The following is a 120,005-nucleotide window of genomic DNA, read 5'->3' on the forward strand; positions in this document are numbered from 1 at the left end:
CCAAAAGGTCAGCAAAAGAGAGGTACAAAACAAGACTTAAGTATTCCAATGAATAGGTGAGGATACAATTCTAGAGAAGTAAAGAGGTATCAGGCAGTTTGATTATACCACCCCTTAGCACATTTAGCTCCTTTTGCTATGAAACTATGAGATTTGGCAACTTCTTATAGCCTAGACCCAGGGTTGGCAAACATTTTCTTAGAGTTAGGTAGTGAATAGTTGAGATTTGCAGAACTTTTGGTATCTTTCACAACCAGTCGAAACTAGTTTTTAGCACAAGGCCAGAGACAATACATGTATGTATTCCCATATGAATGGGAATGGCTGAGTTCCAAGACTTTATTTACAAAAGCAGCTAGCCGGCCTGAGGCCTATAGTTTGCTAGTCTAGTCAGATGTGGAACAATATTACTTTCTTTTTTTTTTTCAATTTTTTAAAGATTTATTTATTTATTTATACACGCACTAGGTTATAGTCAGAAGTGGGGAGGGTGAGAGAATTCACCAGAGCCAGAAACAGAATAGCAGAGTGACGAAATACACTGCTGAGGGGAGCAGCGGGCGGCAGGAGAGGTCTGCGCGCCTTGTGGGACCCTTGCCGGAGGCCAGGGATAGAACTGACGTTGCAGAGGCTGTGGTGGTCAGCTTCGCAGCCCAGCGCTCAACCACTGCGCCACCAGGGGAGGCCCAATATTACTTTCTTTATAAAGAAAATTTGGGTTGATCAACAATATTCTAATTTTTAGTTTATACTTACTTACTGCCAATAAATAAATTGATCAGAACATCAATCACCCAACTACTAATGGGATAGTGTGATCAATCAACTCAGTGTGAGTGGATAGAAATCAGTGTTGTAAATTGTGATCCTCATGGTGCCTACTATAGGCCTAGAGTGGGAGGCCAGCATACTTTCTTATCTATGAAATCCTTATAATTATTAACTAAGCAGACATTATAGATTAAGCTCTAAGAACCAAAAAAAGCACCATTTAAGAAAAAAAATGGTGGCGTTTAGAATAAAAATTGAGGGAATGCCAGCTAGTGCAAAAATATCTTGACAGTCAATAAAAGTATCTTAAGCATGATGAAAAATTCTTTTTCTATTTATTTTTTAAGATTTATTTATTTATACATACAAGAACTGGGGTACAGACCAGAGTTGGGGGTGGTGGTGAGAGGATTCACCAGAAACAGAGGAGTGGGGATCAGAACAGGCAGATCGACCAAAATACACTGCTGAGGGGAGCAGCGGGCAAGACAGGAGAGGTCTGCTATGCCATGTGGGTTGCTCCCTGGCCAGCCAGGGGATTGAACTCATGCTGCAGTGGCTAAAGTGAGCTTCATAGGTTGCATCTTAACCCCTTGCACCACTAGGGAGGCCCTTTTTTAATATTTAAAGGGCAGGTTTATTAGGGAAGGGATAAAACAGTTAAAGACACTTCCATAGACACAAGCAGGCAGGAAGAACTGCCCCCAGAAGGGAGAGGTTTGCTAAGAGAGGCCTGCATGGTTGCAGGCAGATGGTCTTGACAGGGCACAGGCAGGCAGGAAGCTGCTGCCCTGCAGAGGTAGAGAGTTGGTGAAAAGAGGTACCTGCATAGTCACAGATGGGCAGTGGGATTGCTGCCAATGACAAGTTTAATGACATGTTTGAAAAAGATAAAATGTGGCAAAATACACTCTGCCAGAAAGAGGTTCGAATACTAATTATAGAAACCTAGATGATTAACATTAAGGTGAAACAAAATGTGAGGGCATCAGTATAGCTGGAACCACATTCAGTGGAAAGTAGAGACAGTAACAAGATAGCTATAAGCTATCAAAAAAGTAGTTAAGAAAAAAAAATCTAATTAGCCATCTGCAGAAATGATTGAAACGAGGAAATACTCAAGTTTTAGGAATACCCAAAATCTAATGAAGATGCTCTAGACAAGAAGGGGAACATGGTTCTTGATAGAATGAACAGTAGAACCTGAAATAGCCTGATTAGGTGAGAACCCTATGCTGGAGACAGATGTTAGGAGAGTAATTTCTACTTACTTCATACATGCCAGAAGCTTTACACACATTATTGAATATTATTTACGGGTGGTAAAACTAAAGGTTGGAGATGTTAACTTGCCTAAAGTTACTAGTAGAGGGCAGAGCTGTGATTAAAACACAAACCAGACTCGCCAACTGGTGCTATTAACAAACAAATTGTGTTTCCCAATGGATCACCCATAGAACTCTGTCTAGCAATATTTTATATCCAACATGTTTTTTTTTTTATTCATTTTTATTTATTTTGTTTTTGTTTTTTGTTTGTTTGTTTGTTTGTTATACATGCACTGGGTACAGTCAGAAGCGCGGGAGGGTGAGAGAATTTACCAGAGCCAGAGCGGGGAGCAGAGCAGGCAGAAGGACCGAAGTACACTGCTGAGGGGAGCAGCGGGCAGCAGGGGAGGTCCACACGCCATGTGGGACCCTCCTCCGGTGGCCGGGGAGCAGCCGGGGATCGAACCGGCGCCACAGAGGCCGTGGGCAGCTTCGCAACTCAGCGCTCAACCACTGCGCCTCCGGGGAGGCCCCCTGTCTAGCAATATTTTAAAAGGTACACTTAAAACTTTTTTTTTCCCCATAGAAAATCAGTTGGGAAATTCTGTTTCCTGTACTCCAGAACTTAGACCAGAGAAAACAGCAAATGGATTGGCTAGCCTATCTACACCATTTATTTCTAACTGCACAAGGTAAATAATTAGTGGAAAATAATACTTTTAGGCTGTGGATACGAGTATGTAATCAACACACAGCAATATATGTTCAAAAATGCCCAGGTTTGGGCCTCCCTGGTGGTACAAGGGGTTGAGGCGCAACCTGTGAGGCTGGCCCCAGCCAGTGCAGCATGAGTTCGGTCCCCGGCCAGGGGGCTGCCCATGTGGTGCAGAACTCTCCTGACTTGCCCACTGCTCCCCTCAGCAGTGTGTTTCGGTCGATCTGCCTGTTCTGTTCCCCACTCTGCCTCTGATGAATCCTCTCACCCCCACACTTCTAACCTGTACCCCAGTTCTTGTATGCATAAATAAATAAATCTTTAAAACAAACAAAAACAACAAAAATGCCAGGGTTTGAGGCTCAGCATTGTGAACCTTATTACCCAACACACTAAACCTCTTTCCAAATAAAGAGCTGCAGTCAAGATAAAAAAAAAAAAAAAAAAAAAAAAAAACGAATGTTTATATTCAAATTTTTTTTTTAAATTAAAACTTAAAAAATACATTGGATAATAGCTGTAGTAAAGTATATGCTCTAAGAATGGGAGTAAAATATGTCTAGCTCCCCATGGTACCACCAACCCATAGATCTTAATAGTAAACAAGCAAGATGATACAATCTGACATCATCAAAACTGGGTAAACCACAATAGGTGTGGCCCTCAATAACTCTGCCAACTGTTTGTTTACGTCTATTATAGTTACTGAGCAAATGGGTTGGCATGAATAGTTATGTCCTTAATGTGCACATCATTAAGAGGTCGGTATGTCTTCTCATTTACTGGTAGCTTCTCCAATTCATCCAGCGTCTCCAGACCATCTATTACCCTGAAAGAGAAAAAATGTGTGAGAATTTCCTGATTTAAATATAAAATCCAAATACCTACAGCAATTTATAGACTTAAGAGAAAAGGAATAAGTATTAGAGTTCTCTTTATTTCCTAGTTCGAGTATACACTGAAATACTGATTTGATTTTCTGACATAGATATGGGCCAAGTTCAGAAACAAGTATTTATTTTTATGCCTTTTAAAAACAATTATTTTCCCAACATCATAATTTTTTTTTTTTTTAAGATTTATTTATGCATACAAGAGCTGGGTACAGGCCAGAGGGGTGTGTGTGTGTGTGGGGTGAGAAGACTCATCAGAGACAGGGTAGGGAGCAGATCAGGCAGAATGACTGAAATACACTGCTGAGGGGAGCAGCGGGTGAGTCAGGACAGGTCTGCTGTGCCATGTGGGTTGCTCCCTGGCCTGCTGGGGAATAGAACACATGCTACAGAGGCTGCAGACAGCTTCATAGATTGTGTCTTAACCCCTGTACCACCAGGGAGGCCCACAACATCATCTTTTTTATGCCTATAGACAACAATCAGCAATGGGTAGGAATATTCCCACCAAAATATGTGAACACTGTATTCTGCCCCATTCATATAGAATAGCTACCAATGTAATCAATATAACCAAGTGGAAGGTTTTCTTTGCTATGGGAAATAACCTGGAGAAAATATGTAAGGATGACACTGTTAATATCGGTACAACAATGACCCTGAAGTAGGTGGTGACATTGCACTTTGTTGTTTAAATATGCAGTTTTTACATTTTTGTTTCTGAACAATAAAAAGCAGTAATAATAAAAAGGGAAAAAAAGGAACACAATTAATCTACTTCATGTTTCCAACTTCCCTCCCCGCCCCCCCCCCAAAAAAATATGGAAAGCTAGCCTTCAAGTATGTTCTGGAAACTTAGGTGAAAACATTTGTTAAGAAACAATGGCTTTTAAGAATACATATTAGTACAACTCAAATCAATTCCTAAAACCTATAGTATGCACTTAAATAGATGCATGTTTTATTTTACATTTCCACTGAAATAGTACTATGACCAAAATCTTTTGATTTTACTCTCAATGTAGGACAACTAAGGTCTTTAAATTGTAAGTTTTTTTTTTTTTTAAGATTTATTTATTTATTTATACAAGCACTGGGTATAGTCAGAAGCACGGGAGGTGAGAGAATTCACCAGAGCCAGAGCAGGGAGCAGAGCAGGCAGAAGGACCGAAGTACACTGCTGAGGGGAGCAGCGGGCTGCAGGGGAGGTCTGCGCGTCATGTGGGACGCTCCTCCGGTGGCTGGGGAGCAGCCGGGGATCGAACCGGCGCTGCAGAGGCTGTGGGCAGCTTTGCAACCCAGTGCTCAACCGCTGCACCACCGGGGAGACCCTAAATTGTAAGTTTTTAAAGCATTATAACCATCTAGGTTAGGAGAAAAACAGAGGATGTAGGTAGATCTCAGGCAAAAAATGGCATGTAGAATTGAGGAATGTCTTGTTAAGTATATGGGGTATGGGCCCCTTTGCAAACTAGTAGAAAGCTACGTGCCACCTTCCTAGAAAAATGTGGGTGCACACTTTCAAGGAGTCAGTGGACCTAATAAATCTAAGGTCAAGAATCCTTGTTTTAGACACTACAGTTTTGTCACAAATCTAGTAAGCTAAGTCCTGGTAATTACTGATCAATAATCCTGAGTGGTAGGTTAAAAGTAAAAGGAAAGGAACTTGGATTATGCATATACATACACACAGAGAGAGATTCTCAGAGAGTATAATATTTCATTAATTAGTCATAATATAGAGACATATACATATATAATAAAGAAAAGTTATAGGATCTTCTTTTTTTTTTTGCATAGAAGAGCTGGGGTGTAGGCCAGAGGTGTGGGGTTGGGGGTAAGAGGATTCACCAGAGACAGAGCAGGGAGCAGAACAGGCAGATTTATTGAAATACACTGCTGAGGGCCTCCCCTGGTGGCAGAGTGGTTCAGCGTTGGGCTGCGAAGCTGCCCGCAGCCTCTGCAGCACCAGTTCGATCCTGGCCGCCAGGCAAGGGTCCCACATGGCGCACAGACCTCTCCTGCCGTGCCCACTGCTCCCCTCAGCAGTGTACTTCGGTCCTTCTGCCTGTTTTGTTCCCCGCTCTGGCTCTGGTGAATTCTCTCACCCTCCCGCGCTTCTAACTGTACCCAGTGCTTGTATAAATAAAATAAATAAATCTTAAAATAAATAAATAAAATGAAATACACTGCTGAGGGTAACAGCAAGTGAGACAGAAAAGGTCTGCTGTGCCATGTGGGTTAGCTCTCTGGCTGGGGACTGGATCGAACTCAAGCTACTATAAGGGTGACAGCGCTGAGACTTAGCCCCTAGTCCACCATGGATGCCCAGAACATTCTATTTTTAATTAACTTAACTTGGCTTCCAAACTGATAATACAGTTTAGAACTATGCCTTGGTTTACTGAACTTAGTAAATATTTGTTGAATGAACAGACACTAGGCTTCCTGATTTATAAAAACATTTCCTGGGCATAATGCTTAGAATGGATATTCTGACCAAGACTGCTAAATACTTCTCTGGGATCCAGTCTTCCCTTTTCTTATTCACAGAAACCCGATTTCATTGACTATCAATGTGTCCAATTGAAAATTATTTCCGGGCCTCCCTGGTGGCGCAGCAGTTGAGCGCTGGGCTGTGAAGCTGCCCGCAGTCTCTGCAGTGCCAGTTCGATCCCCGGCTGCTCCCCGGCCACTGGAGGAGGGTCCTACATGGCGCGCAGACCTCTCCTGCCGCCCGCTGCTCCCCTCAGCAGTGTACTTTGCTCCTTCTGCCTGCTCTGCTCCCCGCTCTGGCTCTCATGAATTCTCTCACCCTCCTGCGCTTCTGACTGTACCCAGTGTTTGTATAAATAAATACATCTTTAAAAAAAAAAAATTATTTCCTATCCTTCCCTGACAAGTAAGGGGAGATAATATTGTTAAATTTTGGTCTTCCAGGAAGCACTTTAGAAAGGGGCAGCCTTAGCTGGCAAGCACTTTTTGTCCTTCCTTCCTCTTTCTACTTGGAATATATTCTGATTAGAATAGTGCTGCCCATATTACAATCATGAAGTAAGCTTGAGGGTGGAAGATAAAAATTGTTAAGAAGAAAGACAGAGGGGCCTCCCCAGTGGCGCAGCGGTTGAGCGCTGGGTTGCGAAGCTGCCCGCGGCCTCTGCAGCGCCGGTTCGATCCCCGGCTACTCCCCGGCCACCGGAGGAGGGTCCCACATGGCGCGCAGACCTCTCCTGCCGCCCGCTGCTCCCCTCAGTAGTGTACTTCAGTCCCTCTGCCCGCTCTGCTCCCTGCTCTGGCTCTGGTGAATTCTCTCACCCTCCCTCGCTTCTGACTGTATCCAGTGCTTGGATAAATAAATAAATCAATCTTTAAAAAAAAAAAATAAAGTTGTCTGTTTTTGTTTTGTTGTGTTTGTATTTTTTTTAAAAAAGATTTTATTTATTTATTTTTGTGAAGAACTGGAGCACAGGCCAGAGGTGGGGGGCGGTATGTGTGTGTAAGTGGATTCGGATTCACCGGAGACAGAGTGGGGAGCAGAACAGGCAGATCTACTGAAATACACTAAGGGGAGCAGTGAGCAAAACAGGAGAGGACTGCTGCACCATGTGGGTTAGCTCCCTGGGACTGAAGTCAAGCCACTGTGGTGGGCCTTCTCAGTGGTAGTGCTGAAACTTAACCCCTAGGCCATAGTGAGGCCCTAAAATGCTATTCTTAATGAGAAACAGAATAATTATGGCTAATGTTTATAAGTACTGGCCCCTCTTACAAAGTAAGGAAACTGAGGCTGAGAGGTTATATACCTTCCCTGAGGTCACAGGGCTAGCTCACTGGTGGACTTAAATTCCAGGGATATTTAGGTCTCATACTATTCTTTCACCATTGGTTATGCTACTATATTTACTCATGTACATCCCTTGCACTGAAATTCCAAAGAAGAAAACCATATACAGAATACTCACTTTCCAAATACTGTATATTTCATGTCCAAATGTGGCTGCTTGCCATACGTGATAAAGAACTGAGATCCATTGGTGTTTGGGCCATTATTAGCCATAGACACAACGCCTCTAACACTGTGCTGAAAAGACAAAATTACTGATTTTTTAATCAATATCCCAAATATAGGACTGAAACAAGACAACAAAGTGTTTAACTTCTCAATATTTAGGAGACCAAGAAAACATTTAATCTGTGTGTCTACTGGGGCTAATCCAGATGTCCAGTTTCTCTAATCTCTATATTTAAAAAAAAAATTGTATGTATATTGCTTATATATCAAATCATATTCCCCAATTAATTTCATTTTCACTTTGGAGAGGTACAGCCACAAAAACGTTTAGCAATACCAATGTATAACAGAAATAGTCCTTACATTTATATTAAGGAACAGTGTGCTGGCATGAAACGATCAGGCAGACAACATAACCAAAATCCCCATAATTTCTTCACACTGGACTCTGGCTAGGTTCTTTATCTGTAAAACAAGGGAGGTTGGACTAGCTCACGGGTTTATTTGTACTTCAAATGCTCACAAGTGTCAGCAGATAAAAACTGATCAGTGGGCAGAGTGTAAACATTAGGAGGGGTGGAGTCTGGCAAAAGAAATAGTGTATCACTTGCCTAGTGGCATTAAAAATTATTTTTTTAACCAATGGCCATAGAGAATGCATTTGTATGTATGACTCCACCCATGGAGGATTGCAGTTCATAACTCCAGGACTGAATGATCTAAGGAAGGTCTCATCTAACTCAAATATTCATACTATTTGTGATACAAGGAACTGTACACAGTAAAAGGATTTACTGATAAGACTGAAGGCATGAAAGAACTGTGTTAAAAGGAGGTGCACCCCCCCAAAAAAAAAACTACAAATAACTCCCAATGATTACTCTATCTTTAGCTAGTCATTAGAAAACATAAGTGAAATGGAGATGCCATCAAGATAGTAATGCTCTGTCTCCTTAAAGGTGATTACCAAGCAAAAGTAGTATTTGATACATAAGAATATATGTACCACTTGTAACTTAATGAGAACCTATTAACCTACTTCTATGCTTTAAGAATAAGAATTGTTGCCTATGTCTATGTACTCCTCCCATCTATTACCTCAGCTTCTTTTTTTTTTATTTTTTATTTATTTATTTATATATATATATATATTTTTTTTTTTCTTCGAGTCAGGGTCTCGCTATGTTGCCCAGGCTGGAGTGCAGTGGCTATTCACAGGCGCGATCCCACTACTGATCAGCACGGGAGTTTTGACCTGCTCTGTTTCCGACCTGGGCTGGTTCACCCCTCCTTAGACAACCTGGTGGTCCCCCGCTCCCGGGAGGTCACCATATTGATGCCGAACTTAGTGCGGACACCCGATCGGCATAGCGCACTGCAGCCCAGAACTCCTGGACTCAAGCGATCCTCCTGCCTCTGCCTCCCGAGTAGCTGGGACTACAGGCGCGCGCCACCACGCCCGGCTGTTACCTCAGCTTCTACACGATGTAACAACTATTCTTATATTGCATATATGCAACATATTGGCATATGCCAATGTTATTTCCTTTTGACTGCTTCTGAGTTCTATGAAATGGTATCATACTAATTGTAATCTTGGGAAATGCTTTCTACACATACTATGTTTCTAATATTCATACATGTATAGGTAGCTGCAGTTCTAGTACATATATTTTTTACTCCTTGATAATATTCTAGTTCCATTGTTCTCAGGATCAATGTACATTTGGATTATTTAGATTTTTGCTATACAATATTAGTCTAGGAACACTGTCACATATGTCTCCTGATGTACACATACAAGAGTTTCTCTAAACATTTGGGACTGAAATTGTTGGGTCAAAGTATGTGACCATTCAACACATATCCTTTTTTTTTTTTTAATAGAGGCATGTTCCATTTATTTATTTGTCTGCTTGTTTGTTTGTTTTGTTTATACATGCACTGGGTACAGTCAGAAGCGCGGGAGGGCGAGAGAATTCACCAGAGCCAGAGCAGGGAGCAGAGCAGGCAGAAGGACCGAAGTACACTGCTGAGGGGAGCAGCAGGTGGCAGGAGAGGTCTGCGCGCCATGCGGGACCCTCCTCCAGTGACCGGGGAGCAGCTGGGGATCGAACCGGCGCCGCAAAGGTTGCGGGCAGCTTCGCAACCCAGCGCTCAACCGCTGCGCCACCGGGGAGGCCCTCAACACATATCCTTAAATACAATAATTCTAAAACTCGTCTATGCAGAAATCACCAGGGACCCTTAAAATAAAATCAAGGTCCTAAAAAGTCCTATTGACTATTTTTCTTTTATTCAATGGAGATAAGGTCCTATTCTCTCATATTTTTAGAACTTCACAGATGAGTCTGTAACAATCAAGACTGAAACCCACTGATAGAGTATGACAGGCAAGTATTATGGAAACAGTCATTAACTAAAGCCTAAAAATAAAAAGTTCTTTCTAATGCATGAAAAGAATGTTTTTTAAGAAAAAATAATTTATTCTCCAAACCCAACCCCTATAACAAAAGTAACATTTCTTTATGATAGAAAAGCAAAAATAAATTACTCCTATCCTACCATTCAGAGATAAACACTCAATTTTTCTCCCCTTAGAATTTCTGCAGAATATATTTTATTATTTTTAATAGATTTATTTTTATTTATTTATGCATTAAAGAACTAGGGTGCAGGCCAGAAGTGTGGGGGATGAGAGGATTCACCAGAGACAGAGTAGGGAACAAAACAGGTATATCTGAAACACACTGCTGAGGGGAGCAGTGGGTGAGACAGGAGAGATCTGCTAGGTCATGTGGGTCAGCTCCTTGGCCAGGTATCGAACTCAGGCAGCAGCAGTGACAGCCATGAGACTCAACCCCTAGGCCACCAGGGAGGCCCCCTGCAGAGTTTATTTTAATGTAACTAAAACATAATATATAAAATTATGAATTTTGATTGAGAATTTATCTTTTTCTAATTACAAAGTTATCATTCTTTGCAGATACAAAGTTTAAAAGACGACATGATAAAATGTTAAATGGTATCATCTCTGGAAAGTAGAACTGATTTTTTAAAAAAAATAGGTAGAGCTTTATTTTTTTTTTTTTTAATTTTAGAAAGAAAATTCTTTAGAAAGTTTGAAAAATACAGTAACTATATGGCAAAGGAAATAAAAATTCCTAATTTTACCACGCTAAAGATGTATATGCATTTCTCTTAAATCTAGTTGAGATTTATAGTAGGCATTAATACAGAAATATTCCAGGCCTTCCTGGTGGTACAGGGGTTAAGTCTCAGCACTATGAAGCTATTGGCAGCCACTGCAGCATGAGTTCAATCCCTGGCCAGAGAGCTGACCCACATGGCACATTAGACCTCTCCTGTCTTGTCTGCTGCTCCCCTCAGCAGTGTATTTCAGTCAATCTGCCTCTTCTGTGTCTCCGGTGAATCCTCTCATTCCCCCCCACCTCTGGCCTATACCCCAATTCTTTTTTCCCCCTCATTTATTTATTTATACATCATTGTTTATACCCCAATTCTTATATGCATATGGAAAAATCAATCTTTTAAAAAAACAGAAGATGATAAAAGTTGGAAATTGATAATGGGCAATATTGCAAACAATCTACTCTCAAAAAGGCCTATGATTCAAGTCATTTGATATGAATTTTTTAGCCTGACTTTAAGACCCTTTGGCATATTACTGAGTAAAGACTTCAGATATCAAGATCCATGTGATGGTGAAATCCCAGTAAATATTTTAAGTCAGAACGACCACAAATTTTTTTTTCCTGGATATCATTCATCAAGTATGCAAAAACTACAGAAAAGTATACTTATTTAGTAATGATGTTAACTTGTATTTCTATAACTTAGTGTCAAAATTTCCAAGTATAAACAAGGCATGGAAAAAAACAGATTCTGAAGCTGGGTATATACCTTAAGATATTCACTGTATTCATCCTCAAACTTCTTGCCCCAAATACTGTTACCACCTCTTCCCGTACCTGTATCACAAGACATCAAAACAAAGATCTAAGTTGAAAAAGGTACTATTTTGAAACTTAAAGACTAGTTTATAATACAACTCTTTAAATACAAATAAAATGTGATAGCTCCTAACTTCCCAAAATTTAACTTCAGAGACCAGGAAAATAAAATCTCTGCACAAAAAACAAATCTTCCTATTCAATGTTTTTCAATTTTAAGGTTAGGAGCTTAAATTTTTTTTGCTGTGGTAAGCCAGCCTAGTTGTAAGAATGCCAGAGGTTTTATTTTTCTCTTTTTTATCTTTCCCACTTTTTCTCTATATACTTAACTCACAAGATGTTAATGGAGTAACTTACCTGTTGGATCTCCAGTTTGAACCATAAAACCCTTGATATTTCTATGAAATATACAGCCATTGTAGTAATTACTGGCACAAAGAGCCAAAAAATTCTGGAGAGTAAAAATAATGATAGAGAAATGAGGTAGTAAAACACATTAAGAAAAAAAAAATGTATTTACTGAAAGCTCTATAAGAGCATATTTAAACTGACTTTTAAACATTACTTTGGAAAATGTAATTTCCCTGCCTATAACGCTTCTCTCGTTTCTGAGACAAAGAACAAAATCCTCAGCAGTGTCTAAGAAGTTTTGATGACCTGGCCTACCCCTACATTTCATATGGTTGCTTATTAAGCTAACCTCATCAACCTTCTGAATATTCATCCAAAGAGGCAGGTTTTCCCACCTTGAGGCCTTCGTATTTGCTATTTCTACACCTGGAATATTCTTTTTTATATCCTTTTACACTGAAAGAACTTCGTATTACCTTTCATACTCAGTTTAAGTAACCCTTTCTTGGCTAGGCCTGTCCTCACATCCTTCTTTTAAGTAATTACTTTCCCATTATTCTCTCTCTCTCTCTCTCTTTTTTTTTTAAAGATTTATTTATATACGCATACAAGAGCTGGGATACAGGCCAGAGATGCAGAGGGTGAGAGGATTCATCAGAGACAGAGCGGGGAACAAAACAGGCAGACTGACTGAAATACACTGCTGAGGAGAGCAGCAAGTGAGACAGGAGAGTTCTACTGCACCATGTAGGTTTCTCTCTGGCCGGCCAGGGGTTGAACTCGTGCTGCAGAGGCTGCATTTTGCTTCATAGTGCGGTGCTTAACCCCTTGTGCCACCAGGGAGGCCCTACCATTATTCTCTATCTCAACACTTTATTGTCTTCAAGGTTTGCTTTTTTTAAAAAAGATTTTATTTATTTATGCATACCAGAACTGATGTGTAGGCCTGAGGTGTGGGGGTTAAGAGCATTCACCAGAGACAGAGTGGGGAGAAGAACAGGCTGATCTACTGAAATTCACTTCTGAGGGGCGCAGTAGTCAAGACAGGAAAGGTCTGCTGGGCCATGTGGGTTAGCTCCCTGGCCAGGAATCAAACTCATGCCACAGTGTCTGGCGATAGCTTAATAGTGCTGACTTTAACCCCTGCACCACCAAGAAAGCCCTCCTTCAAGGTTTTATCATCCTCTAGAATTACTTTTTTTCCTAGAATGAATCCCCGTTTCCCTGTCCCCTTACAGAGAATATTAGCTCCATGAGGGCAAGTAACGTATCTTGTTCATCACTGTATTCCCAGGCCCTGGCAAGATAGTTTTTCCTAAATCATTGTTGAAGAATGAATGCATATATACATAGCTGACTCTTCTTCATTCTATTCTTGTCATTTAAACAAGTAAAATAATATATGAAACAGTTCTTTTACCTAATATCCTAATGATTATTTACATTTCCTGAGGAAAATGAGTCAAAAGAAAAAGATACCAGACACTGTATGGTTACAGAAAAATTATCTATTCTTTCTTTGACTCACCTTTGACATCAGGAAAGGCAAGTAGAAATTAGGCCAGAAATTATGATGCCAGTTTTTCCTGACAATGGTTTGATAGATGAATTGATTTTTTTCCCTCTTGGTTAGATGATTCACTTTCAAAATGATTATCCTGTTGCATTAACTTATTTTTTATAGGTACATAATGGCACTTACCTCACATGTTCTGGGTGTCCTCTCACAGAAGACTTCTATTTTAATATCTCCTACATCAGTATGCAATGTGACTGACTAAAAAGGAGAGAGAATGTGAGAACAAATAAGATTTCTTCAGGTGACTTTATGTACTACAGTATTTTCCTGACTAGATATTCAAGATGACACTATGAATAACACAGAAATAGATAAATAAATGTTTTCAGAAATGACCTGTCCACACAGCAGCTCTGAGAGGTAAGTTGCACTTCTTCAAAATTTGTTTCAGTAGAAAAAAACTCCAGAAGATAAATACAAATGTTAAGGTAAAATGATATCAATGCTGAAAGTTGTGGAGCAAGTATTGTGATAGAAATAATTATTTTAAGTTTAACATTTTCATCAACAAAACTAAAAACTATGTTAATATTGTTGATTTTAATGGCAAATCACAAACATCATTAATACTTATTTAAAAATAGCAAAAAAAAGACTTTTTAAAACACCATTTTCCTTATGTAACTTAATTCTGGAAGACAGGGTTAAAAAACAATTTCTCAGCTAAAGAGAACAAATATAAAAATTATCCCTTTTCCCAATACTATTATAAATGTGCAAAGGTAGTCTTGGTACTCCTTATGACTTTTTATTTTGTTTGTTTGGTTTTGGTAGCTTGTATGTTCCTTTTAATGCATTCCAGAGAGGAGAGAAACCTACTCTGAGGCTTTCTTTTTCATTTCTCTTCTTACAAGAGTAGCTTGTAGTCAAGAGTATAGCCAGGCAGAAGAAAGAGGGCAGGAGTATGTTTGTGTAAGTGGGCAGGGCACTATTTTCATTGTTCTTGCTTTACTTCAAGTTCTAGATGCCTGCATTAGATCCAGATCAAAAGGATCCAATTAAAACTATCACACGTGGGGCCTCCCCGGTGGCGCAGCAGTTGAGCGCTGGGTTGCGAAGCTGCCCGCGGCCTCTGCGGTGCCAGTTCGATCCCCGGCTGCTCCCCGGCCACCAGAGGAGGGTCCCACATGGCGCGCAGACCTCTCCTGCCGCCCGCTGCTCCCCTCAGCAGTGTACTTCGGTCCTTCTGCCTGCTCTGCTCCCCGCTCTGGCTCTGGTGAATTCTCTCGCCCTCCCGCGCTTCTGACTGTACCCAATGCATGTATAAACAAACAAACAAATAAATAAATAATATAAAGACATGCCTCTATAAAAAAAAAAAAAACTATCACACGTGGTGATGTGCATCTGAGGTGTGATTCTATGCAATGAATCACACACAATGTTGTGAACCAACATTACTGCAATAATAAAAAAAAAAAAAAATTCTCACACCTGGCTACACTCTTCTACTCCAACTCCCCCTTCCTTGCAAACAACTTTTTCCATGAGGCAGATTCCGTGTATTTTAAGTTAAAAAAATTAAAGAAGTTAAAAATAATTTTTCTTATTTTTGGTTTCGTTTACAATCATTTTACACGGTGAAGTTTTACAACTTATCATTTCTCTGTCTTGCCATTGAAACATCCATGCAGCTGTTTCCCTTGACAGACTTTCTAAAAATTATAATGAAAAACATTCACAAGAATTTTATATAACTTACCATTTTTCTTCTTGAATGTTTCAGGAAATAATTACTTAATTTCTCACAGTCTTATAACGTTCGAAAACGAGTCTCTATTACCAAAAGAAAAAAAGAATTAAGTTGATTTTCCTCTCTTAATTTACACATTACATCTTTACTGCATATTTAAAGGAAAAAGATTTTGAATAGCACCCCAAGCAATAATAATTTGGTTATAGAAGTGAGGAGAGCCTACCGCACTCGAACTACGGTTCCCTTTTCAAAAATCTTCCTTCAAGTCCTCCAACAAAGCGGGGTATATTTCCGTCTGAGGAGTATAGACGTGGGGGTCTGGGTTTTCTCTGCATAGAATGCTTACACTGAAACACGTGTGCTCTAATCGCCTCATCCTTAAGGCTGCTCAAAAGTCAGCTCTCACTGACCTAACTATTTAGAACCATCTAAATCCCACTTCTTGCCCGCTTTCCTTTTCCATAGAACTTATCACTGACACACTATATACTTTCCTAATTTATTAAGTCTGTCATTTCAACACCCTTTCCGGCCAGAATGGTGACTGCCCAGAAGATTGACTTGAAGTAGCCCAAGAGCTCAGAAGGGGTTTGGATAAATAAAAGAACGAGTGACCTTACCCCATACTTACTCAACCCCTTCAGCTAGCACGGCTGCTGTTAAAACCGCCAGGACCCTGACTCAAAGTTAGAGTCCGGGTCACCGGAAGTCGTGCGCGGGTCCCATTGAAAAACTCCTCTCATCTGCTCTCTCCTCCTTCCCCCTCCTATCTCAAACCAAAAGCTCTAGAACTAGGGAGACAGTGTAATCTGTCCCCACACGGAGCACCTCTGACAGCGTAGGGGACCTCTTTCAACAGAACCACTGGGGCAAGAAGTGCAATCAAGATCGATCCTAAACAACTCTAGACACGCCGGGCGCCGACGTCACACCGAGCGCCGGCACAACTCCGCGCGAGCGACTTCCGGTCGCTTGCCTTCCGCCCCGGTCCTATTCATCTACGCCGAGACCTTCCGCGCAGGACCGGAAGTTACGTACAAGGATCGTTCACGGAACTGGTGAGATTTGCGATTTAAATTCCCGAGCGGGTAGCTGAGGTCGCTGTTGCGGGCCCTGGTCCGTGCTAACTGTGGTATTTTGTGGGTGCTGGACGACAGACGGCGGGAGCGGCGAGAGGGGCAGAAAACTGGCCACGCGAGAGCTTGTGGCACTAGGTGGGCGGGGTGGTGGCTTACGGGCTGACCATGTCGCCTGGACTTCCGTTGTTGCAAAAGGCCTTGAAGTGGGACTGAAATGAGGGATAGATGAGGTAACCGAAGAGGGTGAGGTTTGCTGCAAGGTGCACACTACTAGTGTCATTTAGCGCTGAGACACGGTGCTGTCTGGGCCCGGCATTGCACCCAGCTGTACGCTGAAATCTCATGACAACATTCTGTGCCGGGTGCTGTTCAGAGAAGGAAACTGCGAGGTTAAGTCAGTTCCTTCCTTAGCTGTGGCTCCTGGAGTCATTCTGTTTTTTCACTCGTGCACTTTCCCTCTGTGTTACACTTCCCTACCACCCCCCATTGTTCTTTGTGGCTTCAAGTTAAGCAGCTTCGCAGTTTGCTTATCTGTGAAATGGAAGGTGTCCTTCTGTTATAGGGCAACCCCGATATAAAACATGTTGCCTGGCTGTGGGTCCTCACCCGCGCGCTTAAAAGGGACTTATTAATACTCCACTACAGGCACACACAAAAGGTTAATAAAAGGTTTATTTACAAGGGAAAGGGAATTAAGGAAATGTACAACTCAGGGAGAAAATAGGGAAATAAAGTCTTTAATGCATCCTACCCGATCCGCCAACCTGGAGACCCAAAGTCACTCTCAGAGCTGGCCAGACGCTGCGAGCTGGCAGGGAGCCAAAATGGGGGAATCCCTTCCAAAGCCCATGTGTCTGGCTTTATACCAAACCTGGCTGCTTAACCCCACCCTCGGGTCCCAGCCACCTTCCCTTTGGTGGTAATGGGATTTGGAGTTCCCAGTGTCTTTTGGCTTTGGTCTGGAGGGGGGGATGGAGTCCACAAAGCCTGTATGGAATTAGCTTTTGGACATCCTTTTCCCCCTAACAATTTCATATAATTTCCAAGGACTCTTTAAGGTGTAAAAGTAAATAACTCAAAATTGCTGTGATCGCCCACTGGGGCCTCATGTTCATGTTCGTGCTTGCCAGATTTACGAGTCTGGAGAGTAGATTAGTTAGGATGTGGAATGTGGAGGGTAGAAGTGGTGGAGGCCATTAGAAGATCTTCCAAAATTCTAGGCTTGGGAACTTTTGGAGGGTCCATATCACTTCATGTATCCAATAGCACCTACATCTCATATTAAGTATTTTTGCTGTAGAAATGTTGAAAACAATTGCTTTTAGAATCATTGAGTTATGTTTCGTGACGTATAAAATCGGCTCTTTCTCGTTTCTTGTTAATTGTGCATACTATGAAATGCTTTTTTTCAAAAACAAAGTTGCTCATAGTAAATTTAAGAATGGATTTCACAATGGTACTGTATCGGGGTTGCTCTACAACAGTACATCTGGCATTATTCAAGTTAACATTTTCTGATTTTGTAATTTTCATATTTTAGAGCTAACCATTATTCCTGCCTTCCATTTTCCTCCTACCTTGCTGGTTTTTTGGGCCAGCCTGTCTATTTTCTTGGATGTAGAAGTAGTCTAGAAGACTGGCAGACTGGGCAAAGTGGGCTACATCTTAACCTCTCCAACGTCTTGAACCTTTGTTGAGCAGGTGCTGATTGAGTGACCTTTTCCCTCCTGACCCTGCCCATGTAGAGCGAGCCACCTGTCAAAGGGTTTGAAATAACAAAAGTAAAATCAGTGAATTACTGGAGTAGTAGAAGTTCATTGTGCATCCACCAAAAAGAAAGTTTGCTAACTAGCAGTGTTCAAACTAAAACATGGAATGAAAATCAGGGAAATGTTGTTAAAAAACTTTTGTAGTGTGAAGGCAGAGACTATTCCTAGAAGTGGTTGGTTATATTAGAATTTTCTTAAATGATTGGGAATTGATTAGCTGTTACCTCACCTATTTTGGGAAACATTCTGAATTTTTTTGTATGATTTGCAGAGGCATAAGCCAGAAATAACCCTGGTTAAATTAGTCTTGCAAAGTAAACTACATTTTTTTTTATTTTTACATTTTAAAAGGACATTTATTGGGAAAGGGAGAAAGAAAAACAAAAGAGACAGCGATGGCATAGACACATATGGACAGACTTGGGATGAGAGCTGCATTTTGCTTGTGTAGAAATCGCTCATATCCAAAGTAAGCTTAATTTAAAACTTTGTATGATGAAGCTGGTTAAAATTTTCAAGGCTGGTTTCTTTTATTTTAACATACCTTTTTGTTTCATAATTCTGGCTACTGATAAAGAATTTTTTTATGAGGCACTTTTTAATGCCAATGTATATATACCAACCTAACTGCAAATTTTGCCATGATGGGAGCAAGGGGCTGGTCGGTCTGTGCAGTAGCCATTTAGTGCTGGCTTACTTTGGTCATACTGAGACACATAAAAGATAGTTCCTTTTCTCTGTAGCTTTAGCAGACTGGGCGAGACAGACAAATAGGAACATAACATTACAAGAATACAGGGAAGGGGTAGGAGGCATGAGGGAGGAAACACTGAAAAGGAAGATTTGTTATGAAACACTTTATTTAGGAAGTGAAGAGACTTTAAGACTAATATTAAAGAAATGGAAAAGGGAAGAGAGTGGTGGAAACACAGGTGAGGAGCACATGAACGGGGTCAGGGAGGTGTGGAGGAGGGATGTACAAGGCTTGTGCTAGGTGACTCACGTGTTAATCCAGTTGCTCCTCAGGATGGCCTATGAAGAAGGTTATAGTATCTTCAAGTTGTACATGAGAGTAAAGCTCAGGTTGGTTAAATGACAACTGAGATAACTTGTGCTGGTAAGTGGCAGATCCTGTGTTTGTATGACAGCTATTTTCCCTGTATGCTTTGCTGCCTCAGAGGTCCTGGCCTAAATTCTACTTGTGTACCATTTTTTGTGTCTTAACATCAGATCCTCAGTTTGACCTGACTTCCGAATGTTGTCATCTCATGTTCGCCTGGTCCCCACTAAAGTCCAGTTTGTCCGTTCCACAATCTGCAATTCTTCCCATTCCTTCATGGATTTGAAGTCTCTTCTTTCTTCTTTGAATGACTTTGCATCCCTCTCATTTGCTGAGAGTTGGGACAATGTTGGATTGCTGGTGGAACCAAGCCCACCACACACTGTAAACACACTCTTCCTGACAAATGACCTGACTGAGGAGGTGATGAAGGAGGCACTGCAAAAGAAAGCAGATCTTATTCTTTCCTACCATCCACCTATTTTCCGACCCATGAAACGCATAACCTGGAAAAGTTGGAAAGAGCGCTTGGTGATCCAGGCTCTGGAGAACAGAGTCGCTATTTACTCTCCTCACACAGCCTATGATGCTGCACCCCAGGGAGTCAACAGCTGGTTGGCTAAAGGGCTTGGTGAGATGCCTCTTGTTCTTTCTTGTTTATTATTTTCTCTACAAATGCTTTGAAATTTTAGAATGTTTTTCCAATAGAGTTTTAATTGCTATAGGTGCACAGAGCAGCATTGTTTAATTTTATATAATGCAGTTTAAAAGTAATGTTGCTGAGGTCTGGCATTTAGATTATATTTGAAAAAATGAAATTTTTATCCTTAATGATAAAAAGCATAGGAAGTCTTCACTGCTGGACTGAGCTTCATGATTCCTCATGTGACATAGTACCTATGTCAGCAATGCTTGTTCAGTTGAATTGAAAGCTCAGACCTCTCCAAAATATACTTTATCTGTCAGTGAGCATCATCATGCTTATTGGATAGAATGCCTTTTTAATTGAATGCTTACTTGTGCCCAGCACAGTGAGGGAATTCAGCATATGTTTTGCCTTTATTCTTAGTAAGTCTTTTCAGATTACTCACTCATTTGGGGCTGAAGCTTTTATGATGCTATCACTGGATTAATGTGGTCAAGTAGATTTTGAGTTTTTGCAATCTGAATCATGGTTTACATGAGTAAGTGTAGCAAGTAGTCAAAATTCTATATAACATCTAAAAATCCACGAGTCAGTCTTTCTTGTCCAAGTTTTTGTGGTATTTAAGTCTCCTGGGAAGTAATTCTGAAAATAAATGTTATTTTGTATGTCCATACTAAATCCCTAGATTGTGGGGATTGTTGGGTGTATCTGTAAAGTATACGTGTGTGTGCATGCTATATATACATATGAGAATGAATCTTTAAAAAAATACTCCTGTCTTTTAAGTTTTACCCATAATAGTTTATCTATGTAATCTTAAAAATACAACCACAAAAACTCCATTTCCCAACAATTTTTTTCCTAGGAGTTTGCACCTCCAGGCCTATACATCCATCCAGAGCTCCCAACTACCCAACGGAGGGAACTCATAGAGTAGAATTCAGCGTTAACCACACCCAAGACCTGAACAAAGTCATTTCTGCAGTGAAAGCAATTGCAGACGTTTCTGTCACTTCTTTTTCTGCTAGGTACGATATATTTTTATCCTTCTTGTGTGAATTTATCTTTAAGGTTCTTTCTTCGAAATACTATAATCTGGCTATTGCCAAGTAAAACAAACCTCCCATGGACATGTTTACAAAGCAGCATACTTCGCATTTGCACACAGGTCCTTGAGGAGAACTGTGGTATCTTTTCAAAACAGTAACATGATGCGTACTATATATTATTTCTTATATGGGCAGGGATATACCACACATTCCATATAGAGTGTTTCTGATCTCCTGGTTATGTTGAAAGATTGTTTCTACTTTAGGCTATATGAATAAACCCTACAGATATACTGATAACAGGTTTACTTTCATCAGTTCCCAGCAACCCAGTGATCCCCAAGCAATTTAAAGGAAAAATATATTAATTTGCCTCTATGATCATTCATTTTGTTATTTAGATCAAAGGTATTCAAATCTTTTTTTTTAAATCTTTTTTTTTTTTTTTTAAAGAGGCATGTATTATTTATTTGTTTGTTTATACAAGCACTGGGTACAGTCAAAAGCGCGAGGGGGGGGGAGGGGGGATAAGAGAATTCACCAGAGCCAGAGTGGGGAGCAGAGCAGGCAGAAGGACCGAAGTACACTGCTGAGGGGAGCAGCGGGCGGCAGGAGAGCTCTGCGCGCCATGTGGGACCCTCCTCCGGTGACCGGGGAGCAGCCGGGGATCGAACCGGCGCCGCAGAGGCCGCGGGCAGCTTCGCAACCCAGCGCTCAACCGCTGCGCCACCGGGGAGGCCCAATATTCAAATCTTTTATATATTTTATTTTATGCTAATTTATCCTACTACCTGTTGAAGCAACATAAAAGACAAATTTCACAAAACTGAGGCTTAATAATTGCTTAAAAAAGTAAAAGATTAATAAAAGGGAAATCTCAGACTACACCAAAAAATAACTCTTTAATAAACATTTTTAAATAGACGTATGCTATAGTAAAATCATTGCAAATGTCTTGGAATAGTATTGGGAAGTTTCAAGAATCCTAAGAAAAATTACTTATATATCTTTGCGTATATTCCTGTCATGGTTAGTTTTACTATGTTGAAATACTGTGTAAATACTGAAAATGGAAGAAAATTATACAAATAAAGCTTCAAAAATTAAAATACTACTAAAGTCCTCCATGTTCCTTCTGCTCTGTCCCTGTATCTGCAACTCAGGTTATCTTTTCCTTTATTTTTAGAGAAGTGGGTATCTATCCATACGCCTGTAGGGACATGAAGAAATGTATCATTTTTTTCCCATTGTTTTCCTAAGTTGTATTCTGTTTTTGCCTTTTTTACATAAATAAAGATGACTTAGATATCTTTGTATAGGTATAAAAGGTATGACTGCTGTGTAGTGTTTCTTATTAAGATGTGCTGTATTTTCTTTAAGCATCCCTCTAGGAAGTCCTGATAAACTTTTTTTTTTTAACTGATAGGCATTTAGTTTGATTCTAGTTTTTCCATCTTACAGATGGGTTTACCATTAACCAGAATCCAGGCTTTATTTTTCTTCCTTTTCAGAGCTCTGCAGGTGATTCCAGTGTTGACATCTACACTTTCAGATTATTGTTTGTGGTGTCCATTAGTTCTGAAATTCTATAACTATATTAGAGTTTATGGTTATATACAACACTTACTTGATACCAATCTTTTTGGAAAAGCTCTAGACCACTGCTTCTCAGAAGGTGACATAAGGACCCCCTGCATCATTGTTAATGGGTGCTTCTGAAAATTCACATTTTTGGCTTCATCCTAAATCTATGTAATTAAAATGGGGTTTGCCTTAGAATCTGTCCAGGAGATTTAATATTTGACTTGTCTAGGGCTTAAAAAAATCCAGTTTGCCTCAGCCCATTCATAGATATTTTGCTTCACTGGGTCTGTAGAACTGTCATTTTAAGAAGCTAGTAGGAGATTGCTGATACACAGCTACGATTCTGAACAGTGGTTTCAAATTGAGGTCCCTGTACCAGCAATATTAGCATCATCTAGAATTTGTTAGAACGGCAAAGTTTCAGTCATTTTAATAAGTGATTTTGAGGCATGCTAAAATTTGAGAAAACTATTTTACAAAATAGATTGGTTTTGGATTAAATCCTAAATTCTATACAAATCTACTGCAGATGGTTTACATACACTGGATTATTTCAAATACATTCTGTTTATATTTATCAAATGACTTTCTTACTAGGACTGATGATGAAGAACAAACACGAATTAGTCTGAATTGTAGTCAGCAGGCTTTGATTCAGGTGGTAGCATTCCTTTCCCAGAACACACAGCTTTATCAGAAGACTGAAATTCTGTCACTAGAGAAGGTAATGAACATCTGTTATATTACTGTGTATTTTTTGTTGGGCAAGTTAATTTGCAAATTGTTATATCAATGAATTATTAACTGTTAACCTAAGGAAGCACAAAAATGATGATGAGGAAATATACCCTTTGCACATGTTCTCTCAGTTTTGAATGACTTTCCACATTTACCCTATCCTTATCCTGCCACACTACACTTGAACACTATACTTTTTGGCCTTCAAGATCCAAGTCCTTGTAAAAACTTTGATTCTACTTCCTCTAAATACTCCCCTTTCCTAATCCCAACTTACTTATTTTGTCATTCCTTTGTGTGCCCCTAAAAATAGCACGATGTTGTATTTAAATGCCTTTATTGTGACTTAATTAAGCAGCTGCCTTCCCAGCAAACTCTGAGCTTCCAGAAGTCAGAGAAATGTTTTGTCAGGTTTGCATCACCAAACTTTAGCTTGGAGCTTGCTGTAAGAAAGTTCACAGTGTGCGTGTTTTATTGATCTCAGCATTTGCTCTTTGTTCTATAGGTTTGTTTTCTTGTACTCAATATGGACCGTTTCTAAACTTCTGTATCTCTTCAGCCCCTGCTTCTGCATACTGGAATGGGACGGTTATGCACACTGGATGAATCTGTCACCTTGGCATCCATGATTGAGCGAATCAAAAGGCACCTAAAACTCTCTCATGTTCGCCTTGCTCTTGGAGCAGGGAGGACCTTAGGTAGATGTCTTCCTTTTATTGTTCAGTATTTCTACTGATAATATTGGGCAGAAGTTGAAAGACTTGGTTGTGTTAAAATATGTGATAGGCATATTAGCAGCTCATGAGAGCTGATTGGTTTGCTTCATCCATAAAGGTAGGCTAGATTATGCTGTGGTACACAGCTACACATCTTTTTTTTTTTTTTTTTTTTTTTTTTAAAGATTTATTTATTTATTTATACAAGCACTGGGTACAGTCAGAAGCGCGGGAGGGTGAGAGAATTCACCAGAGCCAGAGTGGGGAGCAGAGCAGGCAGAAGGACCGAAGTACACTGCTGAGGGGAGCAGCGGGCGGCAGGAGAGGTCTGCGCGCCATGCGGGACCCTCCTCCGGTGGCCGGGGAGCAGCCGGGGATCGAACCGGCGCTGCAGAGGCTGCGGGCAGCTTCGCAACCCAGCGCTCAACCGCTGCGCCACTGGGGAGGCCCCACAGCTACACATCTTATTGGCTCAAACAAGATCTCATTCATCTCTCTGTTCATCTCAAGTCAGCATGGGAAGTCTGTTCACTTTAGACTGGTTGCTATTGCAGAGGGAGAGTACTGGGGTATTTTAAGCTATCAGTTGAACATTCTATCCTGGAAATGATGCATGCTACTTCTCTGTTCAGCTCACTGTCCAGAATGAGTCACATTGCTAATACAACCTCGGGACACCATGGAGGTATAATCCTAACGTGTGCTAGGAAGAGAGCTGGAAACCATGATAGCCCCAATGACAATGCCAGTGTGGCCTTTTATGATCCTGGCAATATTTTATAGTGAGGTACTACTAAGTACAGTGACCCACTGCAGTTTGAGTCTTGTAGTACTGTCTTGTCTTTTGGCTTTTTCTAGTACTTGTGGGAACAAAAGGAATGAGAAAAACATTTGCTGGATTTTTACAGTGATCCTGACACTGAATTGAGTGTCCTAAGCATTTTGTCTCCAAAGCAAAGGCAGTGAGTGGAGTGTTAATTGTTATGAGTATAGATTCTGAACACCTCAGGTTCAAATTAACCTGTCTTATTTGCTGCACAACCATAACAAGTTACTTAACCTCTCTGTGTCCTGGTTATCTCATCTGTAAAAACTGCATTAATAATAAAACCTGACTCAGCGATATGATAGTATAATCCATATGATGTCATATGGATAGTATAACCCATATGATAGGCATGGTGTCTGGCACACGTTAAATACAGTAAATACTAGCTGCTATGCATAGATATGTGGTCAATATTGTTACTCCTGTTGTATAGATTTAAAAAAATTGAGGTTCAGGGCCTCCCCGGTGGCGCAGCGGTTGAGCGCTGGGTTGCGAAACTGCGCGCGGCCTCTGCGGCGCCGGTTCGATCCCCGGCTGCTCCCCGGCCACCAGAGGAGGGTCCCACATGGCGTGCAGACCTCTCCTGCCGCCCGCTGCTCCCCTCAGCAGTGTACTTCGGACCTTCTGCCTGCTCTGCTCCCCGCTCTGGCTCTGGTGAATTCTCTCACCCTCCCGCGCTTCTGACTGTACCCAGTGCATGTAAAAACAAACAAACAAACAAACAAGCAAACAAATAAATAAAGCATGCCTCTATTAAAAAAAAAAAAATTGAGGTTCAGAGAAAGGAATACCTTATTCAAAAGTCGATAGCTGAATCAAACAACTCATGAGAGTTAGTTTCCAAAGAAAATGTATGACGTGGTGGAATTTCACCTCTGATCCAACGCCAAAGCTCCTCATTTGAAGTACTATTAGTGAAGTCACAATAAATGAATTGTCCATTCTAGAAATTTTAAGTACTAAAGGAAATTAAATATAAACAGAATAGAAATCTAAGTGCTAAATACTTATTGCATTTTGGCTTGACAGTTCTTGTTATTTCACTCTTCAGAGAATCTATCTTTAAGGATAACTATATTAGAAAATGGGTCAAATCCATTCATAGAATTTCTCTTAACACTTTCAGTCTTCAGCTTCCTCACCTAAGAACAGAAATAGTACCTGCCAACCTCTCCCTGTTGCCTGGGTACTGGGGGAGGTTACTTTACCTGACAGCATTGTGATGGATCCTAGAGCTGTGCCATTAGCTCTGTTCAGCAACTCCTTATATGGGATTGTGTTACAGCCGTGTACATCCAGAGCAATAGTAATCTGCTTTGGTTGCTACACAACACCAGAGAGTAATCTGCTTGCCTATATGAAGAAAGTGTTTTGTTATTTTTTTAAAATTTAGTGAGCAAAAAAAATCATACACTGGTGATGAGACCAGGAGTGAAATCTGCATTACATTTAGGATTCTTGGTACAAAATTTAAAGTATTGGTCTCCTATCTCCTCTTTCTTGAAGAGTCCCAAGTCAAAGTCGTGGCCTTGTGTGCTGGTTCTGGAAGCAGTGTTCTGCAGGGGATAGAGGCCGACCTTTACCTCACAGGTAGGACAAACTTTGGGTCTTTTTTCTAGCCCCCCTTCTCAGAGGGAAGGAGGTGTGAGTGTGTGTGTGTGTGTGTCCCTTCCCAACTGTTGTTTATTTTACACAAGTTAGAAGTATAGCACATTTGGGATAACACCTGGCATATAGATGGCTCTAATGGTTTTGGAACCTGAACTAAACAGGAACTGCACCAGAATTGGAGACAGACCATTTTTTTGGTGGAGGGGAAAAATAATCATTTAGCAATTTATTATTAGCTTTCTTTAAAAAACTGAAGCCCAGGGCCTCCCTGGTGGCGCAGCGGTTGAGCGCTGGGTTGCGAAGCTGCCCGCGGCCTCTGCGGCGCCAGTTCGATCGCCGGCTGCTCCCTGGCCACCGGAGGAGGGTCCCACATGGCGCGCAGACCTCTCCTGCCGCCCGCTGCTCCCCTCAGCAGTGTACTTCGGTCCTTTTGCCTGCTCTGCTCCCCGCTTTGGCTCTGGTGAATTCTCTCACCCTCCCGCGCTTCTGACTGTGCCCAGTGCATGTATAAACAAACAAACAAATAAATAAATAAAACATGCCTCTATTTAAAAAAAAAAAAAAACTTAATTTAATTTAATTCCTAAGCATGATTTAATTTAATTCCTAAGCATGATTTCTTACAAATTTCATCTTTTAGTTAATAGGACACTTTCTGTCTTGTCTCTTTAGCTAGAAAATGGATCCTCTTTCTTTATCATAAAGTCAATCATCTGTTCTAGCTCCAGGATCTCTCTAGAGCTGTTTGCCTCTATCTAGGTATCATCTTCTACCTAAAGAGCTTCATCAAACCTCTAATCTTAATTTTCTCTGCACTCTCTTAAAATTAAATCTCAGAAGTACAAATATGGTGTTGTGTAATACTATCCTTGTTAAAAAGAACCTTCAGTGATTTCCTTCACTTGTCCTGGTGAAACCTGAAAATTTCATCCTCTTTCATGCAGCTTTTGCTTACACTATTTTCACTCACTAGAATACTTTTCTTTACCCCTTTCTTTGTACTTCTAGCAATAAACTCAAAGATTCTTCCCCTGCGAAGCTTTTTCTGACTGTCTGGCTCCTACTGCTGGTCATATCTTCCCCTTGGATCCCTGTGACTTTGTCCTTAGCCTGCCATGCATTCCTGTTAGACTGGGATTCTTTGGCTCCCAGACTTCACACTCTATTCTGGAGGATAACCCCTTCTAGGCATTACTATAGGTTGAATTTTTATTGAAAGAATTCCATGTCTAAGTTATTACTCAGAGCTATATGGTACTTTGTATATACAATGCTGCCAACTACATGTCTACCTCTGCTCTTCCTCAGGGTTAGGAGACAGGGGGCTAAGGATTACTTCTCCAATTTCTAGGACCAGGCTCTAGGGTTTTAACACTCTAACCATTCCCTTGGCTACTTGTGCCTCTCCATTACTATGCCTCTTCTGCTTCCTACACCCACGTTTTATTGATCTAGCAGAACAATTTAAGGAGGGTGCTGCCCTGAAACAGTCACATCCAGAAATACAGAGATGCAGCTTCCGAGCAAGCCTCTGATGTAATTGCTCTGAACCAATTACAATGTACATGATGGGCCTCCCTGGTGGCACAGGGGTTAAAGTCTCAGTGCTAGCAAGTTATTGCGAGCCCCTGTGGCCTGAGTTCGTTCCCCAGCCAAGGAGCTAACCCACAGTGCACAACAGACCTTTCTTGTCTCTCCCACTGCTCCCCACAGCGGTGTATTTCAGTAAATTTGCCTGTTCTGCTCCCCTCTCTGTCCCTGGTGAATCCTCTCACACACACACCCATGCCTCTGGGCTATACCCCAGTTCTTGTATGCATAAATAAAAAAAAATATTTTTTAAAAAAGAAAAAGTACATGACCATTACTTGTTTTTTATCCTTCTGAAGTTGTAAAATATTTCCTAATCCTCAAACTTGTATCAGATTAAAATAAACTTTCAATATATAATGTAACTGTTTTGCTGCATAGTATGTAACTAACTTAAAATTAATTGTAACATTTTACTTTTGAAGGAATTTCAGATCTATAGAAAGTTGCAAAAATGGATGCCTGTATGCCCTTTCCCTGGATTACTGATGGTTTTGTTTTACCACACTTGTGTATTCCTTCCCCCTCCACACAAGAGTCAGCACTCCATATCACTTCCATGGCCCTGGCTCTGGGTTCCTTCAACCAGCCTGGAATTGAAACACACAGTATAGTTTCAGGCCTCTGGTTGTTGTGTATGTACTGAACATGTACAGACTTTATTTTCCTTGTCATTATTCCCCAAATAATATAACTGCTTACATTGTATTAGATACTGTAAGTAATCTAGATATGATTTAAAGTATATGAGAGGATGTTCATAGGTTATATGCGACTACAACACCATTTTATATAAGGAACTTCAGCATCCTCAGATTTTACCATCTGAAGAGGTCTTGGAACTTACTCCCTCTGTGGATACCATATGTTTGTGCATATGTAAATACATATATATTTATGTACTCCCCCCCCAAACTATTTTGTAATTGTAGACCTCTTGCCCCTAAATACACCAGCTTATATCTCCAAAAATAAGGACAGTCTATGACCATGGAAAAATGACCAAATTTAAGAATTGTTAAAATACTTGATAAGTCTATATTTTTCTTTTTTTTTTAAAAAAAGATTTATTTATTTATACAAGAACTAGGGTACAGTCAGAGGCGCGGGAGGTTGAGAGAATTCACCAGAGACAGAATGGAGAGCAGAACAGGCAGACGGACCGAAGACACTGCTGAGGGGAGCAGCAGGTGAGACAGGAGAGGTCTGCCACGCCATGTGGGTTTCTCCCTGGCCAGCCAGGAATCGAACCTGTGCTGCAGAGGCTGTGGACAGCTTCACAGCGTGGCTCTCAACCTGCTGCGCCACTGGGGAGGCCCTATATCTGTATTTTTCTGATTGGTCATAATTTGTAGCATTTCTTTTCTGGTTTATATGCAGTTCACGATCACATATTGCATCTGGAATATGTCCTCCTCAGCTTTGTCTTCAGAGCACTGACTTTTTTTTTTTTTTTTTAATAATATCAGTAGGAGACTTTATTTTTTTTAAGATTTATTTATATAAGCACTGGGTACAGTCAGAAGCGCGGGAGGGTGAGAGAATTCACCAGAGCCAGAGCAAGGAGCAGAGCAGGCAGAAGGACTGAAGTACACTGCTGAGGTGTACAGCAGGCGGCAGGAGAGGTCTGCGCGCCATGTGGGACCCTCCTCCGGTGGCCGGGAAGCAGCCGGGGATTGAACCAGTGCTGCAGAGGCTGTGGGCAGCTTTGCAACCCAGCGTTCAACTGCTGCGCCACCAGGGAGGCCCCACTGACTTTTTTTAAAAAAAGATTTATTTATTTATGCATACAAGAACTGGGGTGTAAGCTAGAGGTGCAGGGGTTGGGAGGATTCACCAGACAGTGGGGAGCAGAACAGGCAGATCTACTGAAATGAACTGCTGAGGGGAGCAGCAGATGAGGCAGAAGAGGTCTGCTGTGCCTTGTGAGTCAGTTCCCTGCAGTGGCTATCGCCTGATAGCATTGTCTTTAAACCCTGCGTCACCAGGGAGGCCCAGAGTATTGACATTTTAAAGAGTGGAGACCATTTCCTTTGTGGTATAGCTCCCAATTTGGGTGTCTGTTTCCTCATAAATAACTTTTTAAAAACGAGTGTAGATGATAAATTCATGCAGTTCCAAAATATTAAAATGCCCTTCTATCTTCTCTCTTGGGGAAATACAAAATATCTAGGCTAACTTTAGGTATCACTGATCTGTGAGGCATAGCTTTGAATATAACTTCATGGTTGAGAAACAGCAGTCAAAGGACCAAGTGTAGGCCACTGTTGGCTCTCCTCACCCTTTGAGCTTGATTTGGTATTAGGTCTTTAAGGGTAATATCCTGGAAAGACCAGCAGCAGATGGGGAACTTGCTCTTTGAAAGTTGTTTGCTTTTCTTTCTCACTGTTATCATCTGGCCAGACTTTTCTTTCCTTGCCTTTGGCCATTATTGTAGGGTCTTCAGAGATTTCCCCACTTTCATGCCTTTTCCAGCCAATGCATTCTCATAGTCTGGGGAGTCAGACTTGTTTTTCCTAAAGCAAGGCTTCTTACCAGGTACCTAAGAGTCTTTTACTCCTTTTATTTTACCTTCAATATTATAAATTCAGATTCAGATATTTTAAAAGTGACTTGAATATAAAAGTGACCTGAAGTGACACATATTGGGAGGGTGAAGAGTTGAAAATTTCTCGGGAAATTTTTTTTCTAAAAATCTTTTATCCTTAATTTTTTATGCCTTTATGTCTCTAGATATATTTCAAAATTATACTTTTTATGAACAAGCCAAATTGTGCACAGTGTATTTTTGCTCTTATGTTAGAAGCCATCACAGTCACAAATGGTGTTTAAAAATATTTCCAGTTAAGTTTTCCCAAACCTTTTCATAAGAGATCCTCTTCCAGTAGGAATTTTGCCTAAATCAAAGGAACTTACCTTATATTTCATCTAGATGACCTTTAAGCTCACTTTAACCTTGTGAATTAGACTAGGGTTGATGCTAAATCTTGGTGCTCACAAAGCATACAGTAGTCTTCCAAAAATTATACCTAAAATTTTCTCCAGGGATATTATTTAATACTTATATGAGACTTTCTGAAAGCCCCATTACTTAACAATGGCCAGTTATTTTGTTGTGGAAACATTGTTTGAATGGGCTTCTATAGGTCTGTTTCTGGCATTATTAGAAATTGGGTATGTGGGGCCTCCCCGGTGGCGCAGCGGTTGAGCGCTGGGTTGCGAAGCTGCCCGCGGCTTCTGCAGTGCCGGTTCGATCCCCAGCTGCTCCCCGGCCACCGGAGGAGGGTCCTACATGGCGCGCAGACCTCTCCTGCCGCCCGCTGCTCCCCTCAGCAGTGTACTTAGGTCCTTCTGCCTGCTCTGCTTCCTGCTCTGGCTCTGGTGAATTCTCTCACCCTCCCCCACTTCTGACTGTACCCAGTGCTTGCATAAATAAATAAATAAATAAATCTTTAAAAAAAAAAAAAAGAAATTGGGTATGTGGGTTTGGATACTTATTGTCAGTGCCAAGGAGAAAGAATTGGGGATTCTCAGTGGAATGGTCTTTGTTTCCTATTAAATTGGAGGATATGTAAAAAACCTGCACATCACTTTCTAGATTTATAAGTAAAACTCTGTTGTTTTACCTTGAGTAAACTTGCTCCGTACAGAATACAAACTTGCTATTTCTGCTGTTATGGTCAACATTCCATTCTAACAGAACACTTAAGTATTTTCTATTTCTTTTCATGCCAGGTGAGATGTCCCATCATGATGTTCTGGATGCTGCTTCCCAAGGGATAAACGTCATCCTCTGTGAACACAGTAACACTGAACGAGGCTTTCTTTCTGATCTTCGAGATATGCTGGGTGCTCACTTGGAGAATAAGGTTGATATTATCCTGTCGGAAACAGACAGGGACCCTCTTCATGTGGTATAATGCATACAAGAACAAGGATGACACACACTACAAAATAATTGGCTCCCAACTTGAATGTTAACCAGTGGCACTGGCATCTTTCTGAATGTCTTGGACTGCACATTATGACCACAGTGTCGTATATACAGGTGTCCAGGCATAAAGCTAAACTTACACAGTGTTATAAACCAGTGATTCCACAACCAAAGAATGCATGTTACCATCTTATTTGTTAATCTGCTTCACTAAATATTCAATATAGCTCATAAAGTAAAAGCTATATAACTACCACTAAAGAAAAATATTCATTATAAAGGATAAATTAAGGATATATAAAGTATGTATTCTTTATAAACTATAGCAAAGAGCAATTAAAGTTGCTTTACTTATTAACATTCTTGAGAAGTAACTCAAGTAATCCTTTCCTTAATTATAGATGGATTTGTGTCATTTAGATGTGTCTGCTCTTTGGTTAGTTTAAAAATTGGGTACTGATGTATAAATCAATAAATCAGTAAATAAATCTTTTAAAAAAAGAAAAAAAATAAAAATTGGGTACTGGAACATGTATTTCTAGATAGTAGCCTGTGTGATTAAGTTCTTTGTATAATCCTCCTGTTCCTATATCACTAACTTCCCACCTAAATTTTAGAATCAGGATGAGGTTGGTTAGCTTTCAAAATAATACTAGTGATTGCTTATACAGTGTTAGTTTTGTGCCATGCACTGTACTAGGTACTGTTACAAGCACTTAAAATCCTTATAAATAAGCAAATAGGTATCATTCCCATTTTACAAATGAGGAAACTGAAATAGGTTAAACAGCTAGGAAGGGATGGTGTTTTAAGGACTATATTTTGGGTAGCGAGAATAAATATGGTGACCTAGATACCTGAGAAGGCTTGTGGCCAAAGTGATAAATGACAGAAGTGTTATTATAAGAATTTGGTAATAAGCTTTGTATTTACATTCAAATTTATATTTTCCAAAGCAATGGTATTTCAAATTTACTTTATTTAACACATTAAGGATACTGTAACTAAATATTATTAAAACCTCAGATTTTATATTTCATTTTTATAGCCTCACAATTTCTGTCTAGCACAGAGCCTTCTAAATCAGTGAATTAAAATGGTTTAATAGTTTAAAAAATCAAGATGTGGAGATCCTCCTAAATAGTTACAAAAAACCTGAGACAAAAGGTACTTATGTAACCATTTATGATAAAGCACTCACTGTTACCCCACAGGACTTTTTATGTGAATGAAGTATTCATATATTAAAACCCTAAACTTGATGCTTAGAATCCAGTAGTTCTGGAGTATGTTAAACAGTTATTTAGGGGCCATTGTGGCATGAGTTCAATTCCTGCCCAGGGAGCTAACCCACATACAGCACAGCAGACCTCTCCTGCCTTACCTGCTGCTCCCCTCAGCAGTGTATTTCAGTACATCCACCTGTTCTGCTCCCCACTCTGTCCCCGTTGAATCCTCTCATCCCCTATATCTTTGGCCTTCACCCCAGTTCTTGTATGCATAAATAAATAAGTCTTTAAAAAAAAAGTTATTTAGCACTCCCTTCACAAGGAATTCAGTATTTCATCAAATTAGAAGAGTATGTCTGTTCTATATCCCTGTGCCTTTTTTTTTTTTTGCCATTTATGAAAAGCAACCAAAAAAATCTTTCAAGGTTTCAGGTCTGTTCAGTCTTCCCTGAAGAACTAACATCAGCAGTTGAAGTCTTCGCAGTCACACTTCATATGGTAAGAGTTTAAGAAACATGAATGCTGAAACAAGTTAAAGAAGAGCATATAATAATCCTACCAATATCTTCATCAGATCTGTTAGATGCACTTTTAAAATTTCTGAAACACTTCATGAGTTTTAGTGAAAGATCAGTGCTGTAAATTTAAAGTGATTCTATCCAAATTGACTTGTTGTTTATTAATATTAAAGATGGCTGACACATACTACTTGTAAATAGTATAGACACAAAAATTATAAAAATAAACCAGTAGCTTTTTAAGAGCAAATGCAAAGTTTGCACATTAGGTCATTAAAGATTTTGTATACTCTTTTTATACTGTAAAAGCTATGATAAACTAGGTATAGATATGGTAAGCAAAAAATGCAAGGTGCAGGTCAGTGGATATCATGCTACCATTTATGTTTTTAAAAGGAGAGATAATAGACAAATATTCTATGCAAGACATGTGCATAAACACCACTGGAAGAATTAACTATCATTGGTGGCCTAAGAAACTGGGGAATGGAAAGGAAACTCACTTTTCATTGATATACTTTGGCACAATTAAAAAAAAATTAGAATCACATTCATGAACAAATGTTTAAATATTTTGATTAGTAACTATACTTAAGATTAATCCCTTAATACATGAATTTAACATAAATTAACTATATACAAATGATTCAAAAAACTAAGCATTTCAGAAGATTATTTTCATGAAAGAAGTTTACAAAGTATGAAATGGTGAAAAATGTTGTTGCAGTACAGTACTCAATACAGTGATATTTTAATGAAAAATTTTATTTCCAAGTATGAAATATTTAAAAGCGTATGTGAAGACTAAGCTGACTACCAAGTGGCCATGGCTAGCCTTTATTTCTTTCCTAGGAAGAAAGGTTTGTATTTAGGAGATTAAGTATTTAGGAGATTTGAAATCATCACTTTAAGAAAAACATTGAAAAATCTTAGTGTTTTTAAGTCTAATTGGTAAATCAAGATTAACTTAGTCAGCCATTAATATGCTTCCCACTTGCATGTTATTCAAGAAAGAAAAATATGTTGATATACAAGAATAAATTTTTATTTTCCAATGTATTGAAAATGACTAAAATGTAATTTAGGATTGTAGTTTTCTAGCCTGGCTTCTCCCTTGTATTATTAAGGTGATGACACAGAACAGTTCTGAATATCATGGTAGATCCATTATTGTTTGTGTGCTTTCTATGGGTATACACCCTCTTTACTTGTTAGGATTTTCTCACTATCCCAACTGAATAGTGTCATGCTCCCTCTCCCCCAACCAGTTTGTAGCCTAAAGGAGAAAGCTGGATCGCCTACCTTTTCCCCAAACTTACATCTTTTGTTAAGCCATTTCTGAAGTCATAAGAGATGATCTTTGCCTCCATTACACTCATCAACTCTGACACAGAGAACAGCAAATAAAGCAGATTATGTGATGCCAATGCTTTTGTACTTCCACACTCTGGAACAAGTACATTCACAAATAATCAGCTCCAGGAGTATTTAAAAGACCCTCAAAAAAATTAGGGATATCATCTCTAGTATAAAATAATTCAAAAGCATCCAGTTCCAAATAGTCCCTGAGCACACTGTTCATTCTTGCAAGAAGTCTCTGGAGAGGTAATGAAAGAAAGGCACATTTTCTCCCAACTTGAGAATTACTGCATAGTACTAGAGATGGTACACCAGCCAGGCTAATCAAGTTTCTAACTGATGACATTCCCCCCTCCCAATTTTAAATTTTGTACACTGGAAAAAGAGTCTAATGTTGAATGTAAACACAACACTTTAGACTAGAGGAGTGGCAGCCGAGGTACAACCCTTCCACAGAAGATTCAAGACTGAAGGATAGCTTCAAGACTCCTCTTCTTCCTTTTCCAGGAAATCAGTCAATGTTCCATTGTCAACAGGAATTAACAAATATTCCACTCCATCAGTTCCCTAAAAGATAGAACAATACCCTGAAAGTTGCTTCTAAGAGATATATATATGAATACTAATCTAGGTTAAACAGATTTGATTTCCTTAATATTTTACATTAATATATATTGTAAATATATATTAAATATATATTGTAATATATATATTTCTCTTTCCATGCTATTTCTGCCTACTAGAATGCTCATCCCTTCTCTGTGTGACTAGTTATCACTTAGTCTTCCTCGTAGTCTCTCTGATATCCATAATTAGGTCATATTCACTTATTTTAATTAGCCCTTTCAGAACTTTCTGATCACAAGACAACACAGTTAAAATTTTACATGTTTGTAATTAATGAATGTCCATCTCCATTACATTGTAATCTCTATGAGAAAAAGAATTAGGTTTTTCTTGTTACTGTATCCTAATACTTAGTGCAATACCTGATATATAGTACTCAATAAATACTGGATTAAAAAAAGTAGGACAGCGTAGGACACCAGGGGCCTCCCTGGTGGTGCAAGGAGTTAAGACACAACCTGTGAAGCAATCCACAGCCTCTGCAGCACGAGTTCAATCCCCCAACAAGGAAGCTACCCACATGGTACAGCAGACCTCTCCTGACTTGCCTGCTGCTCCCCTCAGCAGTGTATTTCAGTCAATCTGCCTGTTCTGTTCCCCACTCTGTCTCTGGTGAATCCTCTCACATACACCCCAACACCTTTGGCCTGTACCCCAGTTCTTGTATGCATAAATAAATCTTTAAAAAAGAATATAAGAACAAGAGGGAGAAGGGTATAGAATTATTTGACTCATTATATTTCAAATGGCCTATTATTCTGGACTACAACTTACAAGTTTCCTGTTTTGCCCTGAAGCAGAGTACTTACTTTTTCTACAGAACTTAAGCACATTGCCTAAAAATGAACTTTTGTGACCCATTATGTCAGTTTCGTAATCAGACCTGATTTTATTCTCTCTCAAGTAAATGAGATAGTGGGCCTCCCTGGTGGCGCAGCGGTTGAGCGCTGGGTTGCAAAGCTGCCCGCAGCCTCTGCAGCGCTGGTTCGATCCCCGGCTGCTCCCCGGCCACCGGAGGAGGGTCCCACATGGTGCACAGACCTCTCCTGCCACCCGCTGCTCCCCTCAGCAGTGTACTTCAGTCCTTCTGCCTGCTCTGCTCCCCGCTCTGGCTCTGGTGAATTCTCTCACCCTCCTGTGCTTCTGACTGTACCCAGTGCTTGCATAAATAAATAAATAAATAAAGGGGTAGCTTTAAAAATAAATAAATAAATAATAAATCTCTTTAAAAAACAATGAGATAGCATTTATGTCACAAATGCTGTTGTACCAAAGTCTCACCTTCTTTGTTCTTATAAGCTTGTGGTCCCTAAACTCAGTTAACTGGGCCCGAAGTGTCAGATCACTGTTGACAAGGAATGCCTCCCGACACTGCTGGTAAAAATCTTGAAAAGAAAGTCCTGGAGAGTTCAAAAGGACATGTGAACTTAAGACAACATTTAAGACACTGTTCTTATATGGATACTCACAGCAAAGAACACAGAAATTATCGATGCCACAGTATGCAAAAGCAGTTAAGTATTGTTTTTAAAAAAAGTGAGTATTTTTGAAAGTAGCAATACTAGAGAATACTTAGGCATTTTACACTGGCTTATATTTTTTAATGAGAACTGACATGTTAAATCAACTGTGACTATAACAAATCTGTGGGAAGTTTTTAACAGTGTGAATAAGTTGACTTTAAAGAAGGAACTAGAGTAAGCCATGAGTGCTAAGTGATTTCAATGTTCAAATCAACACATTATTTTTACTCAAGGGGAAGTTAATCACCTAAGATGCCCAGTGTATTAAATATATGTGATTGGTAGACACATACCCATAGATAGCATAGGAATTTTTAAAGGAAGCTGAGTTTGTCTATCAATGCACAATGACAAACAGACCATTCAGCAGTATAATCTATAGAGTGGTTTGAAAGTTTGCTATGTGGCAGACACACTAACAACAGCCTTCAAAAATTGCAATGCTATTATTAAATTCTGGATTATTAGAATTTATGGGGTGAGACAGAAGTTACACAATTTAATATAAATATTGAATACCAATGTAAGAAGCATTATCCTGGTTATCCAGCTGATACTTTATTAGTAGCCTGAAAATCCCCCTAGGGAGAAAAATAAAAAATAAATAAGAATTTAAATTTACAATGTTAACAACAAATGATAACAGATAGTAAAATACACAAAGAGAAGGAGAAATACATGGTCTGTTTAAACTTAATTTTTTTGTTCATTTCCCAAAGGAGTCTCATTTCCTGGCCTACTTAAAAAAAAGCAGTTTTTATTTTCTTTCACAGAAAATCTAGGAGTATTTTTATTTCCCAGAGTGTAAGATAGTTCACTATATAAAACTTAGAATACATAATAAAATCTAGAGCGTAAATATCAATCTCATAGCCCTAAAATTACAGCCATAATATCTGATGTGGAGATCATAGTGACGTATGCCGCTTTCTCAAATCTTTGTGCTGTGAGGTCTGGCGGAAACACATAAATTCATGCACATTTATGCTTCACTTTTCCACTGACTGAATTTCCCTGTCTTTAAAAACTCTTCATTAACTTACCATTTCCCTACTGGTTTTGGATGCTTATATTACTTCCAATTTTAATTCCACATTATATACAAAATTGCATGAATATTCTCATATTTTGAATGATTTCTGTAGGAGAGTATCAAGTGGAATTATAGGGTTAGAAACTATGTTCCATAAAGTAAGATTCCTAGTAGTTCTTGGGTATGACAAAAATTTTAAACTTTTCCATTTTTATTATAATCAAGAAAATAATTACTATATGCACATCTTAGACAATCAAAATAACCATTTTACAATCAAGTACTGTTACTGACTCCACAGCTCAATTTTGGTTAAGATGTTTATACTAAGAAAAGACTAAATGATATTGGAGTTTGCAGAATGAATCAATACTTATGCAAAATTTTGCAGAAGTAAACAATAGTGTCTGTGTGTAGAAGCTAGCACAGACATTTAGGTATGCCAAACTAAAAAATATTTGCATTGACGCAGTCAGTACTTCAATTGCACAGAAGCCAGTTTAAGTTTATAAATTGCAACTTGCAATAGTCTATATTACCAGTTAGTGTATTAAGTAAAACTTAATGAAGACTTTTTCTGTTCCCAATTCCATAACAAATTTATTTAGCTATCCATTTAATGCGTATTTCAGTAACAATGCAATGCTAACTTTATCTTAAAATGTACAAAAGAAGTTTTATATAGTAACAAAATTCATTAAAATTAGTGTTTAAGGGTTAACATGAGGGAGGTCTTGTGTCTGAGTTGAGTATCTTGGTTGTGGCTAAGTAGTTACACAAGGCTACCCATACGACAAAACTGCACAGAGTTAACACACACCAACTCATATACAAATGAGTACACATATCAATGGTGAAATCTCAGTAAGTTCTGTGGAAAGTGTCAATGTCAGTTTCTTGGTTTGGATACTGCAGTGTGATGAGAGATGGTGGCATGGGGATGGGAATGGGAAAAGTGCTTAGAATTTCCCTGTATATTTCTTTAACCTCATATGAGTCATGTAAAAGAAAAATAAACAGAAAAGAAATTGCTAACAACAAAAAAATCCCTTGAAAAGATTCTGAATGCCTCCTTTCCCTCCTTCCTTTTCTAGCATATTATCCTGAATTAGGTATTTTTCATATTTATACACATTTAAAACTTTCACTCATGATACATACATTTGAAAACCATATTGTATTGTTTTATATCCTTTTTATCTTTACCATCCTGCCTGATTTAGCATTTGTCTTGAACAAAAATGTCCAGGTTTGGACAATAACAGGTATTGTGCCACTTCTCTTACACCACATAAGTCAAATTCCTGTCTGCCAATGTTGCTTCTACTTCCAGAATGCAGTTGGGCTATGGCTTCAGCTCACTGCTTCATCATTCTGTTCCACTGAGATGCTCGTATTTTTCAGCCAACTCTATTTTTAAAATTTTTTGTTGTTTTATCTATTACTGTGTTTGGACAAAAGGGGATGAATTAAAATGTGAAACTATTGTGCCACCTTGTCCAGAAGTGCCTCTCACTCCATGGTGGTGCAGGGTTTAAGCATAGCACTATGAAGTTATCCACAGCCTCTGCAACATGAGTTCAATCCCTGGCTGGCCAGGGAGCTACCCACATGGCGCAGCAGACCTCTCCTGTCTCACCCGCTGCTCCCCTCAGCAGTGTATTTTGGTCCGTCTGCTTGTTCTGTTCCCCGCTCTGTCTCTGGTGAATCCTTTGGCCTATACCCCAGTTCTTGTATACATACATAAATAAATCTTCAAAAAAAAAAACAAACCCAATTGCGTATCTTAAAAAGAGAGAAACTAATTTTCATTCTTACCTTGCATTAGGGGTAAGGCTTCGTAAGACATGAATAAGGGAACTAAGTGGTAAGGATCCAGATTGCTTAACCAGAAGAGAATTCTCATAGGAGGTTTCTTCAGTATAATGACTATATGTAGTAGTTTCATACCAGAGCCAGTTATAAAGACTCTGCTTCGCATGATCCCACACTAGAGCATGTGATCAAATAAAACAAGAATTACCAATTATTTTCACATTGTCATGCTATTTAGATTCCACTCTAGGAAAGAATAAGGAAGCAATAAGTAAAAAATGAATCCTGAATTTCTTCATTTTTGTCATTTCCCCATCCAAATCAGTATCTCAAAGTATAATTTCATTGTCAATCAACATCTGACTATATGCATATTAAATATAAGTTAAAAGACATAGGTCCCTCCCTGGTGGTGCAGTGGTTGAGCGCTGGGTTGCAAGGCTGCCCGCAGCCTCTGCAGCGACAATTCAATTCCTGGCCACCAGTGAGGGTCCCACATGGCACGCAGACATCTCCTGACGCCCGCTGCTCCCCTCAGCAGTGTATTTCATAGGTCTGCCTGTTCTGTTCCCTGCTCTGTCTCTGGTGAATTCTCTCACCCTCCCGCGCTTCTGACTGTGCCCAGTGCTGTATAAATAAATAAATAAATCTAAAAAATAAAAAAAAAAAATGAAGACATAGGTGCTACTAAAGCACTCTTTTAAAAAGCAACAATTTAACCTTTTGTTCTATAAAATTATCAGTCTCTAAGTACATAAATAAATGTTTCAATAACAGAATATTAAAAAAAAAATAACAGAATAGAAAGAGACCAAATAATGGTTGGTCCTCATCTCTCTCATGAAAACTGAGGTGTAAAACATTCTCTGGTACGTAAATTTTTATTTTGAGTAATTATGTTTTAATCAGACTGGGAACACCACCTATATCTTTAATAACCTGTGTCTTTAAACATGCAACAGAGGAAAAAGTGTACTGAAAAACAATAAATATTGTGGCTTTCGACATTAAGAACATTTTATAAGACTGATATCTCAAAAACCAAAAATAGCAATATTTAACTTACTGAGAGGAGCATTGAGGTGATCAATAGATGTTATAAGGTATATGTTACGTAAAGATGACAACTGTCCAATAATTTGCTGGCTTTTGTCTCCTCTCAATGTTTGGCTATCCAAATTGTGAATGAGAAGAAAGAGCTCTAAAGAAGAATCTAAAAAGAAAAATTCAGTTATTTTTTTAATGAGTATTTATGAAGTCCCTACCCACACAGTGCCTATTTGTTAAAAGAATACATCAAAATAGTATAGGACAAATAACTATTGCTTGAAGGTATGCAAATTATTTGAGAGAATGTCAACCACTCATAAAATATAAAATCTTAAACAGATATTCACTTGGAAATAAACAGAGATTGGAGTGGTTAGAGACTTAACTGAATTATGAATTAGACCACAAAGAAAGCAGTTGTAATAAGGCATAGGAAATAAGGTAAGATGCATATCGGACTGAAGGTGAATGTGTGCATGTTGAATTGCAAGGTGGAAACACTCCCCCACAAAAAAAAAAAAAAATAGAAGAAAAAGAAAATGTGGAAAACTGTTATCACCAAAGCCAAAGAAAACCAAAAAAGGGAGGAGAGGCATTTATGATATTGCTCAAGGTATTAGGAGGGTCACAGAAATATCATAAATGTCAATGAAGGAAAATCTGGAGGATGGAACTCTCAATTTCATTAAACAAGAAGGAAATTCCAAGTCATGTTCAAGCATACAGTTCAGGTAGTATAGAAGAAAGGTTAGAGGAAATAAGAAGGTGAAATGCCTTCAAAAACTCAAATCATAATGAAATAGAGAATGGTGTGGAAGGGTAGTAGAATCAACTAAGTTTTTTCTTGAAATGGAAGAAGTTTTATAAATGTTTAAAAGTATTGAAAAAATGTGTAAGGAAAATTCTTACATTGACTGCACTGTAATCATAGGTAGTGTAAATGTGACTGAAATGAAAAATAGTCACTGGTCTCTCACGAGTTAGTAAGAAGTGGGCAAACATTTGTATTTATGATAAAGGTTAAGTCTTTTAGAGAAAACAAGCAAATTTCTCCTCCACTGGGGGTAGGGCAAGAGAGATAATACAATGACAAAGATTCTGAGATGATACATTTTAAAAATCCAAGTCTCCTTGAATTCCAAAGTCCACCAGTCAATCGATTCAAATTATATATAGCACATAGATTATATAAAAATGCACACTATATTTTGTTTGAAATATAAAATATGTTGATTATAAAATTATCCAATATCCTATATTTCCCCATATAATTATATATGATCGTATAATTTAAAATAATATGTAATATTGGGCCTCCCTGGTCGCGCAAGGGGTTGAGACTCAACCTATGGAGCTGTCCGCAGCCTCTGCAGCACAGGTTCGATCCCAGGCCACAGAACAACCCACATGGCGCAGCAGACCTTTCTTGACTCGCCTGCTGCTCCCCTCAGCAGTGTATTTCGGTCAATCTGCCTGTTTTGTTCCCCAGTCTGTCTCTGGTGAATCCTCTCACACCCCACATCTCTGGCCTGTACCCCAGTTCTTGTATGCATAAATAAATCTTAAAATATGTAATATTTATATTTATGTAAAATATATCTATTAAACTATATTAAACCATATAATTTAATATCTATATTTATTTACTAAATTATATATTTTATATAAATATATGCTTATAACAATATTAACATGTATAATACATGTTAAATATAAATATATAGAATAAAATGACATAGGCACTATTTTTTTTAATTTTTTTTTTAATAGAGGCATGTTTTTTATTTATTTATTTATTTGTTTTGTTTGTTTGTTTATACATGCACTGGGTACAGTCAGAAGTGCAGGAGGGTGAGAGAATTCACCAGAGCCAGAGTGGGGAGCAGAGCAGGCAGAAGGACCGAAGTACACTACCGAGGGGAGCAGCGGGCGGCAGGAGAGGTCTGCGCACCATGTGGGACCCTCCTCCGGTGGCCGAGGAGCAGCTGGGGATCGAACCGGTGCCGCAGAGGCCGCGGGCAGCTTCGCAACCCAGCGCTCAACCGCTGCGCCACCGGGGAGGCCCGACATAGGCACTATTTTAATGAACATACAAATAATATAAAAATTATCCATTGACTCAGTTAAGCATTATCAATTACTCATTTTAAGTTGCAACCAGTGATGAAATGACCATTGTGAGCCTAAATAATTTTATATCTAATTTCTGAAATGCTCACATGACCAAAACAATCACATTAAGAGATTATATATTTTAGTATATGAAATTATTTATGTACAGTGATATTGATATTTACTCACAATAAGGAGGTAAGAATGCTTTATAAAAATATTCAACGATACAAAGATATCAGGCAAAGACACATCAGTCAATGGGAGGCATTTCATACTAGCAAAACAAAATCATTCTGAATTTGAATCTTTGGCTATACAAACTCAAGATAGTATGAGTAATTCTTTTCTATTAGGTAAGTCAAGTTCACAGAAAAAGTTCACAGAAGACAGTACACATTATTTTAGGAAATAGAAACCATTATTAAAATAATCGTCATTTTTGTGTATACCAACACAGGAATAAACAGAAGAGTGGGCTTAGCTTCACCCTAAGACCACAGCATCAACTTCACATTACCTTCTTTAAATTTGTTTATTATCCAGTCTAGCTGATCCAGTACACTGCGGAAAGTACCCATATGATCAAGGACTTCTTCTGTTATAGAATTTAGGATCTATGTCATAAAAGTGGAAGAGGTACATTGATGATAAATCATTTTTCTGACACAAGGAAAAATAAAACTAACAAATTAATCCTTTTTATAAATTAAAATGATTTTGGATTGGCCACCAAGTCTGAAAGCCATTTTTTTTGAAAAGCCATTTTTAAAAATTCTACTAGTACTTAAGTGATATCTGATTTTTAAAATTTTTTTATTTTGCATAAGTGGCTAAAAGGAAGCAGGGAAAAGAGCAAAAATATAAGAGGACAGCAACCACCCCCTCCCCAATATGAGCAACATTAGAAAACTATAAACTTACTAAAGGAAATAAGAAACAAACATTAAGGACACTTTAAAAGGCACAATACTTTGGCCAATATTTAGTATTCAAAAGATTTAATTTTCAAGTGATAAATAAATATGAACATTTGGAGTAAAAAAAATGATCTGTTATGATACATTAAAAAACTACAAATTATTATATTTTTAAATTACCAAAATGACACAGAAGCATAGCAAAATTGAACTGTCTCATAATCCTCGCTTCAGAGAACTACCAGTGTAGTAAACAAAGCAACCATTTACTGAAGGTGTGATACATTATCAGTTGCAAATTAGGAAATTCAAAGATAGGGATTCAAAGCTGTAACCCTCTGAGTCTAAACACATGATCCTAAGCATCACACAACCCTACTAGGGTTAAAGTGGAAACTAAAAATTCTTTCAACTGAAATGCTCCCGGGTGGGAAGTAGCATCCTCCTTAATGTGGGGATATGGATCGGCAGGGGATTTAGTATTTCCTTTAACATTTTTGAAACTTACTGATTTCACACTGATTCCAGGAAAGAAGCCATTGATGACAATATGAACGGAATCCTGCAGCATGGTGGTTCGAAATCTTTCTAATAAATCTCTCTTTGAACCCAAACCATAAAGCACAATGTTGAAGCCCAGGCTGTTAGGAAAAAGTATTCATGAAATTAAAGTTCAGTATATCTTATTGGCAAATTTATAATTAAATCAGTTCTCTTAATTTAAGCTTATAAAGAATGGAGGGAGTTGTACAATGTATGCTTGTATGCTTTCTCAAAAAAAAAATAGAGGAAGAACTGAAATGGCTGAAAAAACTATATTGATTCCCAGCTTACCCAGGTAAAAGCACAATTTTGTTATCTGTACACCAAGCTTATAGTTCCAACTATAAGAAAGTAGCTTTCTTTATAGTTCCTAATCTCTTTCAAGTGACAGGTGCCTACAAGCTACAGAGAACATGTAGGTATACACAATCAAAGGCTATACAGGCTGAAACAGTTTTAAGTGCTAGATTAAACTGAAAAGTAAGCAGGGGCCGCATCACAAAGGCCATGTTAAGACATTAGATTTTATTCTAAGGACAATGAGTATTTAAAAGTAACTAGTCAGGTGTTAACTGAAAGGTTTTAAATAGGAAAGTAACATCATCTTTTTATAAAGATTACAATGGCTGAGTGTGACGAATGGATAGGAAGGAGGCAAAAACTGTCAAAGACAATGGACTTCCATAGGTGTCATGGGAAAAAATATAATGTGTCGAGGCTGAAAATAAGTAACTGTTTTCTTGGCCTAGGCAACTACATGAATGAGATGACATTCACTATGTTGAGCAGTGGGGGCAGGAAGGAATGATGGATTTAAGATAAAATTCATGCATACTGAATTTTCATAGGACACATCCACACGGACACCTAAAATATATATTCAGAGATCTGTGTCTGCTGTGGAAAAGTGAGACTGGGCTGGAGATACAGATATGGGAGTTATTCCTGTGACCAAAGCCAAGTAAGTAAATAAGAATGATCCAGAACACTAAGCACTAGGGGTAAAACTAAAGTATAATTTCATAATTTTCAGATTTTTTTGAGTAACATTTTATCAACGGCTTTCACATTTGATAAAATTAGAAAAGACAATTTTTTAAATAGATTTTTGGTTGAAAATTAAAAAAAAAAAATTTTCCTAAGATGAGTCATATGACTTTCTACATAAGGCATATAATCAGAACATCTATTTTTAACACATGTAAATACATATTATTCTTTATTTTACAAGGGCTTACAAAGGGAACAGTACTTACTGTAACTGCAACATCCACTTATGAAATAATTGTTCATATTGTTGATTTAGTTGTTTTAGTTCAGCAGAAAAGGAAGGTGAAACCTTGCTTAGTAAGTTATGCAAAGTTTCCTGAAAAAAAAAAAATAGAGGAAGGAAATATAATCACTCTCAAACCATGTACATCAAATCAATCCAAATTAAGAATATTTCCACAGAGGTAAAGATTAGTATAGGTCATTAATGGATATGTAACTTTAATCATATTTGGTAAAGAATGTATCAATTGAACATACATATTTCAAATATAATTTGAAGGGTTTTCCTAAAAATGTTTAATACATATTATAAATATAAAATAACAATAAAGAATTTGCCCTGTTTTGTCTAGAGCCATTTGCATGATTTTAAATTCCAAATACAAGGCTTTAATTTCTAAAAAGATCACTACCATAAGGAGGTGAACTAGTAAACCTGTTTCCCAGTTTTGGCAACAAATCCAAACTCTTAAAAATCTAAGGATTTGAAAGAATGTAAAAGTTTAAGGTAACAGTTCATTATTGGTCCTCATAAATATTAAACTTTCTTATAATTTACCATTATCATTAGTAAAATAAACCTGTATCACTGCTTCTCTTCCCAAAGCTACTTCTTTTTTTCTTTCCTGAACTAAGCCTTAATTTACTGACTACTTACATGAAAATGATTTTATATCTTTGCTGGTAATCAAAGATAGTTATGTATCAACTGAGAGAAAACGTAATCTATTCTCTTCCACATATTCCCTCTCAAAAATCGGGCTAATTCAATTTTAAGAACTAGAACTGCATCTTCCTGGTAACTATGTGACAGCTGCCAATCTGACAAAAAGGCAAAGAAAGTATACATTTTAGCCATTAATAGCCACAAAAACCATTTCTAAAGAATCCATTATTTTTGATAAGTAGGACAGAGTTCTTAAAACAATATTGTAACTAAGCCAAGGAAGGTGCACTGCCCTCTACCCAACACTTGGACATTTATGCAGGTGAATCAACCATAGTTCACTTTTTGAAATGAAAAGTCCAGAAAAGGCTGTATATGTACTTTTACCCTGGTACTATATTCCATGTTCTCATGATTCTACCTTTAAGGTAAAATATTCTTTTAACACTGAAGACTAGATCCACAATAAACATTCCAGACACTCTGGCCTATACAGTTTTTATTTATCCACTTAGTTCTTAAAGAGAAATAGGATAAAATCTAAAGGAGATGGTTTTTTTTTTCTTCTTCTTCTCTCCTTCCTCCTGGGATTTTAAGCCCTGAACAAGCAGATAAAACACTTAGTGTCATTCCCAGCAGATATTTACATAGACTCATCAGAGGATATTCACACTTGAGTATGCACTCTGGAATGTTTTTTCATTTATGAACTTTCATTCCAAACTTTAATATCTGTGGAAAATTGCCTATGACCTTATCTCAAAACTAATGAGCTAGGTGACACAAAAAAAAAGAGAAGAGAAAAATACAACCACACATCACCATGTTCTCAAAGTCATAGAGGCTTTCCCTATATTCTCCTATATTGTGTAGCTTGAAAACTGTTAAAAGTTCTATATATCTTAGAAAATTGCACCAAATTCTAGTTTGCAGAGTCTTGATAACCTTTGAGTCATTAACAATCTCTCCTTGACTTAGATGATCAGTCCCACTTTCTACTAAAAGTTTTTCTTACTCAGATAATTCTGTCTCCTCTTTTAGGCAGGTATAAGTCAATCCCAATAAGTACAACTGTATAGGGGCCTCCCTGGCTAAAGTCTCAGTGCTATTAGGCTATTGCCAGCCACTGCAGCATGAGTTTGATCCCCAGCCAGGAAGCTAACCCACATGGCACAGCAGACCTCTCCTGTCTCACCCACTGCTCATCTCTGCAGTGTATTTCACTAGATTTGCCTGTTCTGCTCCCCACTCTGTCTCTGGTGAATCCTCTCACCCCCACCCCCGCCCCATACCTCTGCCCTATACCCCAGTTCTTGTATGCATACATAAAAATAAATTTTAAAAAACAAAAAAAAATTTAAAAGTATAACTGCATAGTATTTTTTAATAAAATGAGACACTGGAACTATGGTATATAGTAACCTTGTTACCTTACTGCACTAGGCAGGTTTTTCCATAATATCAAAAAGCAGAAAATTCTTTGATTTTTGCAAGGTTTGTAACTGAGAGAGTCGGATCACAGCTTTTGTTTTATGACCAGTGTGAGGTTCAATGGAGATGTGGATTAAATGGATAACAGAGATTTATGGTAAATGAATAGCAAAGAAATAATGACCTTGATATTTGATAAGGGGAAAATGTATAATTATAGCATATCAAACAGAATTCTAATCAAATGAACCTTTTACTATATATATATGTAAAAGAATGTATGTAATAGTTATTTTACATCTATTTGCACTTCGTTTAATCTGTAAAATAATTCTGATTATGCACACTTACTCTTCAAACAGTAATTTTTTAGCTCACTATAAGAAAAATTTAGAATACTATTTGCAACATACCTGATCCAGTTTAGCTCTCTTTAGTTTCTGCAATGTTCTATCAGAAGTTAAAACTTTTGAGCTGCTGTGAGCTTCAAAATATTCTTCTACTAAGTCACTCTGTAGGTGGACAGAACAAAATCAATTCTTAGTTTTAGATATTTGTTTTAAACTAGACAATAACAGTGGCATAAAACAGAATATGTGAAATTCTTTATTTGGTAATCAGTATTTTGGTTTTGAAGCAACAGCACAGATAAAGGACCAAGCAAATTTAACTCCAGTAATGAAAATGAATAACTTTTAGGATCATAAAAGTTAAAGAAGTGACTAGATTGAAGGAGTCTGTTCAGAAAAATGATTCCTTGGCCCCCCTGCTGGCACAGGGGTTAAAGACAGCGCTATCAAGCTATTGCCAGCCACTGCAGCATGAGTTTGATCCCTGGCCGGCCAGGGAACAATCCACATGGTGCAGCAGACCTCTCCTATCTCACCTGCTGCACCCCTCAGCAGTGTATTTCAGTAGATTTGCCTGTTCTGCTCCCCTCTCTCTCTGATGAATCCTCTCACCCCCCCTCCCCACCTCTGGCTTACACCCAAGTTCTTGTATACATAAATAAATAAATCTTTAAAAAAAAAAAAGAAAAAGAAAACTGATTCTTAAGTTCTATACAGCTTCTTCTTAGAGTTTAAGAAGAAAGATTTTACAATTTTTGTTTTGCCTCACACAATCACAGCAAATCCTCTCATACTAGGACACTTGAACAACTGTGAAAACGAGGGAAAAAAATTCAGAAAATAAAGAAAAGTCAAGAAAAATAATTATGTTGATCCTTCCATTCAGAACTCTTCTCTCAGGGTAGTTTATCCTTGAGATACTACATAACTTTTCTTTATGGTCAAAGTCTCTCTTCACTTACTGTTTTATCTCTTTTTATTTTCTTACAAGGTGTTTCTTTGCAAATGGGAGCTGAAACTATTTGTTTATGAGCTTGAATCTTTTTGCTCAATATGACTTCACTGGTGTCCTCTTCATATTCTTGTGCAACCTCTTCATCATCCTCTGAATTGGAAGTGGAATATTCACTTTCACTGTCAGAATAAGACCTTGTAACTGTGAAGGGGAAAATGTGACAGTTTGACAGGAAGCATTATGGGATAATTGAAAGAGCATGGAGAATGACGCAAGTGTGACTTCTGGTTCTGTCATTACTTGCTGATGATTTCAGCAGAACTAGCTATGTAAGTTTTCTGAGCATCAGGTCTCTCATTTACCAATTAAAGCTGATCATGTCTAATTTAATAAGTCATTGTAAAGATTACACTGAAATATATGTAAAGCAACTAATAGGGCCTCACACAGGAACTGTGGCAGAAACTCCCAATCATACCTAACACCATTCTCTTTCCTTCTACCTTGCTAACAGAACTCCAATTTTGCTAACATGGAATACGCCCCTCCCTATAGGACAAATAACCCAAGTATCTGATAGATACTTGCCTTTCCAGCTTCCTGTGCAACTAGAGTTGGCCATGTAAACTTTTGACAGATAAAACTCAGAGAGACTTGCTGGAAGTTTATGGGTACAATTATTCTCGCTTAAGGAAGGAAAACGCTTTACTTATAGTGATAGCTTAAAGTTATGGAAACCATTCTGCAGTCCTTATGTTTGGGATAAGGACATGGGCTATAATCTTTTATTGCCACAGACATCCAATCACTTAGCATTACCATTTTTATGCTGATTACAACAGTAGTATCAACGAATGGTCCTATGAAATCTATACCTTGAAAAGAAAGGGCTACAGTATGAATTTAGCAAAGTTAGTTAATACTATTGTCAAGGATTCAACCTTAAGAAACTGACATCTTTCTGAAATGTACAGAGCCACAAGTCATTTGTCCCAAATTTAGTATTTAAAAATCTAAAACCATTTAAAATTTCCTAGAAGGCACTGATGCATGCATGTTTACTTGGCTTTGTATAGCATTCATTTTAAACGAGCATTTAGAATTATTCATTATAAAATTTCTAAATAAGTTAACAGACCCACTTCCAAACTGTCTCAAAACAAATTAACTAAAAGACTACTTTACTGGAGAGACATTTTAACTAACTTCAATATATCCACTGACCATAAAATAAAAGACATAGTATACCAAGTGCTGGAATTAAAAATATAAGATATAGTCCTTGCTCTTAAGGGATATACAGTTGTGGATATGAACATATCTTTTCTTTCATGAAAAGAAATAGCATACATAGTTACAACAGTTATTATAGTAATGAAAGATTACAATAGCTAACACTTGTTAAGCACATATCAATGTCAAGCCTTACACTAAACATCCTTTGCTGTCATTTATTTCAATTAATCTCAAAACAACTCAGTGGCTGGTACCATTATTATCCTCATTTTACAAATGAAAAAAATTGAGGCATAGAGCTATGTCTCTGTAACTGGTAGGCTAAAGAAAAACACAAATAATCTAAGACTAGAAACTATATACTCAATCGCTACTGCCCCTTGTTTAGATGTTTAAAAACTCAGTATTAAAATTACATACCTATTAATCTTTTCCTTAAACCACAAGGTGCTGTTGACAGAAATTCGCTTTTGTCATTGTTCTGTTTAAAAATAAAAAATGATAGTTTAAATAGTCAAATAATAATGACAACATGGAAATACATGATGGACCTAAGTAAAAGAAGCTAGAAAAGAAAAAACATTTAGAACTAGATGAGTCTAGTTTCTAGAAGATAATGACAAATGAATGTTGGGGGAAAAAGTAATGAAAACAATACAACAAATGCCAAAGAATTCATAGAATGATTTATTTACTAAACTTATTTCAGGCATTTATAAAGTGTGTATATATATATATATATATATATACACATATACACATACACACACACATATATATACACACATACATATATATGTCAGCCTTTTTTACCTATCAGATTAAAAGGATTTTGCTTTTTTATTTTATTTTATTTTTATTTATTTATTTATTTGTTTATTTGTCTGTTTGTTTTTTTGTTTATACATGCACTGGGTACAGTCAGAAGCACAGGAGGGTGAGAGAATTCACCAGAGCCAGAGCGGGGAGCAGAGCAGGCAGAAGGACCGAAGCACACTGCTGAGGGGAGCAGTGGGCGGCAGGAGAGGTCTGCGTGCCATGTGGGACCCTCCTCTGGTGGCCGGGGATTGAACCGGCGCTGCAGAGGCCGTGGGCAGCTTCGCAACCCAGCGCTCAACCGCTGCGCCACCGGGGAGGCCCAGATTTTGCTTTTTTAAAAGATAATACTATACACTGATAATAAGTAGGCAAGGAATAAGCACTTCCATGTATATGGCAAAGGTCCTTTAATGTGTTAGAAATTTACTGTGTTAAAGTATTATGTTCTCTGAGCAGCAAAGAAACAGATTTATACTTTTTACTTCTGTTTCTAAATTTTTAAACAGTTTACAAAAGCATAAAAAAGTTTTTTCTTTTTTCATAAAATATAAACTTTAACATCATTATATTTCTCGCATATTGAAATGCTTACTGTTGTATATATGTTAATTTTTAATAGCACAGACAAAAAGATAATAGCACAGACAAAAAGATATAAGAAAATGTGACAAAAACCTTAAGCTTGTGGGTTTTTTTTAGGTTGTAATAATTAAAAATGTTAATAAATTTTGATTTGGGATATTAAGAACAGTACTCTAGTAACTGTGTTGATTCTAGTAGGTTTATAAAATATATAGTACACTTCCAACTTTTTGATCAAGATCTTCAAAATTTGTTTTCACATTTTGCCATCTTGATCCAGTACACATGTGCATATATAACTTCAGCAAATCTTAATGAGATAATACTTACAAAATAGAAAATTATCTATTTCATTTTTTAAACTGCAGGTCATATCATACTAAACAAACTTCAACATTGAGAACTAAGACAACTTGTGTACATACAACTTAATTATCAGGTCTGAGAACACAAGTGTCAATAACCAGTTCAGAAAATTTGCTCAAAAAGATAAGGCTATGAACTAATAATAAATAACTACACTGTTTGCTACAGAAATTTCTTCAAACTAATTTATCTTGATAGCTCATTTGGACAACCTGTTCTCCCATTAGAACAGCAGATTACTCAATAGAACAAATAGCTTGCTTACAAACAAGTTTACTTATCAAGACTCAGTTCACTGTATCTACTAACCCTAAAAAAAATCATGAACTTTGTCTAGTACTGATCAGAATTTTATTTTTAAAGACACAGCTTAGGATCCTTGAGCTCAGATCCTCAACCCTATACATATTCTTTCCTGAACTCCCCCTTCAAGACAGTGCACTAAGATTCTGCCACAGTGATGGTGTCTCCTTCTGTGGCAGAATCTACCAATTGTTTGATCTAGTTTCATGACAGTCTCTTGGGGAAATCAACAAGATCCACTAATGTGTTATGATCCACCACTTGAAAAAGAACACACTATATCCTATATATATCGAAATTCTTAATTTGATTATAGAAATAAGCTTAATTCTTTTAGAGTGAGTGATACAATATATATGATGTTAATACAGAGAGAAATCAATACTAAAGACAAAGGAGGCTTGACATGATTTGTTTAAATAGTACATTCCTGCACAGGCTGTAACCATGGTCCAGAATATCTATACTCACATTGCTATCTAAGGGATACTTAGAAAGTACAGGCATGTCTAAATCTCTTACTACCTAGGCCTGGAAACACTTACAATTCACACAGTCAATATCCTGTATCTGTCTATGCCCATCTGGGCTCTTCTCACATCCAAGCAAGATCACTCGACAAGTGTAATAATAAAAAAAGAAATCAAGGTGAGGATAAAAATTGTTCAGCTTCCCTGGAATAAATTTGCTGAAGCAAATTTAGTTTTAAAATATAAGTTACAAAAGAATTAATGGATTTAATGATCTTGGGATCAAAACCCCAAGAAACAATAGAACATTCTAAGTAAAAGCAAAGCAAAACAAAACCCATAAAATTTCCAGGCCAGTTCTACTATGTCGAAAAGATCCAGGGGAAGTTCTGCACAGAATAAACACCACAACTGGGTGCAGAACACCTGACTTCATTTTCTAGCTTTTCTCCTTCCTAATAAAGTGAACTTAAGAGAAATCACTTTACCTCTGAGAATCTCAGATTCTTCATTTATAAGTTAGGTATTTAATTGACAAATACCTGTAAATTATAAAGCACTATATAAATTAAGAGACAAAATGGATATTTTCTTACCATGTTTTATTTTGTATCACTAAGGTTTTCACTTACTTTTAGTCAATTACTTACCTTCAACTGAACTTCATCTGAAGCAGAATGTTCTAAAGAATAAAAGCAAAGTCATTACTTAACACGAACACTTCACTTTTCATCACATTCCAATTTCACTAAAAGAAAAACTGCAATTTCTACCCAAAAGCCACCATGTATTTCAAATTCTCAAGTAATTGCATTTCTCCTAGAACCTGAATTGTCACTATTAATTTCATGTTATTCCCATTAATAATTAGGGCTGCATTTCTGTAGCATTCATATAGTAAGAAAAAATGGACCCTGGTTATTCGTTATTTAATAAGTACACTGTTTAATTTTGTTGGAATGGGTCATTTAAAAACAACTGCTCTGGGCCTCCCCGGTGGCGCAGCGGTTGAGCGCTGGGTTGCAAGGCTGCCCGCGGCCTCTGCAGCGCCGGTTCGATCCCTGGTTGTTCCCCGGCCACCAGAGGAGGGACCCACATGGCGCGCAGACCTCTCCTGCCGCCCGCTGCTCTCCTCAGCAGTGTGCTTCGGTCCCTCTGCCTGCTCTGCTCCCTGCTTTGGCTCTGGTGAATTCTCTCACCCTTCCGCGCTTCTAACTGTACCCAGTGCTTGCATAAATAAATAAATAAATAAATTAATCTTTAAAAAAATAAAATAAAGCGCCCCATTTAAAAAAATAAATAAAATAAAATAAAAAAATAAAAACAACTGCTCCACAATTCTCCATGAACTATAAAATTTCCAAATCCTCAAAATCTTATTTCAAATATTTTTTATAAAAGTAAGTCTTCCATGACTCTTTAGCTAAAAACTCAAGCAAATAACACAGGGCTTTAAGACTGTTCCTAGTTGGCCCTCTCAATTTGCACTTCAACCAGTTAAGTATGGGTATACAAAAGCAAATAAATTAAAGAATTAACAATATATTGAATGATTTTTCAAAATAGAAAAGAAGAAAATATATATAAATGCAATTAGAAAAGAAAAAGAAGGTAATATACTATAACTTGAAGTAACCATGAAAACTCTTCAAAAATCTAAGGTAAAACTTTACCCTTGCTACTTTGAGGAATGTTTATCATAATTTCTGGATCATTCTTCAAATTCGATGTAGCACCTTTTCTTGGTGTTTTTGCTAGTTCTGAAGCTGTAAACAGACAAAAGAAATAATAAAAAGCAGTTAATAAACAATAGATTAAAGAAGGGAAATACTCTTATTTACTTATGTAAATTAACTTACATAAATCCTTAAAAAAAGAGACCTCAGTGCCCTATTATCAAAAATATAAACAAACCTACCCATCTTAATAGTACCAATGCTTTCATCTTTATTTGCTGTCTTACAAGAACCTTCAAGTCCTTTCCATAATCTACAATTCTCTCAAGAACAACAAGAACTAACTTCATTCTTACTGTTTTCTCTAAATCCTATACTCCCTCATCTCTCCACTGACCAGTTGATACTCCCTGCATTTCTTTACCATACATATTTAAGGCACATCTTTCTTTGCTAGGTGGAAAGAAAGAAGGGCCAGAAAATGGAATCTAAAATTAAATGAAAACTGTATATTTTTAAATTATAATTTAAAAGCTCTTAAATTTCCTATAAAATATATTTTATCTAAAATATACACATGAATAATGCATAAACTATAATACAGCACTGAATAGATGGTTGTTTCCTCAACTGAGCATCCAATGAAATAGTTGGTTTCTAAACAAAAGGAGCTGTTTTAAATGAAAAATACAGTCTTTTATCTTTAAAAATACATCCTCACACTGAGAGGCATGTGGGAAATGAGCCTAACTGAAGGAACAGATATACATTTCCAGAAAAACACACACTGGGACATTGATCACTGAGGAACGTAATACATTTTTCAAATGATTTCCTTTTTTTTTTTCCTTTTAAATACTTTCATTTTTGGGCCTCCCCTGGTGACGCAGGCAGTTGGCACAGCGCTATGGAGCTGTCTGCAGCCTCTGCAGTGCCGGTTCGATCCTGGCCGGCTGGCAAGGGTCCCACAAGGCACAGCAGACCTCTCCTGTCTTGCCTGCTGCTCCCTTCAGCAGTGTATTTCATCAGTCTGTCTGTTCTGTTCCCCGCTCTGTCTCTGCTGAATCCTCTCACCCTACTGTGCATCTGGCCTGTACCCTGGTTCTTATATAAACAAATAAATATTTTAAAAATTAATAAATAGTTTCATTCTTATAAGTTAAAGCCACTTTACTGACTCAAACTTTTTCTAAGCTGTTCACCATTTTTATCCTCTAACCTAAAACTGACCCATACTACTCGTGATTGTCCTGACAAATGCACTGGCTTCTTTCCTTAATCTCCTTGGTCTTCTATATCATTCACTAGAGTTCTTAAAATCTTTAAATTATTCCCCTATTTGAGTTCTGTGACATTATCCTGGTCTCCTGGCCACTATTGGTAGTTATTCCATCTCATTTTCATTGTCCTAAATTAAGGCTCATTCCTTTCCTTGGTCTTCTCTTTATATCAGAAAAATAAACCATTTTGGATTGTAGACTGCTGCTCCACAAGATACGGAAAAAAATTCACATCAACAAAAAGCTAGATAAGTAAAAAGTAACTGCTGAAATAATTCTGGTTTCATATTGAAACATAAAAATTCTCATCTGCTTTTAAATAGATATTAAACTTCAGGAGGAGAAAGGAAGAACTGAAGAACAAGAAACATTCATGTATAGCTACTGATTCCACTAACAAAAAAATGGGGCCATAATTTGTGTGTTTTTTATTCTTTTAATAATTCATTTGTGCTGTTTTTATAAAACGACTGGTCTACAATATACTGGAAATTTTCAAATAAAATCTTTTGTCTAATGATAATGTCTTACCAGGCTATTATCTGATCCTATCTAACCAATCTATTTTCAGTTTTCCTAAAACTGTAAAAAAAGTCATCTCTTTCTACAAACTGGGTGAATTACCTCACTGTCCTTTCTACTTGGTATTTCTGCCTTTATTCTTTAGTTTGCATTTATTTACTCATCCTGAATGTGTTCTCTATATTTTATGAAACCTCTAATCTAACCCATAGTCTATTTCTAGCCCTATATCTTGGTTAGCCCAATTACATTAAATTAAACTTTATACTAGTGGTAGTAATACATGATGTTCTGCAGATTATAATTTTTTAAAATATGAAGGCATTCTATTTTATTGATATATTTAGCTGTAAGCACAATTAGCAGCAATTCTTAATGAGTCAAAGAAAGTAGCTAAAGAGCATCATAATCAAAAGAGGTTTTAACTAAACAACTCTGGAAAGTATAACCAGTCTCAAATCATTTATAAAACTATCTTTTCATGATGTATATTTCTTTCAGAAACAACTAAAATGCAACTAAAACAACACCTCTGCTTCCTATAGTACATGCACGACACAAACATAAGATATATCATCAAAATGATATGCATGTTGTTCATCCTCTCAGAAAACTTCTACTTGATTACTCCTCTGGGGTTGTACTCTACTTTTGCTTTCCTCTTTGTCCAATATTCTTTTGCCTGGAGTCATTATCCAAGGATTTCATTTTGGCCTTGGTGTCTATCTAATCTTCTCTCTGATAATTGTATTAGCTTCGCTACTTTATCAGAGATCCTACACAGAATTCAGTCATTTTTACAGATCGAAAAACTTTCAATTTCTTGATGTAAAGAACATTAAGAAACATCAATACAAATTAATATTAATATAGTAATGCTTTTAATATTCTACTTTTCAGAAACACTGAATCTTGTAAATGATTAACTCACATTATATTCAGAAACACAATCTTATAATTAAATGCTAAAAAACCCCAATGTAGCAATATACCCAGATGTTTTATAATTAGATTATAAGTCCTCTTAAATAACTGTTATATTTTATCATGTAGTTCATTATTATTCCCTTGTTCTTGATGTTTTGATATTCCCTAACCTTCAAAAATTTATGGACTTCATTAACTTTCAAAGTATTTTCACTTGCTACATCCTTTCCTCAAAACTTTAAAAATGATGACTCAGGGGCCTCCCCTGGTGGCGCAGCGGTTGAGTGCTGGGCTGCGAAGCTGCCCGCAGCCTATGCAGCGCTGGTTCGATCCCCGGCCACCAGCGAGGGTCCCAGATGGTGCGACAGACCTCTCCTGCAGCCCGCTGCTCCCCTCAGCAGTGTATTTCATCAGTCTGCCTGTTCTGTTCCCCACTCTGGCTCGGTGAGTTCTCTCACCCTCCTGCGCTTCTGACTGTGTACCCAGTGCTTGTATAAATAAATAAATCTTTAAAAAAAAAAAAAAATGACTCGGGCCTCCCCTGGTGGCACAGGTGGTTGAACACAGTGCTGTGAAGCTGTCTGCAGCCTCTGCAGCGCCAGTTCGATCCCCACCGGCAAGGGTCCCAAATGGTGTGGCAGACCTCTCCTGTCTTGCCCGCTGCTCCCCTCAGCAGTGTATTTCATCAGTCTGCCTGTTCTGTTCCCAGCTCTGTCTCTGGTGAATCCTCTCACCCTCCTGCGCATCTGGCCTGTACCCTGGTTCTTATATAAATAAATAAATCTTGAAAAAAAAAAAAATAAAAATGATGACTCTACATAGCACAAGATTCAAATATAGTGCAACCTGGATATTTTTTTAAAGAGTAGGGCCTCCCTGGTAGCACAGGCAGTTGAACGCAGAGCTATGAAGCTGTCCGCAGCCTCTGCAATGCCGGGTCGATCCCCGCTGGCCTTGGAGCAACCCACATGGTGAAAAGACCTCTCCTGTCTCTCCGGCTGCTCTCCTCAGCAGCGTATTTCATCAGTCTGCATGTTCGGTTCCCTGCTCTGTCTCTGGTGAATCCTCTCAACCTCCCGCACATCTGGCCTGTACCCCAGTTCTTTTATAAATAAATAAATCGTAAAAAAAAAAAAGAATAAAATTGACTAAGTTTTAATGTTGTATATATATATATACTATTATAGTCTAGTTCTCTGAAAATCAGTAATTCATGTGTATTTGGTATAGGTAGTTAACTTGAATAAGAAAAATGTTAGGACAGTCTATTCCTAATAATTTTACATAAATAGTTTTCTTTAAAGTGTTTTTCTACATATAGTATAAAACTTTTATTCAATAAAATCAAAGTATCGGGCCTTCCTGGTGGTGCAAGGGGTTAAGCACCGCGCTATAAAGCAATACACAGCCTCTGCTACACGAGTTTGACTCCAGGCCGGCCAGGGAGAAACCCACATGGTGCAGCAGACCTCTCCGGTCTCACCCGCTGCTCCCCTCAGCAGTGTATTTCAGTCAGTCTGTTCTGTTCCCCACTCTGTCACTGCTGAATCCTCACCCCCCTCATCTATGGCCTGTGCCCCAGCTCTTGTATGCATTAATAAATAAATCTTAAAAAAAAAAAATCCAAATATCTCTGTGTAACTTAAGTCACTCAATTACTGAAGAAAAATTTGTTGTAGGAAGAAAACAAAAACAGTATTTCTACTATGGGAAGTATATACCCTGGCTGCGAAGATACTGAACATGAAAAACAACTTGTGACTTTAAGCATGCTTGCCAACAAAATGACATCTTTTCAACATTCCTTTAGGGAATGTAATGGGATATCTGTAAAGAATATAGTTAAATATACCATCTTAGAAAAGATTAATAGTGATTACAGAAATCAGAAAAGAACATACCTAATTTAGCCATCTTTTCAGAGTGTTTTCTATTCTGAAAAGAATAAACTTTATTCCCACCATCTATAGCAGATCCATTTTTTAAGGACTCTGGAAAAAAAAAAAAGTAATATACATTTAGGAAAAATGGGCAGTTAATTAGCAGGTAAAGAAGAGAAAAATTGGGCTTCCCTGGTGGCACAGGTGGTTGAGCGCCACATTGTGAAGCTGTCCGCAGCCTCTGCACTGCAGATTTGATCCCAGCCGGCCAGCGAGAATCCCACATGGCGAAGCAGACCTCTCATGTCTCGCCCGCTGCTCCCCATATCTGAGTATTTCAGTCAGTCTGCCTGTTCTGTTCCCCACTCTGTCTCTGGTGAATCCTCTCACCCCCCACACCTTTGGCTTGTACCCCAGTTCTTGGATGCATAAATAAATCTTTAAAAAAATAAATAAAACATGCTTAGAGTACATGGTTCTAATTTTTATATTTTCCTGGCTCTAATATTTTTTGTGATTTCCTGGTTAGCTGATTGACCAACTAACAAAAGTTCTAATCATAATAGCCAAGAGGACATTTTAATATATGTTAAACTTAGAGTTTTTATTTTTTTAATTTTTATTTTTTTAAAGATTTATTTATGCATCAAGAGCTGGGGTACAGGCCACAGATGGGAGGAGGGTGAGAAGATTCACCAGAGACAGAGCGGGGAACAGAACAGGCAGACTGACTGAAATACACTGCTGAGGGGAGCAGCGGGGTAGACAGGAGAGGTCTGCTGCGCCATGTGGGTTGCTCCCTAGCCGGCTGGGATCAAATCGTGCTGCAGAGGCTGTGGATTTCTTCATAGTGCGGAGCTTAGCCCCTTGTGCCACCAGAGAGGCCCACTTCTAGTTTTTAAATTACTCAAAATATACAATACCAAAAAAATGAATATACAATTCACAGAAGAAATTAAAGTGGCTAATAAATAAAAGAAAAAATGTTTAATGATGACTGAGGAGCTCAATACAAGCCGATATAATCGTCCTAGAAATAAAGTTGACAAAATCTATGCCTTAAAAAGATTATATAGGGCCTCCCTGGTGGCGCAGCGGCTGAGCGCTGGGCTGCGAAGCTGCCTGCAGCCTCTGCAGCGCCGGTTTGATCCCCGGCCACTGGGCGAGGGTCCCACATGACGCTCGGACCTCTCTTGCCGCCCGCTGCTCCTCTCAGCAGTGTACTTCGTCAGTCTGCCTGTTCTGTTCCCTGCTCTGGCTCTGGTGGATTCTCTCACCCTCCCGTGCTTCTAACTATATAAATAAATCAGTGCTTGTATAAATAAATCAATAAATCTTTAAAAAAAAATATATACTTTCACTAATAATTACACTTCTAGGACTCTCCTATGAAGGAAGGAATCTCCAAGGGCAATCACTGCTGCATTAATTACAAAAAACAAAAAGTTATAAACAATCACAAATCTGGTAGAGTGAACCAATATTGTTTATAAATTAGAATGCAATATTAATCAGTTACTAAAGTTCTTTCTGTGCAGAGAATAATAATCTTCCTCATACCCATTAGGATAGTTACTATTAAAAAAAAAAATCCACAAAATAACAGGTGTCAATGAGGATGTGGAGGAACAGGAACCCTTAGGCACTGTTGGTAGCGATGTAAATTAGCGTAGTTGTATGGGAACAGTATGATGGTATATCAAAAAGTAAAAAATAGAATTACTGTATCACCTAACAATTCCACTTCTGAGAATATACCCAAAGTAATTCAAATCAGGGTCTCAGGGCCTCCCTGGTGGCGTAGGGGTTAAGTCTCAGAGCTATCACTACAATGACCCACCACGACTACCTGAGTTCGATCCCCAGACAGGGTGCTAACCCACATGGCGCAGCAGACCTCTCCCATCTTTCCCTCTGCTCCCCTTAGCAGTGTATTTCAGTAAATCTACCTGCTCTACTCCTCACTCTGTCTCTAATGAATCCTCTCGTGCCTCCACCCCAAGCTGGATGGATTAACAGACTATGAGAAATATTCCAGGTATGTGTGTTGCTTATAAGAAAGAACACACTCTTCAATAGTAAGTAAGGCAATTGATTAATAAAGATCCTTGTGGAAAAGGTCTTTTCTTTCCTTTTTTAACTCTTTCTAAAGATTCTTTGTCAAATAGCAGCTCTCCTGTCTGCCTGTGACTATGCAGGTGCTTCTCTTTTCCTTTCTCCTTTTCTTAATAAACCTGCCCTTTTAAAATGTTTTTTAAAAAAAAAAATTCTGTCAAATGTTTTATGCTTTTAAAATAATACTTACCTGTTTTCTGCTTATAATAAAAAAATTAGGCAGAAGCTTATCATTTAGTATCTCAAATAAAAGAAAGCTGTGCTATATATCACCATTTCTTCCCCAAAGAAAACTCTTTTATACACATTATCTGGAATACCACTCTCCATTCCTTACATACATTTTGGCAACAAAAATACAAAATATTAAGAGTTATGCCTGCAACAGTTTAACTATAAATCGTAGGCTCTGCTATTGTTCATGCCCATAGTTCCATTTCTAGGATTCAGAGACAATTAACAAAATAACAAAGTTTATGTATATGTATCTATGTATAGAGAGAAGATATGTGCAAAAATTGTTAACAATTCTGTGTTCTTTTAAGTAGGCATTCTCAACAGAAACAGTTTTAGTTGAGAAATACTGATCTAAGGCAAAGTTTCCCAAACAGTGTGCAGAAATTAAAGGTATGGGCTATGGGTATGCTGAGTATCGTTCTTCTTGGATTTAAGGATGCAAGTCAGGGTTGGGATCAAAAGCCTCAAGGTATTTGTCCTTAGTCTAGAGTACTCTCCATTTAGTCAAGTGCACCTCCAAATATCATTTGCTGTGGGTGCTATTATGTGAATAAGGTTGGGAGGACTGAGTTCTTATTATAAATATGTATTACTTTTACAATGAGAAATAATTTTTAAGAAAACAAAAGCCTTTTTGGGGGGAATACTGTTTTCAATGTCTTCTTAGGCCTACTGGGAGGTAGTCAAGAATCCAAAGTTCTATTCACATATGTCCTAAAAATGTGAAATGTCTAGAGCTAGCAGGCAGGGTGGATTCTCATAAAAGTGTCTCCAATTAGAGCTCTGGAACTAGATGATAATACAATATTAAGAAGGTATTTAATACAGCTGAACAATACACTTAAAAATGGTGAAGATTGGGCCTCCCTGGTGGCGCAGGTGATTGAGTGCAGTGGTGCGAAGCTGTCCACAGCCTCTGCAGTGCCGGTTCGATCCCTGCCGGCCTTGGAGCACCCCACATGGCGAGCAGACCTCTCCTGTCTCACCCGCTGATCCCCTCAGCAGCATATTTCGTCAGTCTGCCTGTTCTGTTCCCTGCTCTGTCTCTGGTGAATCTTCTCACCCTCCCGTGCATCCGGCCTGTACCCCAGTTCTTGTATAAATAAAAATAAATCTTTAAAAAAAATGGTGACGATGATAAAGTTCATGCTATGTGTATTTTACCATAATAAAAAAACTGTATTTTACCATAATAAAAAAACTGTAAATAAAATAATATAGCACACCATTGCTTAACCTACTAGACTACTTTTACATGTCCTGCAAAGCCATTTTTGCTACTAGCAGAAACATGAGTGTATATTCTCCACTCTCCAGAATCCCACTCCCACTCCACCCGAAATACCTTGAACATCTTGTCCTAAAACTTCCACATAGTTCTGATCTTTAAGGACTTCCTGGTCATCTTCCTCCAAATCATATTCTGGCTTCTTTATTATTTTTTTTGTGTTGACCAAAAGCTGAGGTCGTTCCTTTTTAAATTTAGCTCCTATAATAATGTACAAAAAATTAGAACATGACAGGTATAAAATCTTTCTAAACATTATATTAAAACAAATAAACCACTTATATTGTCATTACTTAAAGCCTGGAAAAAATTCAGTGATTTCTTTTTGATTCAAGTAAGACCATATTCCACAATTTATATAACTAAGTCAAAAAATTCTTGACTGTGAATTTTCTGGGGTAAAAATAATAACACATTTTGACTAAAAATGGGTAGTTATCATTTACTACTACTATTACTAAGAATTTCATATTAGATCAGGTTTTTAAAAGTTTAAATGGAGTAAACTAAAAATTAATTTTATTTCAGTCTTACTAGATCAAATACTTTGTGCTACATTTTCAAAATAGGTTAAAATATTTTAAAAAGTGAGATAATCCATAAGCATTACATAAATATCTCTTTAATGTTATGTATAGGCTTTATAATCTGACTAGAATGGATAATTGTATAATCACTCAGTACCTCCTTCTCTATCAAGAATGTGATTAAGAACATCATCATCTCCCACAAACTGAACCTCCAGCATCTTGTCTTCCTTTAATTCCAGTTTATTCATCATTGCCAACCTTAACAAAAAATAATGTATACAGATAAGTGATGAAAAATTCACACCAACCAAATAAACATTCACATAATGAACACACTGTACTTGTATAACTTTTTAAATGTCTTTTAGGTATGAAAAACAAATTCTGCATTACTGTACTCATATTCTGTTTTGGTAATAAGTAACTCAATTCATTTGAAAAATAGAAGAGAGGAAGCTATGCCTGAGATTTGGAAAGAGCCAAAGCCAAATCCAATTAAGGTAACCAAAATGTATTAAGAGGAAAAACAATTCCGCCTATAAAGAAAGTGCTAACCAATCTACAGAACAACCACATTAACAGAAAGGGAATGGTTAATACACTAAAGCTGGGAAAACAGGCAAACAAAGAATAATGGTTTAGTGGATTTTCTTTACTTTTATTTCTTATTTACATTTACAGGTTTATTAGGAAAAGGAAAAAAAGAGGCACTAGCATAGTCACAGGTGGGCAGGAGAGCAGCCTGGTGGATTTTAATATCTGTAAAGATATTCCATTGGGAGAAGTCTGTGGTACTTCACTGATGTACCAAGCCTATATCAAATAATCTTCAAGCACTTCCCTTTATTATTATTGCATGCTTACGAAAACAATTTTACAATTATGAATATGACTTTCTAGGCATTTTGATAACTAAATAGTAAACATAAATCTTTCCAACATTTTACAATCATTTCTTTACTGAATAAATTTCAGTTTGGCAACCAAAAGCTTGATCAACTCTGGCTAATGTGACAAATTGTGGTTTCAGAACTTATAACTTATTAAATGTTGCAAGTTTTCTTTTGGTAATTAAGACACTTAAATGACTTGTTTCAGTTTTCATTTACCTTTCAAGGTTCTACATATTCTGCAGCTGGGAAATTCAGGTAGTCACCTGTAACTGGAAAAAGAATTCAATCAGGGTCATCTAATCAGAAAATGAAAGCAACCAAACATGTTCATGAGTTTTAAGAAACATGATGAATAAATTCAGTCCTTATAAAGGAATTATGAGGACAAAGTAAAGGACAAAAACTACCATTACTATTTTAGCCAGGAAACCCTAAACACTGAAACATCTGGACTGGGGGATTCAGGCAGAGAGTAGACTGGTTGAGTACTTAGTATATGTCAGTTTTAAATATTCTATATGTATTCTAATTTAAGCTTCACAACAATTCTATTAGATTTATAACGGGTATAAAGATAATACTTCTATAATTTATACAACCAGTGACAGGAGAGCATATCCTTTAGGGCTGTCTTTCTAGTCATGATACTGTTTATTATGTTGAATTTGAGTGTATTAGAAAAAAAATTGAATGCATCTACACAACATCTGTGTAAAATAAACATGATTTCTTTTTACTTTTCTAAATACATATATTTTTTAAAACTTTTATTTTCTTACATGTTAATCTTTTTTTTTTTTTAAAGATTTATTTATTTATTCATACAAGCACTGGGTACAGTCAGAAGCGTGGGAGGGTGAGAGAATTCACCAGAGCCAGAGCGGAGAGCAGAACAGGCAGAGTAACGAAGTACACTACTGAGGGGAGCAGCGGGTGGCAGGAAAGGTCTGCGCGCCATGTGGGACCCTCGTCCTGTGGCCGGGGATCGAATCAGCGCTGCTGAGGCTGCACGCAGCTTCGCAGCCCAGCACTCAACCGCTGTGCCATCAGGGGAGGCCCTAAAAATATATTTTTTATATCTGTGTAAAGTTCTCTTGAAGGGTTGCTTGTCAGGATCTGTTATTAGGCACTGTTATGTACTTAAGAACATTAAATCTTGATTCTTTGAAGTAGTTACAATACATATATGTGGGATATGTGTGTGTGTGTATGATTTCCCCAATTCACAGAGAGTAAACCAAGGTTAAATATTATGTTCACACAATTAGCAAGTGTGTTAGGGCAGAGACCCAAGTGTGACTGGTTCTGGAGTCCCTGATAATTCTATTACATCACATACGTTACCATCTGTTATCTTAAATGCTTGTTTTGACCTCAGGAAACAATTTTGTAATATGTGTAATCATTTTCCTACATGGCAATTCATGTAGGTTATAAACACCACTAGTTCTACCAAGCATACTTTGAAGATCATAGTCAGAATTTAGTATAATCTATATTATTTAAAATTATATATTGCTGTGTTCTATATAGGTTTGAAGCAATGACAATAACCAAATGAAATAAAACAAATGATGAACTTTAAATACTAATTGGGAGTCTGGTTCAGGAAAATATAAAGAAAAGCAGAAAATAAAATCATACTAAGAATTTTGACTTTGCGCTTCCTGAAAAAGTGAAAGGAATAAAGATTACTTGTTCGATTTTCATTAGTAAAAGTTTATTTGCTCCCATAGGGGGTAATTTCAAGAGAAATTAAAAACAAATATTCTAGATAACTGAACACTGCCCTAGGCAATTTCCCTGTATTATTTTACATACGATTAGGCAGCCTAGCTTGCTTATTTGTAGTCAAATTCATTTATATGTACCTTTCCTTTTATGTATTTTAAGGCATCTTATTATTACATGGTACAAAAGCACCAAAATGATGGAATTCCTACAAAAACCTTTAAAGAAAACTTTTCTTCTTTTTCCAGCAATTCTTAGGGGGAAAAAAACAATCAGTACCCAACAATCACACAATAAAATGCAAATATATTGTGACCTTAAAGTAACCATCAACCCCTTAAGGCATTGTCTTGGGTGTTTATTTTTATTTATTATTTTATTTTTTATTTATTTACTTTTAAAGATTTATGTATTTATACAGGATCTGGGGTACAGCCCAGAGACGCGGGAGGGTGAGCTAATTCACCAGAAGCAGAGTGGGGAACAGAACCAGCAGGAACTGAAGACACTGCTGAGGGGAGCAGCGGGGGAGGCAGGAGAGGTCCGCCTGCTGACAGCTTCACAGGGCTGCCCTCAACCCGCTGCGCCACCCGGGAGGCCCTCTTGGGTGTTTATTTTTAAATGGACTCCCCTTTCAAAAAGATAACTACAACGCGATACAGAAGCACTAAATCTGGTGTATTAACAGCAACACACTTTTTAGAGACCAAATAAAGGGTTTGTGCAATTTTTAAAAATTTACTTATTTTCTTACATCATTGTTCATTTTTAGACAGTATTTGATTTCTCCTCTCAGATGTAGTCCCCATAATGGATTTGTGCAATTTTAAAAAGTATAATCTTAAGAAATAAAAAGGAAAAGATGGTATAGATTAGTGACTAAGCAGCAATTTTAATATCGGATAAACTCACGACTGATCTTAACACATATAACTGATTCCGTACAAAATTGTAATGATGGAGGTTGGGTGCCTAGCATCTGAAAGTGCTAATTAAAGTACTTTAAACTTTAACTGAACTATGTAGCTCTCTTGTACCTCTCTTTGTCATATCTAACACAAAAAGGGCTCAATAAATGATGATGTCCATTTAATCATGCAGTGCCACTACATAAAGCTGCAGGGCCATGCTATTTGCCTACAGACTGCAGATTAAGGGAAGGTGTAATGACGCTACCAGGATTTCTACTGTAAAGCGAAAGTATAACATCAACATCCTTTTAAACTTAAAAAGTTCTACCAGAAAAGCCTGGTTTATCAACATTTTTGCAGCCACGCATAGTCCCGAGGTGATTACCCAGTTAACGGGACTGAGGAGGTGTCTCCAGTCTGGGATGGTATCAAAAGTGCTCACTCTGGACCAGATCTCTTTCTCCTCAGCCCAAATTGCACCTGCTCCTTTCACCGGACACTTCACCTCTTTCGTCGGGGATTCTTACAGTTCTCTTTACCAGCACAGGGCTCCTGAAACGTGCTGGCAACCACGACGCTTGCACGGAGGGCCTGTCCAGCTGGACCAACCGTCTGTCCAGAGACAGTCTGTCACCCTAAGTACTTAAGGACTTCGGCCTGGGTACCCCGCGGCTGCTCAGCGGGCGGTCCTCGGACCCGCCGGGGCTGTGAGGCGCCTGGGGAGGCAGAGGGAGGCGGGCGACCCAGTTCCGACCGCCGAGGGGGGCACGGGCAGCGCCCAGGCCAGCCGGGCCGCGAAACTGGGCGCACCTGCACTCACCTCCCAAGCCGGGGACGGAGCTGGAGAGGACGGCAGCTGCCGGGTCGCCCCTCCGCGGACCGCTAGGTCTCTGCCGGGAGCGGCTCGGGCCACCTCCAGGCCGCCGGACGCTATCCCGCCGAGTGGGAGCCGCAGGGGAGGCGGCTTAGGTCCCAGCGGGAGAAGACAAAACGCTGTACACCTTGCCAGGACTGGGTCGCGGGGTCGAGCAGGAGCCAGACAGCGGCTGGGGGAGGGGAGGACTGCCGGGGGAGGGAAGAGCAGCCTGCAGCACACTAAATCTCCCGCCCTGCTAGGGGGCGGGGCCCCGAGAAGCCAATAGGAAGCGGAGCCGGCTGAGAACGACGGCTCTTCCGTCCAGTCGGCGACGGCCTATCAGCCCCGCCCATCAAGGGACCTGAGGAAAATGACTCCCCCGAGCGTCGGGACCGCGGCCTTTACTCTTTCCGTTTCCGGGGAAGGGAGGAGGAAGTGTAGGTTAGAGCTGAGGGTGTTCGGTGTAGCGGGCTGAGCGGTGTCTCCTATAACGTGAAACAGTATAGCAAGTGTTTGTTGGCTTTTCTAGATACCTTCTTTTGAGAAAAATGGAGATGGATTCTCGTTCTTTTTAATTTTTTTTTAATTAATTTGGCGTGAAAGGTAGGATCCCATACATCATCTCAAGGGTTTGGGGGTTGGCGGCAGGGGAGAAGACAGGAGAATTAGGGCCTGGGCGTTGAATACGGAAATGGGTTGAGACCATTAATTGGATAGAGACTGGGGAAGTAGAATGAAAAGATTTAGAAAGACATAATGAGGAAGCAATGGACCTGCTGGTTCGTTCTTTTAGTATTACCCACTAACAGATTGGATTTATTCGTTCAAAAGAAACAAAACGACAGTCTTTTGCATTCCAGATTAATAAGGAAACACTCCTCAGAGACAAACACATCTCCGCCTTCAGAGTACACACCATTGCAGAAGATACTGTATAGCCAATATTAAGGATGCTGTGATATGGGAAGTCCACTGCTTATTGGACCACATGGCAGTGGTATATAATTAAAGGACGAGGGTCGGGCCTCCCTGGTGGCGCAGCGGTTGAGCGCTGGGTTGCGAAGCTGCCTGCGGCCTCTGCGGCGCCGGTTCAATCCCCGGTTGCTCCCCGGCCTCCCGAAGAGGGTCCCACATGGCGCGCAGGCCTCTCCTGCCGCCCGCTGCTCCCCTCAGCAGTGTACTTCGGTCCTTCTGCCTGCTCTGCTCCCTGCTCTGGCTCTGGTGAATTCTCTCACCCTCCCGCGCTTCTGACTGTACCCAGTGCATGTATAAACAAAACAAACAAACAAATAAATAAATAAAAAACATGCCTCTATAAAAAAAAAAATAAAAAAAATAAAGGACGAGGGTCACGAACAGTTTCCTTGGAGGAAGAGAACTTTCAACTGAAACCTGAGGGTTGAGTAGACAAAGGAGGGGTAAAAACTTCCCGGTAGAAGATCCAAATCAATATAGTAAGGTGTTATGAAGTTACGGTGTTATGAAGGACTAGTTTGAATCTTAGGGCACTAGTCATATTGCTACTGAAGATCACCTTGGATAAAGTAAGAGTGAGCATAGAGGAAGGAAGAAAAGTCCCACGAAATTAAAAGCTGTTTAGGAAATCCAATTGAGAAAGAAATGATGGAAGCCTGGATACATCAGTGTTCCATTTTGGTTAGCCAGTTAAGAAAATAAGAGAAACTTAATTTTCTCTTCTTTAAAAAAAAAGAATTAGGAAAATGAGCAAAGAGAAGACAAAGAGAACATGGCCTACAGTTAACAAAGTTTTTGAAGAGTTCTTAAAAAGTTGAATACTTTGAATTGAATACTCAACTAATGTTCTTTATTTTACTGTGACATCAACTCTTCCATTTCCTCCTCAAATCTTTACTATAGTTTCTACTGTCTCAGAGGCTAATTGTGTAAGTGGTGGGTTTTGATTTTGTTTTCATGGTATATGTGAAAAATAGAAAAGGAGCTGTTTTCCATTTAGGTTGATATAAAAAGATAAAAATAAAGAGACATGCTATTTAGAATATAGAGAATTTAGGTGTGGCTGAAAATTGAACACATGGCAACTCCCCCATGTATTCACAGAAATTTTGGACAGAACATTACACCTTTCCATAGGGAAAGAGGGAGTCAAGTTAATTTTTGTATATCTTAAGGGGATAGAGAAACCAACAACTAACTGGATTATAGTTTGAAATTTAGGATTTGGCCTTAAAAGTTTCTAATATAATCTGATTAAGCATGGTGAATTGAACACACTCTTGAAATGCCACTAAAATGATGGAATAAAAAATTTTTAGGTATAAACATATACACAATTAAAAGTGTAGGAAAAGAAGTGAGATAAGTTCACACAATTTTGCAAGATTTATTGTGATTAGGCAAAACAAAGTAAGCTGAAACCCGGGCCTGCAAAGAGAACACCAGTAAGAAGTAGAGAACCCAACACAGTCTCAGGAATTTGTCTACAAGAATCTCTGAAATAAGAAGAGCAGTGTGGAGCTAAGAACTGGAGGACTGGTTGAAGTCTGCAGCAAGGAACAATTACATCCTTATTTCCTGTCCTACTTAACAACAGACCAGGAGTTTACAAGGTAAACCAGAGAGGATAATCTAGACTCAATACAAAAGTTAGGAATGAGGTGAGAAATCATCCTGAAATTGGAAAAGACTGAACAGATTACGTGGAAGACTAAGAACCTACTTTTGTTTGACTCCCTGAACACTGGCAACTAGTCATATCCCTTGTAAATTAAATATAAAGACTTTTTGTTCAGGAAAACTTAACCAGAAGACAGGAATCCCCAACTGAAAAAGCCAGTTCACCTGTCCATCCACATTGAAATCTACTAACTAATAAGCCCTGTCCTTGTAGGCAGAGCTTCCAATCAATTTTAGCATCACCACTTTTGAAGAAAACTTTGTGACTCTGAAGGAAAAGACAGACCAGTAACAGACTACAGAACTCAAATTTATCACAAAGGATAATTTTAAAAAATCTTGAGATAGATTTTATGCCCATAAAACCAGGTCTATGAAATGATTCAAATTTAGATTTTTAAGGGAAGAATAATTCTTAGTTTTAATTTTTAGACTGTAGACTACATGAAGATATAAGATAACCACATTTTCACCAGTGATCTCATTGGTCAGCACAATGAAGAAAATCAGAAAGTCTTTATATACTTCTTTTTTTTTTTTTTTTATAGAGGCATGCTTTATTTATTTATTTATTTTGTTTGTTACTTTTGTTTATACATGCACTGGGTACAGTCAGAAGCGCGGGAGGGTGAGAGAATTCACCAGAGCCAGAGCGGGGAGCAGAGCAGGCAGAAGGACCGAAGTACACTGCTGAGGGGAGCAGCGGGCCGCAGGAGAGGTCTGCGCGCCATGTGGGACCCTCCTCCGGAGGCTGGGAGCAGCCGGGAATCGAACCGGCACCGCAGAGGTTGCGGGCAGCTTCGCAACCGAGCGCTCAACCGCTGCGCCACCGGGGAGGCCCTTTATATACTTCTTTAGATGACTGAGTTATAAATGTAAAATTATTTTCAAGTTTATTTTTATACTCAAAGATTTTTTGCCAAGCTATGCTTTATATGATCAATTTAAAGAATATCAGTTTATTTGTCCCAAATTGAAATACAATCTAAATAATGACTGCATAGATGTCAGTGAGAGATCAAGATTAAACAGCCAGAACCAGCTAAGTCTTTGGACAAGCTAAGAGACACATGCATTGATTTGGAAAACTTGCCTAACTTGCTGCTTGAACAAAATCCATTTTCCCCCTCTGGTTCTCTCTTTGAATTTTTGTTGAATGGTTGAGTTTATTCATTGAACTTTGAGCATCTTACCTGTGCCAGCGCCATAGCACCCAAGTATCTTTTACCCTTAAAGAACTTAAATGGGTAGAATTAGATTATTTCAATGAGGTGGAAGTGCAAAGGTAGAATTTACTGAGAACTGGTAGGACAACTACTACTAAGCTCAGCCTGGTGAATGGAGTAGCAGAGGAAAGGCTTGTCCAAATTAATGGCTTTAATGTTTTGATAGAAGGAAGCATCACTGTGTCCACTGTGTGCTCAAGGCCTTTGACCAGGCTAACCTCTGTAACTTTGCTTTCTCCTTGGCTTCCATGCTCAGTGCCATGTAACCCACTGGCTCCCGTATTAATCCAAGAATACCTCACTTGTATCTGTGCGTTTAGCTTGGAGCTTGCCCACTACAATGAACTGAATAAAGTGTCTATAAACAAATAAAAACAAAAAACAAATTCAATGGCTTTGGAACAGAAACTGAAGTGAATGGGAAAGGGGGTAGGTAGGCCAAGAAATACAAACAAGGGGTTAGGGGGTGAAGGTTGGGGTACGTGAAGTTGTATTGATGCCTATACCGTTCAGTGGCCTGAATAAGGCAATAGAGTGCAGATTGCAGCGATGATATATGTATGTGTCGTTAAAAAATATTTATGGAATGTATTAATATATTGTCAGTTAATTTTATAACTTTCTCTAAGGAAAAAATCTTATTAAGGTAGTTTTTCTGGACAGAGGAAAACTGAGCTGTGAATGCTTAAATTTGCTTTAGAATTAAACAGTTTTCAGTGCTGATTTCACATGAACATCACCTGGGTGGTTTTTTTTTTTGGTGTGTGTGTGGCGGGGGAACCCTTGCCGGCGTTTTGGGGAACGAACCGGTGCTGCAGCCTCGCAGCGCAGCGCTCAACCGCTGCGCCACCAGGGGAGGCCCTCACCTGGGTGGTTTTTAAAGCTACTGATGCCAGATCCTGATCCCAAAGAATCTGAATGTGTCCTAATCATTAGAATTAAAAAATAAAAATAAAAAAAATGCCAGATGATTTAAATGTGCAGCTGGGATTTAGAATCACTTAACTAAGGAGAATGAAAATTGGTAAAAATTTTTGTCTGAGATGCAATGATCTAGATGCTATGCATTGACCACCCACTTGGTAAGACGACAGTTCTAGAATGTCCATAAATAATCTCGGCCAAGAGATATTTTAACACATCAATTTGATTTCAGGAGGAAAAAGATCTTTTTTTTTTTTTTAATCTGAACACCTGGGAATAAAAGAGAATATGGTAGCCAGACCCTACTTCAGCTCCAGGACTTTCTTTTTTTTTTTAACCAGGGATGATGATGTCCTCATAAAGCATACAGATTAGTAGTGAAAGATTTGGTAGTTTAAGTATTAAAAATGTACACATCAAATTTTGGAAACTAGCTTTAGAACATAATCCTCAATACAGAGCATGCATAAAGCCATTAGAGCGTGCATAATGCCATTATTTATAACAGTTGTGACAAAATTATATTATTACTTAAAATTCCGTGATTACTTTGAGGAAATGGGTATGTCTGGAGAAAGCTCTTGAATATTGGAGAGAATAAAAATCTTTCAGAATGTAATGTTTTTAGTTAAATATTAAATGATTTGGAACTCAAGTTTGTATAAGTCAGAATGACATTGCAATAAAAATTGTTTCCTAAAATACCAAAAGTGATGGGCCCTTCGTGTAAGTTTTGGAAGTAGTAAGTCCACCCTTTTCTGATGCACATCTTGAACTAAACTAGAGCTGTTACTGTAGATTATATCCATTCTATTTGATGCCCAGGGTAAGACTTAAACCTTTAAAGGCCCTAAACACGAAAGATTGGAACTGTAATTTATACTAGCAATTTTGGTTTAAGGTACAATAAAAAACCCCACCAATGTTCTTTGTATTCTTTGAGTCTGAAATAAAAGGGAAAACCTTATTCCTTAGCAAGAAATAATAGCCATAAGGAAAAAAGGTACAAAAGACATTTTTCTAGTACATGAAAAACAAAAAAGGGCCTGGGCAGAACCCTTCATAAACCCATGTTCCAAGAAAAGGCTAATGTCTATGTTTAGAAAGCACAGTGTGTTGGCAAGTGTGAGGAAACAGGCACTTGCACACATTGCTGAAGAATGTAAGTGGTACCATATTATATTGACTCCTCTTTAGAAGGACCTAGGAAAGAAAATTTTCTAACATTTCAGCACTAGAAATAGTTGTGCTTCACCTGAGAAATATGTTTGAACTACATCTGAAAAATCATGTAATCTTATTTCTCCCTTTGCATTTGGCTGCTTTAAAGTTCAGAGACAAATTTGTATCTCAACAAAAGCAGAAATGGCACATATTTTATGAATTATTTCACTCTTGCCTTCATGTTATTTTTTACTTATTTTGTTGTGCTATATGTACATATATATTGCCTTAACTTTATAAATTGCCTCAATAGGGTGATACATAAATAAGTTCAGACACACATAAAATGGCATGCTTTGAAGAAACACAGTGAAGAACCATTTTAGGTATAAAATTTAGGTAAGACATACAATTAACTCAGGGAAATCCAGTCAAAAGCCAAATAAAGCTGTATTTTTTATACTGTACAAAAGAAAATTTACATTCTTAATGTAACTAGATACATCTAGGTAAAATTACACGTCTCTCAAGAAACACAATGTTTAACATCTTAGACATGTTTCTGCATTGCAGACTAATAATGAATTTTATACATCTTTATTTACAATAACATAAAATATTTTTCATCTCTGCAGATATTTACAAGGTTAACAATGACTACATTTCACATTTCAACAATCAACAGCATTAACCAGTTCAGTAAGACAGTTAATATAATGGCTTACATGCACCAATAAATATGATCTTAAATGTTTTTTTCTTCAGCTCTGAAAAACATGAAGGTTTTCACTAGTCCTAGGTTGAAAGGACATCAGTCAATATAGATCATATTTTCTTCATGCCGATCCTATTTAAATTTTCACCAGCACTATTTCTGAGTACTTGGGAAGTTTATACCAAGTTTTAGATTGCTGCTGGTTAAAAAGAAAGAGCGAGCGAGCTGATGTATACATTCCATATCATTTTATGAAGCAAACGTGAAAGTGGGATATTTCCTGTTTACTTGTCCACAGTGATTCAAATCAGACTACATAATGCTAGAGTAATAAGAACCCTTCAGAAGAGCCAAATTACAAGAAAAATGGCGGGAAAATAATCTTTGCATCATTTAAACTGTTTCATTTGACCCATTAAATTGAATGTAAAGCCAGCATACATTTTTAGTGTAAGAATAAAAAATATTAATTGTAAAGTATTTGATGAACATATTACAAATATTTTAAAACAACACATGAAGCACTGAGCATAATTCAATTCTGTTTGAATGGTAACAATCCCCTAAACCGACATTAGTAATTATTAGAAAGCTGATCTTCTGTTTCAAAGAGAGCTGATCAACATATTCATTGCTTTTTTAACTGTGCTCAAATATGAAAAATAATGCACAGAACTTGTTTGGAACATTAGTTAATTTATAATTAATTTACTGTTTTTTAAAAAATCATTATTTAATAGCTTAAATAAATTCTTTAGTTCTTATTGGTCTATCACTTAAAAAAAAGAGCACTTAGCTTTTCTTAACCTAAGTATGTCTTTCAGTAAGGAAAAAGAACACCCAGTGATCGTGTACATAAATTATGTAAACAAACATACCATGTTAGGCAGTATCATGCCTTTTAGAAATAATTGCCACTGCCCGTTGAAAAAGGTACATTTCTATAATTTGCCTCTCAACTTTATTTTTAAAAAGCCATAATAGCATACAGTATACCCATTTTAGGAATTTCACCCTTTTTTTATTCAATACTGATAAGCAGACTCCTGAATATTGAGTTAAGGATAGATGAAAATGTGCCATAAGGAGTAACATTTGGACTGAACCTTTAACTTCTTGAAAGGATAAAATGTTGACATTTTGCTGACAAACAAAAACCTCAAAGGGAATCTTATAGGTACTGTATACCTAAGCTCCAGATCAAAGGATCTTTTAATGTTTATTTCCCCCAGGGCTCGAAATCATCCTCTATGTTAAAGGAAGCTCACTCCTTAACAGGTACTTTAAAAATATTTGGTTGGTATATTTTCTTTGGTAAATTTTGTAATTAAAGAAGGTATAAAGAATTTCCTCTGATGTTAGTTAACACTGAGTTGCTGACATTCTAATACAGCAAGCCAGAATGATAATCAATTCTATAGTGGGGGATGGATTGTCCAATTAAGTTCATTTCTCTTTGAAAATAAAATTTCCTTATTAAACCTACCTCCAGATACACAATTATCAAACAAACAAAAACCCCAAAAATAGCTCATTTATATTTTAAGCTATACCTTATTGTAAATTTTTGGGTAAAATCTGTATTAAAGAGCATTAACAGCAGACATTGAATGTGCCTTAATTTGTAAACATTTTCTCAAAATCCAGAAGAAAAACAGAACCTACATCTCTGTACTATGCTGCCAGTTATTTTATGTTATTCCCAGATTTCTACTACTATGCTGAACTGTTTGCTCTTGTGTCTATTTCTCATATAACAAGCAACTAAGACTACAAGAATACTGAAGAGACTGAACTTGCCAAAATTTTGTTTGTGATCAACATTTAGAAGGAAATATGCCTACGGAGGGCAGACCAGATTGGGTGATAATGACTCTTTCAATTCTAACTGCTTGGGAATACCAAGCCAATTTCTGGCACTGCCAAAAATCTAATATAGTTTAAGTGTACATTGGTTGACATGATGACTAGTATTTCCTATGTATGTTCCATGCCAATATATTAAAATGTATGTCTTTCTCAACATGACAACCTTGGCAAAGAAAAATTGTGCCAATCTGGTGACACATTATGATTTGATTAGCACTGTTAACAATTTTACATTGCATTCTATTATCTTATATAATCTGGCAGACATTATAATTTCCTGGAATTTAAGCTATCAATAATTTCTAGTTGGGTTTCAGACAACTAGATAGGTTTCAAACTAAACTGGTTTCAAAACCCGTTTCTAAAAAGAAATTAAATTGAAGTATTACAAATAAGTGTCAACCAAGCTAGTGGTTTGAAACATGACATTATTCAATTTGAAAGATAAAATCTCATGTTCAGATTTTTTAATATAGTCATATGAATAAAAAGGTGCTCTAAAATTCTAGTGTGACCTATTAAACTACTTGTAAACTGAAAAATAAATGTTAACTGAAATACTGATTTAAAAGAAAACAAACATAAAACAAAACTTGTAGTCCAAGCAGAAATAGATCCTCTTTGCCAGTGTTTATAGTGTACTTAAAGCAGGTACTACTATTTTTTAAATTTACAAATAAACATCCAGAGAATTAAATGACACAACTGTTTGTCAATAATGAAAGAACTCAAAAATGGACCCATACACACCATACAAACATTTCATTAAACTATTCATTAAAATATCACAAAAATAGTGCAAACAAACCTATCTGGAAGAAGTTATTCTCAGTGTTCCAGTGTCTAGTAAATAATTAACTTAAAATACTAAGTGGAATTTGAGAATATAGGTTGGAAATACTGAGCTTATATAGCTAAGAGACATTTTATACGGTGTTACACTTCAAATGAAATCCTGGTCATCATTCCATTATGAAATCATAGGTCTCATATTATAAACCTTTTTTCAATCACAATGAAATACTGCTTGTGTTTACTTCCTCTAAACACAAGAAGGCTTCAATCTCATTTGACATTAGAAGTTAATGGAATCAAATTTATTTAATCTTTACTTTGCAATACTCCACTGTGCAATACAATTTAACTTTGCCACCTAGTGGCTGTGAAAACTGGCTGACTCAAATATAACTTTAAAAGAGCTAGAGATGCTGATCAAAGCTATTTCATTTGGTTTATTTTTGAATTTAAATAAATCCTCAGAAATATAATAAACTATAAAGTGGCAGCATACCACTTATGTGGCAGAAAACATTAAGGCATAAACTAGAGTAAGAAATATGTACCTATCATCCTCTTATTTGTGATAGAGATATCTAGATTTCCAACATTTCCATCTGTTTACTACTTTATACTTGTTTCTGGATTTAACACTTTTATTAATGTACTGTATTCACCACCTACTAGAACTGTAAAAAGTACATGCAGAAACGGAGTGTTACATATCACATCATCTGAGTAAAAGAGGCAGTGGGTGTTAATATGTATTTGATGGGAGATAGGAGTTGATTCTGGCTCTGCTTCATAATTATGTGGTCTTGATCATGTCACAATATTTGAGTTTTCTGAGGATGGTACATGGTGGGGGCGGGTGCTGGGAGACTATTTAGATTATCTCTAGGGTCTTTTTTAGCACAAAAATCCTGACTCTATAATAATAATAGGCACAGAAGAGTAATTGGGAGAGTAAGGGTGGTGGTAGGAGGCCTGAATTTCAAAATCACAACCATTTCTTCCCCACTTCAGCTTCTCAAAATATTTTTGTATTTAAAAATCTTGCTGTTAAGATGGCTTTTCACTTTACATTTTAGTTTGTTTTCTAGTAATTTATTTTAAATTGATGTCATAGAATTCCTAAACCCTACAGGTACTTCTTTGTATTTCTTAATACAAACTGGCATGGATGGCATCAAATTGTTTTATTATAGAAAACAAGTATTTTCTCCCTAACTAGCTTTTTCATAGATGAAGGACTTCTTGAAATGGAAATAAGCAAGGATATACTTTGCTATAAAGTTAGCAAGTATATAACAAGAAATTGTTGAATGATAAAGTATGAATGTTGCTGGCATTTATTTTTAACAGCTGTTGGAAAGCTGAAAGTTTTTAAATTAAATGTCAATAAATAATGCAAATGAATAGTGAATCTCTTAAAAAATGTGACTTATGTTTTAAACTATTTCATTCCATCATGCATAGGAAATCTGTTCTAAGACCTGAATGCAAAGTTTGAACTCAATAAAGATTCCTCATTAGTGTCAAATCACATCACTTAAAAGACTGTAACACAAATGTAACAGGGTCCCGAAATATTAATGGATATGATACATACAAGATACATACATGTATATATACATATACATGTACAGATAAACAAAATCCTCTGAGTTCAAAGTTTTTCAAAACCAACTTTTCAATATATAACTTAAGATTTCTAACAAATCAAATGGAGATCTTATTACATTTATCACAGCTATTGCTGTACTTTGGTATTATTTGGTATTTCTTTGTGCTTTAAGATCATGCTAGATTTAGATGCCAATAAATGTACAATGTGTTAAATTAAAAACAACCCTCCCATCAGTCTTCTAAACCAGGCATTTCTACCATAAAGTAATTGACTTCCAGTCATAGGCAAGATCTCACTCCCTGGTAAATTATAAGTAAATTACTTTCCTTTCAAACCTGAAACTTTGCTTCCCTTAATAATATTATAGATCTTTATACTTCACTTATTTTGGCTGCTTTTTAATTTTTTTCATTTATCTGACATCCCTTAGTCAAATTAAAGAAGGAATATCTAAAATGTCTTTGTGAAATATACATATATACCACCCCCCCACATATATATACAAAAATCAATAAATCTCTATCAACTTTTAGCTTTACCCTGAACTTTGGCAATGTTACAGGTACTAGTCATGTTCTAGTTTCCCATTTTTATTTTCATATGAGCAGAAAAAACATTACAGACCACCAAACTTAAACAAATATCTCGTTCTTATAAAGATTCTAACAGAAAGTCCTTTTAAAAAACAAAATTTAGGTGTGAAAAGAATAAGAGGCAGTTTTCTGGTTATTTCTCATAATCTATTATAATTTTAATTAGTAGAGATAAAATTTTAAACTTTATTAGGAGAATACTTGCTTTCTATAAAGTTTGTATATCTTTCTTTCACAATAAAATAAAAATGTCAATGTACCAAGCACAACAGCTCTGATATATATTTTGTGGAAGAATAATGTATAGCAGTTCAAATCACATTGATTTTCAAAACCCAATATATTCTCTTCTATTTCAATCAAGCATTAGAACTTGAGACCCAGAAGAGGTTATAATGAAATCTTGTCCAACCAAATGAGATTTTTTTTTAACCAATAATGCATTTTTTGTAGCCTCTTAGCACAGTTACCAAATGCTACTTACATACATTCAATATCTAACTTACTGGCATGATTTCAAAATTTTATAAAAATGAGAAACTTCAGCAGATATATTGATTAGAAGATACACAAGTTGCATTACATTAAACACAAAGGCAGTGTGGTTCGTGTAGGAGAAATCAAGTCAGTACCCCCTGGTAGAAATGTTCTATAAAAATGTATCACATTGAAGCATCAGTGTTTTCAGCCAATTATCTGTCCCTGATGTATTTCCTTGGAGTATATGATCTATTAGGACTTCAGTTTTCTTAATCCAAAATATCTGACTGAATTGAGGTACATCTAAAAAGCAGCTGAAAGGGTTTCTCCAATAGTCTGACATCACAGAAAGTGGGTTGAGAAATCCCTCTCTTTACCTGAAGATGTACTCATTCTACTTCAGTCATCATCAGCTCACAAAAGAAAAAAAAAAATCAATCAAAACTTCCCCTCATACACACAATCCCACAGAAGCCAAACAAAAAATGACATATCCCCCCACCCCCAAAGCCCCAGCACCAAAGTGTCAGTCATTCCTGGGAAATAGAACATGCCCCTTGGATTCTCTGATTTGTTAGTTGTTCAAACTTCAAGGACAGAAATGCCCTTATATCATTGTGGGGAGGAGGGAAGACATGTTAATAATGACTATAGAGCCATTGCGAAAGTGCATAATCAATTACACAATCAACTTAGAGCCCTGCCCTCCAATGGAGGTAGCCACAACTTGATTTAAATGCCTCAGTAATGGAACATTTGTGTCCTCAAGATAAAGGAGATGGGGGGATATAGAGCCACCCTCATTTAATGAAAAAGTGCAGCAGTCTACCACCTTTCCCCTTGCTTATCAAGAAAATGATTGCACAACTCAGAGAAGTCCAAAGACATAGAAGAATCTCTGAGGCACTCCTGGTTAAGAGAGAAAAAAACATGATCCAGTAATCTTCATAGTTCTACAGAGTATGAGAACAGACCCGTTTCATTTTTTTTTTTTTCAAAATGAAAGCCAAAGAATCATTTCATAGGGATCATATACACCATTTCCTCTAACATATCCTCAGTCTCACAGTGTTGAAATGGGACCGATCAGCCTACGATGGATTGCACATCACCCAAGGAGAAAAAAAGGCATGGAAAATGCAAACATTTTATACTGCTTCACAAACACATTTACAAGGTATAGGTGAAGAGAGGATATAGGAAGGAGGGAAAAGAAAACCTTATTGCTGTTTCCATACAAAATACAGTATGAAGATACCTAAACTAAATCAAATCTGATTACAATGACCAATATTTTCATTTTCACAATGTGGGATGAAGTGTCTTCTTGCACAATGAAATGTTCAGTTTAAAAGGTAAGGAGAAAGACAAGAGAGAAGTCAAAACTACACCTGGGATATTAGCTGCATATTGAAACTTGGGGATCGAGACTGCTTGGTTAAGGGTGCTCCCGGGCTGAGGAGCTCTTTGCCTTCTCCAGCTTGACCTAGTCGGTCTTCTTGTAGACTGATAGTTGAGTATCGATTAGCATTGCTAGTTGCTAAATTTGTAACTCCCTCAGTGCCAACCCCAATGCTGGTACTTGCTTGACTGCCATTTACATAGTCAAATGATTTACTTGAGGAAGCACTGGCTGTCCGTATCAGACTACTGGTTTTTGGCACCACCTGGCCAGCAGGCAGGCTCAGGTGTTTCTTCATCGGTGTCAGCTCAACTGAATCTACACTAAGATCAGCTGGTTGCTGCACATACTGCCTTCGAACTACTGAATCTCGAGGGCTCTCACTGGATTTGACAGCAGAGGTGGTTTCTTTATCCTTGGCTGAACGCCCAGTTGCTACTTTTCGTAAGCTTCCCTTCTGAGAAGAGGAAGATGGTTTGGTACCAATTGGCTGACTGCTGAGGGAAGCGCCTGATGAAAATCCTTCATCTGCATCATTCAGATTTATAGATTCCTCTCCTCCATTTACACCCTCAGCACCTAAAAGACAAATCAGACAGACTCAGCATACCTAAATTAAACAAGAAACAGCTGTGAATAACAACTCAACTGTCCTTATATCTTGGGTAGTGTTTGGAATAGGTAGGCAATGGCCTTGCTATCAATAATTTCCCTAAATAAATTAGGGGAACAAACAATCCACAAAGAATTCTAATGTGTTATTCATTTTGTTCATTTAGCTTTAATTAGTGCAGCTTTTGTAAAATTATCACAAATTTAGCAAGCTATTAATATTTAAGTTCATAAAACCACCTTAGATAAAACAATGTTCTGTTATCATAAATGTATTATTATAATACAACCAGTCAATCTGAGGTAATCATATCTACTGAAACAAATTTTTTCTCCCATATCTTCCTAAACCCATTATTAGAAAGACCACACAAAAGAGATGCTCTCCTAATTACCCAGAATGGCAAAAACTCATTTATCCCTGTAACTAAAACCCTTTTAAACTGCAATAAATTTTTTTATTTATTCAAGATATAACTGCTTCTAAATGGTTTTAAAACCTTAAACATAGAACTAGCAAATTTTCTAACTCTAAATTAAAAAACTCTATATTGCTTCTAGTAACTACATAAAGATATTGTCTTACAGACATATCTACTCACTGGCTTTTATATTTTTTTCATCAATTAATATGAAGAAAATATTTGACTATGAGAGCGCAAGCATAGAAAACCAGCAGGACTATTCAAAAAAGATTTTTACTTTCTATGTTACTTATTTTAGACTTTCAGTGTTGAAATATATCATAATCACAAAATATGTCCCATTATGTTTCATGTAGAAACTGCAGTAAACAAAGAATCCTTATCTTGGGAGTTTTAAAAATGGGAAAAAAGAAATACATTTAGTCTGGGGTTTCCAGAAAGTCCAATTTCCTTACTAAAAATATGATCAACATTCTTTTACTTTTTTCATTTTGTTTTTGATTAACATTCTTTTAGAATATTTTTGCTTCTTTCAAAAGCTGATTTGCTAACTTACTACATGTTATTAATGTTTCCCATACTGCAAGAAAATTTAATCTAAATCTATAAACAGATAACAATATTCTAGTTAAAGTAAAATGTTAGGAAAGAATTCTAAAGAAATATTATTTTGAGAAACAGTTACCTAAATAAAACATAATATTTATAAACACAGTATTTAAAATAGTAACTAGAAAAAAAAATATTTTCTTAGCTATACTGTCTCATTAATTAGTTATTTCCTCCCTTCTAAAGAATAAAATAGGCTATCCTTAAAGCAAAAGATACCTTATTACATCCAGCAGTGGAATTATCTTTAATCATGCAAAGCTATATGAAAAGGCAGCTGACACCACTTCTCTCAACCCCTTCTTCAAGAGAATAGCGGGTATATGTATATAACATAATAATGTATCTTAAAACAAAAACTTTAAATTACATTCATATGATAACTTCATCTTAGTAATTTACTTACAATTAGTATAAAGAACTCCAAAATACCCAAGAAAAGAGTCACTGGCTCAGAATTTATATCAATAAAATAAAAACTGGGAGTGTACAGAAATATATCATTAAAAAATATATATACATATATTTAGGAAAGAAGACTGAGAGACACAGTGCTAGCTCTGAATCTTGCCACATGCAGAGCTGATGCCCAAGCAGTATGGCCAGATAAGAGATGATAACATAGAAGCCACCATGCAAGAGAATCTACTGATATTTTATATACTAAGAAATGCTATTTCAATATAGTGGAACACTGACTATACTTTAATCACAAATATTGTCCTCAGTTTAGTAATAATTTTACATCCAGCTTTTTAAAAGTCACAAAATGTTACTTGACAGTCAAGATAAATGGCAATCAGGATAGGTGATGGGTTTATATTCTCCCTTCAATTACAATGTATAATAAGTGCAATTTTAATTGTAAAACTTTAAAACCATCATTCTAGAAAACAGTCTACTTCTTTAAAAATAGTCAACTATTGATGTTAATCCAGGAGCTCCAATAGACTTAAGAATCACCAAAACTTTTTATAAGTTTTAGTTATTTCTTCTGCTTAAAAACCTCAAAGAATAAGAAGGCATTGATATCTCATAACTTTCCTTCTTTCTAATTTAATTTCTCCCATAAATGATCTAATAGTACTATTCATGATTCAAAATAGAGACAACCAAAAAGAATTTTTAAAGAATGATTCTTTTCATATCTGCCTTTCCTTGTAAATTTTACTTCTATTAATATTGATTTAAAGCTACAATTAATCTTAAAAGGCAAATAGTTTTTCAGAAATTTCAAACATACTGAAGGAACTCATGCTTCTTTCCTGTAGCTACACCCTACCCTCACAAACTGAAATTTCTACTAGTGATATGTTATTAAAATAGGATATTTTAATATTTAATAGGCTATTTGAAAGAAAATATTATTTTGATTCTTTTTTCAAAGTGTATGGCTTCTGATGAATTAGAAGAAATGCTTAAACCTAAAGCATTTCTAAAATTTCATAGTTTTAATTAGTATAATACTACATTTAGCACAAAAACGTCAACATTCTAACAATGGCAGTGGCTTACTTAGTCATCAAGAATGTCAACAAAGAATTGTCCAATATGGGCCAATTCTAGACTTGAGATCTATTCATATACTTATTTTTATGCCTTTATACAAGATAAAACTGACTCCCAAGAATAACATAAAGAGGTACAAAAAAAAAAAAAAGAAAGAAAAGGGAAGGCTTATCTTTTATAGCCATTTGAACAAGAATCTCTGTAAAACAGCACCAATTTCTTTGGGTTCCTAGATCATGCACATGCAATACTGTTAAATGAAATTAGGTCAATCTGGGCAAATGAATAGAGTGTAGATTTAGATTCTTACTGAGCATGCTCAAATTCCTAATGCACCAAAGAGCAAGACTTCCTAAGGTGAATGATAACTGCTTCACATATGTTTGGTCTTTAAAATATGTAACTTATTTTAAAATTAGCTGCTATATTTCATAAATTAGTGTAAAAATCCCACAGTAGCAATACACTAATTAATGAAAGAATTATTAGGCTATTTTGTTTGCTCTTTCACAAAGCCAACTCCTACAGAATCACATGTAAAACAGCAAATAAATACTTTCCCATCAGAGAAGTGTTCTTTAATACATAGTGGGAGAGGAGGGTAAGGAAAGGAGGGGAGTGTATAAAATAAATTTTCATCTTTAGATACCTACATTGCAAAAACTAGGGTCTACTAGGCTACCCGGCCTCTAGAAAACATTTCAATTCTGTTTGGTAGCTATATAACAGTTATTTACAATAAATGATAAAATGCAGTGTGCACCAGAACAGCACAATTATAGAGGAAAGATGTCAGTAGTTCACTAGTTAGATCCAGGGAACTTGACCCGAAGATTTAAAAAAGCCCATCAATACCGGTTTACTCTGTCAAAGAGATAAGACATTCTTGTTAATCGACCACTCTGGGATTATAGCTAAATTGGCTGGCTCCACTTTAGTTCAATTTCTCAAAGATAATGTATTAACATTTTGAAATTCCTCACATATGTTTGAAGAACAAATTATACAAATGAAATCAATCCATATTAAATAGTAAAGCTCATGTCTATTGGGTGCATTTTCTTTTTCCTAATGTTAAAATAAACATGCTCAGTAATGAAAAAATCCCAAGCATTTGCAGACCTTTTGGAGATAGGCCTCTGCCTTGTTAGTAGCCATGCCAAGCTGTTCTTTGATTACACAGGATGCAGAATCCAGGCCAGCACAAATGATAACTAAAGACTGTACCTGACCTGGTGCTAGGCATATGGGGAAGTGTGATTTGCAAGGAGAAGCTAATACACCCTGGGGTAGTGGAAACACACACTAGAATGGAAAGATGCTCTGCTTGGGGGATAGAGAGCCAGGATCCTTCTCCAGCAACTGCCTCACTGACTTCTGCCTCCTCATCTCTGTCCTACCCTCTGTTGTGGCTGCAGCTGAGTTGGGCTCCGGTGAGCCGTGCTCAGGGGTCCTGCGCACCAGCACCTCCCCCTCTTGCACACGTTTGATCCCTAGGTCAGTGGAGCCGTGTTGGACCGGGGAGCCAGGAATACTCGAGTCAGCCTCGTTTGAGAAGTCAAAGCCATCTGGGATTCAACATATAAAATTTTAGTGCTTTTGTGCTGCTCTATTCTTTTCTGAGCATTTTGACCCAGGCAGATAAGAGAATGTATATTATGGATATGATATAAACAAACACTACTTTTTATAGTTACATGTGTGTGCACAGCATGCACACACATAAGGCAGCAGATGAACAATGTGAGGTTTGAAAATGAACAGGATAGAAAAATAGGGGTTAAAATGGCAATTAGTATCTCTTAGGCAAGAAAGCTTAACCAATGTACCATATGCCTTTGAAATACTGCTGGATTCAGCACTTAGAAAGCAAAGATAAAAATCTAAAACCAAAATCAATTCTTTGATGGATAGCTTGTATTATATCATTAGCTTGGCCAGTTATATAAGCTTGTCCCACAATGCTCATACATGCACCTTTTTTTCTCAGTATGCTAACAAACATAAAGAAATTTCTATTATTACTAGTTTGGAAAAACCCCCAAATTAATTTGATTCTATTTTCTGCTTTGATATTCATAGAACAGTCTAAATGACATCTTTCTACTTTATAGAAATATATATGTATTTATATAAAAATAAATTCAGGTACTTAATCCACATTTCTAGTGCTGCTTTAAAAACTAAACAATTTTACTTTATTATATAGAGTACTACACTATCAAATGTTAATGTAGTCTGTAAAAACAGTGATAAGTTTACTTGTAGTTCATGAATCGACTGCAGGGATTTTATACTCACCTTCTCTTCTCCATCTATGACGGCGGATTGAAGCTGTTGTAATCGCCGTCCGAGAAATCCTCGGCACTGTTGGAGTGACTTCCACTTTAAGGACTTTCTGGCCTTCTTGTGAAGAATCAGGAGCGTCAAAAGGTAATGAGTTTTTCATGGCATTGGCAACCTAAAGTGATAATACTAAGTATATGGTATTTACAACCAATACAATTTATGCTTATTCTACTCTTCATGTTTCCATAATGTTTTGAATATGTATTTAAAACTTGTAGTATAAAATATAAAAGTACAAAATGTCAAAAAATGTATGTATCTTCACTGTTCTGTATTCGTTCATCTGACTTTTTAATGTGAGAATTTATTTTTAAACATGTAAGTAACACACCCCAGGTTCCCTGAGACTGTTGACTGTTAGAGAAAAAGCATTCCAAAGGAAAAAAGGTTATTTATCACTTAAACACTGATGAGAGAAAACTTAGGACAATTTTCTGAATTTACAGTTGGTAAATAACACAAATTTTAATCTCTGTAAAAAAAAATTAGGCTTTTATCCATTTCTTTGTATCGATGAGGAGAAATTTCCCCTGGACACATCTGGCATTTTGTCCCACCACTTTCTGCTCTCCATGGAGGAGAGTGAAATCTCTATTTGGAGAGTAATTACCATTGCCTCATCCATGTTTTTTAAATGGGTAGTGCTAACCAGCAAAGATCTTGAGATACAGAATTGTCTTTCTCCTTCCTGTCCACATTGAAGTAGAATATAGCAGCCTGGAGAAGTGTGCCTGCCTACCAAATTCAACTTTTCCTCCATGGGGCTGGTCTAACACCTCAAACAAGTAGTGGGGAGTTAAGTCTTTCAATTTAGCTTTGATCAGTAATAAAAATGATGCTTATTTCTCTATCTGCAATTATTTTATCTATTTATTACATGGCTCTAGATTTAAACAGAGAAAAGGTCCCTCAGACACTTGCAATAATAAAGGACTATTCTAGGACTAGAGATTATTATTATTTTTTTTTAATGGGACGCTCGCAGGTGGCCAGGGAACAAACCAGTGCTGCAGAGGCTGCGGGAAGCCTTGCAGCCCAGCGCTCAACCACTGCACCACCAGGGGAGGCCCTAGGACTAGAGATTATTAATCTCTTTATTTTTGCCTTAAAAAAAGTTACCTCTACCTAATGTACAAGGCTGTTACATGGGCCTCCCCTGGTGGCGCAGGCGAGGGTCCCCCCCCAAAAAAAATCAGCAGTTTTTTTTTTTTTTTAGTGGTTTGTCCTCTCACTTCCCTCTTCAGAAATTCAAATATTTACAACCTTTTCCTTTGTCTTTTCTTAGAAGATTTTAAAACATTTAGTTGTTTAATTTATTTTAACTCTATTTTGATATATAATAGGAGGTAATCTAAGCTAATTTTGTTTTCTCTCCAACAATAAATCAATTGTAATTATGGAATAAAACCTTTCTCCCTTAATTATTTGCATTGCCTCATATAGAATATATGAAATTTTATTTTACCCATCATTGTCCCTTTTAGGCACAGGCATAATAAGTATAATAAACTTACCAATAATGGTTGAGAAAAGAGTTCTAGCTGAGCTCTATAAATTATGTCATCAAGGACTTCCTGGCCAAGGTCCCACTGTCCATTATACCTATGGAGAAGCAGACTGCTTACTACCTTTAGCAAATATCTCTAATCTTCTATTCTTCAACCACAATCTTTTTATTGTTCCAAGTCTTACTATTTGGTTTTGAAACAAGATTTTCATATCAATTCATCTCTAAACCATCCAACTTCTGGTTACAGAAACAAAATGAACATTTCAAGTACTACTGTTTAAAATAGTTTACACATCTCTACATAAATTGGGTTTTATCATGTGCTGATGTTTACAGTAATCTACTTAATGTATTCTTAAAAACATGGATTATGAACTACATAGAGAAACATAGTTTTCCATAAAGAAAACCTGATAATATCTAAATTCCAACTTAATGGGTAGATGTTTTATACTTTGGCTATTTTAAAATACTAAAAGAACTATGAACAATTACACACCAACAATTTCAACAACATAAAAAAAGATAAAGTCCCAGAAAAATACAACTTACCAAAATGGGATCAAGAAGTAATTATTTGTAGAGATTGAGTCAGTAATCAGAAACTTCCTAACAATCTAAAGTCTAGGACCAGACAGATTTGTATGCACATTCTACAAACATTTAAAAGAGATTTAATACCAGTCCTTCTCAAATGCTATCAAAAAATAGAAGAGGATGAAACATATCTAAAGTAATTTTATGAGGCCAGGGTTATCCTAACACCAAAATCAGAAAAGAAAATTATAGACCAATATCTAATGAACAAAGATGTAGAAATCTTCAACAAAATATTATCAAGCCAAGTTCAACATTACATTACAAAAATCATATACCATGATCAAAAGGGAATTACTCCTGGCATGCAAGGATGGGTCAATAATTGCAAATCAACCAACAAGATAAACCACATTAATAAAATGAAGGCTAGAAATCATATTTAAGAAAATGTACTTTAATATAACAAAGGCCATGTATGACAAACCCACAGCTGACTTCATACTCAACATTAAAAACTGAAAGCTTTCCCTCTGAGACCAGAAAAAAACCAAGGATGCCTACTCTCAACATTTCTTTTCAACATAGTACTAGAAGTCCTAACTAGAATAATTAGGCAAACAAAAAAGAAGGAATTGTTTTTTTTTTGCAGGTGACAAGATATTATATATAGAAAACCCTAAAAATTTTACCAAAAAAACTGTTAAAACTGATAAAAGACTTCAGTAAAGTGGCGGAATACAAAATTAGTATAAAAAAATCAACTGTGGGGGCCTCCCTAGTGGTGCAGGGGTTAAAGCATCAGCACTATCAACCTATTGCCAGCCACTGCAGCATGAGTTCAATCCCTGGCCAGGGAGCTAACCCATTTACAGCACAGCAGAGCTCTCCTGTCTTGTCCATTGCTCCTCTCAGCTGTGTATTTCAGTAGATCTGCCTGTTCTGCTCCCCACTCCATCTCTGGTGAATCCTCTCAACCCCTGCACCTCTGGCCTACACTCCAGTACTTGTATGCATAAAAAAAAAAAATCTCAAAAATTAGTTGTGCTTCTATAAACTAATAATGAAATAACAGAAAGATAAATTGTGAAAACAATTCCATTTACAATTGCATCAAAAAGAATACAGTGCCTAGGAATAAATTTAACAAAGAAAGTTAAAGGTCAGTATACCTATAACTTTCATATAAGACAGTGATGAGAGAAACTGAGGAAGATAGTGATCTCATGTACCATATAATGAGTATAGTCAATAATATTTAGTGATACACATAATAATGTAATATAATAGGTATTGTTTTCATGGCAATCACATTACAATACATCAATGTATCAAAGTAACATACTATATATCTTAAATTTACAAACTGTAACATGTCAAATTTATCAAATAAAAAAAAATTTTAAATGAAGAAGACAGAGCCAAATGAAAAGATATTCTGTGCTCATGAATTAGAAGAATTAGTATTATTAAAATGTCCTTACCACCCAAAACATTCTACAGAATTCAAAGTAATCCCTGTTAAACTTCAGGTGGCATTTTTTTTCTGCAGAATTAGAATAGGCAATCTTAAAACTTGTATGGAACCACAAGAGACCCCAAATAGCCAAAGCAATCTTGAGAAAGAAGAACAAAGCTGAAGATGTTATGCTGATTTCAACTATACTGCAAAGCTAGAGTAACCAAAACAATATGGTACTGGCATTAAAACGGACACATAGAAATGGAATGGAATAGAGAACCAAGATATAAAACCACACATATATGGTCAATTAATTTACAACAAAGAAGCCAACAATTCACAATGGAGAAATGTTAATCTCTACAATAACTGGTGTTGAAAACTAGATGCCTACATGCAAAATAATGAAGCTGGACCACTATTTTATGCTGTACACAAATATCAATTCAAAATGGATTAGACTTGAAAGTAGGACCTGAAACCACAAAACTCCTAGCAGAATTCATAAAACTCAATAGGATAGGGCCTCTCTGGTGGCACAAGGGGTTGAGTCTCAGCACTATGAAGTTATCATCACCCACTGCAGCATGAGTTCAATTACTGGCCAGGGAGCTAACCCACATGGCACAGCAGACCTCTCCTGTCTCACCCAATGCTCCCCTCAGCAGTGTATTTCAGTTAATCTGCCTATTCTGCTACCGACACTGTCTCTGGTTAATCCTCTCGTGCTTCCCCACCCCCAGCCACACCTCTGGCCTACACCCTAGCTCTTGTATGAATAAGTAAATAAATCTTTAAAAAAGAACAAAACAAACAAAAAACTCAATAGGCTAAAAGAAAATAATCCCAATAAAAGTAGGTAGAGAATATGAATAGACATTCTCTCAAGGAAGACATAAAAATGGCCAACAGGCACATGAGAAGGTACTCAACATCACTAATCATGAAGAAATTGCAAAAGAAAACCACAATGAGATATTACCTCACACCCATCAGAATGACAATTATAAAAAAAAAAACAACCAAGAAATAATAAAGATTAGTGAGGAGGTGGAGAAAAGGAACCTTGTGCGATATGGTGGGAATGTAAATTGGTGCTGTCCATATGCCAAACAGTACGGTGATATCTCAAAAATTTAAGAATAGAATTATCATATGATACAGCTACTCCAGTTGCAAGTATTTATCAAAAGGAAATGAAATCACTAACTTGTAAAGATGTGTGCAACCCCATGTTCACTACTTCATTATAATAGCCAAAAACCTGTGATAAATGTATATATATGTGTGTATGTATATGTACACATAGACATGCAATAGAATATTATTTAGCCATAGCAAAAGAAAAATCTTGCCATTTGTGACAAAATGTATGGATCCTGTGGGCATTATGCTAAATGAGCTAAGTGAGACTGAGAAAGACCAACAGATACTACGATCTCACTTACATGTGGACTCTTTTTTTAAAAGACAACACTGAACTAACAGAAAACAGATTGGTGGTTGCCAGAAGTAAGATTAGTGGGTGGACAAATTGGATAAAGGTGGTCAAAATGTATAAACTTCCTTTAAGTCAGTCCTGGGAACATAAAATATAGCATGGTAACTACAGTTAACACCACTGTGTTGTATATTTGAAAGTTGCTATGAAAATAGATCTTTTTTCTCATCACAAGAACAAAAAAACGTATTGTGACAATCATTCTGCAATAGACAAGCATATCAAATCAGTATGTCATACACCTGGAAAGAAATACAGTGCTACTGGGCAATTAAATTTCAATTTAAAATTCTCTATTATTGTTATTATATTGCTCTCAAACAGAAGTGTGTAATTTTTAACCTCAGTAAACATAATTGTTAAAAAATATGTTTATTTTTTAAAAAGTAGTAAATGGTATTCATATTCCAAAAACAAGATAGTGGGCCCCCAGTAGACCAAAAGATCAGTATTGTTTAACTGATAAGGAAAAAGGAGAGAAATATTTCCAAACCCTGAGAAGAATTAACCTAATTTCACAGTCCAACTACTTACATGGAATAATAAACCCCTGTCAGAAGTTGCACCATAAATTCGGGATCCAACACTATTCGACCACAGAGTTCTTTCCACTGTTTTTCATGTTGCCGTGGAAAACCACTCACACAAACCCTGGAAAAATACAGTATTTGTTATGTGTGATTTCCTAATTCATTAAATATTTTTTGCATTTGTAAACTCTTATTCAATTTATTCATTCCTCAAATATTTACTGAATACCTGCTGTGTACCAGTCACTGTCCTGGGCCTAGACATATGGTCATGAACTGGCAAAAATATTAAAAATTAAATATAAAATCTGTGCCCTTATAAAGCATATGTTCATTCTAATGGACCATTATCGATAAAAGCAACAACTTTTCTCAAATAGATAACCCTTCCATTCATCTCCCCACAGAAGAAATGCGTAACTTTGATGTACCCCGAATTGTATCAGGGAGATACAGAAAGCTCAAAAACAAGAAAGGGACATTTAAAAATACTGATGTTGGGCCTCCCTGGTGGCACAAGGAGTTAAGATGCAGCACTACGATGCTATCCGCAGCCACTGCAGCACGAGTTCAATCCCCGGTCAGGGAGCTAATCCACATGGCACAGCAGACCTCTCCTGTTTTGCCCACTGCTCCCCTCAGCAGTATATTTCAGGAGATTCACCTGTTCTGCTCCCCACTCTGTCTCTGGTGAATCCTCTCATCTCCACCCTGCACCACTGGCCTATACCCCAGTTCTTGTATGCATAAATAAATTAGATCTTTAAAAAATTTTTAAACAAATTCGAGAGCCTCCCTGGTGGCGAAAGGGGTTAAGTCTCATCACTATGAAGCTACTGGCAGCCACTGCAGCACCAGTTCAATCCCCAGCCAGGGAGATACCCACATGGCACAGCAGACCTCTCCTGTCTTACCTGCTGCTCCCCTCAGCAGTGTATTTCAGTCAATCGGTCTGTTCTGCTCCCCACTCTGTCTCTGGTGAATCTTCTCACCCACCCACATCTCTGGCCTATACCCCAGCTCTTTTATGCACAAATAAATAAATCTTTTTTTAAAAAAAGAGATTCTATTAAATGCTACCATAATGTGCCAAATTAAAGATGTGGCAGATATGCTTTAACAAACCAAAAAAATCACTTAGAAGGAAATTTATCTATAGATACTTATAGCTTATTTTGATTAGACTACCCCCAATTAGGAAAACTGAGTTTTGTTATAAATATGACCATACCGTCAGTTCCTAATAACACAATAGCATGAACTTGAGCACAGCAGTGTGGTGGACATACCCGTGGAGAGGCTATAATCTTATGATCCTTTCTTCCAGGTATCTACTACTCTTGTATTTAGGTGGGATCTGTGCTTTGCTTCTAAGCACCAGAATATGTCAAAAGTGATAAGAATTGTTAAGATTTGTACATAATTATGTGACTATATTACCTAAGATTGTAGCGCAGGTCTTGCCAGAATCCCTCTTTCTATTTCTCTGCTTACAAGCTGCCATGCTGTAGGCTGCCTATGTTGGGAAGTATATTTGACAAGGAATTTTGGGTGGTCTTCAGCAGACAGTCAACAACTATAGGAACTGAATTCTCAACCTACAACTATAGGAACTGAGTTCTACCAACAAAAGTGTATACTTTTCAATCAAGTATCAGATAAGACTGCAATTTTCTAGTAGACAATTTAATTGCAGTCTTTTAAAACCATAAATACAGGATTCAGCTAAGCCATGCCTACACTTAAGACCTATCAAAACTGGGCCTCCCCGGTGGCGCAGCGGTTGAACGCTGGGTTGCGAAGCTGCGCGCGGCCTCTGCGGCGCCGGTTCGATCCCCGGCTGCTCCCCGGCCACCAGAGGAGGGTCCCACATGGCGCGCAGACCTCTCCTGCCGCCCGCTGCTCCCCTCAGCAGTGTCCTTCGGTCCTTCTGCCTGCTCTGCTCCCCGCTCTGGCTCTGGTGAATTCTCTCACCCTCCCTCGCTTCTGACTGTACCCAGTGCATGTATAAACAAAAAACAAAAAACAAACAAACCAGCAAAACAAATAAATAAAGCATGCCTCTATAAAAAAAAAAAAAAAAAAAAAAAAAAAAAAAAAAGACCTATCAAAACTGTTAAAATAATAAATGTGTACTACTTTAAGCTGCTAAGCTCATGTAATTTTATATGAGGTAACAGAAAACTAATACAGTATTTAACCTTTTGGGGTGGTGGTGGGGGTGGAGAGGCCTGGTTTCCTCAAGTAAAAATTAGCTGAATAGGCTGAAACTCAAGGTTTCTTCTAAAGTTAAAATTCTATGACTCCAAACAATTTCTGCCACTAAACTAATTAATATTACTTTTTTTTTAATGTGGAAATTCAAAGTCCAGTCCAAGTCTGTTCAAATTATTAGAAATTTTGATTTAGAACACACAAATACAAATGAAACATGCAGATAATTATTGCCATTGCTAACCTTTTAAACTGAAAGTAGAGATTATCTGTGCAATATATAAAGGAAAAGGTTCACATTCCTTAAAACTTTTTCCACATACAGGACTATTTATTCAAAGTTCTCAAAGTGATTTATAAAAATTGTCATCCATCATATAAGCAGTGTTGCAATATTAAAAAAGAAAAAGAAATTGGCATCCAGGCAGTAGTTATGTATGTAACTAAACCATTCTAAATTCAAGATATTTTGTTTAAATTTGATGTTCAGTAGAAAATAATTCTTTAATGCTTTAATTAAGAAGTCATCATGCATGAGGAATGATTAGAATTCCAACAGGAATGTAAGCTCTGTGAATTTTGTTTACTGTGATATCACATAGAAAATGTGTTCAATAACTAATTGTCAAATAAATGAATATGAGGGTTAATAATAATTATTATTCTTACCTGGAGCCCATCCGACAGAGGGATTGGTAAGATGAAGCAGGCATATACACAATAGCAGAATTATAACACAACATTAGAAAACTTAGGACTTCAAACCTAGGAAAATAAGGAAACAGATTACAATCATTTCTACTAGAGATTGTAATAAATGAATTTTTTGTTGAATGGTTATAACAAAAATGCCTTTAATATTGACCTTTATGATTTCTCAGTGAAATTACTAGCATTCTCCTCAATCATTTCCCTGTTTTCATTTATCTTATTAAAAATCATATCTTGTGGTATCTATATTTTCTTTCTCAAAAAAATAAACCATTATGGTTGAAGAGATGAAACTCCCTTATCTATATTAATCTACTGTCATATTCATTACATAATAAAATCCAAACTCATTATGGCATACAAGATCCTTTGAAGTCCATTTACAACCTACCTTTCCAACTTTACTTCCCTCCATTGCCCCCCACATACACTGATGATCTTAGCATGGTATGAATATGCTAACTCCTTGCTTTAATGCAAGCTGTTGTTTCATACTAGAATGTATGTTTTTCATTTGGGAGATTCCTGCACAGGACTCTGCTAAGACCTTATTCAAACTTTTATCTTAAACATAAAGACATTCTTTTTTTTCTTTAAGATTTATTTTATTGGGCCTCCCCTGGTGGCAAAGTGGTTGAGCATTGGGCTGTGAAACTTCCCGCAGTCTCTGCAGTGCTGGTTCAATCCCAGGCCGCCGGGAGGGTCCCACATGGCACGCAGACCTCTCCTGCCGCGCCCACTGCTCCCCTTAGCAGTGTATTTCGTCAGTCTGACTGTTCTGTTCCCCGCTTTAGCTCTGGTGAATTCTCTCACCCTCCCGCACTTCTGACTGTACCCAGTGCTTGTATAAATAAATACATAAATCTTCAGGGAAAAATTTTATTTATTTATTTATTAAATAAATCTTTGGGGGAAAAAAAGATTTATTTTATTTATTTATGCAAAAAGGCCATCCCCGGCCAGGGAGCTAACCCACATGGTGCAGCAGACCTCTCCCATCTTGCCCACTACTCCCCTCAGCAGTGTATTTCAGTTAATCTGCCTGTTCTGCTCTCTACTCTGTCTCTGGTGAATCCTCTCACCCGGACCCCCCACCCCATCCCCCACCTCTGGCCTATACTCCAGATCTTGCATGAATAAATAAATCTTTTTTTCATAAATAAATAAATCTTTTAAAAATTTATTGAATTAATTAATACCACGCTTACCTTTACAGTCTCTAAGGCAGTGGTTCCTAAACCTGGACATGCATCATAGTTATTTCAGAACTTTTTGGAAAAAATATCTTCTAATGTCTCAACTCAGATTGATCCAATTAGAATCTATCCCTTGCATAGTACTGTGAACATTTTGATCTACCATCAGGTAAGCAAAGTTCAGTGCAAACTAAGTGTCTGTTCCTTTCAGGACCCATTTGTATCTTCCAAGGGCTAACATCATAGGTCCACTCACACTGTACGGGGCCTTACCCCAGGGGAATCTGTCCTGTAGCCATCTGCACTTTCTGTCTCTTGTTGGCAGGCAGAACAATATGACATATTTAACTTGTGGCCTTTTTTCATACCAAATTTGAACCAAAGTAATTACAGTTAACTATTAAGCATAAACTAACCATTATTACTATATATACATATGGTTCTGACTATTACCGGTTTTGTGCAGTGAATGTTTCCCTCTGAGGATGAAGATCACTGTAAACAACCCTGATGAGATCATGCTGACATAACGCCCCTTCTGTCAAAGCCATGGATCCAATTGTTGAGGGCTATAAGAATAAGAAAAAATCTGAGACTCTCTACAATGAAGTAAAAATCTGTAACATGTAAGGACATTAAGTTTTGTTTCAACAAAAGCAGTTTATAGGCTTTCCTTTCACAACATTCTCTGTTTTTCAATTATATTTATAATATACATAAAACTAAAAATATACTGCTTTATTCTTTTAAAGATTACAGAATGAGTCTATATTTAGTCTATAATAAGAAAAATTCTTATTCTAAAAAGACTAAAGAGTACATCAATTTTAATTTGTATTGTAGAACACTGAATAAAACTGTTTAAAATTATAACACATACAGGGTCTCCCCGGTGGCACAGCAGTTGATAGCTGGGTTGCGAAGCTGCCCGCAGCTTCTGCAGTGCCAGTTCAATCCCCAGCCGCTGGGTGAGGGTCCCACATGGCACACAGACCTCTCCTGCCGCCCGCTGCTCCCCTCAGCAGTGTACTTCGGTCCTTCTGCCTGCTCTGCTCCCCGCTCTGACTCTGGTGAATTCTCTTACCCTCCCATGCTTCTGACTGTACCCAGTGCTTGTATAAATAAATAAATAATTCTTAAACAAACAAATAAATAAATAAAATTATAACACAAACAATATTGACGAGCATTAATCAGATCTCTTTAATAATAACAATTATGTTTCTAAAGTTAGAAGAACCATCCATTCAAAAATGTCCCACTATTCTCTATCTTATTTCATGAAATGATAACCAAAACTTATTATTCAGAAATATCTATGTTAAAATGAGTCCTGGCTGAACAGGAAGCATTCTAACACAAAATAAAGTTCTGTGGGAAGTAATTAAAAAAACAAGTATCTCCATAGAGCTATGAGACTACCAGGTACTATTTGTTGATAAGTATATGGAATATAATTTATAATAAGTATATGGAATATACTTATACATATGTATATAATATACATATAATAAGTATATGGAATATAATTTTTAGATTACTATAAAGTATATGGAATATAATTTTTAGATTACTATAAATTTTTAGATTACTATAAAGAATGTGCAAACATTATGCAGTAAAGATCACTACAGAACAGTAGCTTGATTCATAACGTATTTCCTTAAAGAGAGATGGAAAAAGGAGTCAAGCTTAACAGGAATTATCTGTCTCCATGGCATCAGTGTTCTCACATTATTCAACCAAATAAATATAAGCAAAAATCAGAGATGCAACATTACTGAATAGTTAGAATGTATTGGTTAGACTCCTTTCAAAGTAGAGAAAACAATTATGTTAATACTGTTCTACTTACAACTTGTTCTAAAAAAATAATAAAAACAACCTAACAAATGATTTTGAATTAATATGGAAGACTTTAAAATATTAAGTAATATTTTATACCATAAAAGATTAATAATAAAAGAGACTAAAAGTGATACTGGGTCCTCCCTGGTGGTGCAAGGGGTTAAGACGCAACCTATGAAGCTATCCGCAGCCACTTCAGCACGAGTTCGATCCCTGGCCAGCCAGGGAGCAACCCGCATGGCGCAGCAGACCTCTCCTGACTCGCCTGCTGCTCCCCTCAGCAGTGTATTGCAGTCAATCTGCCTGTTCTGTTCCCCACTCTGTCTCTGGTGAATTCTCTCACCCCTGACACCTCTGGCCTGTACCCTAGTCCTTGTATGCATAAATAAATAAATCTTAAAAAATAAATAAATAAAAGTGATATTGCTAGAAGAATGGGAAAAAAAATAAATAAGAACTAAAAGAAAATTTCCATTAATTACTTTCTGCCACTCTTGACAACAGCTCAGCTTTTCCTCAATAACAACAAACATCTACTTTAAAGCAAATCAGTAAAGACATACTAGGAATATTCATCTCTAAAAAGAATTTATGTTTAGTTCATACTCAATATAATTTAAAAAATAATTCCACCTTTCCCATCTCCTTACCTCATGGTATATTGAAGGCTTGGACAAGGAAGGGATAGTGAAAGAAAGAACTTTATTGTTTCCATCTTTATCAGCAATTTCCTACAGTTAAAAAGATATATAAAGATAATGTAATAATCACAGTACTGTACTATAAAAAACAGTAATTATTTTTTAAATTTACCAAATATATCACTGGCAACAGAGGAAGAATTTTAGAAATAGTTAAATATATAAAAATATCATTTTACTACTACCCCAGTGTGATTTTTCCTAACTTATTAGCAAATTTGCACACTCTAGTAATAGTTACTCACTGAGAGATAATGAGTGCAACCTAACTATACTCACAAACACAACATGATAGCAAAGATATGAAGCAGGTACACAAATAAATTTTCATGCTAAATTTACATACAGGACTATATATGCATTTAGACCTTTTAGCAGAAGCATTGCTAAGTTAGATTAATTAAAGGTCTTAGCCAAGAGATCTATACTTATAAGAAAATATACTGTTCTAACACACAATGAATTTTGACTAAAAGGAACTCTTACAATTACTCAGGAATAAACTAATGACCTAAAATAAGCTACATATTAACATAATTAATATTAATCCAAAAATAAGTTCATATTTAGGTAATTTTTGCTAAATTGTAAGAAAATTCTTGTAATTTTTAAAGCACTTTCCCTTTCGAAAACTGGGTCGCTACATGCAAAAGAATGAAGCTTGACCACTACCTCACACCATACACAAAAATCAACTCAAAATGGATTAAAGAACTAGACATAAGACCTGAAACCATAAAATATATAGAAGGAAATATAGGCGAAACACTACGTGATTTGCACATCAACGACATCTTTACAAACACATCACCCAAAGCAGTGATAGTGAAGGCAAAGATAAACAGCTGGGACTACATCAAATTAAAGAGCTTCTGCACAGCAAAAGAGACAATAACAAAAACAAAGAGAAACCCCACCAACTGGGAGAACATTTTTGCACCCAACACTAATGATAAAGGACTGATCACAAAAATCTGCAAAGAGCTGATGAGACTCAACAACAACAAAGAAAATAATCCAGTCAAAAAATGGGCAGAAGAGCTAAAAAGAAACTTCTCTGAAGAGGAAATGCAAATGGCCAACAGGCATATGAAAAAATGTTCAACATCACTTGCCATCAGGGAAATGCAAATCAAAACTACCATGAGATACCATCTTATACCAGTGAGAATGGCACATATTAAAAAAACTAGCAACAACAAATGCTGGCGAGGGTGTGGAGAAAAAGGAACTCTTCTACACTGTTGGTGGGAGTGCAAACTGGTCCAACCACTGTGGAAAGCTGTGTGGAGATTTCTGGACCTACTAAACATAGAGCTTCCATATGATCCAGCAATTCCACTCCTAGGTATTTACCCAAAGGACACAGAAACATCAATTCCAAAGAACACCTGCACCCCTATGTTTATAGCAGCACTGTTTACAATAGCTAAGCTTTGGAAACAACCCAAATGCCCAAAAATAGACGACTGGATCAAGAAGATGTGGTCCATATATACCATGGAATATTACTCAGCATTCAAAAAAGATAAACACATGCAATTTGCAGCAACATGGATGGCGCTGGAAGGGATCATGCTCAGCGAAATAAGCCAAAAAGAAAAAGAAAAATACCGGATGGTCTCACTCATAGCAGGAATCTAGAAAACTTAAATAAGGGACCAGGAAAATGAATAACTATAAGAAAGTGAAAATCAAAATCAACAAAAAACTATGAACCAGAGACACTTTTAGGGGGGCGGGGGCGGGAGGGGAGGGATTGGGGTCAGAATTGGGGGGCTGCAATTGTATGGGGAATATAACAATAAAATTTATTATTAAAAAAATAAAATAAAAAAAAAATAAAGCACTTTCCCTTTCAATAAAAAAGAAAAGTGTGTCCTTTATTTCTCCAATTTCTGATGCCTCCAGTCTTCCACAGGTACTAATGTAAATCTTCTATGGATGCCAACAATTAGAAGGGTAAATGCTCTTGTATCACATCTTTTCTCCACTACCTTATTTTAGTCTATGTTTCTATTACAGTTCATATTAGTATACCTAATTAAATTATAATCATAGAGAGAAGATAGCATTTAGCAAAACTAGAAAATAGGTAGTCAAATACAGATTAAGTAATTCCATAGCATAAAGGCAAGAAACAATCACCACCCAAACACCCAAAAATTTCCCTAAAGGGCTTATTTCTGAATCTAATATGTCACAAGGACAGTATCAATTAAATGTGAATGATGGTCATATCTCCAATTTTGGTAGAGAAATGGGTTTAAAATTCCCTATAGAGATCATTTAACTTCTTTGTAGTCTAGTTACTACCACACAGTTGAGATATTATATCTCAGAGAAGTTTATGCTAAGCTGAAAGAACTTCAAGTCAGGGCAATGAAATTTTTAATTTTTATTCTTATATTTGAAACTAAGTCAAATACTTTTCACTAATTTTTGTGTTTATCTGTGGAGAAAGGTGTTCTAAAATTTGTTTAAGCTAAGGGCAATATAAAACTCCCTGTGGGGCTATTTGAATCAAGGAAGAAGTACTGAAGAAGGAAAGAAGAAAAAAGAGAAATACATATATAAAAGAAATCCAGTGTGTAAGAAAAATTGAGAACCACAGAGAAGAGAGAACATGACATCAAGGGAATTAAAAGAAGACAGAAGTCTGAGGTTACATTTCTGACACAAATATTTTTTTTAAAGATTTGTTTATTTTTGCATACAAGAGCTGGGGTACAGGCCAGAGATGTGGGGGTGGGGTAAGAGGATTCACCAGAGACAGAGTGGGGAACAGAACAGGCAGACTGACTGAAGTACACTGCCGAGGGGAGCAGCAGGCGAGACAGGAGAGGTCTGCTTCCCCATCTGGGTTGCTCTCTGGCTGGCTGGGGATCAAATTCCTGCTGTAGAGGCTGCAGATTGCTTCATAGTGCAGTGCTTAACCCCTTGCGTCACCAGGGAGGCCCTGTTTCTGTTTTTTATAGCATTTTTTTTGAGCTACCAAAAGATAATTAAACAATAGCAACAAGTACTAGCAAGAATTGATCAAACATTCCACTATACAAAATATTTTGCCTTCATTTGTCACACTAATAAATTTTATTATTTTAAACAAAGTAATAAAAATTTACATGTAATGTTAAACATAATCTAAAATGTTAAACTCAATTATTAAATCAAAAAACATTTATAATGCTTGAGGTAAGCACTAGAGGAGTCACAGTAATAAAGAAACAAATTTCCTGTTTTAAAAGAAAAAGCAGGGCTTCCCTGCTGGTGCAAGGGGTTAAGTCTCAGCACTATGAAGCTATCTGCGCATGAGTTCGATCCCCAGCCAGGGAGCTAACCCATAGGATACAGCAGACCTCTCTCGTCTTGCCTGCTGCTCCCCTCAGCAGTGTATTTCAGTCACTCTTCCTGTTCTGCTCCACACTCTGTCTCTGGTGAATCCTCTCACCCACACCTCTGGTCTACATTCCAGCTCCTGTATGCATAAATAAATATAATAAATCTTGGGGCCTCCCTGGTGGGGCAAGGGGTTAAGCACCACACTGTGAAGCAATCCACAGCCTCTGCAGCATGAGTTTGATCCCAGGCCGGCCAGGGAACAACACACATGGCACAGCAGACCTCTCCTGACACTGCTCCCTTCAGCAGTGTATTTCAGTCAATCTGCCTATTCTGTTCCCCACTCTGTCTCTGGTGAATCCTCTCATCCCCCACATCTCTGGCCTGTACCCCAGCTCTTTTTTTTTTTTTTTTCAAGATTTATTTATTTATTTATACAAGCACTGGGTACAGTCAGAAGCGCGGGAGGGTGAGAGAATTCACCAGAGACAGAGCGGGGAACAGAACAGGCAGACTGACGAAATACACTGCTGAGGGGAGCAGTGGGCATAGCAGGAGAGGTCTGCTTCACCACATGGGACCCTCGCCGGTGGCCAGGGATTGAACCGGCGCTGCAGAGGCTGTGGGCAGCTTCACAGCCCAGCGCTCAACCGTTGCGCCACCAGGGGAGACCCATCCCAGCTCTTGTATGCATAAATAAATAAATCTTTAAAAAATAAATAAAATAATTTTTTTTAAATAGAAAGAACAAAGACTGGCAAACTCTTAAATTAAAAAAAAAAGACAAAGCAGTCATGCAAATTAGCAAAATAGGGAATTTAATACCTGGATCAGCTTTTTATTAAAAAAATAAACAACCACCTTTAATTATGACACTACTATTAACAGCAATAGTTTTAAATTAAACTCATTAAATACCTCAGGAAACATGCTAGATTTCTCTAATTGTTATTAATTATACTAAAAATGTTCTTTTTCTGTTTTACAGATGAGACAACTGCAGTGAAGATGCTGAGTAATTTGTACAAATTTAAACATTCAACAGGTGGCAAGGCCTGGTTTTGAATAAAATACAAGTAATTCTGAAGGTCATGCTCCATCTTTCAGATATTTGTTCTTGTGGTAAAAAAATGATTTCTAGTGATTTTTTAAGGGTGCTCGTTTAAGCCCTGGTACAGAAGAATATTTATTTATTGTGATACTCAATATTTTATGAGGTATTTTATTACCTGTTAACTATAAATCTAACCTTATTTTTTGTTTACATCGAGTACTGATACACAAAATTTAAGACTTCAAAAGCAGTAATTTTCAATTCCAATTTCCTAAACTAGGCACCACGATGAAAAAAAAAGAACAATGTTTAAGGTACTTAAGAACTAAGAAGAAAGGTTCATAGATAATATAGTACCAAAACACAATATATTACCAAATTATTATTAAGAATGAATTTTTAAATATGCAGGGCATTCAGAAATTTAGTCAAACTCACTTGAAGAAATTTCATAAAATGTTAATAGTGCTATCAATTATAATGATTTCACCTACTTTATAAAATGCATTATAAGCATTACTTACTTACTAAGCACCTGTGTATTCAATTAATTCAAGCAGACTAGTCAGTATACATTTCAATTTATTTTTCCCTACACATTCTTCAAGTATTATTTCACAGAACTTAATAGTTAAAATTTCCCAAATTTGGGCCTCCCTGGTGGCGTAGTGGTTGAGCACTGGGCTGCGAAGCTGCCCGCAGCCTCTGCAGTGTTGGTTCCATCCCCAGCCACTGGTGAGGGTCCCACATGGCAAAGCAGACCTCTCCTGCCGTGCCTGCTGCTCCCCTCAGCAGTGTATTTCGTCAGTCTGCCTGTTCTGTTCCCCACTCTGGTTCTGGTGAATTCTCTCACCCTCCCACACTTCTGATTGTACCCAGTGCTTGTATAAATAAATAATCTTTGAAAAAAAAAATTCCCCATTTTTTTTAACTTACCAAATTATAAATTCCTAACAGAAGTGCTTCAATGCAACCATTACTCTGTCTGTCTCGACTAACGGTAAGCCGTAAATAAACCCACATCAATTCTGGCAAGAACTGCAGTGTGAACCTCTTAAGTCGAACTTCAGAGCTACGATAAAGCTCAAAAAGCTGGTGGCAGACAGGTTCCAGCAGCTAAAAGGAAAATAAAGTGCATTAATTATTTCCATTCTTTTGGCTTTAACTGTATTTCCTAAAGTCAAATATACTTATATAATATTCTAAATTTTCAATATTAACTTCTGCATATTTGAATCAATGTAATCAACAATTTAGCCTTTATGTAGAGACTACATATTAAATGATCAGCCCACCAACTATAAGAAGTATTCTGTACCCATATAATGCCAACATATTTTTAATACACTGTATTATTAAATTTATTAAATAATTAGTTCTTTTGCCAATATACTACACTTATATTTGGTGAATTTCCTTTTCTATGCGTACCAACCTTAACTATCCTCCATTTTTAAAGTTTCTATCGGAAGGAAACAATTTCAAATGATCTTAATTAAAATAAGCTTTAAATCTCCACTCAGGATATGATGTAAAGAAATTATATACCATTCAACAGAGAAAGATTTTGTACTACATAATATTTGGGCATTCAAAATGCAAACTAATATTTTTAAAACACCTACAGGTAAAACAAACAAATTATCTTTCAAGACTACTTTAAATTCTACTAATTATATTTTAACGATTTTGAAAAGGAAGTAAGTATATAGAAATGCTTTTTCAACATTTAACTGGGTAATTTTTCATATGGTATCTCACAGTATAACTTATCAGGAACTTCATGAACTTCAAAACTGAAGATAATAAAATAAACTTCCTCACTATTCCCTAAACATGTACTGCCAACTTAGAATGATTTTGTTGGAAATACTGCAGAGTACAAAAAACCTCAGTGATTTTAAAGTACAGATAAAACACTGACAGGAAACTATAAAATAACATTTAAATTAAAAATTACCACTATCTTTAAAAAATGAATAATTCAGTATTTAATATGCTTACCTCTATTGTGATTAAAATATGCATACACATTTGAAAATCTGCTTGAATATAGCGATATATGTCTGTAATAATCTAACACTCTAAAATAGTCATCACTTTGAAAAATATAAATTGTAAGTCAACAAATCCCATGTTGACTGTATAGTGAATATATTTGATGAATTAAGTCACAGACACCTTAGTCTAGTAACTATTAGGCCCTTTATGTGAAATCATTATCACAGTATGTTATTGTCTTTTAAAAAAAAATTGTAATTCTCCCCTTACATTGAAGTCTAGAGTAGTGAAGACAATTTGCCAAACGTCACAGAAGATACTGGAAGTGGTGGAGGAAGACACTAGAAGTCTTCTGACACAAAGCTGTTGTTACTATTATACCCCATTTCTTATAGAAGAATGGAGGTAGAGTACAAGGTGAAGAGTGTTTAATTACAAACATATACTCCATGTAGTACCAATAATGAAGTAATAAACTTTTGAAAATTGTCAACTGCTGACATCTTTTTAAAGTACTGACAATATTGAGCTTTTTGAGGGGAATTAAAAATTGCTGCTTTCATAAATTTATATGCTAAAAACATATATCCATGTTCCAAATCTACCTTTTCTCTTTAGTAAAAGTCTCCAAAATTGCTCTTAAAAACTGTGTTGCCCATGGTACAATTATATTTGTTTATGTTATAAAGACCTTATCTTCCATTACTCAGCAACCAGAAGTACATAGCATGCAGGAAATTGTTTTAATTAGGCATAGCAAAAAAAAAAAAAACAGTTACCAAAATTATTGCTCTGCTTTTTTTTAAAGATATGGAGGAGGAGTGGCTGGCAATCCAGTAACTTTTAATCTCATAGCAAGCTCAGACTGTTAATAACTTGCAAATGCTATCTGTTAAGGTCTTTAATTCCAAGCATATGTAACATGCCATCAAGTTCTCAATTCCTCAATATCATAAATGATTATAACTTCCTCTAAAGGCACTATCATCACATTAAAAATGTTGAAAATCACTATCCTCTTGTTTAAAAAAAAGTTTTAAGAATAACTGACACCTTTCCAAAATTTAGAAATAATTTTGACATAACTACAAAGAAATACTCAATCTGAAAAACAAATTGAGGATAGTTCAATTTGTGTGGGTTAAAGGAGGAATGTGAGGTCAGGAAAAGGGGACAAGAGACAAAGGCTATAAAAAACAATTCTCTATAAAATACATCTGTGGAGGTGATCAGAGATATGGGGTAAATAATGAAATAGGAGGCGAATCAAAGAAGGCTTCTTAAAAATGGAATGTTTTCCATATTCCATTCATCAGGGAAGAAAAAAAAATCAATGGAGGAAAGAGAGAAGTTAATTATTAATCAGTCTTTGAACTGGCTAGAGAAGATGGGATTCAGGCCTAAGTGGAAGACATGAACTTTGATACACTCTGGGACTCTTCAGTTAATGAATAATAAAAAAGGTAGAAAAGTGTGGGTAGAGATGCTGATAGATTAGTAGATTTGAATGGGAAAATAACAAAATTTCCAATCATTTTCTTCTTTTTTTTAATGACATAGAAAGTAAGCTGAGAATAAGGAGAAAGAAGGACAAGAGGAAGTTGAAGGTATAAAATGAACCCTGGAGGCCTCCCTGGTGGCACAAGGGGTTAAGTCTCAGCACTATGAAGCTATCGACAGCCACTATGCACAAGTTCAATTCACCAGCAGGGAGCTAACCCACATGGCCAGAAGACCTCTCCTGTGTAGCCCATTGCTTCCCTTAGCTGTGTATTTCAGCTGTTTTGCTCCCCACTCTGTCTCTGGTGAATCCCCTAATCCCCTGCATCTCTGACCTGCACTCCAGCTCTTGTATACATAAATAAATACAATAAATCTTTAAAATAAACCCTGGGACAGTATACCAAGGGAGTAAGGAAGACTGCAAATTTCATTTATATGTCCATCAGAGATTTGAGAAAGTCAACAAAATTTATTGTCTTCAGACAAGTTTAGGCACTCATGCAGGCATGAAGTAAATGGATGGCTGGATTTTATCCCTGTACAAAATTTTGTCAAAGAATATGAACTGAGAGGAAAAAGAGGTAAGAATGTTTCCAAGGGATGGAACATGAAAATTTATCTGGGACAAGAGAGAAGTGAGACATTTTAGGTGGAAGGGGTAATGCAAGTGAACCATTAAAAAAGTGATAAGGGTTAAGTGTATGGGATGGAGATCTCCTTAAAGTTGAAAATTGCTAATGACTAAGATGAAGAAGGAGAAAAATAAAGCAATATGTCGTTCTAGAGATTAAAATTTAAGTTATAATACAGGTTAGCCATGATACTGAATATTAAAGTTCTGGAAATCTACTTCCTTAAGCACTTTTATGGTCTTTAAAGCGAAATTTAGACTGTCAAAGTTTCAATTAATATTATATACTCATGTGACAATCTTCTGAAATAATTTCTTCTTAAGGAAATAGTACATTAGATTATGTTTCAACAAAAACAAGACTAGAAGAGCTCTCTTTCTGGGACTAAAGAGCAGAATTGCTTTGAGATTCTCTAGAGCTTACCATTCTGTTGGTAATTAAGTATGAACACATGGTTAGAACTTTATTACCTGACAGAAGAAAGGACGGAAAGACAAATCTATTTTGGCAACTGACTGATTATAATGAATGCTGGGTCTTAAGCCTGGATCTCTCAAGTTGCTATTTTTCTACTTCTAGCCAGGACAAGTTCTCACACATTAATATTATGAAGGGGCCTCCCTGGTGGCGCAAGGGGTGCAGACACTGCAGCACTAGTTTGATCCCCGGACAGGGAGCTACCCATATGGCACAGCAGACCTCTCCTGACTCGCCCGCTGCTCCCCTCAGCAGTGTTTTTTGGGTAGTCTGCCTGTTCTGTTTCCCACTCTCTCTCTGCTGAATCCTCTCACCCCTTCTCCCCCACACCTCTGTTCCTCCCCCACGCCTCTCACCCCAGTTCTTATATGCATAAATAAATCTTTTTAAAAAATTATGAAGTATAACAATATAAAGTTACCTGAATAACTTTACTTAATATCAAAGCTTCCAAAGTATTAAGGAAAAAAAACAATACTTTTTATACACTCATTAATCTTAATAAAAATGGTAACATTTTTTGAATTTCATTTTGTATTTCAATAGTCTTGTAATTGGCATTTATTAAGTGTTCATTATATATCTGATCAAATACTAGATTTTAAGTAGGTAACAAATTTAGATTATATGACCTCTGCCCATGAAGAGCTTATAATCTACCAAGAAAGCATAAAACAAATAAATTTTAATAAGCGAAGCTTAAATGTTACAACAGTGCAGAATGAGGGGTAGGAAATACACACATTCAAAGAATTTTGAAAACTCCTGACCAAAAAGGATATGCATATAGGTACATTACTACACCTAAAGTTATAGAACATTCATAAATACACAGCAAGAGAAAAAGAAGCAAATGAATCCCACAATTGCTGCTACAAATAGCAACAGATGCAAGCCTAACAGAGCCAATCCAAGTTTAGAAGATAGGAAAGAAAGAGGTCAATAAGCAAGCTTTTAGTGATAAGACAAAAATGAAGATGCACTGTAAGTTAAGCTGCTGGTTAGGAGATGATTACCTGAACTTCTTCAACTCACTCCTGTACACAGCAGAGGCACTCTTGGAGGCTGTATCTGGGAAGATAAGAAGCTACTTTCCTGTGTGTTCCTTTCATTTTCATTTTAAAGCAAACATGAATCCAGTGGTGATAAACTATATGTCATACTATTGTGTTAATGGAAAAAAACTGTGTGTATTTTGTATAAATTAACATATAGATTCAAGAGCTGCATTATTTTCCTCCTTCTATCACAATGCTGAATAACAGGAAATTCTTATTCTAAGTTTACTGGTGTTGACTATTTAGATTATTACTATTTAGATTGACTTTTAGATTAAAAAATCTAAAAGGTTTCTCTGATCATTTTCAAGCTAAACTTACTAGCAACATCATTTTATGTTACCAGTTTGAGTTCAGTGATTAGAGCAATTTTACATGGTTCTATATTAACAAAATAACTGCAAATAATACTTTAATAAATCTCTATCAGTGGCTTCCAAAAAAAGGAGACATTCCAGAACCAGAAACAGAGCAAAGTTTCAAATTACATAATCTATTGAGATGATGGTCACTTAATTTCAAGAATCAACACATAGTGTCCTCAAGAGGAATAAATTTGGTGAAAACAGTAAAAAATATGGAGAGGGAGGGTATGGGGAAAGCCAAAGCAACTATCAGAATGAAAAACAGCAGGAAGAAAGTTTCCTAGTCCCATTAGAAGAATTAAAAAAAAAAAAAAAGAGAAGGGAAAACTACAAAAATTACATATATATATATATATATTTGGTACACATATTTCATTTTACTATGTTGAAATTTTTTTCTTATAAACTTTCCTACCTCATTGTTAGAATCCTGAATAACTTTATAGAGTGCTGGTACCAGTGATTTTTTCCGATGCAAAGTTGCTGCATAATTGGTGATCTGAGTGTCAGGTAATGCCTAAAAGAAACATTGAAAGAAAACAGAAACTTTATTTTATATGAGTTCATCTTGAAAAGATTTATAATAGAGTCAACTAAGAAAAGTAAAAATTAATATAAGAAATAATCATGAGATTTTAACCTAATAAATTAGGTTAGGATGCTATGTTATACAATTGGTAATTATGAAAAATCATTAGAAATCACAAATTATAGCAAGATTTGCTGAAATGAGTCATCTTAAACTAATCTAGTCCACAAAAAAAATACAGAATATATTTGAATTCTTGCATTTTATGTTTATGAAGTATTTATTTCTGTAATGTCCATAAATAATATAGTTTTCAATTTTGCAGGAAATAAAAACATAGGACACAAATGCCATTTTTGTGCTTATTAAAGCTCGGAGGCTTTCCCTCTTATTGAATGTATTTTAAAATGTATATAGTCTGGGCCTCCCTGGTGGCGCAGGGGTTAAAGTCTCAGCGCTATCAAGCTATCACCAGTCACTGTGACATGAGTTTGATCCCAGGCCAGGGAGCTGATCCACATGGCACAGCAGACCTCTCCTGTCCCTCCTGCTGCTCCCCTCAGCAGTGTATTCCAACAGATCTGCCTGTTCTGATCCCCACTCTGTTACTGGTGAAGCCTCTCACCTCTGGCCTATACCCTAGTTCTTATATACATAAATAAATAAAAATAAATCTTTAAAAAATGATAGGGCCTCCCCCGGTGGCACAGCGGTTGAGCGCTGGGCTACCAGGCTGCCCGCAGCCTCTGCAGTGCCGGCTTATTCCCTGGCCGCCGGTGAGGGTTCCACAAAATAAATAAATAAATAAATAAATAATGATAATAAAATAAAATTTATATAGATCTCCATTAATCTTTTTTTTAAAGATTTATTTATTTATTTATACAAGCACTGGGCACAGTCAGAAGCACAGGAGGGTGAGAAAATTCACCAGAGACAGAGCGGGGAACAGAATAGGCAGACTGACGAAATACACTGCTGAGGGGAGCAGCGGGCGCGGCAGGAGAGGTCTGTGCACCATGTGGGACCCTCGCCGTCGGCAGGGGATCAAATCAGCGCTGCAGAGGCTGCGGGCAGCTTCGCAGCCCAGCGCTCAACCACTGTGCCAACAGGGGAGGCCCCCTCTATTAATCTTAACATGAAGCTCTTCTAGCTCTTATTCACATTGTCTTTTTAAAGAGTTAGATCATAAGAACATGTCACTGACGTACAGAATCATAATACATTCTTATCCTCAATCTAATTTACCTTGAATTCTGATAACCATTCTTCCACAACACCACGTTCAGATCCCAGCATCTTCTTCTACCTTCTATTCTCTTTTTCCGCTGAAAGAAAAAAACATTCAACTTGAAGATAGCTTTACTTACAGAAACTACCACTGGTAAATGATGTGTGCCTTTCACTAAAGGAAAAACTCATCTAATATAGTTTTAAGATAGAACTCAATTAAAACAAAATTATCTTTCAGAACTCATTTCTTTAAGCTCCATTTTTAGTTAAGTTTGAGACTTATTTTCCTAAAACTTTTATAATTCCCCCAGCAACTATACTTCAAAGTGGCAAAAACAAGTTTGCTGAATGAAATCAAACTTCATATTATGCAGAACAAATGTACAACTAGAATAAGTTACACATCACAGAACATACCAAACATACAACTAGAATAAGTTACACATCACAGAACAAACCATGTGACAGATTATAAATAACAGAGTTAGAAAAGCTAGATACCAAGAGTCACATAATCAGCAAAGTGATTATAAATGCATATACAATAAGCAAAATGAAGCCCATGAAGAAGGAAGATTTCTAAATGGAAAAATAAGCAACTTAAAAAAACAAGCATGTAAACTATAACTCAATTAATAAATTATGTAAAATGTAAAAAAGTGATGTAACATACACACACTTAACAATGAAGTGTTTGCCTCTGAGGGAAGGGTTACTGAGAATATTCTATGTGTATAATTTTGTATTTTAGTATTCTACTTACTAAATTAAGGACTTTTTAAATTTTGCTTTAATCCCCAACTTTTTATTTTGAAAGTCTGCAAACTTTTGGGGCAAGTTGCAAGAAAGGTGCAATAAACACAAATAAATCTTTCACCCAGATTCTCCAATTCCCTGTTCTCTCTCATTCTCTTTTCTGTCCCCTACCCTCACCCCCAACCATTTTGGAGTTCTTGTAAACACTCTATTTCACCACTAAGCACTTCACCATGAATTTCCTAAAGAAAAAAAGAATCTCCTATACAACCACAAAATCACATGTAGGAAATTTTACATTGTTAAAGTACTGATCTGTAATATTCAGTCTGTATTCAAATATCCCCAATTGTCCCAATGATGTCCTTGGTATAAAGTTTTATTTCTATTAAAGTTCAAAAGAATATAAAAATTAAAGCAAAGCCTAAATTAGTTTCTTAGAAAACAATTTTATCAGGATAAATCTAATGTCTTGATCTTTGTTTACTATCTTCCTTAACCACAGATTTGGGATATCAAATCACTAGTTTCTGCCAATACCATTTTAAAAATGACTGCAAATTAGCAACCTTTAAATAGAGAAATATAGTGGTGCTAATAATAATTATAATCAAAACACCATCACATCGCCTCACCTCTAGAATAAGAATACTACTAATTTTCTTTTTTCTTTTTTTTTTTTTAAGAAGTGGGGTACAGGCCTGAGGCGAAGGGGGTGAGAAGATTCACCAGAGAGAGCAGGGAGTAAAACAGGCAGATGTACCGAAATACACTGCTGAGGGGAGCAGCGGGCGAGACAGGAGAGGTCTGCTGCACCATGTGAGTCGCTCCCCAGCAGGGCAGGGATGGAACTCGCACTGCAGTGAGCCGCACAGCGCTGTGCTCAACATATAGATCAACATGTAGATCTGCACCACCAAGGAGTTCCCACCACTAATTTTAAAACAGATATTTATTGGGCCTCCCTGGTGGCTCAGGCGGTTGAGCACTGCACTGTGAAGCTGTCTGCCACCAGGGAGGCCCAATTAATTTTTTAAAAGTCCATTACACATCAACATAAGTGACATCTTAAAATTACAAGTTCATTTTTTTTCAAAATAAAAACAAATTTAGTGAGAAAAGCAGTATTTTACATTTTTTGCAAATCTCATAATGCTCCTGTAGTCAATCTGTTACTGAAAAATTTCACCATCTATTCATCAGAAAATGACAGTGAAGACAAATACTGTCTTAGTATTAATATAAAAAGTTTTGGTTCCATCCACTTAAATGATTCCCAGAATACACTCTGAGCATGGACTCTGGAGTCAGAAGTATATAAGTTTTAGATAACTTACTCCAGCTTTGTTTACACCCTCAAGCCCCACGAACTAGCTAATCTTAAATCCTCTGAGTCTCATTTCTCTCATATCAAAAGCAGGAATAACAGTACTTAGTTCTTATAGTTATGTACTTACCACAGTTCTTATCACAAGGTAAGCACTAAATACATGTTTGCTACAGTATTATATAATCTTCATGATACTATGTACTATAAAGTAGTTTCTGTTATTCCCATCTAATAGATAAGAAAATTAAGATGTAAAGAGGCTAAATGACCCTCACAAGGTCATACAATATATGTGGCAAAACTCAGATTTGAATTTAATTCCTACTCTAATAATCTATAGTTGACAAAGGCACTATAAAACTGGCCCCTTTTTTATGGGTCATACCACTACCCTGCCACAGCATTCTATATTCTAACCATAATTTCCTCTCTGTTTCTTTACACCGTCATGGACATCTTCACACCAGTGTGTTTGTGTAGTCTGTTCCAACAAGGAATGCTGTCCTATTTCTGTTTGTAAATAAATGGTTCCATTCAGTTCTCAGCAGGTCTTTCTTGACCACTTTATCTAAATAGCAGCCCTTTCTCCTTCACTAACATTTTCTATTCAAACAAATATGTTTGTTTCCTTACTAGAGCTTTGATCTTATATCCTATTAGATAAGATACTTTCTAAATCTAAAATCCTATAAATAGGGCCTCCCTGGTGGCGCAGCAGTTGAGCGCTGGGTTGCGAAGCTGCCCGCAACCTCTGCAGCACCGGTTCGATCCCTGGCTGCTCCCTGGTCACCAGAGGAGGGTCCCACATGGCGCACAGACCTCTCCTGCCACCCGCTGCTCCCCTCAGCAGTGTACTTCGGTCCTTCTGCCTGCTCTGCTCCCCGCTCTGGCTCTGGTGAATTCTGTCACCCTCCCGCGCTTCTGACTGTACCCAGTGCTTGTATAAATAAATAAAAATAAATCTTTAAAAAAAAAATCCTATAAATAAATTTTAGCATCTATATTTGAAAAAACAGAATAGTACTTGTTACAGAGATATTTTGCCAATATTTATTTCTTAACTATACTGAATATCTTATAGTATCTAGAGATAGCTATGAATACAGTTATAAAGATATTGCAATTTTTTTCTTTTATATAAATGGAAAACAGAATTCTGAAGATCATTTCTTTTACTGTATATTATACAGTGATACACCTAGCTATATAAAAACCGAATTTAAAAGCAAAAATCAAGCTGATGCTCCAACACACTGCACAATTCAGGTTCATACTGCCTTACTTCCAGAGTATTTAATAAAGAGGATATCACTGAAAATGATGATCATTTGGTGACTACGGTAATGGCAATCTTTATTAACAATTCCTAATTACAAAAAAATAAAATAACACTGATAGAATATATCTGAAGGAGGATGATAACTGCTTGATCAGAAGCACACTCACAGTACTTGTACAAGTACAATAAATTGTTACCTACATGGGTAGAAACTGTGTCTTAGCTAACAAGTAGCATACACCTCTTTAAAGAACTGTCAATTTACAAAGAATCAAATAGAAGAGACAATACAGTCTAATGGTTAAAGAGTATGGACTCTGGTGGTTCTATCTTACTTGTCAGCTCCATCTCTTACAAGCTACATGTCCCTGGGAAAGGTACTTAACTAATATCTATGCCCTCAAATACCATATTTATAAAATGGAGAACAGCCACACTTAGTGCACCCAATCTTGTCATAAAATGGAGATGACACTACCTATTGATATATGAAAGGTTCCTTTTTTTTTTTTAAGATTAAATAAGTTAACCTATCATTGAACAAAGCAACCTATGATTACTGCTCTCACTGGTTTCTATTAGACCAAAATTATTGGCTAAACAAAGCTATATTTATCAAGGCAACATATGAGATAGTAAAAACTGATTTTTGCTATTACAAATTTTCAAACTAGGTCAACAACTATGAAGATATTTCAAGGTATAAATTAAAGATGTGTCACTATCATAAATAACAAATTCCCTAAGATAAAACCTAGAGCTGCACTATTCAGTTGTAACCACTAGCCACATGTCAATATTTAAATTTAAATTAATTAGATAAATTTAAAGATTCAATTCTTTAGTTGCAGTAGCTACATTTCAAGTGCTCAGTAGCTCTATGGAGCTTGTATCTCCCATACTGAACAAGAGATAGGGATAAAAGCCTTCATCACAGGAATTCTATTGGACAGCACTCATCTAGATGTGGCTCTCATAGATAATATAATTATGCTGAGTAAATTTAGTAACTCACTAACTGTAAAGTTTAGGCAACAAAAAGATGAAAAGACACAACTATTAAAAGGTAAACACTTTCAGAAGTAAAATTCAAAGGTCATAATCAATATATGATTGTTTCAAGTCTTCTAAGAGAAGTTAGTAAACAAGTACAAGGTATCTATTCATTCTTCATCCTTTAAGAAGTTAAGTGCTGTAATTTTACCTCTGTTCTAAGATCAGTTTTCTAAAGGAGGAGGTGGCACAGGAATGCAGCAGAGTTCAAATGTGGAATTCATTTGTTGAGACTTAAATATTTTCCAACTCTATAAAAAATGAAAATGAAAATCTGTGAAATATCAAGAGATAATTACCTTAAAAATATCATACAAAGGAGAAAGAACAGTTAACAAAAAGTAATTTATCTAACTTAAAAAATAATTAGGGATTAAAAAAATTCTATAGTAACTAGCATACACCATTATCAAACCTAATTAAAAATCATTAAATAAGGAGAGAGGAAGCCTGAAGTTATAGTTTCAAATATACCATAAATTATCTGCAAGAATTGAACCTGTTACTTAAATTATCTGGAGCTTCATTTGAATAAACTATAAAATTATGTTCCAGCTAAAAATTCTATGAATCTAACTTTTCAAATGTTACAGTAATCTATCTCTCACACATATACACACTATGAAAATTTTAATACACAGTATAAAATTAAGCATTAGTAGTATCATACTATAAAATAATGTTGGATGAATTTCACAGAACTGAAAATTGTATTATTTTTAAAAAGAACACAGAAAATGCTATTACTTGAATTTGTGGCACAAAGCATATTAAAAGTTTTGATTGGAGAGGATAATCTCAAATTGTTAAAAGTACACTTTTCTCATAAAGTAATTCTATTTTCAATAAATTGACACCTGGCTACATTAAGCTCTACCTCTGTTATTCAAAACTGTACCACAACTTTAAAATCTAAAACACCAACAGAAACATCTCAAAATGGGTTCTTTAACAAAATGCTATTTTTTTAAATACAAAGAATAACTTAATAAAATTTTCTTGGAGTTAGATTACATATGACTGTAAAGTCTCCAATGATTTTCAAACTGAAAAATGTGTCAGAACCTCCAATTCCCAACAACAGTAGTTGACTTCTTAATCACTTATATATTGGGCTATTACTTGAGATTTTCATTCCTAACAAGTTTTGCAGAGGGAGTGGTAGAAGCTTGTGGAGGGAGAAAACTTGAAAAGGACTAATAGCCTATATCTGGAAAGACACACTAGACTGTAACACTTTAGGAAGTGTTCTAACCATCTTTTTTATAGCTTAGGGATTTTGAATCACTAAGATAATAAATAGAGGAGTGCAATCTGGCAGATTTGAGAGCTATGCTGGGAACTTCTGCAGAGATGGTGCTCCAACAATATTTCTTAAAGACACAGATACCCCTTAGGCTCTTTATTTATACATAAAATAAATAAATCAAAAAACCAATGAGGGAAATGATGAGAAAAATTAGTTTTATTCAGCTTTAACACAGTCCTGAAACTGTTCAATTCTTTATTAAGTGGGAGTAATAGGTCCCTCATCCATATGAGTAACAGAAAAAAATGATAAGCCTATAGGAAGATAACAATGTTAAGAGACTTTATGGTTCTTTCATACACAAAGTATATAAATGTGGGATATGTCCAAAATGATTAATACATATATAACTGAAGTCTCAGATGAGAAGAGAAAGATATAAACAATATTCAAAGAGAATAATGTGGCTTATTTCACTGAGCAAAATCCTTTGCAGCTCTATCCATGTTGCTGCGAATGGCATTAGTTTATCTTTTTGGATTGCTGAATAGTATTCCATTTTGTATATATACCATATCTTCTTGATCCAGTCATCTATTCTAGCAAAGATTTTAAATCAGCTCTTTTAAATATGTTCAAAGAAAGGAACCAAATATAAAGAAATAAAGTTTAAAAATGAGGTCTTGAGGGCCTCCCTGGTGGTGCAAGGGGTTAAGACGCAGCCTATGAAGCGGTCTGCAGTCACTGCAGCACAAGCTCGATCCCCAGCCAGGGAATTACCCACATGGCGCAGCAAACCTCTCCTGACTCGCCCGCTGCTCCCCTCAGCATTGTATTTCAGTCAGTCTGCCTGTTCTGTTCCCCACTCTGTCTCTGGTGAATCCTCTCACCTCCCCCCCATGACTCTGACCTATACCCCAGTTCTTGTATGCATAAAAATAAATAAATCTTTAAAAAAAATGAGGTCCTGAGAATAAGACTTTAGATAGAAATTAACATATAAAAGAAGGAAATAGAAATCCAGAGTCAAGAAGTACAATAACTAAAACAAATAATTCATAGAGGAGCTTGGAAGTACATCTGAGTTAACAAAAGAACCAGTGGAACTAAAAATAGGTCAGTTAAGATTATCTTCTCTGAGGAGCATAACAAAAACAAAATGGAGATAATATACAGAACCTCCAGACTTGAGGGATACTATCAAATATACCAACATAAAAATAATGGGGAACAGAAACAGTTGAAGAAAAATGGCCTGTTCTGTTCCCCGCTCTGGCTCTGGTGAATCCTCTCACCCTCCCGTGTTTCTGACTGTACCCAGTGCTTGTATAAATAAATAAGTAAATAACTCTTTAAAAAAAATGGCTATAAACTATCTGAATATATCATCCCTTCTTCACTTAATTTGATGAATTATTTCCACAAGGAGAAACTTCTCTTTATCTAGTAATTCATTACTCTAGTAGTATTTTTATAGGAAAAATGGGATAAAAGCATAATTTCCCTTCTTATTTTCCAGTTTCAAAATGACTGGATTAACTGACATCCTCTACTGGCAATCAATTAGTTTTACTTTAAGCATCATTATAAACTCATAAGCTAAATCTAATTGATGTTTTAAGCCACTAAAGTTATATTATTCTTATTTGTACTCAAAGTTATTATTCTTTTTTTTTAAGATTTATTTATTTATAAATACAAGAGCTGGGGTACAGGCCAGAGATGCAGGAGGTGAGAGGATTCACCAGACAGAGCGGGGAGCAGAACAGGCAGACGGACTGTAAGCACTGCTGAGGGGAGCAGTGGGCGAGACAGGAGAGGTCTGCCACACCATGTGGGAATCTCCCTGGCTGGCCTGGAATTGAACCGGCGCTGCAGAGGCTACAGACAGCTTCACAATGCCGTGCTCAACCCACTGTGCCACCAGGGAGCCCTAAATTTATTATTCTTATTAGTCTCACCTTTGCCCACTGGTAGCTTTTCATGGTTGGTTTCTGTGCAAAAAAGAATTAACTCAGGAAGCCTGGGTTGTTCAAACCTTGCACATTCCCAATACGGTCTGTTTATTTGGTCATGAAGTAGCCAGTGTATTAGTTCCCAGGACTGTTACAACAAAGTACAGTGCCACAAACTGCATGCCTTAAAACAATAGATTTCATTGTCTCACAGTTATGATGGAGGCTAGAAGTCTGAAATTAAGATGTCATCAGGGCCATACTTCCTATGAAACCTAGAAAGAATTTTTCCTCACTTTTCTAGTTTCTGGAGTTGCCAGCAATCCTTGGTATTCCTTGGTTTACAGATACATCACTCCAATCTGCCTCTCTTATCACTATCTTCTTACAGTGCCACGCCTCTTCTTATAATGGCACCAGTCATATTGGATTAAAGGCCTATCTATCCTACTCTATTGTAGTATGACTTCACATTAACTTCCTGTATTTGCAATAATCTATTTCCAAAAAAGATCACATTCTGAGAACTGGGGATTGAGACTTCAGCTTTCTAGGGAGTCACAATTCAACCCAAACAGTTGTTCTGGGGAACTGAACTCTTGAAATGTTCTAGTAAAATTATTTTATATACTTGGGGTCTTGAATAATAAGACTGTACAGATTGCTTGATTAAACAATATGATTATGGTAAAAATCTGCTTTCTTTTTGGAAACTTCAGTAATTATGGCTTGTGTGACCAATCCCCAATGATAATGCTAGACATCTAGATTCAAGCAATCTTTCCTAGTAGACAACACTTCACACATACTGTTACAATTCATTACTGAAGGGATTAAGCACATCTGTTGAACTCCACTGAGATAGGACTCTTTCAAGCTTGCACCTTGTTTCCATCAAGCCTCACCCCACACCCCTTTTGCTTTTTTTGATTTGTATCATTTCACTTTAATAAAGTATAAATGTGAATAAATGACTACGAGTTATTCTAATAATACATGAAAGCTGGGAATGGCTTTGGTAACCTTCAACACAGCTCCTAAGTACTTTTTGAGATAAACCTGGTGATATTCTACTAGGTTCGTGCTAAGACATGGAGTTCCAGGTTCATTTTGTACATTTCCTGCCCGAGACTTGTAATCAAACGTTTCTCCA

General features: G+C 36.8%; 4 protein-coding genes across 6 annotated transcripts; 1 reads left to right on the forward strand and 3 right to left on the reverse strand.

Moving 5' to 3' along the window:
- Positions 1–3,456: 3,456 nt before the first annotated feature.
- Positions 3,457–16,679, reverse strand: PPIL3 (peptidylprolyl isomerase like 3; the record flags this gene model as incomplete). Its single annotated transcript, XM_084259444.1, has 7 exons — positions 3,457–3,583; positions 7,607–7,725; positions 11,581–11,648; positions 11,988–12,081; positions 13,684–13,758; positions 16,267–16,402; positions 16,492–16,679. 7 exons carry the CDS (start codon positions 16,677–16,679, stop codon positions 3,457–3,459), a joined length of 807 nt encoding a protein of 268 aa, XP_084115570.1.
- A 2,476-nt stretch (positions 16,680–19,155) lies between these two features.
- Positions 19,156–31,847, forward strand: NIF3L1 (NGG1 interacting factor 3 like 1; the record flags this gene model as incomplete). Of its 2 annotated transcripts, XM_084255491.1 has the most annotated exons (6): positions 19,156–19,795; positions 20,676–20,838; positions 23,041–23,167; positions 23,741–23,879; positions 26,233–26,316; positions 31,663–31,847. In XM_084255491.1, exons 1-6 carry the CDS (start codon positions 19,360–19,362, stop codon positions 31,845–31,847), a joined length of 1,134 nt encoding a protein of 377 aa, XP_084111617.1. In that variant the 5' UTR covers positions 19,156–19,359. The 2 variants fall into 2 exon arrangements, with proteins under 2 accessions (XP_084111617.1, XP_084111618.1); XM_084255492.1 differs by lacking the exons at positions 23,741–23,879; positions 31,663–31,847 and having other exon boundaries at positions 26,233–26,295.
- Positions 31,848–35,447: 3,600 nt separating this feature from the next.
- Positions 35,448–63,747, reverse strand: ORC2 (origin recognition complex subunit 2; the record flags this gene model as incomplete). Its single annotated transcript, XM_084238220.1, has 16 exons — positions 35,448–35,534; positions 36,876–36,994; positions 37,637–37,698; positions 39,969–40,140; positions 41,032–41,178; positions 43,648–43,744; positions 44,556–44,688; positions 45,847–45,956; positions 48,374–48,472; positions 49,273–49,466; positions 50,922–50,982; positions 53,692–53,723; positions 54,715–54,807; positions 59,348–59,437; positions 63,024–63,167; positions 63,651–63,747. 16 exons carry the CDS (start codon positions 63,745–63,747, stop codon positions 35,448–35,450), a joined length of 1,737 nt encoding a protein of 578 aa, XP_084094346.1.
- Positions 63,748–81,305: 17,558 nt separating this feature from the next.
- Positions 81,306–111,296, reverse strand: HYCC2 (hyccin PI4KA lipid kinase complex subunit 2; the record flags this gene model as incomplete). 2 transcript variants are annotated; one of them, XM_084243924.1, is made up of 11 exons in its annotated part: positions 81,306–81,901; positions 85,878–86,045; positions 86,779–86,938; positions 88,341–88,428; positions 92,371–92,487; positions 95,250–95,345; positions 96,941–97,056; positions 98,986–99,066; positions 104,369–104,548; positions 109,884–109,985; positions 111,246–111,296. In XM_084243924.1, the coding sequence occupies 11 exons, from the start codon at positions 111,294–111,296 to the stop codon at positions 81,306–81,308; spliced, it is 1,755 nt and encodes a 584-aa protein (XP_084100050.1). The 2 variants fall into 2 exon arrangements, with proteins under 2 accessions (XP_084100050.1, XP_084100051.1); XM_084243925.1 differs by lacking the exon at positions 85,878–86,045.
- Between the last annotated feature and the right edge of the window lie 8,709 nt (positions 111,297–120,005).

This window comes from Talpa europaea (genome assembly GCF_964194135.1).
Source record: "Talpa europaea genome assembly, chromosome: 1".
Classification (NCBI taxonomy): domain Eukaryota; kingdom Metazoa; phylum Chordata; class Mammalia; order Eulipotyphla; family Talpidae; genus Talpa; species Talpa europaea.